General features: G+C 43.4%; 1 protein-coding gene and 1 long non-coding RNA gene across 4 annotated transcripts; one reads left to right on the top strand and one right to left on the bottom strand.

Moving 5' to 3' along the window:
• Positions 1-2,759: 2,759 nt before the first annotated feature.
• HNRNPA3 (heterogeneous nuclear ribonucleoprotein A3) lies at positions 2,760-27,000 on the bottom strand. 3 transcript variants are annotated; one of them, XR_008310833.1, is made up of 14 exons: positions 26,845-27,000; positions 26,326-26,431; positions 16,763-16,885; positions 16,519-16,665; positions 16,171-16,381; positions 14,736-14,825; positions 14,542-14,652; positions 14,355-14,438; positions 10,108-10,245; positions 8,355-8,480; positions 8,199-8,270; positions 4,444-4,506; positions 3,714-3,786; positions 2,760-2,936 (listed from the first exon to the last, which is right to left on the bottom strand). XR_008310833.1 is itself a non-coding variant. In XM_053268067.1 (13 exons), the coding sequence occupies exons 2-12, from the start codon at positions 26,386-26,388 to the stop codon at positions 8,218-8,220; spliced, it is 1,110 nt and encodes a 369-aa protein (XP_053124042.1). In that variant the 5' UTR covers positions 26,389-26,431; positions 26,845-27,000; the 3' UTR covers positions 7,448-8,112; positions 8,199-8,217. The 3 variants fall into 3 exon arrangements, 2 of the variants coding, with proteins under 2 accessions (XP_053124042.1, XP_053124029.1); XM_053268067.1 differs by lacking the exons at positions 2,760-2,936; positions 3,714-3,786; positions 4,444-4,506 and adding an exon at positions 7,448-8,112 and having other exon boundaries at positions 14,542-14,580; positions 14,617-14,652; XM_053268054.1 differs by lacking the exons at positions 2,760-2,936; positions 3,714-3,786; positions 4,444-4,506 and adding an exon at positions 7,448-8,112.
• Positions 27,001-41,390: 14,390 nt separating this feature from the next.
• LOC128333052 (uncharacterized) lies at positions 41,391-111,253 on the top strand. The gene is made up of 5 exons (XR_008310834.1): positions 41,391-41,547; positions 63,821-63,876; positions 105,309-105,399; positions 107,241-107,315; positions 110,730-111,253. It is a non-coding gene; the product is annotated as an uncharacterized LOC128333052 (long non-coding RNA).
• Positions 111,254-114,975: the final 3,722 nt, after the last annotated feature.

The raw sequence follows: 114,975 nt of genomic DNA, 5'->3' as shown, positions 1-114,975 counted from the left end.
ACATTTACACTGACCTGAATTTCTGGAAATTTTTGTTGCAGGACAAGAGGGAACAAAGAAGTTGCTTTATATGAGAAGGAACTAAGGAGAAATAAATGAGAAAAAGTAAAAGCATATTTTGCAGAATTCATTTTTCTCATTGAAGGAAAAAAACCACACACCCCACCAGTTCCCAGAAGTCTTTTGTCTGTCCACGCTTGGGGTATAGGATATCGCTTATGGCAATTCATTTCCAATAAGCCTTCATTAATGCAAGTGAGTTTCTAGCCTTTATAATGGCAAAGATTTGTTTGAAAGTGTTTGGGTAACATCTTCTGAAATAGGTCTGCAGCCTACATAGCTCCTTAACAAACTCTGTAGTGAGCAGATCTGGAAATAAATTCTGCAAAACATGGCACATCTGCTCAGTTTGCATCTGAAGAAACTTGCAGAAGTTCCAGCAAGGACACCTCAGCCCCTCCTCTCAGCAGCAGCCTCCATGAAAGCATCAAAGGGCTGGGGACCCTAGAAGGGGATGTAGGTGGGAGAAGCAAGTGCCTTCTATATAGACTTGGGATTTAGCCTGTATAATTCAGTCCTGTACCTGTTCTTAAAACTAATGGAGCGCCCCCCTTGAATATAACATTGCACAGAACAGCTTCTAATTTGACTAAATACTGGCCTTCAACTAAAGCGAAGTACAATGAGTAACAGTCAAATCTGTACCAAGTGAGTTATTAAGTCTTCAGATTTGTTTACTGCCTGAATTCCTAGATATCAATCTCTGTCACCCCTCCCCCCACTAATTACAGTGGAATTCACTTCCATATAAGTACATAACAATGTAATCAACTCCCCTTTGATTCATTTAATAAAGGGGTTCTGTCAGCTGATGAAGTATTTTGTTCAATGATAGCTCAGCATTTAGAGCACCTAGAATACAGAAATTAAAGCCTTCAGTTTTTGGTGTCCAATAATAATTTGGTAAGTTTGCTTCATTTTACAAAACATCTTATTGGAATTTGACTACATTATCCTCCCACTTTAATATTTTGCTCACAATATCAAGGCATGTATGTCCCTTCGAAAAACTTCATACAGTAGAGATTCTTGTTGCAGGAATACAACATTTATACTACAGGGGGCCCTCATCATCCACGGTCCTGGCAACCACAGTTTTGTGTATTTGCAGTCGGGCCATGTGCTCCTGACCTCGTTATTTATGGATATAAAAATATTCAAAATTTGCCTATCCGAAATGACCTCAGAGATCATTTCTGGCCACCATTTTGCTGAACAGAGCCATTTTGTGGCTCTTAAAAAAAAACCAAAAAAAAAACCCCACCCATGATTTTCCATGGGGTGGTGAAGAGAATTTGGGGTTGGGGGGAGGGGCATTGCTGGTATGTTACATGGTATGTTGCTTTATTGCTCTCATTTTTGCCTTTTGCCCTTCAGGAACCTAACCCCCCCAATTCCCATTCACTCAAGGTCTCATTATCCACAATTGTAACAGATAACAGAGCCCCCACGGATGACCCGGGCCACCTGTATAATACATTTATGGCAGTTAGGCCTTTAATACTGAGTGGCTTAGGTGGCCTGAAGACACAGAATGTTCATGGACATTCCAGCAGCTTAAAGTATGGAGTTATCAGAATCTTTGTGGTCCAATTTGGTGGAAGGACAAGATGTCAGTTTGGCTGGGATTAAAACCCCACATTAGATTTAAGAATAGAGGTAGTTTTGTGAGACAGGATTAGGAAGGAGGACAAGGCTGTTCTCACGAGCAGTTTAGCTTGGGCTAGGCTGCTTGTGTGGAGCACTAGGATCTGTATGGATCCCAGCACTCCTGCTCAGCCTAACCCCACTCTTAAGCCCGGCTTTTAACTGAGGTTAAGGGAGCAAGTGCTCCCTTGACCCGACTGGCAGGCTTGTGTGTGTTCTTGGGCTCCACAGAGCTCAAGGAGACAGAGACGGGTGCCTAGAGAGCCCGTCTGAAGGGTATCCCCCAAGGCATGACACTCGTCACACAGTGCCTTGTGGGATATATGGGAGGCCAGGAAAACAAGTCCCGGCCTCTGATCCACGCTACTCTTGACAATGCAGATTGAGTGGGCACACTACTTGTACACCGCAGGGGCAAAGAGGGATTATCTGGGTGAAGGCAGGTTAAACCCTGCCTTCCCCCCACGCATGGTTGTGTGAATAGTGTCCGTGTCTCAGGAGAAAGAAAGCTAAGGGATAAGGAGCCCAAAGAAAGAGGCAAAGGAAAGAGAGCAGAAATGGCAACAAGAGACAAGAAAGCAGCTTGAGAAAAAGGACAGAGGACTTTGAAGAAACTTCATAGTACTTAAGGTCAGAGGTCTATATGCTAGAAAGGTTGGCAACTGGTCATGGCAAAGTAAAGCAAATAGAACATAATTTAACCAGTGAATCTTGTTTGCTACTTAATATTTTACACGAGGCTTTGTTTCACACAGTATGCATATAGGTAATCTTTGAATATATTTTAGAAGCTGAAACTGATTTACCCCTTAAAATGGAGGCTAAATCAGCAGTTTGTTATGCCAGAATGTTGTATGCCCAGAATAAATTTCACACAGTGTCTGGCTATGTTGTATGTCCAGACATGTAATCTATGCATGGCAAGCCAACATTCCCTAGAGGAATTCCACATGCTTTGAAGTCCAATTTTAAAATATTCTGGAAGCTGGAAATCTTATGCAAGCTGATTGTTCAAAGTGAAAACTGAATAGCCACATACAATTAGAAAGATCTGCAATTCTCAAAACAAATTGACTTTATTTAAGAACTTGAAGATAATAGGTTTGAGGTTACACCATTTAATCAGTTTCATCTGTTTTGTTTTTTATCTGGCATCTGTTATGTTGAAGTATTTATCATCATCTATGTTATGGAGAAAAGGTGGCCATGTTTGTTCGGAATTAGTTATCCTACAAAACAGAAGAGAAACAGTTAACTTTACTTTTCATAGTCCAGTTACTTCTAAACACTAAGCTAATGTGCTAGTTGTTGAGGGAGCACTCATTTAAGCCCTAGCACTCCCCCCAGTACTAAACACTTGGCCAAAATGAGCTGAGCCAAGTGCAGAGGAGTTGGGGTCTTCTTTCCCTTTCCCAGCCACTTGGGACCAGAAGTCCTTTTGATGTTTGGGGAAGGGTGGAGAAACTAGATACACGTGCACTCCCCCACTTCTCACTTCTGTTGGGGATTGCTACAATGAGCATACATGCAGCTTGGCTTTGTTCCCATTTTAAATGAGGAAAGGTGGCACTTAATCAGAAGCAAGGTGCCATTTGCTTCTCAGATGCCAGGGGTGGTGGTGAAGAGCAATCCCAAAATATGCTCTAGTCCAACCGTTCTAAATATTAAGGCACTGATCAGAGACTTGGTATGGTGTGTGTTCCAGGCAAGCCTCTGTAGTGCACTTGTTACCACTAGCTATAGATGAGAACGCCCACAGCACTGCAAGGCCTACCCTCTGCAAGTTCATAGTTGAGTAGAAATGAGAATATGAAGCTAACATGGACAACATCCCCAAGAGGTGCAGAAGATCTGGATCTATGACTAACTTCAACTGGCACATATATGGAATAAAACAAAACTGAGTTTTAAGTACTTCTTGAGATATTTAACATTCAAAGTAGAGGGAACAACATTTAAAGGAAAGGCACTGACAGCAGGAAGCCATTCTTAAGTATTTCCATTACCTGAAAGAGAGCCAATTATTTATAAGGGGCATCATATGCTCAAGTTCCAGATGAATAATTATCCATTTCTTTCCTGAAATTTAGTAAGCAAGATTACTGCTTGCAGAAAACATTTTCTCAACTAAGTTCTTAAATACTGAATCCACCATTTACTTAAAAACAAGTTCCACCCATTTCAATGTAACTTTCTTCCAAGTAAGTTTAGTGCCTATTCACACGAACTATCAGATATAAGAAACTTGTTGGAATTAGCTTAAGGTTGCTGAAAATATTTGCCCACTCTAATTTTTAATTAGGCAAAGTCAACATTTTGTTAACCACAAACCATTTCTTACCCTTGTAAGAAACATGAGTACAGTGGCTAAGAATTAGGGGAAACCTCTGTATGATTCTTGTTTAAGGCATGAACTTGCTAGGCAGCCTCAACCAAGGTTTTCAATCACCCACCTGTAACATGGGAATAATATCGACCATTCAGGGCTGCTGTAAGGGTTACTAATAGAAAATATGTGAGGCACTATATGAAAGTGCTATTTAATTGCTAAACAAAGTTAAACTTCTCCATAAACCATCAGGATGAGTTTTTCTATAGCGTCATTCTTCTAAGCGGAAAGACCAAATTAATTTATCAGCACATGTTTTATAATGACGTAATTTGTTCTTTGTACAGAAGCCTATAATACAGAGACCTGAGTAGGTTAATGTTTTATATGGTACTAGAAAGCCTTACCAAGCCAAGAGTTTTTGAGTGGGTAAGAAATCCACATCTGATCAGAGAGCTTTCTTCCACAATCTGCAAGTCAAAAAGATTTTTCTTATCTTGCTCAGAAAATGGTTCTTCTTTAATTCATAAAAAGTGTTTGAGACAAACCTTACCTATTCTTATTCCCCTTCCTTTCAGGTCTAAATGCTAGACCTATGACTTTGGGTCAACTCAAGTAGCTATGACTCAAGGAGGTTCCAACTGGTGAAGAACTCTTGCTAGACTTTCTTCGATATTTCAGCAGTGACAGGCAGAATTAACTAGCTTTTGAAAAGGTGCTCACTATCAGCATAGTACCTTATGCCTTCACTTTTCTGTAAGTTGAAGCTGGTGCTGTTGCTGCCTTGTCATTCTTTAATAATGCTGACTTGTCCACACACAACAGGCTGCTGAAGTCCTGTCTGAGTCTCCTTTGATCCACACTTTGGCTAAGAAATACATTCTAGAGTCTTTAAAGCTGGTTAATCACTGTCCTCTGCTTGCACTTCTCCACATTCACAACAGAGAACTAGATCTATGTCACTGGCACCGACACAACTGGCAACTTATGGATTTCACACTAAGGATTGCAAAACAGATTAAGACACTATAACATTAAGAACTTTCCTGTGTGGCTGTTGTCATTTTGATGAAATATGCTGTCAATGCCCCGCTCCCCCAATTAAGAACAGACCAACCCAAACTCCAGTGCTGCTCATGCAATCAATAGCCTGTAGGGATGGTTTACATCTACACTATCCTTACAAGAAGTTTGCAGATGCAGCTTAATAACTGTGAAGATGCCATACCACAATACCAAACTGATGCCCCTTCAACAAGTTTTGCCTACTGGAGTATAAACACTGTGTTTCCTGAAAATAGAAAGGATATACTGAGAGGCCAGACACCTAATTCCGACCTTAATACAATACTCATATGACATTATGGCACTTCAGTGGTGTTTCATGCTGCACACCAGTTAAGTGAAATTTAATCATAGTATTCTTTACCCAACAACTTTGATAGTGTGCCTTATTTAACAGAATCCAAATTTCAGACTCATCTCCTACAAACTAACTTGTAGAATGGTTGAAGTTACAACAGATCAAGAGGAACATTCTTATAATGTCCGACAATCCATTCCTATCTTGATTTATGTTTACCTTATACTGTTCATTGGCCTAAAGAAGAAGCAACAGGTGAGAAATTCCAGCATCATACTGGCAAGTGTCTGAGTTTCTTCTACTCACTGTGCCCTACTCTTCTGGATGTGTATTGACAGAAAGCACTGCTCTGGCAATAGTTAAAAGAGAAGTCTGATCAGATCAAGAAGGATACCAAGTTATTAGGGAACACGGCTGTATACAAATCTGGGTAAGTGTAGGAGTAAGGACATCATTCTTGTTAATCTTATCAAGTTTTGACCACATCATTGTGATGCATAAAAATCTTAATTTCATTCTAGGTTGCAAAACTATCAGTGACAAACATATCATGTTCAGCGCTGTCATTTCCTATCGCTAAACCATGAAGCAGTTTGTTTTCACTTCACCTTCAAGACCTATGCTGATGGTATTAGAAGGCACTGTGAAGTGTGCTGATGGCCAGAAAGTTTATACTCATCTCAGGGTACTGAAAAAGTATGTCTATGGTGCAACTTTCCTGCAGATAGATGACATTCTGAAGTATACACAGTAGAATATTAACCATTACAATCAAAGGCTAGGTGTAACCACTACAATAAACCCAAGTTTTTAAGGCAGAACTAGATACAAATGAAGCTATACACAGTTATCAGCTAAGTAACAGACCCAGGCTATTTGCTCCAAAGTTTTAATTCATTGATGTGTGTGCACTTAATCCAGGGGTTCCCAAACGCTTTGAACCGTAATCCTCTGAAATAATATAGAATGCTACATGATCCCGCCCATATTCAAAGCTACTGGCCGACATCCTGACTAATGATGTGTAGACCAAAAACACATTACTGAGGGTCAAGCAATGCATTTCTAGACTAGCAGGGCACTCCCGGAGTGCTGGCAAGCTCTGGAAAGTATTTGCAGTCTTGCACAAGAGTAGAGGAATGCTCATGCTTCGGAGTTAGGAGCACACATACTTTGTTAGTCACGATGTCAGCCATTTGTTGAGAGAAATATAAACCACAGTTACCTTTTAAATGGAGGATGAGCTTGCATGCTCCTACTTCCCTTTTAAATGGAGGATGAGCTTGCATGCTCCTACTTCTTTTTTCAGACCTGGGCTTTATATTTGAGACTGCCAATCTAGTTTTGGGCTCAAAAGTTATTTTCACTAGGTATTTGCTCATTACAAAAGTGACTACTGAACACTGATTCACACAAGCAGGAATCAAGCAAAGGGAGTCAGTATTTTTATGGCTTTCTCATGGAATTCTTTGCATCGTGCTTTCATACTATTCCAAAATTCAGGAAGAGACACTGTCGAGGATGTAAAGCAAAGAGCTGCTCTGACATCTCCAAGGCACGAGATGGCGGACAAGGGGACAGGCGCTGAAAACCACCCAGATCCTTCGCTGCTCAGAGCCAAGGACGGGCACAGCAATGGGACTTCTCCTGAGGGAGCTCTCCCCACTGGCCCGCCCGCCAAAGAAATGTCACTGCTGTGCCTGCTCTTGACTTTGTGAGTGGCTGAGGATCCAAGTAGTGCTGACTTCTGTCTGCCTCCCATCGTCCCTGATCATCTTTCTACAGCTGTGCTCTCCTTCCGGAGTTTTTTGGGACCCTCTAGACCCCCCAGTTTGAGAAGCCCTGACTTAATCTGTTTGCCATTTGGGGAATTAAGCCTAAACATAAAAGGCAGAAGACTGTTCTGCCTGTGCTTAAAGGTTGGATGCATCTTCTTTATAGATCAATGAAATTGAAAGCAAACGGAATAAAGCTTAAAAAGAAATATTTCAATGCTTATTTACTTAGAAGGCTTAAACTAAGTAACAAACTACAAAGATACGCACAAGCCAAAAGTATCTAGAATTTTCATTTGAAAGTAAAACTTATCATTCACAAGCACTAAGTTAAATGACTCAAGTCCTAGTTATACAGCTAAACAAGCTTTAATGCAAACATCTCTCTCCCTATGCATGTGCAACTCATTTCATTCGGTTACATATGCAGAAAAACTAAGGTTCTTAAGTGATTCAGCAGTTCTATAGTTTAAATTAATACAGATTATAATGAACTGATTTTTGCCTAGCAAGAATATACCCTAAAACTACATTTCTTTAAAGAAATTTCAGTAAGAAAAAACTGAACTACACAAGTATTGAAAAAGTAAAAGTTCCTTAATTGTTTTTAATTCCTGGTACCACTACCACAAATTTACAGGGCAATATACCTGATTTTATGAAGAAAAGACAAAGCTACAACAACAAATAAAAAAGTCAGGAATGTACATCTAAACACTACATTGCATCAAATCAATAGCTGCACTCTTTGCAAACTGTGGCTATGACAGTCTTTAAGAAGGGTTTCCTGTTTAAGCTGCAGTAACTTTTCTGACTATGGTTCATCGCTCCTTCTGTGGCAGATTTTACAGTTCCTCTAATGCATTTGGGACGACTGTCTCAAAGTAACCTGCAGCTTTCCTGACAACTCCTCGCTCTCTCCTGCTAAGAACTGTAGCCTGTTGAATACAGGATAAGAAAAGGATTACTCTCAGTGAAATGTTGTATAGTCTTAATGTACAACACTTATTTGCAGCATACCTACCTGTATCTTGCTACAGTTTTTAGAATCTTCTTCCACCATAGCCACCACTTCCTCCTCCTGATCCATAGCCACCTACAAATAGAATATTGACTGTGTTGAAGAGAAAATATCTTTTAGACAAGTTGGCCAAATGCAACTTCTTAAAATTATATTTACCACCATAAGGACTGCCTGAGCTTCTACCACCAAAACTGCCACCTCCTTTCATGGGTCCATAATTTGATGGCTGCTGTCCACCATAATTTCCAAAATCACTGTAGTTTCCACTGCCACCGTAGTTGCCTTAGAAGAAAATTTAATGTCATGTTTATCATTTGGATCAAACATTGTTCTAGAAGTAGACTTCACACACACTACAACAGGTTCCAATTAAGTAAACCAAGCACTCTTCGTTCCCTCTAAGGCGTGTGCATACACACAGGTTTTTAAAATTTAATTTCAGAGCCCACTCAGGTTGAATCAGGAAACACCCCACTCTGAATGTATGTTTTGATGCCTTGATTCTGCCACCAAGAACATGTTTCACAGTGTTTCCTTCTAGATTTACCATATGTACATAATGGGGTTTGCACTTACAGGACAGAACTGGGAGGATTGTGGAGGTTGCTGAGAACAGTCAATGTACATTAAAATATTCTCATTTCTATGCTGATATTAGAGAAAGAAAGGGAGCTTATTTCTTTGATTGTCCTTTAAATTAATTGCAATCCTGGCATCTTTCAAATGTTTTAGAATGAAGAGTGCCCCAATTTAATCTAGTTCAAAGCTCCTGAAGCAAGTATGAACACAAACCTCACATTCATATAGGAATGATCATCAAGGAATCTTCCAGCCCCTGAAATTAAGTCTTCGCCTAGTCCATTGCAAGACATGTACTGCTGCAAGTCCTCCATATCTGCATACTACACACAACAGCTACACAGATATTTGCCCCACCCCCACCAAACATGCTGCAGAGACATAAAAAGAGCTAGCAGACCTTTATTTCATTAGATCCTCTGGTCAATTTTGACAGTGAACAGCTTTCACAGATACAGCTGTGTCAGTCTGTTGCAGCAAAAGCAAAATGTTTGGGGCACCTTAAAGTCTAAGACATTTACTGTAGCATAAACTTTCATTGACTTCTGCTACAATAAATGTCTTTGTCTTTAAAGTGCCACAAGACTTTGGTTTTTTGACAGTGAAGTATGCACCAGGGACATCAGGAAGGAGGACAAGTAAAATTTGGTAGGTTACCGTAGAGGAATGGCAGTTCAGTCCCCAAATAGCAGAGCAAAACCAGTTTGGTGAGAAAGCAGCAAATCAAGCGGTCTTGAGACCATTCTTTAGTATTGAAGAACTACAAGGATTTATTTAGAAGTTACAAAAGGATAGGAAAGCTGAGCTAAAGGGGAGAGAGAATGAACAAACAGCCATCTCTGGAGAGACAAAATGGAGACTAACACTGGAAGAACAAAGAGGAGTCCAGCACTTTTATCCATGACCCTAAACCCTCCCCCCAGTGGTCACTATGAAACATTGCAGCTGAGAGCTAATGCTGACAGGGTCCTAGCTCCAACAGTTACCATTTTGGGATTTAAAATTTGAAGAGAATGTTCAGCAATTGAACTAACTGGCTAGAAAGTTGGAGTATTAGATTTAAAGACTTGATGAATGTTTGTCACAGCACAATAAATCTGGCTTTGAAGTTTTCCTCAGATACTTTTCAAGCCTCTGTGATTATAGGCAGGTTAAAATTGTTTGGTTTATCCTACAGTCCATTGTAGGATGGACTAAGATTACATTGCATAACATAACATCCTTCTTAAAAGGTGCTAGACTCTAGAGAATTAAGGTGACAGGTTGAAGACCTGAACTTTTATCTGTCTTCCTCAGATATAAAATTACATGCTTTATTCATTATACTTACCACCAAAGTTTCCTCCTTCGTTGTAACCATCATAGCCTCCACCTCCACCACCATATCCACCACCTGGGTTTCCGTAGCTTGGGCTACCACCATAACCTCCTCTGCCACCATATCCAGGACTGCCTCCATAACTTCCACCTTGAGACATCAATTGAGGAAAGACCACAAGTTACTATGTTTGCAACAAAAATCAAATTGCATAATCTAACTTCATCAAAGTAAACGTGCAGTGTAACGTAAGATAACCACATAGCATAACCTAAATGGTTATGCATAACCCCTTATGGGGATAGGACCAGTTACTCTTCTCCCTGCTAACTTGGCAAAGAGGCACCTTTTAATGTGGTGATTCTCGTTATTTAGCAGGGGGAGAGTAACTGGTTCTATCCACCCCCAGCACAGTACCTCCAGTGACATGTTACTGGTGTCTATCTTATGTTTCTTTTTAGATTGTGAGCCCTTTGGGGACAGGGGTCCATCTTATTTATTTATTATTTCTATGTGTAAACCACCCTGAGCCATTTTTGGAAGGGTGGTAAAGAAATTGAATAAATAAATATAAATAAATAAAATCATCCCAGTTGAATCAGGCCCAAGGCCTATCTAGTCCAGCTTTCACACAGGATGCCCACCAGATGTCTGAGAAGCCCACAAGCGAGAGGTCAAGGCATTTATTTATTTATTTGATTGATTTATATACCGCCCCTCCAAAAATGGCTCAGGACATGCCCTCTCTCCTGCTGTTGCTCCCCTGCAACTGGTATTCAGAGGCATCTTGCCTCTGAGGGTGTAGGTGGCCTATAGCCATCAAGACTAGTAGCCACTGATAGACCTGTCCTCCATTAATTTGTCTAAGCCCCTTTTAAAGCCATCCAAGCTGGTTTTCATCACCACATCCAGTGGCAGAGAATTCCATAGATTAATTATGTGTGTTGTGAAAGAGTACTTCCTTTTGTTAGTCCTAATTGTCCTAGCAGTTTCATGGGGTGACCCCTGGTTCTAGTGTTGTGAAAGGGAGAAAGGTTTCTTTTTATCCACACCATGCATAATTTGATAGACCTCTATCATGTCTCCCCCCTCAGTTGCCTTTTTATAAACTAAAAAGCCCCAAGTGTTGTAGCCTTTCCCCATAAGGAAGGTGCTCTAGGTCCATGATCATCTTGGTTGCCCTCATCTGCACCTTTTCCAGTTCTACCAATGTCCTTCTTAAGATATGGTGATCAGAACCAAACATAGTAGTCCAAACATGGCCGCACCATAGATTTGTATAAGGGCATTATGATATTAGCAGTTTTGTTTTCATTCCGCTTCCTAATGATCCTGAGCAAGGAATTTGTCTTTTTTTACAGCTGCTGCACACTGAGTGGATACCTTCAATGAGCTATCCACCACGATCCCAAGATCCCTCTCCTGCTCAGTCACCAACATCTCAGATCCCATCAATGTATATGTGAAGTTGGGGTTTTTTTACCCCAAGATGCATCACTTTACACTTTTGTCCACATTTTGTCATTTTGTCACCCACTCATCCATTTTGGGGAGATCCTTTTGGGGCTCCTCACAATCTGTTTTGGATTTTACTACCCGAGGTAGTTTAGCATCATCTGCAAATTTGGTCACCTTGCTGCTTACCCCAACTTCTAGATTGTTTATGAATAAGTTAGAAAGCAGTGGTCCCAGTACAGATCCTGAGGGAACCCCACTTCCCTCTACTTAGAGAACTGTCCATTTAATGCCTACCCTCTGAATCCAACCAGTTACCAATCCACACATGAACCTGTTCCCTTATCCCATGACGGCTACATTTTCTCAAGAGTCTTTGTCGAAAGCTTTTTGAAAGTTCAAGTATACTATGTCAACTGGATCACCTTTAGCCACATGCCTGGCTAACACTCTCAAAGAACTCAAAAAGGTTGGTGACACAAGATTTACCTTTACAGAAGCCATGCTGGTTCAGCAGGGCCTGTTCTTCTATGTTTAACATTCTTATCCTTGAGAATGCTTTCCATTAATATGCCTGGAACAGACGTAAAGCTAACCAGCCTGTAACTTCCTGGACCCTCCCAGATCCCTTTTTGAACATCTGTGTTACATTGGCTACTTTCCAGTCCTCTAGTACAGAGCCTGACTGTAGGGACAAGTTACATAATTTTTGCTAGGAGATCAGCAACTTCACATTTGAGTTCTTTAAGAACTCTTGGGTGGATGTCATCTAGCCCTGGCAATTTGTTAATTTTTCAAGACAGTTTAGAAAAAAACATTGGCCCAGTTCTTCAGCCTCCATCTCCAAGAAGCTCAGTTCAGATGCGGGCATACACTCAGTTTCTTCTGCCATGAAAACAGATGCAAAGAACTCATTCAGAAAAGCTGAATAATCATCCCCTTCACTCCCTTGTCATGTAATGGTCCAACTGTCTCCTTAGAAATTTTGCTGCTTCTGGTGTATTTAAAGAAGTTTTTATTATTCCCCTTGATGCTTTTAGCTAAATGTTCCTCAAACTCTCTTTTTGCATCTCTTATTGTCTCCTTGCATTTCTTTGTGTTTTTTCCTGTAATCTTCATTTGGGGAGGATTTCCATTTGCTGAAGAAAGTCTTCTTCCCTTTTATTGTTTGACTTTGTTAGGCATGCTGGCATTCTCCTGGACTTGGTGGTACTTTCCCTTCTTTTTGGTATATATTCTAACTGGGCTTCTATTATTGTGGTTTTAAATAAACTCCATGCATTCTGGAGAGAATTGAACATCCTGATTATCCCTTTCAGCTCTTTTTCCCCACCAAGTTCTTCATTTTAGAGAAGTTTCCTCTTCTGAAAGTTGGTGTTAAGACTTCCTTGTCAATTCTCTACTTACATATATGCTGAATTTAATCGCATGATGGTCACTGTTCCCTAAAGGTTCCACGACACTGACATCTCACACTGAGGATTAAGTCCAAGATTGTCTTCTTTCTGGTTGGTTGGTTCCATGACCAACTGTTCTAATGCACAGTCATAGCATATCTAGAAATTTGGTTCCTTTGTCACTACCTGAATGTGAATTTATCCAGTCTATGTGAGGGTAATTGAAGTCACCCATTATTATAGCGCTCTCTCTCTCTCTGATACCTCCCTGATTTTGTTCTCCAACTCCATGTCACCTTCAGCATTTTGATCAGGATAGCAATAACACATTCCTACCACTACATTTCCTTTCAGGCCTTGTATTATCACCCACACTGTTTCTGTGGAAAACTCTGGTCCTCCTAGGTTCTCTAGCTTTTTGGATTCTATCCTTTCCTCAATATACAGTGCTACTCCATTCCCACTCCGTCACTCCCTGTCCTTTCTATAGTGTTTATATCCAAGCATTAACTGTCTCACTGGTTTTCACTGCTCCACCAGGTTTCCGTTATGCCCACTATATTTGTTTTTCATTAGCAACCAAGCACTCCAGCTCAACCATCTTGGCTTGGAGGCATATAAACACCTGAATGCAGAGTCGCTTACTTGGTATTGGGTATGACATAGTATTTAATGTAATACCAGTGTTGAGTACAACATAGTAACATAGTATTTAAAGAAGATGCAACAATGCTGAATAGAGACTATTATAAAAGGTATATTGCAGTATAATGGCTACCAATCAAGTCATCCCAATGGAGAAATATCAATAAAGTCAATAAGCTATCCGGACAAAGTTGTTTGGCAACCTGTCATGCAGTCACGATTGCTGACTAAAAATCAATAAAAGCCATTTTATGTGAATAACTAAAGTCTGATTTTCGTTAAACTACACAGAACGTCTGGCTGTGAATCAACTTAATTGCAAAATACTGCATCTGAGATGACCAAAGTTCTATCTGTGGTGATTCACTCACACAATTTTTTATAATGAAATGTGACTGAACAAGTATTCAGACAACCCATGTGCTTCATAGCTTCAAACATGCTGAGTTTTCCACAATATACACCCTGAAGAACATCCATTATTCCAATCCAATAAGGTCATATATGTTTAACAAACTATATTTTGGCTGCAGTTAGCAGTACACTCAGAAATGGCTTTACATACATATAATAAATCAAGTATTTTATCTTACTACATAGCCCTATAAACTGTCAGTTGTCCTTTCAATTTACCAATTTTAAGATACATTTATCAAACAGACCTGAAGTGCTATTCATACTCAAGAGTGTATTTGGTCACTATAATTTTGGTTCCTCTACAAGCAGTGGCACTTCAAGTTATATCAGCATTGTTGTGCTTACCATCTCCAAAACCATTGTATCCATCACCACTCCCAAAACTCCCTCTGCTGCCGCCGCCGCCGCCACCTCCACCACCATAACCTCCTAAATGAGAACATTTAAGTGTTAAGACCCAAGATATGCAGTTATTCAACACAGAATTGCAGGTGAGGGTATGTGGGAGAAGATAAAATGGACAGACATTTACCTCTGCCCCCAAAGCTGCTACTTCGGCCAAAACTTCCTCCTCCTCCACCACCACCACCACCTCCAAAACTTCCACCACGGCCCATGAAATTGCCCGAGTTGCTCCCACGACCTAAGAGAGAATACACAATTGTCTTGTAGTGCTTGAAAGCTACGACCACTACCACCAGTATTGTTACCAGGTAAGAAACTCACTTCTCTGAGCAGTGGCTGTCTGCATTTCTTGCTTGGAGAGAGCTTTTTTCACTTCGCAATTATGTCCATTTATGGTGTGGTATTTCTGAACTAAAAAAATGTTTTGAAACAATTTTTTTTGTAAAACAAAAAGGTACACAAAGTTTAGTAACCACTTATGCAAAGTTATCCTAGAGCCATTTTCAAAGTACCAGTATTTAAATTTATGGGTTGCCAAGACAACTTACATAAAATATGAATATACAAAAATTTAAAGCACCTTACGTATAATAAAAGATCTGGCAACAGCAAAAGCAGTAGAAGCCAGCTCAATAGTGGGAAACCTTAGGGGAAATCTGTAGCTTGTAGCTTTCTACGAGTTGGCAGAAGGATGTTTCTTGGTTGATTTCCCTGGGCTGCAGATTCCATAAAATACCAGAACAGAAATAACCCTACTCTATGTCCTTGATAATCTCATCTCCATGAAGGAAGCTTTGAGCAAGGCAATGTCTCCAGATCCCAGGGAGGAAAAAATATGCAAAAAAATGTTCCCTAAGATATGCAAAGGTCATACTATTTATGGCTCTAAAGATAATCACCAGCACCTTGAACTGGGTCAGGAAGTTATTAGGAAGCCTTGTTTCTACACTAAATTCTTTGTTCAAAAGGACCAGGTTCTGTGTATCCATAATGTTTGCTTCTAGCACCCATTCAAAGTACTGGTTTTGCCTTTAAAGCTCTCAATGGTTTGGAACCATTTTACTTTTAGGACCACCTATAAACTTGCCCAAGCCCCAAGATCAGCACCTGAGGCTCTGATCTCCAGTCTGTCATTATCAGAAGTTCATTTGGCAGGTACCAGGGACAGGGTCTATTCAGTAGCTGTACCCCATTTGTTAAATTCTTTGCCCAGCAAGGTCTTGCAGGCTCCCCGCTCTTGTGACAAATATTATTTGACTCCCCCACCCACCCAATGCTTTTAAGATAAATTTTTACCAGGGATGCTGTGTGTTTTAAACTGCTGTTTTTAATGCAAGTTAGTTCAAGGCTTGAACAATCCCAAGTGCCAGGAAGATATGGTGCTTAGAAATTTAACTATGGCATTTAGACTAGGATATTCGGAGGTTAAGTTATGTAATAAAATCTTTGACTCATGCAGCCCATTTCTGTTCTAAGTAAGATACTTGTAAAAGGGAAGCCCTTTTACCCTCCCCCTCTACAGTGTCCATCACGAAGTCCAGTGATTTTAATCAAATTTGTTGTCTGGCTTCTAAATCCAAAAAATTGACAAAAATTTCTCAAAGCCTGGGTTAGTTAATATTTGTGTTTTTAAAAAATACTTTGCCAGTTGCCTTGCTCTGGTGTTTACTTTGGAAAGGTGGGATAAAAATAACGTAATCAACCAAACAACATTAAGAGATGTTGAAGTCTGCATAAGCTTGAAAGCAATACATACCAACAATTTTGTCAACTGTATCGTGATCATCAAATGTCACAAAAGCAAATCCTCTTTTCTTTCCACTCTGCCTATCTTCCATTACTTCTATGGTTTCAATCTTGCCATAGTTTTCAAAATATTCTCTTAAATTATATTCTTCTGTGTCTTCTTTAATTCCCCCAACAAATATTTTCTTTACTGTTAAATGGGCACCAGGTTTCACAGAGTCCTATAAAATTGCATGTTATATTTAATATGTCAGTCTTGCAATACAGCTAAATGTTTAACACATATTTAGATTTACAAACAACTAAGTGTTTGCAGAATCAAGGCTGAGCAATTCAGTACATTTAAATATTTACATACTTCTCTGGAAACTGCTCTCTTTGGTTCTACCACACGTCCATCAACCTTATGTGGTCGAGCAGCCATTGCACTATCCACCTCTTCCACACAAGAGTAGGTTACAAAACCAAAGCCTCGGGAACGCTTTGTCTGTGGGTCTCGCATCACCTTCAAGAAAATGATAATGGATAATGCTAATTTAGGCAGAGATCTATTTATTTAATTAGTGTGTTGATCACTGCAGAAAAGTGTTATAATTGCTTACCACACAGTCTGTGAGTGTGCCCCATTTTTCAAAGTGTTCTCTTAAACTATCATCTGTTGTTTCAAAACTCAGGCCACCAATAAACAGCTTTCTCAGTTGTTCTGGTTCCTTAGGATCATGACCCTGAAAGAAGCAAAGTCTTAGTATGTTACACTGTTTGTTAGTGCAAAGTCAATAATTTATCTGATTCTCATGTTATTTATTCTTAGAAGCAGCATGTCTTTTGCTATCATACATACATCACCATGACAGAACATCATGTTAACCCCCACACTAATTTAGACAACCCATGTTAGGGGACAGATTTGACTGGCTTTAAAAATGAGACCAAGCCACAACTAGTACACTGAATTTAATGGGACTATGGCTATTAGTCCTAGGCACACTTACTTCCAGGTAAACATTGGCTAACAGAGCAAGGTACTGAAGATGAAGCAAGAGGCTGTATCCTGGCAGTCAGAGGCTTCCCTAAGAAATGTGGGGGGGGGGGAGAGGAGATTTTTTTTGTTGATCTTCCTGGCCACCAGAAGTTATCTGTGCCACAGATAACAGAAGTTATCTGTGCCCGAAATATCCCTGAGGGCTAAGCAACCCTCAGGAACACATTCAGCCACTAGGGTGCTAAGCTGATTTATGCCCCAATCCATTTATTCAGAAGAAATGTGTTTAGAATGAAGATTGCAAATCCAATATTTCATCTTAAGAGAATAGAATAATATGAATGTTGCTGTATTTTTATACAGCATGTATATGTATGCACTGCACTTATGACTCAAAAAGCTCATTACTTCACACACAAGTTGGAGTCTTCTGTACCTAGCATTTCAAAATCCCCCCCACCCCACCCCACCCCACCCATACCCATACCAAAGAGAAAATGCTGGTGCAGTAAATTTATACTCCAAGGTAGTAGACAGAATTCCATGCTATAGGTAATATTCTGGAATATTAGAGACTTCTAATGCAGTAGCTTGGTCACAGAAACTGTATGGGAGGGAACTACTGAAAACTCTGACAGTTTTTAGAAAGCATTTGAAAACCTACCTCTTCACCCAAGCTTTAACCATTCTTTAAAATTTTAAGGTTTTTATTAAGGTTTTTTTTAATTTAAGGTTTTCATTAATTTTTATTAATTTTAAGGTTAACAATTTAACAATTGTTAAATTGTTTTAAGTTTTTGTATATATTTTAACTTGTTTTATGCTATTGTTAACTGCCCCTAGATGAAAGTTTGGGGCGGAGTACAAATGTAAGCAAGCAATCAATCAATCTAGATGTTAAATCTAGATACCAGGCCTCACCCTGGTATCTCAGGTGGAGGCTATGGCCAGGAGCACTTTCTATCAATTTTGGTTGATTCAACAGCTGAGTCCATTCCTTGATGAGAATGATCTCAAAACAGTGGTGCATCAGCTGGTAACCTCCAGGCTCAACTATCGCAATGTGCTCTGTGGGGCTGCCGTTGTATGTAGTTAGGAAACTTCAGTTAGTTCAAAATGCTGCAGCCCAACTGGTCTCTGGGGTAACCTGGAGAAACCATATTATGCCTGTTTTAAAACAGTTGCACTGGCTGCCGATATGTTTCTGGGCAAAATACAAAGTGCTGGTTATTACCTTTAAAGCTCTGAATGGCTTGGGTCCGGGCTACCTTAGAGAGCACCTTCTTCGGTATGATCCTCATCGCTTGTTGAGGTCATCTGGAGAGGTCCGTCTCCAGTTACCACTGGTGTATCTGGTGGCGACTTGGGACCGGGCCTTTTCTGTAGCTGCTCCTGGCCTATGCACTCCCAGCAGATATCCACAGTTTAGGCTCACTGTTGGCCTTTAAGAGAGCCTTAAAAACTTACTTGTTTGGCCTGGCCTTCCAAGGTTTTTAAACTGCTTTTAAAGTATTTGAATTAGTTTTAAATGGTTTTTAAATTGTTTTTAGCACTGTGTCTTAAATGGGGTGTGATTTTATGTCTTTTTAAAATTTATTGTACACCGCCCAGAGCCTTTGGATGGGGCAGTTTATAAATGTAGTAAATAAACAAACAAACAAAAACAAACCAGAAGCCTGATTGCTCATATTGCAAGACTTCCTTAAAAGCACCACTTGGGTCATGACAAACATATGGCAGAATTTCAGCTACTTCACCCTTTTTCTTGTTTTCACAAATAGGATTTCTGTAGTCCCTGCACATTCCATTGATTTGTGGAGAACTGATGGTTGCTCCTGTCTCACAGCAAGAAGTATGGTCTTGAAGCCCAAAACTATAGTGTGATCAAATTCAGCATACACACAAAGAGAGAATTGTCATGAAAGTCTAACACAAACACTTTGAATTTCAGAAGAGGAAACTTCTCTAAAATGAAAAGAAAACTGAAAGGGGAAATCAGGAGAGTCACTTCGCTCCAGAATGCAATAATAGAAACCCAGTTAGAATATATACCAAAAAGGAGGAAAGGTACCACCAAGTCTGGGAGAATGCCAACATGGCTAACAAGGAAAGCCAAGGAAGCTATAAAGGGAAAGAAAAATTCCTTTGGAAATGGGAAGGCTTGCCCAAATGAAGAAAACAGAAAGGAACAGTGGTCCCTCTAATATTTTTCATCTCTGTGTGGAACGAGTTTTGCTCTGGGCAGCAGTATCAAGGCAGTGTGTCAGTATCAAGGCAATGTGTGAGCACCTGCATTCAGAATGGGGCCTTCCTGATTCAACCTGAGTGGGATCTAAAATGAACTGAGCAGACAGCCAAAAACTTGTGAGAGAGCGCACATGCACACACCTTAGAGGGAACGGTGCAAAGGAACACAAACTCTAGCAAAAGAAAAGCAATGTGACAATAAGGGAGGTGAAAAGAAAGTTTGAGGAACATCTAGCTAAAAGCATCAAGAGAAATAACAAAAACTTCTTTAAATACATCAGAAGTAGGAAACTTGTCAGGGAGGTGATTGGTCCGTTAGACGAGGGAGTGAAAGGGAATATAAGGAAGCTATGGAGACCGCAGAGAAACAAGCTCTTTGCCTCTGTCTTCATGGCAGAGGATACTGAGTGTATATCTGTGCCTGAACTGGACTTCTCAGAAACAGAGGCTAAAGAACCGAGTTAGATGGAGGTGACAAGATCTGACATTTTAAACTGTCTGGAAAAGTTAAAAATTAAACAAATAGCCAGGGCCAGATGGCATCCACCCAAGGGTCCTTAAAGAACTCAAACATGAAATTGCTGGTTTCCTTGCAAAAATATATAACTTTATCCCTACAACCAGGCACTATACGGGAGGACTGGAAAGTAGCCAATATAACACTGATTTTCAAAAAAAGGATCTGGCGGGATTTGGGAAACTACAGGCCAGTTAGCTTAACATCTGTTCCAGGGAAATTGATGGAAAGCATTCTGAAGGATAAAATTGTTAAATATACAGAAGAACAGGCCCTGCTGAATCAGCATGGCTTCTGCAAAAATAAATCTTGCCTCACAACCTTTCGGCGTTCTTTCAGAGTGTCAACAGGTGTGTGGATAAAAGTGATCCAGTTGACATAGTATAACTGGACTTTCAAAAAGTTTTTGACAAATTTCCTCATGGGATAAAGGAGCAGGTTCATGTGTGGATTGGTAAACTGGTTGAAGGACAAGAAGCAGAGGGCAGGTATAACTGGACAGTTCTCTAAATGGAAGGAAGTAAGAAGTGGGGTCCCCCAGGGATCTCTACTGGGACCAGTGCTTTTTAACTTATTCATAAATAATCTAGAAGTTGAAGTAAGCAGCAAAGTAGCCAAATTTGCAGATGACACTAAACAATTGAGGGTAGTGAAATCCACAACAGATTGAGAAGAACTCCAAAGGGTTCTCTCCAAACTGGGGAAGTGGGCAACAGAATGGCAAATGAGGTTCAATGTGAGCAAGTGTAAAGTGATACAAAATGGGACAAAAAACCACAACTTCACATATACACTGATGGAATCTGAGTTGATAGCAACTGACCTGAGAGGAATCTTGGGATTGTGGTGGACAGCTTGTTGAAAGTATCAACTCAATGTGTGGCAGGTGTGAAAGAGGACAATTCCATGCTTGGAATCATTAGGATGGGGATTGAAAATAAAACTGCAAATAAAACTGCTAATGGTAAACCTCCCAGGGACTTTTTTGTATGGGGTGGTATATAAATGTACTGATCGAATGAATAAATAAATGAATGAAGATGTCCTTATACAAAAATATGGCACAGCCACATTAGGAGTACTGTGTACAGTTCTGGTCACCATATCTTGAGGACATTGTAGAACTGGAAAGGTGCAGAACGGGCAGTCAAGCACCTCCTTATGAGGCAAGGCTATCACACCTGGGGCTTGTTAGTTTAGAAAAAAGACGACTGAGGGGAGACATGATAGGGGTCTATGAAATCATGCATGGTGTGGAGCAAGTTGATAGAAATTTTTCTCGCTCTTGTATAACACTAGAACCAGGGGTCATCCCATGAAACTGAAGGCCCGGAAATTTAGGACCAACAAAAGGAAGTACTTTTTCACACGATTAAACTATGGAATTCTCATCCACAAGATGTGATGACAGCCAACAGCCTGCATGGCTTTAAGAGGGGTTTAGATAAATTCATGGTCCAACAATGGCTACTAGTCTGAGGGCTATAGGCCACCTCCATCCTAAGAGGCAGGATGCCTTTGAATACCATTTGTAGGGGGGCAAAAGCAAGATTTTTGCTTGATTTTTTGCTTGTGGGCTTCCCAGAGGCATCTGGTTAGCCACTGTGTGAAACAGGATGTTGGACTAGATGGGCCTAATCCAGCAGAGCTGATCTTATTGCTTTACAATTGTATCATGTTCTAGAAGACACCGTAGAATTCAAGGCACTATTCAGATAAATCCAATTAGGTACACCGACGGCACAACTTTACTTTTACTTTACAACATAGTATTTACAACACTCACAAAGTGGAGAAAAAGTGTATGTTTAGCATACAGACATCTGTCACTTATGTTGGCTTACAGCTAAATGTTTTATTGTATTCATTTTATGGCTGTATTAGAAGATGAAGCTGTTGCTTAGATAGATAGATAGATAGATAGACAGATAGATAGATAGATAGATATAAGTTTATTCGGTCATTGACCAGCAAAAAATAGGTGTTGTTGTCTTGAGTGAGATTAGTCCACCATGTGTCTAGGTTTGCCTGGAGATCTGGAGATGGGGCAGCTATTCCAGTGGTGGTGGGGAATACAAAAAGTAACATTAGCAGGTCAGCAGCCAATGACAGAGGAAGGGAAATCAGAAATTTAATCGCTGTTTTGCCTTCCAGCCTATGCCAGTTCTTTGACCTTGGGGAGAAGTGCCAACCACCCACAGAGCCTCACTTTGCTCCTCTGTAATGCCAGTTTGTTCCACAATAAATCAGAAATCATCTATGATTTGATTATGGATGAAGGGGTTGATCCAGTATGTATCACAGAGACATAGTTGGGGGAGGCTGGTGGCCCAGTCTGGTCCCAGCTTCTCCCTCCAGAGTACTCTCTTGAGGAGTAGGTAGGGAGGTGGAGTGGCTGTGGTCTAGAAGAGTAGCATCTCCCTTACCAGGATCTGTGTCGAAGTGGCTGACCATATTGAATGTGTGTAAAGTTTGGGGACCAGGAGTAGACTGGGAATTTTGTTGGTGTACCGATCACTCCATTGCCTGTGAAGTCCCTAAACTGAACTGAAAGGACTTGGTCTTGGTGTTTAGAGTCTCCCAGGCTTATGGTGGAGGGTTCACTTAGGGACCGATTTGTCTGGGGCAGCTCAGGAGTTCATAGTGGCCATGACAACTATGGGCCTATCTCAAGTGGTCTCGGGACCAATGCATGTTGCTGGATACACACTTGATCTGGACTTTTACTCAGATCAGAGTGGTGTTCTGTGGGTGGAGAGTTCTGTGATTTCCCCATTGTCATGGACCGACCACCATCTGGTTAAGGTTGGACTCACAATCATGTCGCAGCTCCGCATGGGTGAGGGGCCTATTAGGATGGTCTGCCCTAGAAGGTTATTGGATCAAATAGGATTCCAAGAAGCCTTGGAAGGATTTAGTCTCAGCTCTGCAAGTTATTCTGTTGATGCCCTGGTGGAGAACTGGGACAGCAAACTTACCAGGGCAGTAGACAAGATCGCTTCTAGGTGTCCTCTCCGACCAGCTTTAAAAACTGGCCCCTTGGTACATGGAAGAACTACGGGAGCTGAAGCAGCAAGCTAGACAACTGGAGAGCAGGTGGAGATAGACTCAACTCAAATCTGGCAGATTACAACATAGAGTGCATTTGAAAACCTATGCACAGTCAATCCGTGCGGCAAAGAAGCAATTCTTTTCCGCCTGTATTGCATTCAAAAGCTCATGCTTAGTGGAGTTATTTAGGGATCCGAGAGGACTGGTACATGCCCTTGAATCAGAATTTGGAACTATCAATTACCCTTTGTGATGTTTTTAATGAGTTCGTGGATAAAATCTCATATATTCAGGCCGACTTAGACTCCACAGTTATTTCAGAGTCTAATGTGAAGGTGTCCAGCAACTCCTCTTATGTGGTTTGGCTGGATCAGTTTCAGTTTGTGACTCCCAATGATGTGGAAAAGTTGCTTGGAACTGTGTGACTTACCACCTGTTCTCTTGACACTTGTCTGACATGGCTTATACTATCTGCCAGGGGGGCTGTTGGAGGGCAGTATGCCTTTAATTGAGAGGGTGGTGGCCTCTCAGCTCCAGGCAATCTATAAGGAAACTGATTATCATGCTAGATCCATTTCAAACTGTTTTGGGGGTGGGCTATGTGGTGGAAACTGGTCGGTCTGATGATCTCCAACAGGAAATTAACGGAGGGAAGGTGACTGTTGGTCCTTTTTGATCTCTCAGTGGCTTTCAATACTATTGATCATGGTATCCTTCTGGACCATCTGAGAGCGTTAGGAGTGGGAGGCACTGCTTCGCAGTGGTTCTGCTCCTGCCTCTCGGCAGATTTTTACTCTTCAAAATGTGAACTTTTATATAGCGCCCCCCAAGGTGCTATACTGTCACCAATGCTCTTTAACATCTACATAAAACCACTGGGAGAGATAGTCAAATCTATTTCTCCATGTCAACATCATTAGAAGGCATAACCTCCCTGAATGCCTGCCTGGAGGCAGTGATGGGCTTGATAAGGGCTAAATTGAGACTGAATTCAAATAAGAAGAAGATATTTATTGTGTGAGGTCAGAACTGCTTAGGGATGTGCATGAACCGGTCCAGAGGCCATGATAGAGGCCTCCAAACTGGTCCGAACGTGGGCCGGTCTGGCGCCGGCGGGGTGTGTATGTGGTTCTTTAAGGGCGGGGGATTGCACTTACCCCTCCCGCCGCTTTCCCCCACCGGCGCTCCGTTTTTTGAAACCGATTTTGGAGCAGCAGCACTCTTCCCTGCTGATACATCAGGGAATAATACTGGTATATATACATCAGCTGCATCTGTTTCTTAAGATAAATGACCTCAGAACAGTAGTATATACACTGGTAACCTCCAGACTTGAACACTGCAAGGCACTCTATGTGGGGCTGCTTTTGTATGCAGTCCAAAAACTGTAGTAGGTACAGAATGTGGCAGCCAGGTTGGTCTCTGGATAATATCTGAGAGAGCATGTTCTTCCAATATTAAAAGAACTACGCTGGCTAACAATAAGTTTCCATGCAAAATACAAGGTGTTGGTTATAACCTATAAAGCCATAAACAGCTTAGGCACAGGGTATTTAAGAGAACATCTTCTTCACTATGAGCTCCACTGCCCACTGAGACCATCTGGAAAGGTTCATCTGCAGTTGCCACCAGCTCATCTGGTGGCTACAGGACAGGCCTTCTCTGTTGCCTCCCAAGACTGGAATGTCCTCCTTACTGAAGCCTCCCCATCTCCAACAACTTTTAAAAATTCTCTAAAGACACATTTATTCGCCCAAGCTATTTAACTAGACTTGTGGTTTTAAATTGTATTAAGGTTTAAATTTGTTTTTATGTTGCTATAAACTGCCCAGAGACAGAAGCTGGGGTGATGTACAAATATAATAAAATAAATAAAATGTGTAAGTTACAAATTTAGGCATCTGGTATGGTTCCACAAAAGATTATATTTCTTTTGTTGCTGAGTATCTCTAAAATATTTCACATTACCAGTGGTTCAGAAGCTCAACCAAGTACAATTTGGGCTAAATAGCTCAGGTTCTGAAGGATGGTTTAGCTCCATACATATCTGCTTGGCATTTGAGGTCAGTTGGGGAGACCTTGCTTGGTCCCTTTGCCAGCTGCAGTATGGCTGGACAGGCTTGGGGTTTTTCTGAGAGCTGTTGAACTCCCTCTCCTACAAGGTTTATGTGCACCCCCATCATTACTATTTTTTAGGAGGGCAGCTAAACCCATCAATTTCTGCTGGGCCTATAATCTTTTGTGATGTTTGATTCATTTGGGTGTGTTATGATCATACTACTCTGAAGCTGTTTACTGGGGTGTGCTGAAATGAGATCCAGTTGTCCGAATTGCGGGCACTTCCCTTTAAATCCGAGGGCTGACACAGCCCCTTTAAAGTGGAGAAGCAGGAGGTTAGGTCCGTACCTGCTGCTCTTCCTCCACTTGCCACCATCCCAGCACACCCCCACCTACTCCCGTGTGCTGGCAGGGCATCTCCCAACTGTCCCTGCACGTGCAGGGGCCATGTGCGTGCTGGAGCCATGCAGGGGTACGTGGGAGACATCCTACCAGTATGTGGGCATGGGGGGGGGCACGCTGGAATGGCAGCAAGCGGAGGAGGAGCAGCTACAGACCTGCACCTCCTCGGTTTCAAAGGGGCCGTGTAAGCCCTCGAATTTAAAGGAAGGTACCCGCGACTTGGACAGCTGAATCGTGTTTCAGCACATCTCTACTGTTTACTTAATGCAATTTTTAAAAATTGTCTTTTATATTAATTGTGTACACTGTCTTGGGTGCTTGTTTATAAACAGAGTTCTGACATTTTAGGCAAATATTGATCAGCCTATTCATAGCAGCATTTTAGCTAGTTCTCACTGATGCCATACCTAAACCTGTATCACTTCAGACTGCAGAAGGGTGCTCATATAATTGAGTGCTCCTCTATACATAAAATATTTTCACTGCTAGTTTAAGTGGAAGAGATTTTTTCATATGAGTCGCACTCTGAAGTAGTGTATCCCAGGTGCACTTTTATCACCTCAGTGAGAACATGATCCTCAACTGAATGTTTTCAACTGCTTACTTGGCCTAACTTTAAGCATGATCTCTAGTCAAACACTTGTTTGTAGAGTTTGATAGAGTCTATACAAATCAGTACTCATTTTCAAGTCGTATCCTTCACAGGAATAATGTTCTGTGCATGATGGAGCAAGTTGGAAGCTCACAAAACAAGTGTGCGGAATGAAAGGCAGAATGCAGTCATAAGAACCAAGCAGAACAGAATAGCACAACGTGGCCTTTGAGCACACCAGGGGTGACCAGTGGGCTCACAGGCAAGAATTATCTCTCTGCCCAGGTAAGAAAACTACAAAAATAAAGCTTTGCACCTGTGAAGATCTTCTTCCCCTCCTCTTGTAATCTTCTGGCTCTCTCTGCTCTGTACACGCCATTTTGGGAGGGCTTTCTCTGACTGACTCAGTTGCTCCTTTTAACCTAGGCAACAAGTAGCACAGGTAAGTTTACCAGCCCCCGAAAGGGCTTTTTCTTATAGCACATCAAGGGGTTTTTGTTTTTTTTAGTGGTGCAAACATATGGGAGTCACTTAAGCTTAAGGGATGCCATAGTATGAGGAGGATATGAAGCTAACGAGGGATCAGGTTTTGTTCTTAAGCCTGGCCGTCTCTTGCCCTTAGCCAGGCGGACCTGGAGTTAAGGCCAGGCGAGAGAGGGCCTTGCACGGGGGCGAGTGCCCGCCCGCACAGTCGCCCTTCCGGGCCGCCGGCCACGACTGGCTGCAGCTTCCTCTTCCCCGCGGCCCCCCCCTCCCGGGATTTCGCGGCTCTCTTGCTCTTTCCCTGTTGCTGCCGTGAGGCAATGAGTGGGGGGGGGATTAAAAGGGGACTCACCCGGACTTTTCCCGGCTGGCTCCCCCCTCCTCCCACCCAGCAGCTGCAGCACAGTTCTTGCGTCGCCTTCCCGCGCTGACCGTGACGAGACGGAGGTGGGGGCGAGAGAAAGAGGAAAGGAATCTACCGAGAACCCGGATGTCTCGCGAGACTGAACCAGCCACGTGAGCAGTGATGTTTCCAGCCAGCCGGGTGGGGGAGGCTGGCTGGGCGCGGGAAAAAGGAGGCCTTTATAGATGGGGAGGGAGGTGGATGCTGCGTGTGATGCTCGGGCTTGGCTACAAAAAGTAGCTTGTCAAAGACGGGGCGAGGGGCAGGGGCAGCAGCACAAAGAGAACACCGTGGAGAGCGCTCTTTATGGGTTTATCAAAGAGAACATGCCGGGGACTCTGCATCCAGGACCTTCTTGCTTTTGCGTGGGAGGGGAGGGTTACAAAACAGTTCATCCAAGGAAAGAAACGGTGGCCTAATTTTTGGGACTGCAGAAGCAGCTTATCAAAAGGCAGAAGTTGGGGCTTCTGTGGAAACCTGGAATTCCTGGAATCAGAAACCAGAAGTTGGAAATCTGTGTTTTTGGAATCTCTTTGCTCATTTTGGGCTACAAAAAGCAGTTCTCCCAAGGGAACACATTTTAATTGTGCTTTCCTTCGAAGAGAGGGTCTAGCAATGTTTTGCTGTTTCATTTTTGGCGGCTCACAGAACCGGTCCGCCAGAACCTCCTCTTCTGATAAAAAATTATTAGTCAGAAAAACCAATCTGTTCTCCAAATAGTTCTTTCTTTTAAAATAAGAATAGCATGAGTTTCTTTATGAAGCTTCTTTGCTGAAGGTTGATTTCCCCCCTTTGAATGCATAGTAACATCACCTATGTCAATTAATATTTCCATTGGTGGGCTTTTATGGGCAAGCTTATCTGTGTTCATACTCAGCATCATCTATCTATATATTTAATTCTCCTAAAAGTACCTATCGCTAATCCCATGCATGGCAGCTCTCACGAGAGCAGCTGCCTGGGGGATAGCGATCGGGACGGGAGACAATGGTGGCCTGTCCTGGCCCAGCCACCGGTCAGCTGGAGGTGGCAGTCGGACGGCTGGCCCCTGAGAAGAGGTGGCCAGCCAGCCTGGCCCAGCCACCGGGAGGAGGGGGTGGGAGGAGGTGACAGGCTGTCTTTCTGGCCCACCCACAAGCCAGCAAGCGTGCAGGAGGGAGGTGGTGCCAAGAAGTGGGCAGGGGGGAGCAGCCCGCTGGCCAGAAAGCCAGACATGCTGGCATGGGGGGGGGGGGGGCAGCCGGAGGCGCAGATGCTCTGTGCATTCCCAGCTTGTTACTTCCATTATGTGACTCATGACACACATCCTCACTATGCCTAACTACTTCTATTCCCAAGTTTTGGCAGGTAGGGATGTACACAAACTGAGGTCCATGCACTGGTTTGGCACCCAACCGGCTTGGACCTCATCAACCCCATGCGGACCATGTGCGTGCCAGCACCACACGTGGATTCTTGGGGGTAGCATGTGAAGAAATGTACATGCAAAGTGCTGGAGAACGAGAGAGGGCAAGAGTTGCCACAGCAACCACGCATGGAATGTTGAGAGGCTGGTTTGACTAAGAGTCAGTTAGTGACAGTTGGAGTTAGGAGTTGGTGAGGAGTAGGAATAGGGAACAGAAAACGCTAGCTCTTACTTCGAGATATATTTAGAAAGAAGGTCAAGATACACTGTGTTGAACCTAGCAGCTGACTTATTTGGCAACATTGTAGTGAAGTTTTATGTCCCCTGCTTTGCAGAGATCCTTATTTCCCTCTTTTATAAATAATAAACTTGATCTTATTTGTTTTTACACTTTTACGTTTTGTTTCTTTTTTTATGCACTGAACATATATGCCAATAGCTCGTGAGGCTATGTGACCAAGAGGTTATTTATTGAGAGCAGGATAATAGACAATCATATGATGGCAGCGAAAGAAAGTAATTGCTTATTAAATTCTATGGTGACACAACATAAAAATCATTAAACAAATCACTTCCCTGGACTTGGGAGGGGCATCACGGTGGGTTCCTGACACAGCAGGAAGTTGCATGTGGTGGTGGTCTCTTTTTTAAAGATCCCGCTTGCTGCTCCCTTCCCTGCTGCACTGGACTGGTTCAAATAGTTTCGGTGCTGAAACTGCATGAATCATGCGGATCCCTAATGGTAGGCATCTTTGAAGTTGCATACTACCCTTGTATTATCACTTGATTTGAAAATCTCTGGTCTCTGTTTTCTAATAATAAAATATTCCACTTTTTGGAATATTAAAAGCTGTGACCAACTGATGGCACAGATTTTGTAAGATGCAATAAATGATGCTTTGTTTTGCTAATTCTTGTGATTATCATTGTAACATCACAAAATATATTCATAAGCAAATAACATTTATTTAAAGGGAACAGCAACATGCAGACGATCTTGTCTTCAGAGATCAACTACAACTTCAAATGAACTCTAGCCTAAGGATGTGCACGGAACTGGTTCCATGCACTCCTGGCAGGGCGGGGAGGGCAGTCTCTTCAGAGGCAAGGAAGGCGCTGCCTACCTGCCCCCCCCTCTTCCCCTGCCAGCGCTCTCTCCAAAAGCGGGCACGTGGGACAGCAGTGTCCTTCTCTGCGCTCCGTTCTGTGTTGCCATGCAAATGGCCAATGTCCACACGTCGGACATTTTCGTTGCAATGCAGAAAGGGGTGCAGAGAGAGACACTGCTGTCCAGTGTGCCTGCTTTCGGAGAGAGCGCTGGCAGGAGAAGAGCAGCAAGGCAGGGGCTAGCAGGTAGGCAGCGCCTTCCCAGTTTCTTAGGGGAAACCACCCTGTGTTTGAACCGACTCGGATGCCAGTCCACGGAACTGGTTCAGTGCTCCAGAAAAAGAGTGCTGGACCAGTTCCATGTACAACCCTACTCTAGCCTGCACTAAGATTCTGTATCAGTATTGTATGTAAAGAAACAATAACACATACTTCATTACGTCTTCATTTTTTAAAACAAAAATTTATTATATATTTTGAAGAATTTATTTATTTATTGGTGCCAAATAAAGCCATAGGAAGCTGCCATATACTGAGTCAGACCATTGGTCTATCTAGCTCAGTATTGTCTTAACAGACTGGAAGCAGCTTCGCCAAGGTTGCAGGCAGGAATCTCTCTCAGCCCTATCTTGGAGAAGCCGGGGAGGGAACCTGAAACCTTCTGCTTCTCCCAGAGCAGATCCATCCCAAGGGAAATATCTTAAAGTGCTCACACTTCTAGTCTCCCTTTTGTATGCAACCAGGGCAGACCCTGCTTAGCTAAGGGGACAAGTCATGCTTGCTACCACAAGACTAGCTCTCCTCTCCATACTTCTCAATGACCTACAGATACAAAATTTTGTATACACATACACTGAAATTAGCTAGATACACTATTTTTTACACTGGAATATGCACTGTGAAAATTTAAATTTTATTTGTAGTTTTTAAAAGAAATTCTGAATATCTGACAAATTTGAATCAGTAAATTTGAATATAAGAAAGATTTGCTTCTCTTAGGCATGATGTCATTTTGGAATTATTGATCTGATTATTAAGTGTTCAAAATGTGTTGAGAAGGAAATATGATGATTAACTCTGAATTTCTGCTAATCAGGATGATATTCAGCTGCCAGGATGTGGCTTCAAGGGCTATATTTATTGCACCTTCCTTCTTACTCTTGGGGGCGATGCCAAGAGGTGCACCCTAGGAATCAGACTGGCTGGAACAGTGTGAGTAGCAGCTGTTCTAGCCAACACAAAAGAGGACATTACAGGCACTGGAGGAGGGGCTGTAGGAGGCTCCCTGCCTCAAGGGGATTTGCTGCAGCTGCTTGTAACAGTCTTCTACTAGCTTGTTAGCCTACTGTCCTTAAGGAAAGTAAGCTTATGAGATCATCTGGCATTGTGTGTGTGTGTGTCCTTGTGTCCCATGCCATCAACATTGCAATGTCTGGACCAATATAAACCAAATCAGGTACATTTGTAGGGATACCTCAATGGTGTAGTTTGTGATGATGTCATCTACCCTGATCCAAGATGGTGGGCACGTGAATGTTTGAGGCGCAAGTAGCCTAACTTGTGGACTGTCTAGCTGATTTGAATAAAATTTGGTACAGTTGTAGGGGCACATAGGGACACCTCGACGGCATAGTTTTTGATGATATCATCCACCCCAATTCAAGTTGGCAGATGTGTGAACATTTGAAGTGCAAGTGGGCTAACTTGTGAACTGCCTAACCAATTTGAACCAAATGTGCTACAGCTGTAGAGATAAATAGAGATGCCTCAATGGCATAGTTTGTAATGATGTCATCCACCCCAATTCAAGATGGTGGATGCATAAACATTTGAGGCACAAGTGGCCTAATTTGTGAACCGCCTGACCGATTTGAACAAAATTTGCTACAGGCATAGGGACACATAGGGACAACATATGAGCATAGTTTGTAATGATGTCATTCACCCTGATTCAAGATGGTGGGTGCATGAACGTTTGAGGCACAAGTGGGCTAACCTGTGAGCTGTCTAATCAATTTGAGCCAGATTTGCTACAGGTGTACAGACACATAGGGAGGCTCAACGGTGTAGTTTGTGATAATGTAATCTACCCCAAATCAAGATGGTGGACATGTGAACATTTAAGGCTAAGGTGGGCTAACTTATGAGGATGGTAATTAGTGAAGGGAATTCACTAATTAAATGTGTGAACATTTAAGGCTGAAGGGGGCTAACTTGTGAGGATGGTATAGTGAAGGGAAGGTAGACAGATTAGTTCTTACCAGAACAACGTGTTTTTGTTTGTTTAATGGGAGGAGGGATGCAATCCCTGCTTTTTCTCCCTTACTTTCTGCTCTTTGCCACTGCTTTCAGCTTTTCTGCCTCTTGCCCCTGCTTTTCTGCTTTCTCTCCCCCCCCCCAGCATTTTTATATTTCCTGCTTTCTTCCCTTTCTGCTTTTCTTTTGCTGTTGCCTCTTGACCCTGTTTTTGCTCCCCACCATTTTTATGCTTTCTGCTTCTCCCTCTTCTACTTTTCTTCCTCTTGCCCCTGCTTTTTTGCTTTCTGCTTCACATTTTTATGCTTTCTGATTTCTTTCCTTTCTTATTTTCTACCATTTGCCCTTGCCCCTTCCCCTGCTTTTCTGCTCCTCCATTTTCAGATTTCTGCCTTTTGCCCCAGTTTGTCTCCTTTCTGCACTTCCCAGCTTATCTGTCTTCTATCCCTGCTTTTCTGCTCCCTCCCTTTCTTCTGTGCCTGGGTGGCTGGGTTGGATAAATACCCAAGCCCACTGGCATAGAGAAAAGTAGGGAGGAGGCTGTTACGTGGACAAAGAGTCCCCTCATTTTTCTTTTCTTACTTCAACCTGTATCTGCAATAGTAGTTCCCCCCCTATATAATTCCATAGATTTTTGCCAACATTCCTTTACACACATTTCTTGATTTTAAGAGGCTAAAATTGGCTGTGCTGGCATTAGAGCTTACTTGTATTTGTCCCATACACTTTCTATGGACTTGCTTATTCTGTTAGGAATTTTAATGTATGTTCTGCCTGTTTGGTCCAATATTATCCAATCAATGGGATTCCACTCCAGTTTGCTCAAATTATAGATATTCTGATCCTTTGTGGGTTCTCCCCCATATAAACCAAGAATACGTTTTTTTTTGGCAGTGCCTTTTCCTTCTTTAACTGGATTGTTAAAGAAGGAAAATTCTTATTCAGAAATAAGAATGCCATCTTACAACGATCTTCCCCATCCAAGACAATTTTAACTTGCTCCATCTCTGTATATGTTCATTTCGTTAAGAGATCAAAGGGTCTTTGATCAAGTCATAAATATTCTCTAAATACATAATACCTAAATATCTTATGCTCTGTTTTCCCACTTTGCATATTTTATCCTTTTTATATCCTGTTTCAAAAGTCATTTAATGTCAGTTCCCATTATCTCAATTTTCTCTTTGTGGCCAAGATATCTGGATATGCTTTCAAAATAATTTAAGAGTTATTTAAATCTGATCAATGATTCTTTGGGATTTCTTAAGAAAAAAACCTGCATCATCTGCATACAGAGCTAGTTTATGCTCTCTTTTTGCTGTATCTGCTCCACTAATACCCTTTTTTGTGGGGTCTGACTGCTGTAGCTGGGATTTTCAGAAATTAAATATTAAAGATAATAGCCCTGTCTGGCCCTTCTGCATATACTAATAAACTCTGATAACTTCCAATTTACCTGAGTTCTAGCTATTGGTCTGTTAAAATAATAATAATAATAATAATAATTTTAAAAAGTCATTCTATCTTCTCAAAAAATTCTCTCATACCACACATTTGAAAAAGCAGTTTTTATGGAACCCCATTTGATCCTGTCAAAAGCCTTTTCTGCATTAACATTGTTATTACTACTATCTACTTACTGTTTTTCAGCAAAAACAAGTTCAAAAACATGATTCACATGCTTACATGGGAAAAGTATAATAAGGAGAAGATGGATCCCTGTCCCTAGCTCGCTTACAGTCTAAAAAGAATGTTTGCATTTGCAACAATACAAAGTCCCTGCTCCCTCCCTTTCTTAGAAAGATCGAAAATATTCATAAGTAATCTAATATTAGTTTTATTGTCTCCCTTTAAGAAACCCTTTTCAGTCTTTATGAATATAATCTCCCAGCATATTTTGTAATCCAATGGTCAAGATATTTGCTAGAATTATCATCTATGTTTAGTAGAGAAATAGGTCTCATAAGAGCTGAGTTTAGAACTGATTCTTATTTGGTTTTAAAAGCAAAACAATTGTGGCTTGCTTTCCACCCATGGTTTGGCTATATCCTGGTCATTAAGACATTCATTAAACAGCTTCTCCAATACATGAACATAGGAACCTGCCTTATACCAAGTCAGACCATTGGTCCATCTAGCTCTGTATTGTCTACACAGACTGGAAGTGGCTTCTCCAAGATTGCAGGCAGGAGTCTCTCTCAGGTCTATCTTGGAGATGACAGGGAGGAAACTGGAAGCCTTCAGCATACAAGCAAGCAGGTGCTCTTCCCAGAGCAGCACCATCCCCTGAGGGGAATATCTTACAGTATTATTATTATTATTACAACATTTATATCCTGCTCTTCCTCCAAGGAGCCCAGAGCGGTGTACTACATACCTGAGTTTCTCTTTCACAACAACCCTGTGAAGTAGGTTAGGCTGAGAGAGAAGTGACTGGCCCAGAGTCACCCAGCAAGTCTCATGGCTGAATGCAGATTTGAACTTGGGTCTCCCCAGTCCTAGTCCAGCACTCTAACCACTACACCACGCTGGCTCCCTACACCACGCTGGCTCACACATGTCTCCCATTCAAATGCAAACCAGGGCAGACCTGCTTAGTAAATTCATGCTTGCTACCCCAAAACCAGCTCTCCTCCCAATTAAGGAGCAGTTCAGCTCACAGTTAAACATTTAACAATTTAAGTTAATTCTTAAACATTTTATTAGATTTTGGGGAGGGTTACCCATTTATTTTGAGTCTCTTTCTATTGCTTTATCTCCTCTATGTTCATTGGAGTGTAATATTTGTTGGTGGCAATACCATATTTCTTAGGTGCATAAACGCTGTAGAAAGTTCTCCGCCATTACCTATATTATCTATATTAAAACAGCAACACAACAATAAATAAGCATGTAAATATATGTACATTTATTGTTGATTAAGAAACATTAATATGTGGAAGACATTTTGGCTTCCACCTTCAGTTGCTCTGATGTTAATTATACTTATCATGTTAATGATACTTATATGACAATAACTTCACACACAATATAACAATAACTTCACACACACACACACACAGTATGTGTGTATATCAACAAATAGTGCTTTGGAACCTTATGTAACTTATATGCCAGTTCTATGCATGATTACTTGGAAGTATGTCACACAGAAGTCTATTGGACTGACTAAATCAATAAGTTTGCATAGGATTGCAACCCTCTAGTTTAAATTCGATTGTGAACCACCCTGAGCCATTTTGAATGTGTGGTATATAAATGAAGTAAATACATAAATCTATTGCGATAGGAACTTGTGAGTAATATGTAGCTTAGTCAATTTACTTTGTGCATGATATGGGTCAAGAAGGTGGGTGGTATGCACAGGTATGCCTAAAGCAAATAAACATTGGGAAACAATACAATACAATACAACACAACGAAAGCTCAAGGTGTAAAATGGTTCTGAGGTGAGTGGAGGGTTCTTGGTGAAGGCATTTCTAGAGTGTTCCTATTGTTCTAAAAAAGAGTGACCATTCACAGGAACTCTGTCATTTGCTACAGAGTGAGCCCTTTCTTACAATCCACGAGAAGGGCTCGAAGGGGCAAGAGGAGGAAGTTTCAAAAAGCTGACCTCCCCCACAGACTATCCTCTCCTTGTTGCTGGGCGGGCGGATTGCCTGCCCAGACGATTGCCAGCTTCTGCCGGCAGCAGGGAGATTTGGGGCCCAGGAAGCCTCCTGAATTCCCATAATGCACTGCACGGCTGCACAGTGCATTATGGGTAGTCATTTGATGCTGGCTGGGAGGCTGCTGGTGTGTGGTGTTGTGTCGAGCCACTCAGCACCAACACATTATCAGTTAGCCCGGTCTAATGTGCCCTTGCTGCTGGGCTGCAGCTGGGAGCCGCACGGTCTCAGGCACAGGCAAAAGCGGGATGGGCTTCGGTTTTGCCTGCATCTGAGAATAGCCTCAGTAAGTAATTATATGGTGGGGTTTTTTTTCATTCTGACCATACACTATAGTTCTCTAGAGATAGTAAAAACCCTAACCCTTCATGCTTTGATAACAAATACAGGAGTGGCATATTGGAAGTCTTCCAGTCTCACAGTGTTAAATAGTTCACTTGCAAAATCCAAGTGCAAAAGCATTTGAGGCTTGTGAAAGCTCAACAAGAGCTTGACTTAGCTCCCTTGACTTAACTCCCTTGTTCTGGAGTCCTCAACTGTAGCTGTGGTAGGAGCACTGCTTAAATTACAAACCAGGGGGGAGGGGTGCCACCCTCCCTGACCTTTGGCAACAGCCCTTCTAGCTACTGCTTTTGGATGGCTATGTGGAGCGGGGAGTGGGGGAGGGTTTAGCCTAAAATTGGAAGGAGTCTGTGAGCGAGGTTTAAGGATTTCATTAAGGACTCCTTCACTTTCCCTCCATAATTCAAAGTCTGAAAAGGAGGGAGAGTTATCAAAGCTTATCCGATTTGGGGCTGGGGGAGTGGAGATTAGCACATAACTACGAAGGACTAAGCTCCAGCAGGACTTGCTGCCCCATTACACCTTCCTCTTATAGGGGCTGCATCAGCACTAGAGCCGATTCTGCAGAATCACAGAAGATACCACCCCCTAGAACAGGAACAGAGGAAGCTGCCATATACTGAGTCTGACCATAGGTCCATCTTGCTCAGTATTGTCTACGCAAACTGGCAGCGGCTTCTCCAAGGTTGCAGGCAGGAATCTCTCTCAGCCCTATCTTGAAGAAGCCAGGGAGGGAACCTGGAACCTAGATGCTCTTCCCAAAGTGGCTCCATCCCTAAAGGGGAATGACTTACAGTGCTCACACATCAAGCCTCCTTTTCATATGCAACCAGGGTGGACCCTGCTTTGCTAAGGGGACAAGTCATGCTTGCTACCACAAGATTAGCTCTCCTCTCCTGTCACTGTGAATCTTCTGTCACAAACCAAATGGATGGCTTAGAAACCTGGACTACAGCTTACACACATATATTTGAAGGCTCCCCCAAGCCTACAAAAGCCTACCAGTACATTTCAGTCATTTTTCAACAGCCCTCCTCCCAGGTGTCCTTGCCATTTGAAATGATGTAGGTGACAACTTGCAAGAAGGCCTTTTCAGTTGTGGCACCCTGCCTATGGTATGTTCTCCCAGAGAGGACCATCTGGTGTCTACTCTCATGTCTTTTCAGCACAAGAAGAAAACATTTCATTTCTCCAGGTTTTTAACTTGTGGAATTGCATTTTTTAAATCCTGCTGCTTATTTATTGTTTTGTTATTGCTTGTTTTTTAGTTTATTCTGTAAATTGACCTGAAAAAGCTTTTCCATTAAAGGGTGAGATATACATTGGTAAAAACCAACCAACCAAATAAACAAACAAACAAATATTTCAATCTGCTATAGCAACAACAAGAAAAAAATATTTCTAAGCAACCTGCTGCTTGAATACTTGTGCTAAGCTGCAGGGTAATTTAAGGACACCCCCCTCCAAGTAAATGTGTGTGTTTGTGTGTATCTGTGTCTGTGCACACGCGCGCACACAGACACACACACACACACACACTTGCATTCATGTGCGTAGAAAAAATAATGTAACCAGAGTACTGGAAGGAGAAAGGTGATGTGATGGGTTAGGAAAATGAAGGGATGAGAGGCAGAAAGGAAGCAGAGGATTACTAAATAGAGAGCATCTTGCTTCCCTTTCTTTAAATAGGTTTTTTGTCCTCCTTTTCAGATGGAAGGAAGGAGTGGCTGTGAGAGAGAAGACAATTTAAAAAATGCACTGGTGCAATAATTAGTACAACTGTCCTAAACACTTACTTAGTGGCAGATCAAATGTTAGGACTGAGTCTTAAAAGTGTGTGTGTGTGTGTGTGTGTGTGTGTGTTTCCATGGGAGTGGAAATGGAGGAGGTTGAAATGTGTCCACACTCTGTCTTAAGGAAAACTAATTAATTTTTTTGGATCACTGTCTATGATAATGACATCTAGTTCCATAATCAATTAGTCCCATTGATCCCTATTGTTTTATGAATACTTCTGCAAAGTGAACATAGGTTTCTTGTGATTATCAATGTGAGTGAAGGCTTCAATAAGACATAATTGTATGATTTTAAATACATATACTGAAATTTAAAACATTGACTCTGAAGATCAAAAACATGGAGATGTTAATACATTCTTCCTGACTCTCTTCACAGCTCCTGCAATGAGCAGGCTAGGAAAAACAAATTGTATTCCTTCCATGACTGCAATGCAGATCTGACTGTGGGAGTGGTTCTCAGCAGAAGCCGTGGGGGTCAGTGTTCAGCCAACAACAGCCAGCTTTCCAGGGTTGAATTTAAATCTGTGGTTATGGTTTGAGATGCCATTTTCTGGTTCTTAAGCACAGAATAATCTCTCACCTTTTCTACTAGACCCGGCAATTTCTAAAGCACACTGGCAGGTACTGCTTGAACAATAAGCATCCATTAATTGTAAAGACTGTTAATTCTCAGACAGCATTTTACAAAAACAAGCTATACCCAGATCTATTATCCCGTAAAATTGAAGTGCTATGATTTAAACTAGTCAGCCCAATGGGACTATTTTAAAGTAATTGGTTTACGGATCATTTTGTTTGTCACAATATATGCTTGGTATATCCAGATTGCTCCCCCGGGGTTAGGTGAATGCTGTCTGAAAAGATAAAATATTTCTTTGTTTGTATTTGCTTCCCAGTGGGTGGGGTCAAGGTAGGTTTTGATAAATCCTTATCACAGTTATCCTCAGAGTGACCCTGTGAGGGAAGTTAGGAGGGGAGAGATACCAGCCCTATTTATACATTATGTTCAACATACTTACAATATGTTTACACTCTATGCATGAACATAACTCAGAAATATATCAGAAGTAAAAAACCTGCAAGGGAGGTAGTTGGCCCCTTAGATGATGAGGGTGTGAAAGGGATTATTAAGAAGGATAAGGAGATTGCAGAGAACCAGAATGAGTTATTTGCATCTGTAATTGAGCTGTTCAGGTTTAGCAGCTGAAGAACTGAACCAATTTGATGTGACAAGGGAAGATGTTCCCAAAAGGCCTAGAAAAACTAAAAGTTAACAAATCACTAGGGCCAGATGGCATCCACCCCAGAGTTCTGAAGGAACTCAAATGTGAAATTGGTGATCTCCTAACAAAAATATGTAACTTTTCCCTATGATCAGACTCTGTACCCGAGGACTGGAAAGTAGCCAACATGACTCCGGTTTTCAAAAGGGGATCGGGGGGGGGGTCCAGAAAATTACAGGCTAGCTTAAATTTGGTGCCGCATAAATTTATGGAAAGCATACTTAAGACAAAATTGTTAAACATATTGAAGAAAAGGCCTTGCTGAACAAGAACCAGCATGGCTTCTGCAAGGGAAAGTCTTGCCTCACTAACCTTTAGCAGTTGTTTGAGAGTGTCAACAAGCATGTGGATAAAGGGGATCCTATTGACACAGTATACTTGGACTTCCAAAAAGCTTTTGACAAAGTTCCCCACCAAAGGCTCTTGAGTAAACTTAGCAGTCATGGGATACAGGGACAGGCTCATGTGTGGATCGGTAACTGATTGAAGGACAGGAAACAGAGATTAGGAATAAATGGACAGTTTTCACAATGGAGAGAATTAAGAACTGGGGTCCCCCAGGGATCGGTACTGGAACCAGTGCTTTTTAACTTGTTCGTAAGTGATCTAGAAGTAGGGGTAACCAGCGAAGTGGCAAAATCTGCAGAGGACACTAAACTATTTAGAGTAGTGAAATCCACAACATATTGTGAGGAGCTGCAAAAAGATCTCTCCAAACTGGAGGAGTGGGCAACAAAATGGCAAATGTGGTTCAATGTAAGCAAGTGTAAAGTGATGCACATTGAGGCAAAAAAACCCAACTTCTCATATACGCTGATAGGATTTGAGCTACCAGTGACTGACCAGGAGAGAGATCTTGGGGTCATGGTGGACAGCTCATTGAAAGTGTCGACTCAGTGCGCGACAGCTGTAAAAAAAAGGTTAATTCCATGCCAGGAGTCATTAGGAATAGGATTGAAAATAAAAATGCTAATATTGTAATGCCCTTATACAAATCTATGGTGCAGCCACATCTAGAGTACTGTGTACAGCTTTGGTCCTCTTATCTTAAGAAGGACATTGTAGAACTGGAAAAAGTGCAGAAGAGGGCAACCAAGATGATCAGGGGCCTGGAACACCTTCCTTATGAGGCTAAGCGACAGCATCTGGGGCTCTTTACCTTGGAAAAGAGGCAACTAAGGGGAGACATGATTGGGGTGTATAAAATTATGCATGGAGTGGAGAGGGTGGACAGAGAGAAATATTTCTCTCTCACACACAACACTAGGACCAGGGGTCACCCCATGAAACTGAAGGTCAGGAAATTTAGAACTGACAAGAGAAAGTACTTTTTCACACAGCGCATAATTAATTAATCTATGGCCTCTCAATACCAGTTGCAGGGGAGCAACAGCAGGAGAGGGGGCATGCACACACCTCTTGTCTATGGGCTCCCCAGAGGCATTTGTTGGGCCACTGTGTGAAACAGGATGCTGGACTAGATAGGCCTTGGGCCTGATCCAGCAGGGCTGTTCTTATGTTCTTATGATCTTTATGCATGTACAGTTATTCACACATTATGTTTAACACATATACAGTAGTATACTTCTTTTTGTACCCTGCATTTGAGCGAGCCTGTGGCTAGGTTCACTTTTTAAAAAGAACACATGTACACTCATTTGCACACAAAAGTATACATGTGGACAGATACCTTTATGCATGTAAAATATAATGTCTAAACAGAGCTAATTACTTGCCCACTTATTTAAACTATGAACTACCAGGCATGAAATGTATGTGGGGGTGGGGACTGTTTGTTTTTTAAACTGTGTATAATGCCTAGTATATTTCTCCATAAATGAAGCATGCATCCATTAATGTGTGCAGAACAAACCTCTGGTGGAAGCAGAGCCACAAGGACACAGCTCAAAGGTTGGCAACCCAAGTTCCAAGTATGATTCTAATAATCCTACTTTGAAGTGGGCAATCCTACAACTATCTAAGATGGTGTCTGCTATACTGAAGCTGACATTGGTGTAACTAGTAGTTGGGATCCTATGCTCTCCCAGTAACAATGCCAAAATTGCAATAATAGCCATAGGAAAACAACAGCAACCACAATCACCGGTCAATTTAGCAATAATGTTGGTCATCCTCTGTTACCACCCACCAACTGTTTTAATGTATGCCAACACTTTTGCAGGCATCATGTACTGTTGAGGTCAGGGCTGGTAACATAGGCTCCTAAGATCTGCCCCCTCCTGCTCCCATCCTGAACACTGCCTATTTTTGCCCCTTGAACTGGCAGTGTATCACTGCTGTAGCAGTCTTGATGCCACTTGTGTATCTCCAGCTCAGTATTAGTGCTATGCTAATGTAAATCCAACACTCTGATCAAATTGTTTTGTTTCCTTGCTGTAGCACACTTTAGGAGTGATCCTATCCACACCTAACGGGTACAGTGGCGGCACTGGGGGCGGGGGGAAATGAACGGGAGGCACAGAAAGGGTAAAGTGCATTTATGGGTGGGTGAGCTGTGTCCCACAGATTCAGTTTTGGAAACAGAAATGGGGGGAGAGGTGTGGGAGGGAAAACTACTCTTCTGAGGGAGGTGCTTGCCTTCCCCCACCTTCCTCTGGAGCTGCCTGTGTGGAAATGTGTTGTAATATGACCAGCCAGAAGGTGGCACTTCCTTCTTCCTGCCTGTACTTCTTGTTGAATTTGTCATTTCCTGTTACACACTGAAGTAGTCTTAGCCTATCATGGTTGCTTTCCTCTGAGCCCTCATGACACCGCCCTCAAGTGGGTATAAGGTATGGGTTGAATTGTTCTGTAAGGCAGGCTGTGTATGTTTGCTGTGTTGCCATAAGCATAAGAAGCTCTGATTGGGAATACAATAACCTCAACTAAAAGACTGTGTTCTACACAGCATTCAGTATCATAGGAATACACTTCTTGAACTTCTGATAGCTGGTCAAAGAGACACCTTTTAAAGTTGTGGCCTTCCTATATTTAGCAGGGGGTGAGCAACAGTCTATATTCAAAGCATGTCTCTAGTTGTTGGCTCCCTTGTGTTTCTATTTAGATTGTGAGCCCATATGGGGGCAGGGAACCAACTTTTCCCCCCTTTTTGTGCTGTAAACTGCTTTGAGAACTTTTGTCGTTCGTTGTTGCAAAGTGCTATCCACATTTTATATAAAATCACAGAACGGGTCCACACTGTATGTTCAGTGAGTAGCACAACACATTTGGTTTAACCCTGATTGTGATGTGCTTCTGTTTGTAATATGAAATCTCCTGTAAATACTGGCATATATCTACAAAATTTAGGATGTACTAGCCAACCCCGCACAGATCATCTGTGCGCTATTTGGGTGCCCCCTTCCCATGCCGGCATGCCCAGCTTTCTGGCTGGCCCGGCAGCCAGGGGAGCCATGGCCCCACTGCCGCCTGGTTTGCCCCCCACTTGCTTCCGGCGTCCTCGTCTGCTTGCCCCCCCCCCCACTCTTCAGGAGCTTGCCGCCTCACCACCATGGCCAGGCCCAAAACTGCCGCCACCTCACCACTGGAGCCGAGCGCGCCACCTTCCTGTCGCCGCCTCCCTGCCTGTTCCCTCCTGCTGCCACTGCTGCCTGACACCTTGGAGTGGCTGGGCCCACCGCCGCCTCCTCCTCCTCACCCCTGTTGCCATTTCCCCCAGCAGCAGCCAACAGCCTGCTGCGAACCTCTGCCTCTGCCACCCAGCCAATCCGGAGAGCCGCTGCCACCTAGCCAATCTGCTTGGTTGCCGGGATGCATCCCCACAAGCACGTCTACAAGGATAAATATAATAGATATTTGTAACTGAATCCTACCTTTTAGGTCTGAACACTGGATCAACTGACCCAACCAATTTGAGAGGACATAGAAAGCTCTAAAATCCATTGATCACAATCATGTCAAAAATATTCTATGTGTGGAAAATATGGGGTCATAGGTATTATACTTCCAAGTTGGAAAGACAGACTCAAAAGATACAGTAGTGTTATTCTGAACCGAGGCCTCTTGAACCATATGACGCATATGTAGACAAAGGTCTACATATTTTATGCCTGCATTTTGGACCTATCCTTTTGTTCTAACAAGTAGTTCTGGTAAGAACTAATCTGCCTACTTTAATTTCACTATCCCTACAACTGGACTAAATTTGATTCAAACCGGTTAGGCATTTCACAAGTCAATGCACTTGCATCTCAAACGTTCATGTGTCCGCCATCTTGAATTGGGGTGGATGACATCATCACAAACTATGACTTTGAGGTGTCCCTAGAACTGTATCAAATTTGGTTCCCACTTGCATCTCAAACGTTCATGTGTCCGCCATCTTGAATTGGGGTGGATGATATATAATCACAGACTACGCTGTTGAGGTATTCCTATGTGTCCCTATAGCTGTAGCAAATTTAGTTCGAATCTGTTAGGTGGTTCGTAAGTTATCCCTCTTGTGCCTCAAATGTTCATGTGTCCACCATCTTGAACTGGGTGGGATAACATCATCACAAACTATGCCGTTAAGGTGTTCCTTTGTGTCATTCACTACTGTACCAAATTTGGTTCAAATTGTTTAGACAGTCCACAAGTTAGCCCACTTGCGCCTCAAATGATCATGCATCTGCCATCTTGAATCGGGGTGAAGAATATTATAATATATGCCATTGAGGTGTCCTTATGTGTCCCTACAGCTGTAGCACATTTGGTTTGAATCGGTTAGATGGTGCACAAGTTAGCCCATTTGTGCCTCAAATGTTTATGCATCCGTCATCTTGAATCAGATGATATCATCACAAACTATGCCATTGAGGTTTCCCTATGTATCCCTACAACTGTAACCGATTTGATTCATAATAGTCCAGGCACTGTGAAGTTGATGGGGTGGACACACACACACACACACACACACACACACACACACACAATGCCAGGTAGGGATGTGCGAACTGGCTTGCAGTTGAGCTGGCTTGCACTCAAACTGGCCTGGTTTGCGGGCTCACTCTTGAGCCAGACTGGGCCCTGTTCGGCTTGAGGTCAAGCCCCAAACCCCAGGCTGGTTCTGGGATGGTTCAGTTAAAAAAAAATTAAAATGTTGGACTTAACGCCATTGCTGGGCCTTGGTGATGCTGCCGCGGCTGTGGAGAAGTCTCCGGCAGTCCCGCCTCCCCTTGCTGGTACCCCTGGTCTCGAATGGGCCATTTCAGGCCTCTCTGCACTGGTAGTGGACATTTTGGAGGCCACCACGCATGTGCACTGGCCATCTGCATGGCCAGGTCATGACCCAGCCACACAAATGGCCAGTGCGCATGGGTGGTGGCCTAAAAAATGGCTAAAAACAGTGGTGGCCTAAAAAAGGCTCAAAACAGGCTAAAATGGCTCATTTGAGACTGGAGCGGGGGAAAGCCAGCAGCAGGAGGGGAACAGCCAGAGATCCCTCCACGGCTGTGGCAGCACTCCTGAGGCCCCACAATGGTGGTAAGTCCACCATTTAAAAAAGATTGGCCCCCACCCCAAGCCAGGCCCGGACCAGTTCAGACTCAAGCTGGACCAGGCCCATCTCTAGAGTGCACAGAACCAGTCCAGATTCAGTTTGGTTCAAGTCCAATTTGACTCTAACCAAACCGGGTTTTCTGGTTTTGTGCACACCCCTAATGCCAGGTGATCTTAGTAGGCTAAAAACCTCTGTTCATATATATTCATGTATTCAGTACAGCATAACACTGGAACTATATCATTTTGTTGATATAGATGTAGAAAGTTTTGATGTAAACCAGTGAGGCAGTCAGGAGGGAGCTCAGAGACAAGACTGATAAATCTACTCAGCATGATTCCTTCTGTTGACCTCCTACATGATGCTGTGCTAATCTCAATGCTGAGCTCCAAAGAGATAATTGTTCTTTCTTGGTGAAATAGGTAGGGATCTTAACAATCACTGCTTGCTGATGGTGGGATTGGAAGACAATTAAGTGTTTTCACAGCTGACCTGCCAAATGGTCTGTTCCCATCAGCATTTAATGGAAAGTATGATAGAGATTGCTTATGGTCCATCTACCATTGTCTGTGGACTGAACCTGACTTGAGAATAAGGTGCTGGACACTTTTAGCATAAAGATGCACATCATTGTAAGAGTAAATTAATGGGACCACTTTCAGCCACTGAATCCATTAAATACAGAAGCTGTTAACAGTCTGATGTGCATATTAAAGAGAAATTCATTTGTTTGCCATTGATGTGCTCATGTTTCTCCTCACTAATGTACATCCGAGTGCATAATATCGTAGGTCACATTGCAACAGGCACAGTTGGAAACTGCTGAGTACGACAAATATTTATGGCAATATATAACCTGATGACATTTCCTGCCTTCAGGGCACACATGATTTGAGTTCTCTTGCTTTTATAGACCATATGATTAATCATATTCTTACAATAATAAGAAGGATAGTAATATAAGCAGTTTACACAAACAAAAATCTAAGTTAAGGTCAACTGTATAATATACAAAATGGAATAATATCTGAGTGATTAATTTTCAGACAAGTGATTTCATGAAACTTAAATAGCCTTCAGACTGGAAATACCTAACAGAGGTAACATTCACCTTTTGGGGGCGGGGGAAGCAAATATCAATTTTAACACAGCTTAGAAGAAATGGAGAGCATGTGTTTTGATAGGGAAAGGTTGTGGAACTGTAACTGTGGCAACAGTTTTCTATGCTTTATTTAAAATATACAGTTAATATCCAGAATGGCCTAAGCATTTTATAATACAAGAATAATTCAGACGTTAGTTTTTAAATAGCCTGACACAACTCATGCCTGCACTGCCACCCCTACTTCTCAGTTATCATATTTTAATCAAAATTGAACTCCAGTCTTAACTATTTTATAACTTCTCATAGATTTTCGTTTTATGCTCATAGTCTATAACTTCCTGATCTCAAATAGAAAAATAATATTATGACTCGAGAACATGGGAAATCCCAGGATAATGTGTTCTATTGAAGGTTGCTTCCACACTAGGACTCTATAGTGCTGCTGTGGTATTGCTTTTCTGCAGTCAGCTGGAAGCAGAATTAAAATGGTGGTTCTACAGAACAGTTAATATAGTGCTATTATCCCCATAAAAATCTGGCAATGGCTGCCACTGTGGGCAAGGTCCTATTATATGTTTCAGAAATATCCCATTCAGCAGAGGCAATGTTTCTCTCTGCAACTGACCTTTTAATTAGTAACTTGTTCCTCATTCCTTCCTTACTTCCTTTATTTATTTATTGTTAAATTTTTATACCACCTTTCATTAAAACAATCTCAAGGCTGTTTACAAAACATTTATAACAGTATGGAATTTCTCAGATAACTCCATGGTCAGCTCAGCGATCTCTCTGTTATTATACACGTATAAGACTATACAACAGTTACACAATAAAAATATTAATTTGAATATAAAAATACAAATCTAATTAAAAGTTTAAAGAACATACACAATAGGACCATAAAATACAGAGCAGCAACAGCACTCATATACAAGCTTGGGTAAAAAGCCAAGACTTCAATTTTGTATTTACATTTATAAAACCAGATTTAATTTAATGGTAGAATAATCAGATTTCGACATAACTACAAACATGTATTTTTCCATACGCAATGATTTATAGGGTGGGGTTGGAATTGTGCAAACCATGGGTGAAGACAAGTGTAGAAAGCTAACAGACAGGCTCACACGTGAGTGCAATCAATGGTCACAACAAATATCGCTTGTTTGCTCAACAGAACAGATGCCTTCTCTGGGGATCTTTGTATTTCATGCAAGACATCTCAGGCTATATTCAGTATTATTTAAATATAAATTTCACCTGGGGGAAAAATCAGTTAAATCCCAGACTGAAGGAAAGATGGGTATAACTCTGTTAATAATGAAGATTGCTTTCCTACAACATGGTGAATTAGTTGCTTCTTGTTCAGTCACTGTGACTGGCATTCCTGAATTGCTCTTTATCATTCAGTTCCTGTTCTGTGCAATAGATAAAGGTAAAGTATGCCATCAAGTCAATGAGGGAGACATTAATTCCTGGAATCCTCTTTGAAGTCAGGGCAACTCAGGTTCACAGCTTGGAGGAACTCTTTGATCTAGCAATGCTTTTAGTTGCTCAGGTGGTAGCAGTGATAGGAGTATCTTTGGCTGGTATGCCAACTGTCTCTCTTTTTTTTAGAAAGCAGAGTTAGCAACAGTAATTTATGCTTTAATAAGAATAACCTCCAGATTGGATTATGGCAATATTCCATAAGACTGCCTTTAAAAAGTGCCCAGAAATTTCACTTGGAACCAAATGACAAGCTAGATTATTATCTGGAGTGAGATAGTCAGATCATAGTACTAGAGTGATATTTGAGCTGCATGAATTGCTTACAGGGGCACCATTAGGCATGGACATGGGGGCCCAGGTCTGTGTGCCAACTCTCCTAGAGGGCTCCATGATTTTCCCTAAGGGAAAAGAGGGTCCCGATTATATTTATGGATTGGCTTGGCCTATAGTTCTGAAATTTGGCAGATATATAGGGCAGGACTCTGTGTATTTTTATTTTGAAGCATATCAGTCAGTCAACTGATTTTTAATGATTTTTTGATTTAAAAAAAACCACTGGAATTTTTAAAAATTGAAGTGGCCAGCATGCATGCACACACAGACGTACACCGGCCACTTCCAGTATTATGCTGACTGGGGTGGCAAGAAGGTACTCAGCCGCCCCGCGTCATTGGCTTTGGTAGCATTGCTGGCGGGGGAAGTCAGCGCATTCTCCCCACACCTTAAAGCAAGCCCCCTACCTCCCAGGAATGCACGGAACTGGTTCTGTGCACATCCCTAGGACAGATTAGCAGGACTTTGTGTATTGATTTTGAAGCAGATTTGACAATCCATTTATTTTTTGAATTATTTTTTTTAAATTAAAAAACAACTACAAAAAGTCAAAGTCCTATAAGCGGCTTGTTTCATGGCGGAAAATTACAAATACCTCTGGAACGGAAGCCCTCCTTGGATCTTCGTTCCTACCCCATGTGAAGGACTCTGCCCTTTGCCATCATTAAAAAGTGCAACAGCCCTCCTCCCTTTTCCCCAACCCTTTACAGTTCTAGAATGGCTGGGCTTAGGGTTCTGAAATTGAACACAAATGTAGTCTGAGATGGCAGGACTCTGTGTATGTTTATTTCAAGGCAACTGGTCAATCTAGTGATTTTTAATTAATTTTCCCTATTCCATTAAAGCTACCAGAAATAGTTATTTCTGCCCATAGAGTACTTCACAGCTAGTGAAAGTGGAACTATTATATCTGAATACAGAAACAAGGTTTAAAAACAAACACACAAATGCACTATGCTAAAGTTGGTATGTGATCCAAAAGGTCTGCCTGAGAACTGTAAAGCAAGGGGCATGTGTTGTGGTTTTTATCTTCCCACACACACACTTACGAATGCACTATATGTCAAAGTTGGTTTTGTGTTTGAACTGTGGAGCAAGAGTTTGTGTCTTAGTTCGTTTGTGAACGGTCAAGAGGCTATGTGAATCCATCGGGACTTACGTAGTTTTTCTTTCTTTCTTTCTTTCTTTCTTTCTTTCTTTCTTTCTTTCTTTCTTTCTTTCTTTCTTTCTTTCTTTCTTTCTTTCTTTCTCTCTCTCTCTCTCTCTCTCTCTCTCTCTCTCCCTCCCTCCCTCCCTTTTTTTGGCAAACTCTCTCTGGCCCAGATCTGTAGGTTTGTGGTGAATGATCAGGAAGATGTATGGATCCTTTGGGAGTTGTGCAGTCCTTATTGCCTCAGATGCACTCTGGCCCAGACCTGTGGGTTTGTGGTGAAATGTATATATATGGAGAAGATGCTTATTTTGCCCAGGGGGGAGGGGTAGCTCATTAGGTACAGGGTCCAAAATTACCTAGCTGCACCTCTGGTTGCTTATTCATTTCTAGGTCTAATGGAAGATGCTGGTTCTTATCTTTTAAAGCTCTAAATTGCTTAGGACATGGGTACCTTAAGAACTGCCTTCCTGTATGTTCCTTTTCATGTGCTTCATTCAGTTCACACATAACATGGAACTTGAGGCTTGTCCAGTGCAAGATATAGAGGGAACCTGAAGTTGGTGCTACAGACAATCACATAACTTGGTTGGTTGTAAGAAGCTGAGTTCGACCAGGGATATTTACCCCAGTTGGGCCTCCCAGCAAAGTCCTGGATGCTATCTCAACCACCCTTACTGTCAAGACTTCCCTATGTCAGCTGCCTCACGGATGTTGGTCCTGATGGTAAAGAGGGCAGGCTCACCTGGAACAAACCAGAAGTTCACACACCTCAATGGGAGCAGCACTTGGTTTGGCAAGTACCAACTTCAAATCTTGGTTACATGACTTGGTTTGAGGCCCTGAGTGAACCTCAGGTTCCTGCTTTGGTGTGGGTTTAATCACTGACAAGTCAGTTACTGACTTCACAAGTAGGTTCTGCATTATGTGTGAGCCTGCTCAACGTCTGAGGCTCTCCTCTGAATTCCCTCACCAGCTGAAATATGGAACAGAGCCTTCTCAGTGGTGGCATCAGTTTTGTTATTTAGAGAGGTGCTAGGTGCCTACACCGAGTGTTCTTAATGCCAGATAAGAACATGGCCTCTTAGAAATCTCTTTGGCATAGAGTGAACACTGTTACAAGTTTATTTTTGTTCTCTTCCTGCTGCATTTGAGGCTGTGCTGATGCACTCCTTATCTGTTGTAGGGATGTGTAGGTAGGACAGGGATCAGTTCCTTTAAAAAGGAGGAATGCAGGTGCTTGCCTGCTTCTCTGCCACCCCACTGGGCTCATCTAGGACTGGGGTACAAAAGACACGTGCATGGTGGCTACATGAGTGCTGAAGCCGTGCACGGGATGCTGGGAACAAGGAAGCAGCTGTGCATGGCCTCTTGCACGCCAGCGCCTGCGCCTATCCTGGATGAGCGGTGGGGTGGCCGATGAGCAGGTAAGCACCCACATTCCTGCTCTTTAAAGGAACTGATTTTTGCCCCACCGGACCGGCTCAGGTGCGTCCACTCAAATTGGTTTGGTGCTTCCTTCCTGAGGCTCCAAACAGGTTCGGGCACATCCCTAATCTGTTGTTTGATGGTTGATTTAGTTAGTTGCTTTATTATGCTGTCATTCTGCTTTTCTGTTTGGGTCTGGTCTTGTTGTGGTCTTGATTTTATTGTTATCAGCCGCTCTAGTTTCTTTTGATGAGCAGGGTATTAAATTTGACTGAATAAATTCAACAGACTTATTTTTTAATTCTCTCAAATGCCTCTTTCAAACTACATTTGATTTTTCCAATGCTCTTGGAAAGCATTGCCTGTTTCTAGCTAGAAAGTGCTGTATCAGAAGGAATGTTGAAACAGGTGACTGATGCAATAATTCTGGTTTGACCTAAGGAAAGTGGAAGGGGGGAAGCAAGTCCTGCCCAAGAGGTCAATGGCTCTGATGGCTGCTACACAAATGAAAGTGGAGTGGAATTGCTTGATTTCCCCAAAAGTAAAGCCATAATGTTTCAATCATGTTGATTTAGTCCCATTGACTCTGGAATGGGCTTTATGGTTCTTTGTTTGCCATTGGCACACAAATTATTATTGACTGACATCCTGATACTTTGTGCGTGTTCCAAACTCCAGCAAGTCCTCATGCACCCAAAGCATGGGAGTCTTATGCAAGAGCACAGCTACGTTAGGGCACTCTGGAAATTCTAGAGCAGGAACACAATTTTGAACCTCAGGGATGTCCTTCTAGTCTATCAGAGCACTTCTATCCCTGACCCTCAGGGACATGTTTCTGGTCTAACAGAATGCTTCCAGAGCATGGGGGAGAGCACTCAAGTATCCACATTTTTGCAAAAGATTGCCCAAACTTTGGAAGTGTGGACTAGTGTGGGAGCTAGTGCTGTGCATGCGCATTGGTGTTTGGAGCATGCATGCAGGCCGCATTAGTTGGGATGCCCGCCATTGTTTAGAACAGGGATTCTCAATGTTGGGTCCCCAGATGTTATTGGACTTCAACTTCCATAATCCCCAACCAAAGGCCACTGGGACTGGGGATTATGGGAATTGAAGTCCAATAACATCTGGGGTCCCAATGCTGAGAATCCCTGGTTTAGAACATCTATGTATGTTCCCCACCCCCAACAAGAAGCATTCTCAAAGGTTTATATAGCGAAAGAAATAATGTTCCCTGTCTCCAAAGGGCTCACAATATAAAATTAAAAAGGCACAAGGGAGACACCAGCAAACAGCCTCTGGAAAAGAAGCTATGTTGGAATGAACAGAAAGAGCTGTTCTACCCCTGCAAAATATAAGAGAGCCACCATTTTAAAAGGTGCCTCTTTGCCCAGTTCAATCTGAAGAAATGAAGACTGAATTTACTGGTGCTATTCCATCAACAGGAGCCATGAAGCACTATCCTAGGTGAGGAATAAAGAAGTACAGTATTATTTCCCAACTGGGGAATGTTTTAATGTTCCATTTTTTAATACTATTGTCTAGAATATAAGGAGAGCTGACCTACAAGTTGAATGTACTTGGCATGCCACATTTTGACTCAGAATGTTGTTTGAGCAGTTATTGCTTAAGAGGAGACATTGGCACTAAAAGGTCACAAGAAGAAACCCATTATCAAACTGTTAACTAGTTAATGAATGAATTCTTATCTGTTGTTCTCAGAAGTTCAACTTTAGAAACACTCACGGCACTTTCTTGATGGAAACAACTTTAATTGTTCCAAGCAGAAACTGGAGGAGTTACATAGCGTACAGATTCTGCTCTGCAAACAGATCTCACAGATATAGTAATTCTGTTCTCTAGCTAGAAGTCATTACCCAGGCAGCTTTTCAACACAAGTGTGCAGAGACGGTTTTTTGCCTTGATCCATTTCACTTTCAGCTCAGCCTCGATGCTAGCCATCAGTGGACAGTTTCAAATGTGCATTTATTTAGATGGATTAGCATCTAAATAAGTACAATCTGGGCACCTGGGAGAAGTGACCATCTTTCTTCTATGATCCAGGTCTTGCAGATCCATGCAATTTGAGACCCTCACTATGCACGGAGAACTGTAAGCGTCAATGATCTTAAATCTGGGCTTCATTAGATGGCACCCAGTTAAAAGAAACAAGGTTCTAGTCCTGTTCATTATAATTAGAACAGTGTGTTTTTTCTCTCTCCAAAAGACAAATACACTGGGTGTTCTGGAATGCACTTGGAAGTGAGATGATGCTTTTGTGAGCCAGATGCGGAGGCCTGCATACTGAAATTGAAATTTCAACTATGAAATGAATATTATAAAGTCTGTATAGTTTTCTGAGTTGTTTACTGGAAATAAAGAACTGCTTGTAATGATAATTTTATATCTTATGATTTATTTTTTTAAAGATAGGTAGGGCTTAGTACAAGCCCTTTGAAATATTAATTCTCTTCTTGGTGGCTCTGAAGACTGGAACACTGAAGTGTCAAGAGAAAGGCCATCACTGTTTCCATTTAGTCCAGGAAATGAAGTCTTCTGCCACATTCCTCCCTCCTCTTCTGCCTATGCTGCCTGTACTCCGGAGTCTGTTACCGCCTGCAACTCTAACTGCCTGTGCCTGAACTGCTGTACTTACAGGAAGGCTGCACCTGCCTGATCAAACCCATTTAAGGTTCAGAACCGTTTAAGACTGCAACATTTAGTCAATTGGTTGGATTGATTAAGACATCATTTTGATCAGCTGAAAAGAGATGATTAATTGGTCAGCAGATTTTTAAAAAAATTATTTTTAATACAAATATTTATAAACCCTGCTAATGGTAAAGATTGTGCCATCGAGTTGGTGTCGACTCCTAGCGATCACATTCCATGTGATTTTCTTGGTAGAATGCAGGAGTGGTTTACCAGTGCCTCCTCCTACGCAGTATGAGATGATGCCCTTCAGCACCTCCCTATATCGCTGCTGCCCAATATAGGTGACTACAAATGTATTTATTAGGCACAGTCTGGGAAGCACACCAGTGGGGATTTAAACTAAGAGGCATTCTGTTCTATGGAAGAGAAAAAGGGGGATGTAGGGGTGGAGCCACCATTGTGCAAACGTGTTCAAAGAACGCGGGCCACCAATGAAAAGGACCACCAAAGCCCACAGGGGGTTGTGGCTTGGGCTCCAGAAGAGCCCCAAGTGAACTCCCCATGCACATGCCCAGGCTCCAGAGAGCCCCGAGCTAGCTCTCCTCTAAAAACCTTTATTTCCCTTTCTCTCCCTCCAGCGAGCGAGAGAAAGAGCGATCTTAGGTTTGTGGTGGACAGTCAAAATCCATGCTAGGAATAATTAGGAAGGGGATTGAAAATAAAAATGCTCATATTATAATGCAAATATACAAATCTATGGTGTGGCCACTTTTGGAGTACTGCATGCAGTTCTGGTCAGCATATCTTTAGAAGGACGTTGTAGAACTGGAGAAGGTGTAGAAGAGAGCAACCAAGATGATCAGAGGCCTAGAGCACCTTTCTTATGAGGCAAGGCTATATCATCTGAGGGGTTTTAGTTTGGAAAACAGGCAATATGATATGGGGAGATGTGATAGAGGTGTATAAAATTATGCATGGAGTAGAGAGAGTTGGCAGAGAGAAATATTTCTCCCTCTCTCACAACACTAGAACCAGGGGTCATCCCATGAACCTGAAGGCTTGGAAATTTAGGACCAAGAAAAGGAAATACCTTCTCACACAGCACATAGTTAATCTATGGAATTATCTGCCACAGGATGTGGTGATGGCCACCATCTTGGATGACTTTAAAGGGGGCTTAGACAAATTCATAGAGGACAGGTCTATCAATGGCTATTAGTCTGGTGGCTATAGGCCACCTCCAGCCTTGGTCAAGATGCCTCTAAATACCAATTGCAGGCAAGCAACAGCAAGAGAATGCCCTCACCCCTTGCCTGTGAGCTTTTTGGAGGCATCTGGTGGACCACTGTGTAAAACAGGATGCTGGATTAGATAGGCCTTGGGGCTGATCCAGCACGGCTATTCTCATGTTCAAATGGCCAACAGATGTTGCTGCAATGTTGCACAATGTTCAAGGACATCTTATGGACACTGAGTAGAAAAGTGGTAAGCACTTCTGTCTTAAAATGGAGTATTTCTCCACCTGGAAACACTGCTAAAGTGATCCTCATCCACCATTTTTCTTAGATATTTGGGAAGAAGCAGGCAAGTTACACTGCTTAGAATAATCTTGTTTTGTCTGAACATTATTTTTTCCTTTGGAATGAGATGTGCCTAAATGAAGATAATTCAAATTCTTTCTTTTTGTTTGCTAAACTGGTTTTTTAAAAGGCTGGTTTAAGAAGCAAAGCTATTTCTTAGAGGTTTGTAATTGATGACAAGACCAGATTTTGGGGGACTGTTTCTCCACCAAAAGGGAAATTTTCAAACCTAGCTTATTTTGCTGCACATTGTGAGTAGATTTATTGAGACTGGTTTCACACCCTTTGATGATGAACTTCAATCACAGGAAGGTTATCAGAAATTCATCCACTAGAATCAAAGATAACTATCATGTTATGTGATGGTGCATCATGCTTATACTGCAAAATCACCATATTACTTTGATAATGGTGTGTTTTAAAAACAGCTGTTGATTTCAGTTATCCAAATTCAGATTTGGAATCCTCATAAGAAGCCAGTCTTTAAGCAGGGCAGTGTTTTAGTTGGCTTCATTGCTCATTCCATTAGTATCAGCATTAAAATGTGCTCCAAGCACAAGGAAGGAAAGAAAACTTAAAGAGGAAGGCCAACACACTGAAACTGGTTAATTAAAAAATCTCTGCAGCTGTGAACAGTCAGCATGTGTGACATAATATACATGCACAGCTATATTAATTAATACAATGGGTTTTGCATAAACAAAAGCTGTGAAAGTTGTGGTTTTTGTAAGCTGAAGAAAGGCAGATTGTGCTGGCTCTACTTTGTGTGAGTACCCCTCCCCCCCACATTTTCTTTATAAATACTGAGATGCTTCTTATAAAGAATGCAGCCTGGGGCATATAGCTCATAAAACTTACAGTGCAATTAAATGAGCAGTTTCTGTTGGATATGAAATGGGTATGCTGCCTGGAATCTGAATTAAACTAAGCAAAACCAGACTGCCCTGCACACGACTATGGGTCTTCAAAATAACCCCTGGGCCACAGTACTCAATGCAGCAGAAAGCTGAAGGCCAATCAGTAAAGGAAACTAAGTACGCTTTTCATTGAAAAGCAGATTTTTCACATTTTGATTAATGCAGACTCAGTACTATGAAGACCACTACAGTAGGTTAGCAGAATAAAAAGTGGCAGCAGATTATTTCTTTATTATGGTATGAAGTTGCCTTATACTGAGTGAGTCCATTGGACCATACAGCCCCACCACCCCACCCCAGTGTCTACTAAAGCTGGGTGAAGCTTCAGAGGCCAAATCAGTTCTGAACTGAATTGCCCTGAACTGGAAATTCAATTCAATTCAATTCAATTCCCCTGCAAACTGAGCAAAGAGGCCACTTTCAAAGTGGTGATTCTCTTATATTTAGCAGGGGGAGAGCAGCTAGCCCTCTCCAACCCCAACATGGCATCCCTTCAGTAGCTGTTATTGGTGTCTACCTTATGTTTCTTTTTAGATTGTGAGCCTTTTGGGACAGGGTAAATAAATCATCTTATTTATTATTTATTTCTCTTTCTATGTAAACCGCTTTGCAAACTTTTGTTGAAAAGCAGTATAAAAATACTGGTAGTGGTAGTGAACTGCTCCAGTTTGGTTTGAATCAGGGCCAACTTGAAGCTAGATTAGACTGAATCAATTTGGAACTAGTTGGGCTTCCAAAGCTTCCTCCCATCTCATCCTCTACCCGGAACCCCAGAAGAGACTACGGCTCCCAAGAACCCCTACACCTTTCCCAGAGCTGTAAGTGCTTTGTTTTGTTTTAAAACCGTCTTCCTGGACTCCACTTAAAATAGAAATCGCAGCCTCTGCTTTCTCACTGCAGAGCGTGTCTTGCCTCTCTTGCAGCCTGATAAGTACAGACGAGGGGAGCAGGGGTGTGGGGAGCTTTTCTGTGGCCGGAGGACAAAGTACTTCTGGCGGCTCTCCCACCCTTTCCTATTTTTAATTGGGCACGCAAGGCGTGTGTGTGCCCCAAGCCACGCCCCCTGTGTCTGTTGTCAAACGCAGAGGGTGTGGTCAGTACCAGGGACGTTGGTTGGTGGAACCAGTTGCCTTGAATCGCTGACTGGGGAAACTCTGCAGGGGCTGACTGGCCCCATCCCCAGGACTGACCATGCCTTCTGTGTCTGATGTCAGATGCAGAGGCCCGGCTACTGCCTTGGGAGAGGGTTTGTTCAGACCCTCTCCCATCCTCCCCAGTCAGTGTTTCATTCCCTGCCCCAGCCCAGCCAGTGGGCTGAAACACGGGCTGGGGAGGAGAGGGGCGCACCTCACACTCTTCATTCGCCAGCTGGCTGCAGGAGGGGGCAAGGGGGTGGCCTGGCCAAGGGTGAGGAGGTGCCTTGGCCCCTGGCAGCCGAGGGACAGTCGTCCCCACGCCCTGGAAGGAAGAGGAAGCATCAACGCCTTGGATCCAAATGGAAGTGGCTTGGCCCCTCAAAGTGCTGATTTGAATTGCACCCAACTCCAAGCACTGAGTCAGGCTCTGAATTGAATCTCTTCCACTTCGTACATGCCTACTCTCTACTCCAGCTGGGAGGTACTGTTCTCCAGAGTTTCAGGGATCTGATGGCCTTTTCCAGCCCTCCTATCTGATAACCTTTTGCCTGGACATACCAGGGACTGAACCTGGGGACTTCTGGCTGCAAAGCAAGAGCTCTGCCACTGAGCTATAGGTCCTCTCTCCACTAATGCCATTTAAAGGATCAATTATAGCAAGGAATACTCCAACATGAGTTCTACATAGAGATGTAAAATTTCTGGAAATTATGAAGTCATGAAAAAACCCATTGCCCCCTCAGGTTGGTTTTTAAAAAAATGGAAATTTTGGGGAAAATTGAAATATATGCAAAACTTCTTTGCTAGTACCCTTTAAAATCACATTGTTTCTTTAGGAACATTTATTATGTATAACCTGCTTTGCTCATAACATTGGTTTCTTACATTTAGAAGTACTGGATCACTATTGCCAGTTTCTGCTTCTTCTGATCCTTTTCTCATCCTGATGATTTATGAAAACTGAATTGCCTATACTGAGACAAGCCTCTCTACCTTTTCACATGTTCCTTTATTTCTTGATCTGGTATATTTCAATATACACCAGTTTCGTTCACATGCTATAGAAGATGGAGGAATATGAAGCAACAAAAAGCTTGGGGGTGGGGGGTAAAGGCCAGAACATCTTTCCTTATATGTATATATCTGAATACATTTTCTTAAATATTTTATTCATAATTCCAAGAGAAAATATTCCATAATTCAATTTTTCCATTAAAAAAGAAAAGAAAACAGAAGTCCTTTGGGGGGAAACTGGTTTCTCCCGAAATTTCCCGGTTTCCCCCCTGAACCTTCACATCTGTAGTCTGACTTCATGTTCAAATTATAACTGGCCCAAATCAGGATATATGTGAACCATGAGCACACCTCTCTCCCTCCCCCCACCCTGCCCTGCAGCATGCCAGGGATGCTTTCCCCGAACCACATGTGGGAGGGTGTCCGTCCATGCATTTGGGGAGAGGTGTCCTAGTGTGTCAAGAGGTGAGATGGACATGCATGCTCAAGGCACACACATGCGCTTACCATGTGTGGTCAGGCCAGTGGATGAAGAATAGTATGAATGGGCACATGTGCTATAAGAAAAATCGGCATATACTCTTGGTTCTCAAAAGACATCTGCTATTTCCCATCCTGCAGTTGACTTTTTAGAATGGTGGATAGGTTCAAGATTGCACTGTTATTGTTTAAGGCCTTAAAGCAGGGCTGCTCAGCTTTGGCCCTCCTGCAGATGTTGGCCTGCAACTCCCATAATCCCTGGCTTTTGGCCACTGTGGTTGGGAATTATGGGAGTTGTAGTGCAAAAACAACTGGAGGGGGGGGGGCTGAATTTGAGCAGCCCTGCTCTAAAGAGTTAAATTTGAGAACTGCTTCTGGAATTTCACTAGTTTGCATATAAAAATGTTGCTTTAAAGAAGCATTGCTAATACATCATATCTATATAATTCTCCTAAATGTACCCGTCGCTAATCCCATGCGTGGCAGCTCTTGTGAAACCAACTGCCTTGGGGATAGTGCCGGGAACAGGAGACAATGGTGGCGGTGGTGGGCTGGCCTGGCCCAGCCGCCGGTCAGCTGGAGGAGGCAGCGGTGGGCTGGGCAGCCCCTGGCCCGGCCACTGGGAGGAGGAGGTGGGAGGAGATGGTGGTGGGCCAGCCTGGCCCTGGCCCGGCCGCCAGTCGGCCAGAGGCGGGCTGGCCCAGCCCAGCCTGGCCACTGGGAGGAGGAGGTGGCGGGCTGGCTTTCTGGCCAAACCACAAGCCAGAAAGCGTTGGGTGGGGTGGGGTGAGAAGCAGGTGGCGGGGGTAGGTGGGTGGCCAGTTGTCTGGCTGGCCAGCCAGAAAGCCGGGCGTGCTGGCATGGTGGTGGTGGGGAGAATAGCGGCAGTGCACCCGGCCCAGCTAGTTTTTATTAAATTACTCACCCCACTTTTTATGTATGTTATTCGTAACCTTGATGTGGGTAGCATACCTCTCTTGTTTCTCCTTGCTCTCTCAGCGGCCTTTGATACCATCAACCATGCTGTCCTTCTGGAGCGCTTACGTGGGCTGGGCCTTGGGGGCTCTGTTCTTCAGTGGTTCCAGTTCTAGCTCATGGGGCAATTCTAGCCAGTGTTGATTGGAGGTGAGTGTTCTTTGCCCTGGCCCCTTTCTTGTGGGGTTCCACAGGGCTCGGTCCTTGCTCCCATTCTTTTTAACATCTACATGAAGCAGTGAGATGGCCAAGTTTGCAGATGACATCCAATTATTCAGGGTTGTGGGCTCTGGAATGGATTGCGAAGAGCTCCAAAAGGGCTGCTCCAAACTGAGTGAACAGGCAACAAAATGGCAAATACTGTTCAATCTAAGTAAATTTGAAGTGATGGACGTTAGGGCAAGAATTCCAATTGCATATATTATTATTATTATTACATTTATATCCCTCTCTTCCTTCAAGGAGCCCAGAGCGGTGTACTATATACTTGAGTTTCTCTTTCACAACAACCCTGTGAAGTAGGTTAGGCTGAGAGAGGAGTGACTGGCCCAGAGTCACCCAGCTAGTTTCATGGCTGAATGGGGATTTGAACTCGGGTCTCCCTGGTCCTAGTCCAGCACTCTAACCACTACACCACACTGGCTCCTATATACTCTGATGGGGTCTGAACTGGTGGTAACTAAGCAGGAGAGAGATCTTAGGTTCACTGTGGATAGCTGAGTGAAAACATTGGCCTCATGTGCAGCAGCTTGAAAAAGGTGAATGCGACTGTAGGGATCTTTAAGAAAGAGATCAAAAATAAAACTGCTATTAAACAAATCTATGATGTGGCCATACTTGGAATACTTTGGACAATTCTAGTTGCCACATCTCAGAAAGGATATTGAAGAGTTGGAAAGATGCAGAAAAAGGCAACCAAAATGATCAGGGGTCTGGGGCACCTTTCCTGTGTAGAAAGACTAGTACAAATTGTGTCTTTTTACTTTAGAAAAAGACATCTGAGGCAGAATTGATGTTTATAACATTATGCATTATGTAGAGAAAGTGAATAATTTCCCCACCATCATCCTCATTGTCCCATACCACTAGAATCTGAGGCCATCCCTTGAAACTGATTGGCAGGAGATCCAGAACGGACAGAAGGAGCATTCCTTCACCCAACACATCATTAATTTATGGAATTCATGGCCACAAAATGTGGTGGTGGCCTGGATGGTTTTAAAAGAGGAATGGACACATTCATGGAAGATGCACCCACCCATTGCTATTAGCTATGATGACTATGTGGAACCACCAGATTCAGGAGCAATATGCTGCTAAATGCCAGTTATTGCGAGGAACAACTGGAGCGGGTTATTTGCACACATGTTCTGCTTCTGGGCTTCCTGGGTGTTATTCGCACATGGCTTCATGCTTCGGGGTAAATGTTGAGTGAAGCCACTTGGAAGTACACTTGCGACATTGAGGGAAGCAGCCCTTACTCTCTGCTCTCGGGGTTGTTTTTGATGCAAATCCACATGTTTTCCTTTGTGTTTTCCTTCTAGCCAATGGCGGGGGGTGGGGAGGGAGAGAGTATTGAAGAGCTACATTTGCATTTGTAAAGAGAGTAGGCTATCATGTTAATGATTCTACGTCAGTGCCTCTCCCTGTTTGCTCTGGTGTTTTCAGAAAAAGTAGCTTAAAACTAGCATTTTAAAAACCTGGAAATACCTCAAGAGGAACTAGAATTCGCAAGACGAAGATTGACTTGTGTGTGGAGTGGGTCCAAGGATCTCAAAGGGACTTCGGGATAAGTTTGGCTGGTGTGTGAATGCACACACTGTCCTCTGAAGTAGATTCAGGGTAGAAGCCCTGTGTGTAAAGCCTCCTGTTGATATATGGTTGGCCACTGTGTCAAACAAGATGCTACACTAGATGGGTCTTTCTTTTGATCTGTTGGGGCCCTTCTTGTGTACATTATAAGCCATTAATATAAGATGGTGAGCCTCAGGTTATATCTTTGTGATGCAGATATGTTTCTGCAAATTACTGTCTTGTCTAAACTTGCCAAGTGAGAAAGGCTAATATACTTTGCTGTCTTTGGCCTCTGAGAAAGATATCCTAGAGGGTGGCTTAGAGTAGCTCTTGGATCTCTCTTGCAGGTTGTGTGTGTGTGTGTGTGTGTGTGTAATCTCCTTTCCTTATGTTTTGACACAGGATGGGAATAATGTGTGCGCTGAATGTGTGCGCTGTTCTTTGCAGCAATGCTGAGGGGGGAAAGGGAAGCCACTGCAGTGTGTGTGCAGGGATGATGTGGAACCCCAGCATGAATCTGACTGCAAAACCCAGCCAATCACAACACACCCAAACTGAACCATAACACAACTCAGCCAATTGCAACCTTATCTAGTTCAATGGTTCCCAAACTGGCTGGGGATGGTGGGAGCTATAGTTCAGCAACATCTGGAGGCTCCCATTTTGGGAACCACTGAGTTGCAATAATTGCAACTCAGCCAATCACAAACTTGCTACTGAGGTAGAACTTACAGACGATAGGATGGCGGAAGACACAGAGATGAGACAGCATGTGTTTGATACCACAGGCCTTTTACATGAACCCCCAGGAGTAAAACGTTGTGTCTTAACAGCATTTAAAAAAACAACCCAGGAATGGTTTATGGTAAAAAGCCTCATGCATGCACTGCTACTGTAGTTTTGTAGGTTTCCGTATATTTTCATAATTATTTCAGGCAGTAGCTAGTTGCAGTATCACCTTCTCATGGTCACTGGAATCTGAGTTAACCCAAAGACACGAGAGAAAGACAGTCTATATTATTAAAAAAATGTTCAGTGTTTACACTGCACAAGTATAGATTTCTGCCCTGTATCCTTATAGAGAATTTAGTTATTAATGCATAGCTCCTGGCTTACCACAAGTGTTCTTCAGGGTCTATTGCTGTTCCCACAATATAATATACAACCTTGCCTTTAACTTTTTGCATTTTTCACAAGGTACAGAACAATTTTGCTTTAAATATACCACAATTTAGCACTAGTATCTCATAGTGGTATGGTATTTGCCATGGTGTTGTATGAACATTCTCTAAAGGACAACCTACAATAGGATTCAGAGAAGTCAGTCAAACCATGTGCACATGCAGCTCTTTTCTTGAAGAGTCCACAATAATTGCACAATTGTTAGGAAAAAAGAGAGAGCCATATTTATCTAGTCTGGTTGACTTCTCTGAGTCCTATGTAGGTTGTACTTTAGAGACTGTTCTTGAACAATGGGAAAAGAGCTGGTCTTGTGGTAGCAAGCATGACTTGTCCCCTTAAGCTAAGCAGGATCTGCTCTGGTTGCATACGAAAGGGAGACTAGAAGTGTGAGCACGGTAAGATATTCCCCTCAGGGTGTGGAGCCGCTCTGGGAAGAGCATCTAGGTTCCAAATTCCCTCCCTGGCATCTCCAAGATAGGGCTGAGTGAGAATCCCGCCTGCAACCTTGGAGAAGCCGCTGCCAGTCTGTCTACAATACTGAGCTAGATGGACCTATGGTCTGACTCAATATATGGCAGTATATGGCAGCTTCCTATGTTCCTAATGCACAGCTGTACAGTCAGATGGACTGTAGCTGACTGTATTCGGGCAAAACATGCAGCTGATGGAAAATAACAGAAGCATAGCCTCTTGGGGCAGCAGTCATCTAGGCACTAGACAATTAAGGGAGCAGGGAGCAATTAGCAAATAACGATTTGTTAAAAAAAGAGACTGTGTGTGCATGCCTGTGTATGAAGACATACTGGTTTTACTGTCTTCCCTGGTGCTATGGATGCTCCACTCTCTCCACCCGTAATTTGGTCCTTCTTATTTTAGAACAGTCTAGATCTGCAGAATAAGCATGAGTGTGGAGTCTATTAAATGCTTGACCTCTTTCCTTTGCAATCATCACGAAGTATATAATATTTTGGTGTTTTTTTTTAACCCTATGTGTTTCCTTGACCATCCGCTGCTACCTCCTCACCCCCCTCCCCCACCATGCCGTGCTTGGCTTCCTAATTAAAATCCTAATGCGGTACCTATATAGATGGCATTTTTAAAGCTATGGTGCCAGCTAGTGGTGGAGAGATGATATACAGTGTCTCAGTCACCAGCTTGACATTTATGTAAGGATACAGTACATTTTTATTTGCGTCATGATAATGTGACATTAAGTTTTATTTGTCAGTTATCACTACATTGTAACCGAGGGTAGGGGGGATAGAAGAATAAAATCTGGCAGCTGCCATCCTTGTTTTTTTGCAAGAGCATTTAATTGGGGATTATTTATCTGAAATCTTCATGCCATTATTGATGAGAGATTGCCTCGTACATCAGCCCATTTACTGGCGAGGTCTCCGCAGCTCTGGCTTTAGGTCTGTGGACATTGCTTGCTGTATATTCCAAACATGTAACTCCTGTAGCACTTCACTAGATATATTGCATTTCTTGAAAAATGCAGTAAGTTGTAACACGGTGCTTTTAAAAAAGTCATTGAAAAGATTTCCTCTGTGGGAGTGTATCTATCTCATCCTTCGAACTGATTCACTCATGAACATAAGGGGAGCCATAAAGCAGCTAATAAAATGGAAATGCCTGCAGCGGCTATTTTTATAAAAAAAAATAGTACACGGAATGAAAATAAGGATCACACACATCAAAAGCATGTAAGGAAAAACATGCATTTTCTATCTACCTGAGGTCTATTTACAATGCGTGTTGTGTGTGTGGGAAGCATGCAGAAAGCTTGAAATTACACTGCAGGTGTGTGTTTTTTCTTTTTGCAAAGAACAAAGAGTCATCGGCAGGTCATCTTTTCTAGTTTAATTAAGCAATAACGGATCTTAGAGGAGCTGTGGTCTGGAGAGCCCTCGAATACTAATAAATAAAGCTAGGGACTAGGGCATTTCTTCCGCTAAATAGTGGGAGCTGTTTATAACTCTATTACTTACTGGCTGGAATCAATTGTTATTACTGATACTCTACAAATAATTTATAACCCAAAGCATGGGGAAAGCTGTAAAGCAGAACTTTTTGTTAAATGTCACATGTACCTATGAAGGTGAATAAGGACACCCCAGATGAACACACATGCAATAACATTTTTGTGCAGACAGATTAAGTGTTCGTGACAGCTACCAGTGGAGAGCAGAATGTCACAGTCCTCTTGCTAGTCCAATGAGGAGAAGAGGGCAGTCGTGTGAAAGTAACACATCGGTATTTTTTAATGCCACTGAATAAGAGGATAAACGATGGATTATTTGTTTGTTTGTTTGTTTGTTTGTTTAGGATTGCTGCAAACCATAAGTCCACTTATTTTTAAAGACACAGTGAGAGAGAGAAAGGTAGGGAAGAATATTCTTCAAGGTGAAGGGAATCCTATCTTTTATGCCTCATGAAATATTTCATATTGTTTATTAAAAAAATTATAGCATATGATAAATAATTATATCTATTGTACAGCCTTCACTGTTAATTTATACTAGACTGCTAGGAGCATAGTGGTTGGTACAAAAGAGATAACGAATGAGCCAGGATAGTCTCTTTTTATAGTTATATTGTCAACAGCACTTTCATGTGCAAAGTCTGCACTCCAGATCCATCAACATTATTATTTGTATTATTGCTCTTTATGGAATGTTATTTGTGGTATAAGTACTTTCCACATCTTATTGCTTTTATATTCACAACAACCCTGTGCTGTTAGTCAGTATTGTTCCCATTTCACAGAAGGAGGCTGATGGGTAGTGATTTGCTCAGGAACACCAGTTCACAGCTGAGCAGGATTTCCCAGACAAGAATGTTGTTCACTGAACCACAGCAGCTCTATAATATAACCCATTTCAATCAGTAAAGGAAGGTTAGATCTGCTATCTTATACAGTCAGAAGACATAGGGTGCTGTTAAAAGGTGGTTTATGACACCATGAACCCAGAATGTTAGGGGGGATTTTACAGGGTGTCTATATGATTTTAGCCCTATTCAGACATTATGTTGAAGTATGAGTGTTCAACATAATGTCTGAATAGTGCTAAAATCTTATAGACACCCTGTACATTCCCCCCTAACAATCCAGGTTCATGATGTGATAAACCACCTTTTAGAAGCCTTTTTCTGTACATGTAGACCTTTTTGGTATGTGTACAGGTACACATCTGTACACAGGTACAATTAGTCACACATTATGCTGAACACAGGTACAGCAGTACACTTCCTATCTGTACCATGCATTTGAGGGGCCTGTACTCAGGTTCACTTTGAATAAGAACGCAGGTAGAGTCATTCACACAAAAACATGTATGAGTGTAGAGACATCTGTACACTCTGTGAAGACAATACTGAGCTAGATAGACCAATGGTCTGACTCAGTATATGGCAGTTTCCTATGTTCCTATGTTCCTAATGTCTGAATAGGGCTTTTGTCTGCATGAGATGTGGAATTTGCACTGTTTCCATAAAACACATTTCTTTTCATTGCTCAGATATTCTGACATTAAAAGCTTAACAAAACAACTTGTGTGATGAGGAGAGATGTAGGACCGGGTCTCATGATCCATGAGACACGGTGGGGGCAGTGAGCGGGAAGGGAGCCCTGGGCGGCTGGATCGGTCGCCCACACGATTGCCGGCTCCGAGACGGAGCTGGCAGAGGTTGGGGAGCTTGGGTCCTGATTGGCCCCTGCAAGCCCCAGTATGCCCTGTGCAAGCGCGCAGGACATACTGGGGAGTCCCCCGGAGCTGGGAGGCAGCTTTTCGCCTTCCCTCGGGGGGGTCTACTCGTGAGTAGGTGCAGCATGAAGCCGCACCGCGGCTACACTACTGAAAACCAGGTTTGTGGAGCATTCGCTCCACAAACCTGGTTTTTGACCAGGGGTGCTTGAGCAGGTTACCCGCTCTAGAACCACCAGGCTCGCAGTCGAGCCCAGTGGTTCTTACGATTAACAAAAATTGGGCTAGGCTCTCCTAGCCCGATTTTTGTTAATCGTGAGAATAGCCCCGTAGACACACCATTGCATAACCTGTCTAGATTTGAGAAAGGGTTGTTTTTCTGCAAAGGCGGTGATATATCTGAGGGCTGTCTTGCAGGGTATGCTCCTCCATTTCCACACCTGAGCACACCTTTACCCTTCCCAGTTCTTTTTTTTTTTAACATGCCATTTTTAGCACTATTATGATTGTCTTCCCCAGCTTTTTATTTTTATTTTTAAACATGCAAACAAAGTGGTAAATCTACAACACCTTGATCCACCTCTTGTTTTTCTGCCCCCCCATTGTGTTTTCTTCCACAATTAATCTTTTTAAAACAATGTTTGTTTGTTTGTTTGTTTGTTTGTTTAACACATTTGTATGCCGCCCAAAATGCAAGTAAGTCTCTGGGTGGTTTACAACAAAACAATAAAAACCGATTAAAAGATTAAAATGTTTCAACAATTAAAATTTAAGCAATATTGGCAATATTTGAGCTATATCGCTTATTCTTCCTACCCCAATTAATTGAAAGAGCATCCATTAAACATAAACTCATTTCAAAAGGAAGAAATTGTGCTGTTGAGATCACCACCTATGCATGTTTATTCAGAAGCAAGTTCCACATTGTTCAATGGGGCGTGTTCCCAGGAAATGCACTATGTGCACAGGATTGCAGCCAAGTCATTAAAGGGGACAGTGCTGGTCAGAGGAAACTATTCCAGGAAGTGGTTTGTTAACAAACAGCAATAATGTCCAGAAAAGCAGGAGACGCTTAAAACCACATCAAATATTTGTTTCTTTTTTAAAAAAACAGAGGCACCTCTAATCAATGCAATTGTGTTTAAGTAACACCCCTGTTCAATTTAAGTTCCACAGGAACCAAAGCAGGCTTGCAGCTTCCCAAAGCAGGGGGGAAAGCTGCAAAAGTTCAATGAACCAGAAGTTCACAACAGAATTTACTTTTTTTTAAAGCACTATATTTGGGCCAACATCTCTCTTTCTGTGCATGCCAATGATAAGCATGGTGGGGACAGAGGGGGAGACAAAGGGAGGTACAGACAACTAACCGGCAATGTCCTGTCCCTGGTGCAAATGGACAATAGTGACATGAGTAAAAAGAGAGAGAGGGAGAGAGAAACCCACGAGAACTGTTCTATTGGAAACTCTGTTTCTCATGCAGTTCCAGTGAGGAAACCCAGAAAGGTAAATGGTGAAAAAAGCTCTCTGTCTGGAAGTACCCATCTTCTCTAATCCCTCAGCCATTCGATGGATGGCACCCATCATGAAAATACATGGAATTTTAAGTGGGGAAGACTTTCTGGCCACAGCAGCTAATGAATGGTGTGCAGGAAAACCAACACATCCCATGGCTAAATAGCCTCTTTATTTGGACGGTTGTTGCTACAGCTCCATTAAAGATGCAACTCAGTATGACGGTTTGCCACATCTGTTAGGAAACAGTTGCAGATGGCTTGACTCATTAGCTGACAGAACTCCTAGTGAACATCACTGAAGAGTACTGGGACCTCACTTGACTAAATGTGAAACCTGCCTCCTGTTTAGTATCATTACATTTTCTCCAGAGCAAGATCTTTAACTGGTTCTATGGCAACCAAGGCGTTCTTCTTACAGCTAGCAGACATGGCAAAGTTAAAACAACATGAGTTACCTATATAAGTTACCTGTATAAGTCCCCCCAAATACAGTTCACAGCATATTTTAATTCATTATTTTAAAAAGTGACTATAATTTCTACTCAAAGAAAAAGGTTAATTATTAAAATGTTGTTTGGGGTTTTAAATAAAGGGCAATATTTCAAGATTTAGATGTACACTTCAGCAGTGGCAGGTTCCTTTTCACCTTCACACCCTACTTCATGACACATTTGTGATGAACAGGCAGAACAAAATTGATTGTTCAGGATTTGTCAGTTAACTTCTTTGGGGAGCCCAGTAGAGGGAGCCCTCATGATGTTTTATAACTGCAGGGTTGGGTCAAATGTTCAGTGCTTTTGATTTGCATACACTTTTGGAGTGTAAGTTTGGTGCAGTTTAGATTCTGTTTCTTTCCCTTATTTATATCTAGATGAAGTCCCTTAACAACCACCTAAAGCCAAAACATGCCTTGAAATGTAGGCCCTGAATGTATCATAAAAAATTACACAGGCAATCCTTTAATTAGTTTCACTGTGCCCATAGAAATAAATAGGCATTTATCTGAAAAAGCTGATCCAAACAAACACAGTATTTTCTTAAAGATTGCATCTCAGTTATATAATAGGCACAATGACTTTAAAGAGGGTGGCAGAGGAACAGAATAATCCATTGCATATTTACTAAGATGCATGTCCCACTGGATTGTACCCTAATATTGTCTACTGTTTATGCAAAGGGAGAATGCCAATGCCCCCTTACCTTTTGCAGTCTCTTGCTCCCCCACAAACTGGCCCCTGAAAATCCCCAGCTCTCAGAAACTGAATTTCAGGGGACTCACCCCTTTTTCTCAAATTGAGCTTCTTCTGTGAATGGAAGACACTGTGCTCAACAGAGCTTATTCCCAAATAATTGTTCCTCAGGGAGGGAGATAATAAAGGAATGACAGAGGGACAGGTAGACAAGTAATGCAGGGAGGCTGTTGGAGCTGGCCTGGTTGATATCATTAATATCTCATTGGGGGAGGGCAGGATGTCATCTTGTTTGAAGGAGGCAGTGGTTCAACTCCTTCTTAAGAAGCCCATTCTGGATCCCCTGGAGGCTTTACAGACAGGGCTGTTACCCCGAATCTCCTTCGGAAGAGAGAGTGTGGGTTCACACACCAGCCAAACTTAACCTGAAGTCCATTTGAGATCTTTGGAAGCACTCTACACACAAATCAGGCTTTGTCTCCCAAATTCTAGCTTATCTCGATGTATTTCTGGGTTTTTAAAATGCTGGTTTTAAGCGACCTTTTCTGAAAATGCCAGAGCAAATAGGGAGAGGCACTGACATAGAATAATGAGCATAATAAGAGGGATACTCTCTTTAGAAATGCAGATATAGCTCTTTAGAAACCCCCCCCCACCATTGGCTAGAAGGAAAACATGGAGGCATGTGATGTAAACTTGCACCAAAAGAAAACCCGAGAGCAGAGGGTAGGGGCTGCTTCCCTCAATGCCACGAATGTGATTCGAAGTGGCTTCGCTCAACATGAAGCCATGTGCAAATAACTCCCAAGTGATGGATAATTATAGGCCAATCTCCAACCTCCCATGGTTGGGTAAAATATGTATGTATTTATTTACTTATTTATTAGAAACATTTAATATACCACCCACTCCGAAGACTCCAGGAGGTGCACAAAAACATGCAAAACAAGACAACATTAAAAATTACATTCTAAGTTAAAAACTAAAGTAACTAACCAAAAACCCCCAACCAAATAGGTAAACTACAGGGTAAAAGCCTGGTGAAAAAGAAGTCTTCAATAGAGATTTAATAATAATAATAATAATAATAATAATAATAAAATTATTACATTTATATCCCACTCTTCCTCCAAGGAGCCCAGAGCAGTGTACTACATACTTAAGTTTCTCCTCACAACAACCCTGTGAAGTAGGCTAGGCAGAGAGAGAAGTGACTGGCCCAGAGTCACCCAGCTAGTATTATGGCTGAATGGGGATTTGAACTCGGGTCTCCCCGGCTAAACTAATTTGGAGGGGAAGAGAATTCCAAAGAAGTGGGGCAATACGACCCCTTCAGCACATGTGATCAGGAATGGGATGTACTGAGAGCATGCCCACCAGGAAGTCTGTGGAGGATGTCTCAATGCCCTCCTAGTGCGTTCCTTAATTATTTGTGGGTGTTGTTCATCTGAATGGCCCTTATCTGTATGCTCCAAGTACTTCTTTAAACAAGTATTTGGAGCAGATATATAGGGGCATTTAGATGAGCAGCCCACATACAATTAAGGGTATCAGAACTGGAACGGCATCAGAACATCCACAGAGGACGCTCTGACAGGTGCTCTCTTGATGTCTTCTTACCCTTCATGCCCGTGTGTGCTGGGGGGCCATATCATTTGAACTGGACTCCTGTCAAACTGGCATCAAGCACATAATGCAGGAATCTCATCCATCTCTAGAATGGGCCACCAACTGAGGCAGACAGGTGTGGAAGTGTCCTTCTCTTGTACTAGCTGGAGGAAGTATGGTGAAACTTAAAAAGAGGAAAGCTGGCACAGAAATTTATAATTAAATAAATAAAGCATGATTTGTGACTGGCAGTAATGTATGCTCATTAACTGAAACAAGAAAAGATTCTCAAGTGAAAATCGAAGTGTTTGGTTTGGGCCTAAAATATTAAATAAATGCCTGTCAGACTTCCTTATTAACAGGACTACAGTACAGTCTTTAAAATTACCTGTCTCAGTGGATCAGCACTGAATTTATTTATTTAACCCCACTAAGGCTTATAGGACATCTGGCTGGTGATAGGGCCATAGCTCAGTGGAAGAGCATCTCTTTGCATGCAGAAGGTCCCAGATTCAATCCTTGGCTTCTCCAGGTAGGGCTGGAAGCAGGGGCGTAGCTATAATTGAGCGAAAGGGTTCAAAGAACACGGGCCCCCAGCTCCTGAGGGTCCTCCAGCTCCATCCATCCCTATTTTCTTCATTATCTCCATCTCTCTGGGGGGCTGCCAGAGAGAGGGATGAACATGGGCCCCGTCTCCCCTAGCTACGCCTCTGTAGTATCCAAATCCAAATCCATTAATGTCTCTCAAGGTTAGAATCAGCACTAAATGTAAACTTTATCCCAATATGAAACAAAAAATAACAGCTGAAATTCCTGTGAGGACAGAGATTCTTTACCAGGAGTATAGGAACATGGAAGCTGCCGTATACCAAGTCAAGCCATTGGTTCATCTAGCTCAATATTGTCTACACTGACTGACAGCAGCTCTCCAAGGTTTCAGGCTGGAGTCTCTTAAAGGATAGTCTCCGTTCACATGAACCTGCCTGGGCACTTCAGTCTTGAGAGGAGGACCAGTTCCATGTTTACTTTTGAGGTATAGTGGCACCTCTGTCCTAGGAGATTCAGCTGACTCAATCTCTTTGTGCCTTTAGGCTTCAGTTGAAAACAAACTTATTTAGACGTTCCTTTCAGTAGGACTCTTGTTCTATTTCTTATTGTTGCTGCTTCTCCGCCACTACTGGTTTTGTTTTTATATGTATTACTTTTATTGGTTTTATTTTATGATTGTTGCTAATTGCCTTGAGAGTACTATTTTTAGGATGAAAAGGGCAGGACAGAAACATTTTACTAAATAAAAAAACATAATTTGCCACACCAAAAAATCTGGCTAACTAAAAGTGGGTACGCACACACACACAGTTGTTTTAAAAGTTACCAAGATTTCGAGATGGAGCTTGTCCCTGAAATGTCTTTTTTGTTCCTCTAAATTTTTATTTCAATTTTGCTCTTTTATTTGTGGAAAAATATTCACCATTTTCCCCATCAATCCTGTTATTTACTTGTAGAGTTCTATAACTTGACCTGCATGCTAAGTCGGAAGACATTCTGGCTTACATTAGTATGGTGTCCAAGAGGTTGTTCTCTAGGAAGGTTTACATAACGTAATTATTTCAGTATTCATCTGAACTTTGGATTTAATAATCTTTTGTTTGTGTCATGGCTTTAAACTTCATTTAAATGTGTATCAGTAGGTTGTTTTCAGCATTATTACACTCTGTGCTTGGTTAAGCCAGGCTGCTTGATTATCATTAAAGTGTTATTTATTTCTCTTTTATTAAACCCCTTTTTACATTCATGTTACAGGTTAATTTATACTTTTATTTCATGCACTACTTGGCTTTACAGATTAATATGCCCCATGGCATTCAATAAAGCCAAGCTGTGGCGGAAATAAGAGTGGTATTAATTTCTAACATTGCTATAAATTTGCCTTAATAAAACTAGCTCAATAACACTGCAGAAGTAATACAATGGGTGCTTCCAAATTGTTAACAAAGTCACAACTGAAATAACAACACATTTTTCCTTCCTGAATTTCACATTGTTCTGGTGCTTTTTTTGGGGGGGGGTTACCCATATTTGTTGTAAGATAGTGCTTCCGCCTCATTTATTTATTTATTTGTATGTTTATTTGTTTGTTTTAATTTATATACTGCTCCTCCAAAATAGCTCAGGGTGGGATATTTTATTTTATTTTTGGATATTTCTAAAAAGATAAATATTTTTAGATATTTCTCCACAACCTTGTAGCTACCGAAGAGCCAGAGAAGAGACAGTCACGGCCTGTCAGAATAGCTGATTGAAGAGCTTGGCATGCAAAGATCTCGCTCTTAAAAAGTCTCTCTGTTGCTCACCTTTGCTGCTTTGCTGTATACGGATGCTTAGGGTGTTACGTGGATTGCTTTGAGAGGTGCACCTGAAAAGTAGGGCAGAAAATAAATATGTAACAGACTGCTGACCAGTCAAGTTCTGGACCGGAAAGCTGCACATCCTATCTAAAGATGGCATGCCCATCTCAAGCAATACCTGCAGATATTCACCAGCATTAAAAAGAATAAAGTTGAATCTAAAAAATTTCTGGCATGATAGGCAGAATGGGGCGGGGGGTGGAAAAGGAGAATGGATTCTTTTTTCCTGTTAGGAGCAGCGTAACTAGCATTGATTTACATTTGCCATTGCTTCCAATTGATTTACATAGGCCAGTGTGGGAGGAGGGGAATGACTGACAGAAAAAGAAATGCCTTGCACTCCATACAAGTCTCCATTACTATGTATGTGTGTGTGTGTGTGTGTGTGTATGTGTGTATATATATATATATATTCTTACGGAAGCCATTAAGTACAAAGACTTATGGTTTTAGCCGGTTTGTTTAATGAATTTTTAATATAACTGTACTTCCTCTGACAGCCATTGAAAGAAGAGTGATGGGGAAAACATATGCAACTGTTTCTTTAAATCCTGTCTTCAATTTCTTATGTAAGCAAAAGCTTGCTGCCTTCATTCAATTTTAAATATGCAGCAGTGCTGGTTAAAAGGACCTGAGGGCCTGTGCTACAACATATTGGACCTAGCTTTCTCTAACTGACACATCAGATTCCCTTTGAACCTTGAACTCAGGAGTTAGACGCAGAGGGTGCCACGCTCTCCACATTTGGAAATATCAAACTATCACAATCTGGAGCTGAACGGAAGACTGAATGATATCTCCACATTACGGACAATTTAAAAATTGCATGTGAAACAACTAACTGTCCAGTTCACAACCCAATTAAGTTGAAGTACTTGGATTCAAATCATTATCGCATTGACCAGCAGAGCTATTGAAGTCCCATTGACTTCAATGGAGCTAAATCAGCTAGTATTCTGCTTATGTGAGTTGGTGTCCAGCAGCTTACTAAAGGTGGAAACTAAATTATTGTTCTGAATTTTACCAGGAAGAATCAATAATATATGTATAGCAATCTCACTTGAGGGTACTGGGATTCAAAAGGTTACCGATCTTGGTATGATCATACCATTTTGCCATTTTTATTGTGGCTTCCAGTCTTTGTATGATCAGAATCAGGGTTTGCATTAACGAAACTATCATCGTATATGAAAAGCAATGCATTATTATGAACAAATTAAATAAAATTGGTTTCATAATGATTCTTGGGAAACCCAACTTCCTTCCATTGTGAGAACTGTCTCTTTACTCTGCCCTCGACTGTCTAAACAATTATCCCATGACTCTGCTAAGTTTACTCAGGAGCCTTTAAGGAGGGACTTTGCTAATAGGTTTTTGGAAACATATAATGCTTTATGGAAGTATATAATGTCTCTCGGATTTCCCCTATCTACATACTTGTTACCACTAGGGGTGTGTTAATTGATTCGGGTAAAAAATGATTTGTACCCAAATCTACCTGTTTTGGATGATTTGTGGACAAAACAAATTGCCCCTGTGCTAGCTGGCCAGATTCGGGTCCAAAACAAATTACCCAGATTTTGGACCTGAGAAATTTGTAGATTCAGACTTCCATTTTGTGGTTATATCTCTTGCTGTCTCCATTTTGTGTCAGGAAATTGTTTTTAAAAATCCCTCCCAGGCTTCAGATTGGTTTCAGATTGGTTCAGATTCAACTATTGGCTGGCGATTCCCCCCTGGTTCCAAATGGGCTCATTTCCATTCAAATCTTGTGTTGCCAGGGGTGACTGACCCTGCATTGGCTAGAGGAAGAGTCTAAGATGGGACAAGGGTGTGGGGAGTTCGAAGGAGCAATTTTCAAATATACTTAAGGAGGCAGCCAGCCACCATTCTGCCTTTCTGCCTTGTGGGAGAAGAGAGCGAGAGGGAGCCAGAGGAGCTTTGCTTTGCTTTGCCTTGCCTGCCTGCTGCTTGGAGTGAGTTCTCTGCTCCCCGCCACTGCTTTCCTGATTGAGGAAGAGAGAAGAGATTTTTTTCCCCACCTGCTGCTGCGAGAATCACTGTCTGCGCCTGCTGTCTGTGTGAATCGATTAGAATACAAAACAATTTATACCCGAATCTACCTGTTTCGGGAGATTTGTGGACAAAACAAATCACCCCTATGCTAGCAGGCCAGATTCGGACCCAAAACAAATCAGGGGTGGTTTGATTCGGGTACAAATAGAATCAAAAAAATTGATTCATGCACATCTCTAGTTACCACAATCAAAGAATTCCACAATACTGATAAAGCTTTGGCAGAAGCCATGCTTCTTATTCAGCAAGACTTATTCTTCAATAATAATAATAATAATAATAATAATAATAATAAATAATAAGTGGTAATTGGCGCCCTGGGTGCAGTTCCAAAAGACCTTGAAGAGCACCTCAACACCATAGGGGCCACAGAAATCACCACCAGCCAATTACAAAAAGCAGCTTTACTGGGAACAGCCTATATTCTGCGACAATATCTATAACAACAGCAACAACATTGACAATAAAATTCAGCCATCCTAGGTCCTTGGGAAGGACTCGATGTCTGTATAAAACAAACCAGTCAGTAACACCTGTCTGACTGTGTAAATAAATAAATAATAATATCTATTATTAAATAACTAGTATTTTTAAGCCCGTTATGATAACGGGCGCTAGCTTTCTATCCTGTCTTTTCTGTCTCTCTCTCTCTCTTTCTGTCTCTTTTTTCCCCCCTTGTCCCCTCTCTCTTTTTGTTTTTTGTTGTTGTTGTTGTCTCTGTTTTTGTTCTTCCTTATTTTGCTTATACTTTTTTTTTGGGGGGGGGGTGGATGAATAACGGCCAAAATGGCCCATGAGAAGATGGCCGCCCCCGCCTATCGCCCTCCCGCGCACCCAGCTGCCGGAGCCCACCTTACCCGCTCCAGCCCGAAGGAGAAGAGAGGAACTCAGGAACAGAGCTACTCTCTGTGTTAAGCTGCTGCCCATACGGTCGCAATGGACGCAATAGGCGTCCTTTGCGTCCATAGCGGCAGTTTGAGCAGTGACTTAGCACAGAGAGGAGCTCTGCTCGTGAGCTCCTCTCTTTTCCCTCGGGCTGGAGCGGGTAAGGTGGTCTTCGGCAGCTGGGTGGGCGGGAGGGCGATAGGCGGGGGCGGCGACCTTCTCATGGGCCATTTTGGCCCTTAATCTTTTTTGGGGGGGAGCGGGGAAGGTGATTTTGGGCAGCTGGGAGGGCAGGTGAGCAGGCGGGGGCGACGGCTGTGAGCGGGCGGGGGCCTCGTTGGCGGCTTCGCCGCCACTTCGCCCAGCTTCCCTGTCCCCCGTCTCGGTCTTCCCCCGCCGCCATTGCCCTCGCCTTTTTCAGGGCGGCCGCTTCTGGTTGCCTCGGCCTCCTCTCGCCGTGCCGCAGCTCATGGCCGAGGCGGCGGCTCTGCCGCCGCCTCGGCCACTTTCCCCCGCCGCCACACTAACATCGCTAATGGCCGCCCGTGGCTGTGGGACACTGGTGTCTGCAGTCCTGTGTCCCTTGGGCTCTTCTGGGCCTGCGCTTCGCGCAGGCCCAGAACAGCCCAGGGAGGCAGGGACGCAGATCCCCAATGTTCCAAAGCCATGGCCACTCACTTAGCCTTTTATTATATAGGATTCTAACCTCTAATGCTTTTCACCAATTTACATGTTTTTCTTGGCTCTCCTCTGAATCCCTTTAAGAAACTGGTGTTATGTTGACTTGACTTCCAGTAATAAGGCTGATGTTAGTGACAGTTTACATATTGTTGTAAGAGGTTTACAATCACACAAGAAACAATCACAGTTTCTAAAGTGTTCTTGCCATCCAGACCTGATAACTTGTTCATATTTAATTTGCTGTCTAGCCTTAGAACATCATTTGTCAGCAGGATTTGATTACCTCCCTGAAAAAAGTGGTTTACACCTTCTAAATCAGTGGCCATCTCCATATCTTGTGATAGTAAGTTGTTGTTGTTGTTTGTTATTTTATTTAACACATTTGTATACTGCTCAAAATGCAAATCTCTTGGTGGTTTACAAGAAAATAATAAAAACAACAGATAAAAAGATTAAAACATTTCAACAATTAAAATTTAATGCATTAAAACTATTAAAAACACAATTAAAACAATATCTAATTAAAAGCCTCATTGGACAAATGCATCTTGACTGCCTTTTTTAAAGTTGTAAGAGAGGGGGAGGCTCATATTTCAGCAGGAAGTGTGTTCCAAAGCCTCGGGGCAGCAATGGAGAAGGCCCGTCCCTGAGTAGCCACCAAAAGAACCAGTGGCAACTACAGATGAACCCAGGGGCGTAGCTATAATTGAGCGAAAGGGTTCAAAGAACACGGGCCCCCAGCTCCTGAGGTCCCTCCAGTTCCATCCCTCCCTGTTTTCTTCATTATCTCCCTCACTCTGGGGGGCCGCCAGGGAGAGGGATGAACATGGGCCCCCTCTCCCCTAGCTACACCCCTGGACGAACCTCTCCAGATGATCTCAATGGGTGGTGTGGTTCATAGCAAAGAAGACGTTCTCTTAAATACCCAGGGCCCAAGCTGTTTAGGGCTTTATAGGTTATAACCAAAACCTTGTATTTTGCCCGGAAACATATTGGCAACCAGTGTAGATCTTTTAAGATAGGAGAGATATGGTCTCTCCGAGATGGCCCAGAGACCAACCTGGCTGCTGCATTCTGGACCAACTGCAGTTTCTAGACTATGTGCAAAGGCAGCCCCATGTAGAGCGCATTGCAGTAATCAAGTCTGGAGGTGACCAGAAGATGGACTACTGTTCTGAGGTCATTTATCTCAAGAAACGGACGCAGCTGGAATATCAACCGAAGCTAATAAATGGCACCTCTGGCCACTGCCTCAACCTGGGACACCAAGGAGAGGTTTGTGTCCAGAAGCACCTCCAGACTGCATACCTGTTCCTTCTGAGGAAGTGTGACCTCATCTAGAACTGGCAGATTGAAATAATCTCCTGAGTTCCGACCCTGCACAATAAGTACCTCTGTCTTATCTGGATTCAGCCTCAGCTTGTTACCTCTCATCCAGCCCATTACTGTCTCCAGGCAGGCATTTAGGGAGGTTATGCCTTTTCCTGATGATGGTGACATGAAGAAATACTGATAACACCCTGCACCAAATCTCCTGATGATCTCTCCCAGCGGTTTCATGTCAACGTCAGAGACAATACGGAGTCCTGAGGGGCACCATACCGAAGTTCAGTTTTTGAATAACAACAGTCCCCGAGGGACACCATCTGGCATCTGCCCGAGATGTAAGAGTGGAACCACTGCAAAGCAGTGCCTCCCACCCGCAACACCCTCAGACACTCCAGAAGGATGCTATGGTCGATAGTATCGAAAGCCGCCGAGAGGTCCAAAAGGACCAACAGAGTCACACTTCCTCTGTCAATTGCCAATTGGAGATCATCCATCAGGCCGACCAAGGCAGTCTCATCCCCATAGACCGCCTGAAAGCTGATCTGAAACGGGTCTAGATAATCAGTTTCATCCAAGACTGCCTGGAGTTGGGAGGCCACCATCCTCTCAATTACCCTGCCCAGCCATGGAAAGTTGGAGGCAGGCCTATAGTTGCTCAGCTGTGAGGAACCCAGGGCAGGCTTCTTCAGAAGTGGTCTAATAATTGCCTCCGTAAGGCAAGGAGGCATCCTGCCCTCCCTCAGAGAAGCGTTTATGATCTCTACTAGGCCTTCTACAAGGCCTAGTAGAGATCATAAATGCTCCTCTGAAGGAGAATATCAGATAGTATGAGCCACGTTGGGCAAGGGTCAAGAGAACAAGTGGTAGGCTGCACTGCTCCAAATAGCTTGTCCACATCCTCACGAATCACAAACTGAAACTGATCCAGCCTGACCACTTAAGAGGAGTCGCTGCTGGACACCTCTGATTCAGACACTGCAGTAGTTGTGGGGTCTAAATCCAAGTCGGCCCAAATATGAGAGATTTTATCCACACAAAAATCATTAAACACAGCATAGCACGTACTAGATGGTTCCAAATTCTGATTCAAGGTAGGAGGGGCACTCACTAGCCCTCTCACAACCCTGGACAACTCTGCCGGATGTGAACTTGCAGCCGCAATATGGGCCGAAAAGAATCGCTTCTTTGCCGCCCATATTGCCAGAGCAGGGATGTTCTGTATGTTGTAATCTGTCGGACTCAAGCCGAGTCTTTCTCCACTTGCCCTGGTGAGTTTGCTGCATAATCCTGCATAATACTAATAATAATCTGGCTGCATAATACTAATGTCAGGCTTGATACTGGGAATGGGGCTGTAGCTCAGTGGAAAGGCATCTGCTTTATATGCAGAAAGTCCCAGGTTCAGTACCTGGTATCTCTAAGTAAGGCTAGGCAATACCCATCTGAAACCCTGGAGAGCTGCTGCCAGTCATTGTAGACAATACTGAGCTAGATGGACCAGTGGTCTGACCTGGCATACAGCAGCTTCTTATGTAACCTATGTGCTGCTTTGGTTGAGAAAAGGAAAAACTAGCCTACTAATTAATGAACTATATGCCAGTATTTTACAATATTTATCTATGACTCGTTTATCCCACCTTTCCTCTAAGATGCTCAGGGTTTACATGGTTCTTTTCCCATTTTATCCTCACAACAATCCTGCGAGGTAGGGTAATCTAAGGGATAGTGGTTAGCCTAGGGTTACTACAGGTGAAACTCAGAAAATTAGAATATCATGCAAAAGTCCATTAATTTCAGTAATGCAAATTAAAAGGTGAAACTGATATATGAGACAGACGCATTACATGCAAAGCGAGATAAGTCAAGCCTTAATTTGTTATAATTGTGATGATCATGGCGTACAGCTCGTGAAAACCCCAAATCCACAATCCCAGAAAATTAGAATATTACATGGAACCAAGAAGACAAGGATTGTAGAATAGAACAATATCAGACCTCTGAAAAGTATAAGCATGCATATGTATTCAGTACTTGGTTTGGGCCCCTTTTGCAGCAATTACTGCCTCAATGCGGCGTGGCATGGATGCTATCAGCCTGTGGCACTGATGAGGTGTTATGGAAGACCAGGATGCTTCATTAGCGGCAATGCAGCTCTTCTGCATTGTTTGGTCTCATGTCTCTCATCCTTCTCTTGGCAATGCCCCACAGATTCTCTATGGGGTCAGGTCAGGCAAGTTTGCTGGCCAGTCAAGCACAGTACACTGTATACTTTTCAGAGGGCCCTGCTCTTTTAACCCCCATTAGAATTAACTGGAAGGGGGCCCTGCACTGGCTAATTTGCCCCGCACCCCGCCAGGACTCTCTAAGGATAGCCCTGAGCAGCCCCCTGTTTTTGTAGTTGGGGGCCCCAGGTTCTTTGAACCCATCTGCTCAATTATAGCTGCACCCCTGGACCCAGGCAACAACAGGAACAGGTTGATCAAGCTGCTGCTGATGCCGTACAGCCTAGACACAGCTTCACTATGTCAGTGAGACCTAAGTCTGAGTTTTCTAGATCCAATGCACTGTTTTTCATGGTCAGGCTTGGGAGTGAGATCATCATCCCTCCCATCATCCCTCAGTGTGGCTCCCTGACTCATTGTTTATGGGGCCTGTGTGAAGTTTTGGCCAAAGGTGAATACTCTTCCCAGTCCCCCTGGCACCATGCAGAGGTGACTGTTGGCACCATGCAGTGCTGCTCTTTTCCCAGCACTGGTGGGACTCGTTGAAGGGAAAGTGAGCCTTCTGGAGCCCCTGTGCCACCTTGGAGGCATGCACAGAGTGTTGGGAACAGTGCCAGATTTAGGCAGAAGTTAAGGAAGCTGCAGCTTAGGGCCTCGCATGATGGTCCTCTCAATAAAAAAGGGGGGGGAGGGGCTAAATTTCAAGTTTTACACAACTGGTTGGAAAACAAAACAGCAAGGAAAAAAAAGACTCAGACACTATTGTGCTGATGACCAAAAATTTTACTTATATGGCTATACAGTTATTTGCCATATTTAATTTGTGAGGAAAAAACTGTAAATTATATCAAAATTTTATTAGACCTAAACCTGGTTTATACCAACACCCACTATCACGGTTAGAGGCAATGTTTGCCTCTTTGGACTAACATTGCCGTTAAATGTCAGCAGCATGGCTGTCTGTATGTGTGTGTGTGTGTGAGAGAGAGAGAGGGAGAGAGAGAGAGAGAGAGAGACTGACCAGGGTGAGACTTCTGATCCATTTTGTAATGTTATGGGGCCTTTTAAGCTTGATGTAGCTTAGGGCAGCTCTGCTCAACTTTGCCCCCCCACCCCCACAGCTGTTTTTGGACTGATTGATTGATTAAGTGTCTTCAAGTCAGCGTTGACTCTTAGTGACCACACAGATAGATTCTCTCCAGGATGATCTGTCTTCAACTTGGGCTTTAAGGTCTCGCAGTGGTGCATTCATTGCTGTCGTAACTGAGTCCATCTAGCTTGCTGCTGGTCAACCTCTTCTTATCATTCCTTCAGCTTTCCCCAGCATTATGGACTTCTCAAGGGATCTGGGTCTTTGCATAATGTGTCCAAAGTATGATTGAGCCTGGTCATTTGGTTCCTTGAGTGAAAATTCTAGATTGATTTGTTCTATGATCCAGTTGTTTGTTTTCTTGGCTATCCATGGTATCCTCAAAAGTCTTCTCCAGCATCAAAGTTCAAAAGTGTCAATACAAAAAACAGTGCTTTTTGAACTACAACTCCCATAATCCCTAGCCACAGTGGCCAATAGCCAGGGATTATGGGAGTTGTAGGCCAACATCTGCAGGAGGGCCAAAGTTGAGCAGGCCTGGCTTAGGGCCTCAGCATGACTTACTCCGGCCTTGGCTGGGTTGTGCAGCCCTTCCCAGCACTTTCCTCACAGAGCTCTTAAGAGAGGACTCTGTCTCTCCTCAAGGGCCTTCCCAGCACTGAGAAAAACACAGTATTGTGTGGGAGTCAGCACAGGGGGAAATGGCTCTCCCACTGAAGGTGGTTGTTGTTTGCCAGAGTAGCCCACACTTGAAAAATAGTGAAGATCATAGATCTAATGTGTATTGTCATTAAAATAAAAACAAAAACAACCCCACCCCTTCTTACTTACAACTTTCCAGCCAATATCCCACACTATTTTAAAGTGAGTGATCATTCCATGATTCGTTGGAGCATTTGCACAGTGCATTGGCCTGCAGTGCCAGGGTAAGCTGTAACATCTGTTCAGTGCTGGCCTGATGTCATGTTTTGGGTTGGTGGCTTTGCGAATATTTGCTGCTGTGGCTAGTGCTGCTGGTTGGTGCAGCACCTCTTGGAGCTAGGCCACAGAGTCTATTTTTCCCCAGCCATGCATTTCAGTAACTTTTTGTTTCGAGAGGAGTAGATCATTCTAGTGATGACATTTTCTGGGAACCGAAGCCCAAAATGTAAAAAGAACACAGCCGAATTCTTGCCTGCAACTGCTCAAACCACATGCACTGCAATAAACAGCCAAACACATTCATAAATTGCAATAATAAAATGCCTTCTTTTATGGATGTGATAACATTAAAAAGGAAAGACTGAAAACTGTTTAAGAGCCTTCATGGTTCGTAACCAGAAACATTGCACTGATATTATTTCCATGTCCTCCATCGTTTATGTGGCTTCCTTCAGCGTGAATAGTGAAAGATGTTCTGCAGTGTCAGTTAATTTATGGGGCACGTGGAAGGATCGCCTAGTGCCTTCCGTCCCCTTATTCTGCTGATTTTTTGGCTTACACCCCGACATTCCTGATTATGATCAGGTATGTTAATTTCAATTGACACTATAGGAAATGCTATAGGAAATGCTATAGGAAAGACCGTGGCCAAGCGCCTAGGCGATGTATATGTTCTAGCCACAAGGTGGCGCCATTAGCTATTGCTTCACCTTTCCTTATTGAGACTTCAGGCTTCTTTGCCCCCGCCCGCCTCCACCGAGGGAAAAGCGGGCGCAGAGCTTTCCTTGGAAGCTGCAGAAACAACTCGATAGAATCAATGCGTTTGGTGGGCAATGCGCTCGTCCTTAAGACCTGTTAAAAACCTGCAATAAATTCGGCATCGCAGGCAATCCGATCGCAGAGAAGAAGAGGAGCTCATTCGAAGAATGTTGCCCTCGTGCTTCATCTCCACGCCTTGCCGTATGGCGGAGCCTGTCTCGCCGTTCATTTGCTGGCGTAGAGCTTGAATGCCCCATATTGGCCTGCGGGGGGCGGGGGAAGAGGAAATCCACCCTTGTCTCTTGCGTGGAATTCTGAATTTCAGATGCCTTTCTTTGTTAGCGTTTTCGCCTCTGCCTTCTATTGGAAAGGCAAGCCTAGGGGAGCGTTCTGGTTTCTCGGTGGCGAATAAAGAGATTAATGAAATTAATGATTAATAACCAACCCTAGCTAGGAACCGGAGAAGCGCTTCCCGCCGGCAGGGAAAGCAAGGCTTTCCTATTGTCACCGTGGATGAGAACGCCGGGAAGGAACACCAACCCTTCGATCAATTCACGGATCACGTAGATATTCAAAGAGGGGAGTTTTACCCAGATTGGAACGTTGTGAAACTCTGCTGCTAGCCTGGCCGGAAACTGTTATGTAGCCATGTGGGCTAAGGGCGATTCCCTAACAATAAATGGCTTCTGATCTCATGGAATAGGTCGTCGTCGTTGTTTAAAAACGTATGCCATCACAAACCATGTGTTAAGTGGGTAGAAAGCGCTATCTCCTCAAAGCTGTACTTTTTATTTTAACGGAATAATGGGTGAGTCAAAAGGCAGGGTCAGTTAAACATCTCGGAAGGATTCATCCCACCCCCCCTTCCCAATAATATAGGTGTGTATTTATTTTGGATATCTTTATTCAGCGTATGCTCTGAGGGTAGTGGTGAGCAGTTAAAACGAAAACACAATAAAAATACAGCACTGGAACAAGACAAAACACATAAGTAGGAATATCACAGTTCAGTCAAGCATAATACAACTGTAATAGTTGTTGGGGTTTTTTTTTAAATCACCAGAAACAGTATAGAAAAAAACAGCTCTGACAATGGCAAGTTGTTTTTCACAATTTCATGCGGGGGTTATCTCTTGCTTATTTCCATGAGTCCATTTCTTAGTCCGTTGGAGTCCATTTTCATGACAAGGGCTTCAGGGGCATAGCAAGGTTGGAGTGGGCCCAGAGACAAGATTTTAAAATGCTCCCCCCCTGCCACCGAAGCTCAGCTTATGAAGTAAAGAAATCTTAAATGAGGCTGAATAGTGATAAACTTTTTTTTTTAAGGTTTTGTGGACGATGCAAGTCATTTAATGGTACTAGAGAAAGACATGCTGTTCTGGTAGCTCCAGCTCTTAACACTCACATCAGTTTCGGAGGATGAATACAACTGAAGGAAGCCTGGGCGGGTGCGTGGCTGGGGGAGTCAGTCATGTGACTTGCCTCTGGGGGGCTCCCCAAGGCAGTGGGCCCCCAGACAACTGTCTCTCCTTGCCCTATTATAGTTACGCCCCTGAAGGGCTTCGACAGTCAGGTCAATTGATTTAACAACTTTTGATAGACTAAAAAAGTGCTCAGATGAATTAAGCGGCAGGTGTGCGTGAGCGCATAATGTTTAGTAGTCGTACCTATAAACACTGCAGATGGCGAGTGCTGTCTTAAAGAGGCATTCTCTCTGTCCGAGAGGGGGGAAAAGAATGCTTATTTTATGATAGTGCTTGCCACCTACAGTGGCATGGGGCTGTAGCTCAGTGGTGGAGCATCTGCATTGCAGGCAGAAGTCCCAGGTTCAATTCCCAGCATCTCCACCAGGCCGGCAGGGCAGGGAGCAACTCCTGTCTGCAGCTTTGAGTGCTGCTACCAGTCAAAGTAGTCAAGACTGAGCTAGATGGACCAAGGGTCTGACTCAGTATATGGCCTGCAGCGGCTCATGCATGCATCCTTTAAAAACAAAACGGAATATGTTTGTTCTTCAGGGTGATATGCAAGTTTATGCAAATTTAGTTGATTAATGATCAATTCGTCAAGTGAAAACCTGTATGATTAATTGACTACGATTTCTTCATTTGGGTGACAGTTTGACATGTCAGCTTTGCATTTCTAGGTGTACGTTTTAAGTTGTTTTAAGTGCACACCTAAAACTGTGACGTGTGAACATGGCCGATATATTTGCCAACACTTCTAGTGGTATGTTTGTCACAGGGCTGGGATTTTATTGTTAGGGATATTTATGTACTGTTCTTCAACAAGAAGTTCACAAAGTAGTTTACATGACAAAAGGAATGAGAAAACCTCCTGCTAACTTGGCAAAGAGGCACCTTTTAACGTGCTGATTCTCTTTATTTAGCAGGGGGAGAGCAACTGGCCCTATCCACCCCCAGCACAGAACCTCTAGTGACTGTTGCTGGTGTCTGTCTTATGTTTCTTTTTAGATTGAGAGCCCTTTGGGGACAGGGTTCCATCTTATTTATTTATTATTTCTCTGTGTAAACCTCCCTTAGCCATTTTTGGAAGGGCAGTATAGAAATAAAATAAATACGACTGAGACATGGTTGTGGCTTCCTGTTTCTTGGGGAAATAGTTATTATTTCTAGGATGTTCACTCTGCCTTTCCCTGTCAAAGCAAGCACAAGACAGCATACAAGAAATGATGAAACATATTAAGCAATAAAATATTGAAAAAGTGCAATAAACAATCAAGCAGCCGTCTAAAACAAATAAGTATGTCATTGTTCTAAATATATTTTCCAGAAGAATTTATTTAAAAAGCAACGTGTTAAAAAGCAGTCAAACAAGAATCCTGACTGATTTCCCTGACATGGCCCCTCCACCAAATGTATCTCAGCAGGGCCTCTGAAGCTGATCTAAGGGAACAGGCAGCCTTTAAGGTCACCTGTCTCCAGGCCGCTTAGGGCTTTAAAGGCTTTGAATGGAACTTGGGAGCAAATGGGCAGCCAGTGCTGCTACTACCTAGGGAGGCTCTCTATATGAGCAGTGTGGAGAGACTGCAGGGCTTGTGCAGGGAGAGCGGGCTTGACCCACCCCTGGGCGGCCGAATCAGCCGCTCACACAATTACCGGCTCCATCACGGAGCTGGTAGGGAAGGCAAGAATCGGGCCATCCAGCCCCCGGGAGTCCCAGCATGTCCTGCGTGAGTGTGAAGGGCATTCTGGGGGGACCCCCGATGCCTGGAGGCTTGCTGTAGCAGCTCATGATTGGGGGGGGGAGACATGTTAGCAGAGCACTCGCTTCGCTAACCTCATTTTAGAGGAGGGCTACTTTGGCTAGGGCTAAGGAAGTCCAGCCTTGTTTTTCCCCATTGTGAGAACCACCGGGCGAGCCTGTGGTTCAATGGCGGCTAGCCCACCAAAGCAGCCCTCCTCTAAAACAAGATTAGCGGAGCAAGTGCTCCGCTAACCCCATTTTTAAAATTGTGAGATGCTGTGGTGCGTCTCTGCGCTGTGGTGACTCGTGAGTAGACCCCTGACTCGGAGGCTGCAGCAAGCCCCCCGGCATCAGGGGTCTCTCCAGAACAACCCACGCACTTTCACGGGGCATGTCAGGATTTCTGGGCCCCAGATGGCCCCCGACCTCCGTCGTCCCTACCGGCTCGGTGATGGAGCTGGTAATTGTGTAGGCGGCCAATTCGGCCACCTTGGGTGTGTGTGTGTGGGGGGGGAGAATGCTCGTGTGCGGGGAGAGTGGGTCAAGCCCGCTCTCCCCTCATAAGCCCTGCAGGCTTTCCACACTACTCATGTGGAGAGCCTCACTATCTTTTGGGATTAGGCGAAACCCTCTAGTCTGCTTTCCAGGCTAGTTTTCTCCTCATGTCCAAGGAAACCCCATGGCAGGAAAGACTGGGACGGAGAGAGAAGTGAGTATCAGGCCAGCTGAAATCTGCAGGGGAGATGACCCTGTACTCCCCTGCATGAATGGTCTCACCCAGCCCAGTTCCTGGGTGCTAAGGGAGGAAGCTTAGAGGTTGGCCTGGCTCCTGGGAGGCTGGCTGCACTGGCTTCTGCTGCCTGTTCTGGCTAGAGGAGTGAGTGAAAGAGGCTTCTTTAATCAACAGAGGCCTTCAAAAGCAATTAATTCAAGCTACCATAATATACCATGACTGTGTTGTCTGACACTTGGCTATAAAGTTCCAGGCTGGGGGATGGGGGAGCGGGAAATGTTTTGGAGGGAGTTTCGGCTACCCCTTGCAGCCATCCTTGCTGGAAGCGGAATAAACCTGTCCTGTATCTCAGTCTTGTTCCTGGCCTCCCAACCATTCTTCATGGGATTTTGAACCGGCACTTGCCAAGGGCCCTGCCCTCCATTTGGCCTTTGATGCTGAGGAATCCCTGGAAGACCTTCACTGGCTGCCAAAGCCATTTGCTACAGTTCAGCGCGGGTATCAAGCCCTGCTTTGATTGCACAGTGCAGGCGCGCCTTGCTAATTGCAAAGGTATAGCCTTTTAATTAAAAATCAATGAGCCTGATTTTATTGTGCCTCTCTTAGATTGATGCAGGAGAGCCACACACTTTCTTTGGATTTAATTAAAGTTTTTGGGGAGATAAATAACTGGCACTTATATTACCTAGTTGTTGGTGTGTGTGTGTGTGTGTGTGTGTTTCCACACCAGAAAAGCAAGAGCAGGACGATTAGCAAACTCAGGGCTACCATACAAGGAAGGCTCTGCAGTCTTTAGGCAATTTGTGGCCATCATGAAGCTGCTTGAGTTTCCTTTCTGGCTTCCTCTTGAAGCCACAAGAATGTTTTCAGGACAGACCCACAAGGATTCTTCTGAGTATCCTGTCCTCTAACATTATGGTTTAGGGGGAAATGGTAGGACACGGCACAGCATCAGCCATACATGTAGAGCTAGATGACAGGAAATGGTCTCTTTTGTTTATCTGGAGTATAATTTCGACCCAAGGCTCAATCCTGGACAATGTGCAATAACAATAGAGAGTGTTCCTTCCTCTTTCTTGTCAGGTCAGAAGGCTACAATAGATCTTGAACTGGAGGCCTGGGGGATCATAGGCAAGGATTTATCCTTGCTCCACCAGTCCACTCTGGTCAGTAACCTCCAGTTTTTACAGCATAGAGCACCCTCCAGTGTGAGAGTCATTTTCCACCAAGCGAACTAACTCGCACATACAGCTGTGCTTTCCCCAGGGCTAAATGGGGAAAGTGGGAGGGACTACACTTCCCAGCATCCCATGTGCACCTTCCAAGATGGTGCCGGGGTGGCGTGGGGGTCAAGAGGGCTCTCTTTCCCTTAATAGTTTTAACTTTTAAAATTGTAATTGTTGAAATTAAAGTGAGTGACTAAGAGGTAATTTCTTTCTGGCCACAGCCTGCCTTTACACGATCCACTTCTCCACTGAGGAGGAAATCCAGTCTTACTCCCCCACTCACCGCACTGCCACACACATCTAGGATTAGGGGGAAGTTCTTCCAGGGCAAAGAGTATGGTTTCCAACCAAGCAGGTGTGGATCTGCTTATTTCTCTTATTAGAAATGCATCACTGTGTTTATCACAGCCGAGAGGGAGAAAAGAGAAAATGTGACAATGCTGTAGATATAAAACAATACGTATTTAAAAGATGATTCACCGTTCACCTCTGGGTGCCACTGTTTTACTGCTCCTTCTTCAGTGACCATCTGTTTGAAAGTTCAGTTTGCATTGGGTTCCCCCAGCAGCAACTACTGAAGAGATCTTTCGTACATCTCTGACAATATGAGATAATAATTTCTTAGTGTGTACATGGGAAACAAACATGAAGAGCTTTTGAGCAAAAGCTGATCCAATACACAATGGGCTGATAATGGGACAGAGATTCTTATGGGAAGAGAGTGGTCTTGCAGGATCAAGCATGAATTGTCACCTTTGCTAAGCAAGGTCTGCCCTGGTTTGCATTTGGATGGGTGACTACATGTGAGCACTGTAGGCTGTGAGCTATTCCCTTTGGAGAATGGGGCCATAGCTCAGTGGCAGAGCATCTGCTTTGCATGCAGAAGGCCCCAGGTTCAGTCCCTGGCATCTCCGGGTAGGGCTGGGAGAGACTCCAGCCTGAAATCTTGGAGAGCTGCAGCCAGTCAGTGTAGACAGTATTGAGCTAGATGGACCAATGGGTCTGACTCAGTATAAGGCAGCTTCCTAGGTTCTAGGTTCATCTGCCCAATCTATTGATCTATCTATCTATCATATTATATTTATATACCACCTGATATCTCTCTCACTCTCTAGGCAGAGTACATAATCCAAATTACAATACAAAAACAAAAACAAACAAAACACTTTCACAGAATAAAAACAATTAAAAACATTTCACAGAGTGAAATCATCAAAATAATTCCAAAGAACAAACAGTTTAACATGGATTTTAATTAAAAGCCTGAGAAAACAGGTATGTCTTAAGGATCTTTTTAAAAGCAATCAGAGATGGAGAAGCTTTGACAGGGAATGCATTCCAAAGTCCTGGGGCAGCTACAGAGAAGGCCAGCCCCAAGTTGCCTCCAGACAAGCCAGTGGCAACTGTAACCAGACCTCCTCAGATGATCTTAATAGGCGGCAGGGTTCATAACAAAGAAGGCGATCTCTTAAATACCCTATACCTTACATACCCTAGAAAGCTATTCAGGGCTTTATAGGTAATGACCAGCACTTTGTATTTCCCTCAGAAACATATCACCAGCCAGTCCAATTCTTTATGAGGATTTAGCGGACAAAGCCCCAATCCAACACAGAGCAAACCTCATTGAAGCCTGTTGATTCCAACAGCTTAATAAACTTAACCCTGTGTTGGACTGTGACCAAAGTGTCTTCTGGCAATTCACAGTTGAAGTGCATAGATGATACCCACCCCTGAATTGATGTGGGCGCCTATTGAGTCGATCCTTCAAATGATACCCATAATACAGTTGCTTTAATTAATGTTAAAATGCCAATCTTGATTTGTTTTATTGCTCATAAACTAGTTAATCAAAAGATCTATTGACTAATATCAACTGTCTTTAGCTAATATCCTGAGAAAAATTGATTGGCTTATGTGTGTTCACCACATCAGTTATTCTAATAACTCCCCACCCCCAGGGGAACAATTCCTTTGTTGGTAAAAAAAAATCAAGTACTATCTATTTTTCCACAGTGAAGGTGCTGTGGACTTCATAGATGAAAATGAAACTGCAGTACTAGTATGTACATTTATGTGAGAGTTAGTCCCACTGAAGTCAGCGAAGTTTATGCTAGAGCAAAGATATATAGGGTTAGGCAACACAAAGCACAGCTCAGCTCAGCTCAACTTGGGTGTGTGTGTGTGTGTGTGTGTGTGTTGGGGTGGTGTTGGGACTGGGTCTGGCCATGCTTGAGTGTTTTAGTAGAGATTCAGAAGGAAAATGAAGCCACTGCAGGTTGTACATTCATTTTAGGAGCTGATTTTTTAAAAACAGCCTATTTAAGCCTCCTGTGTGACAACAGACAGTCTGTTCACAGGAATGATATTTCCTATAGTTTTAATTTGCCATTTTATATAGGCATATGCTATAGAACGATCTTCATTTAATATACAGAGTAATGGGGTCTATATACTGCTCTTTTGTGAGATGCAACTAACAATCCAATATGCCTCTTATCTTAGACTCTTATGACCCCCACTGTACATGATACACATATGTTCTCTTCTGGCTCCCGTCCTTCCCTGCAAATGAGACATCTGGTAAAAACGTGCTTCCACTTAGCACCAGATCTCAGCTTTCTTTTATCTGGCCTGCACGGGGGAAATCCACAATGCATCAAATATCTCAAGGAACAAGAACTTTAATTTTGTCTTGAGAATGTGCACTTCAGGTTCTGGAAGGAAAGCCTGGCAAATAAATCTCCTTCAGATAAAGGCTGGTAAAGCAGTAAAATATGCAAGTAAAAAGTCTGTGGAAATTGGCAGTGAGCTAGTCATTTAAGCTCCATTCCACCCATCTTTGCGTGTGTAACTACAAAGCAGAGCTTGGGCATGGGGAGGCCTCTTCTCGGGAACCAAAAGGGCAGAGATTCCTACCATCCGTTTCCTTAACTTTCACCTTGAGGATATTAATGGTAAAAATGACAGTGAGCAGAAACAGAACCAGTAGGCTAGAGCCAAATCTCCCACCCTTTTCAAAATTAGCCATTAGCAAAGATGTCAAAATATCCAACTCACAGAAGCCCTGTTCACACATTATGTTAAATGCATGCACAGTCTATGTACAGTACAGTGCATGCATGTGCAGTTATTCACATCTTACGTCCAACGCATGTACATTAGTATATTTTCTATTTGTATCCTGCATTTGAGGGGGCTGTACTCAAATTCACTTTAAAAATGCATGCATATACATTCATTCCCAGAAAAACATCTATATGTATACAGACACCTGCACTTACAATGAATAGGGCTTTAATGTTCAAGGAACCTGTCATTATAGCAATAGCAATAGCACTTACATTTATATACCGCTCTATAGCCGGAGCTCTCTAAGCGGTTTACAATGATTTAGCATATTGCCCCCAACATTCTGGGTACTCATTTTACCGACCTCGGAAGAGGTCGGTAAAATTATGAAAACAGTAAGGAGCTATTCCCACGATCAGCCAAAATCGGGCTAGGGGAACAAGAGAGCCCGGTGGCTCCCAGGCAGTTAACCTGCCTAAATACCCCTCCCTTAAAACAGGGTTTGTGGAGCAAGCATGCCTCAAACCCGGTTTTTTTAACCGTGATAGCCGCGGTGTGGCTCCACGCCGCAGCTACTCATGAGGAGACCCCTGGAGGGGAGGCGAAAAGCTGCCTTCCGGCTCCAGGGGTCTCACTGATCAGCCCCTGCTCCCCCCAGCCCTTGCCGGCTCCGTCACGGAGCCGGCAAACGTGTGGGCGGCCTCCCTAATCTCTCAGCTCACCAAACCAGTTCTCACCGATCGTGAGACCTGGCTCTAAGTGTTGTTTAGATGGAGTAGCTCTTGCCAAATCCATTTTTACTGATTGGTGTGGAACAGCCAAAATAGAACGGGTTACATAACTGGCTCTGCCTATGATGGTGGTTACTGGGAATTGGTATGTACAGCCTTTTCCTGCACTCATAGAAAATAGACTGTATGCACAAATATGATGGTGAAGCAAATGGAAGGAGAGGAGGGAGAACGTTTAAGACACATCATATGAAATCTAAATTGTTGTTTTTCACATCTTATATTGACTTTGTTTCTGATGTGCTGCTTTAACCAGTAGTTATATCTTTCGATTTTTACAAAACACAACATGGCTCATGGATACGTTCACACAGAAATTGCACAAACCACACTTTAGAAGCCCAAAATTGAAACTTCTGCTAAATTCTGCAAGGATGGAATTTGGGTTGAATGATGCCATTCTTTTATTTGTGAATCCTGATCCACAAATTCTGGTGGATGTCTCAAAATCCATTTTTAATTAACCCCCCACCCCCTGCTTAAAAAATAATAATCTTTGATGAGGTCAGAACAACCCACTGAAAGGAAAAATTTACTTGGCCTGGAGAATATTAGCTCTCTCTATGTGAAGATCCATTCAAAATAAATATTCATTAAGGCTCTACACACAATCCGTGTGTAGAGCCAAAAGGGGGTTTGCGGAGAGAGCGGGCTTGACCCACTCTCCCCACAGATGAGCAGGGAGCCCTCCCTGGGCGGCTGGATTGGCCACCCAGATGATTACTGGCTCCATCATGGAGCTGGTTGGGGAGGCAGAGTTTGGGAATCTCCCAGCCCCCACAAGTCTCATAAGGCACTGTGCGAGAGCACAGTGCCTTTTGCGGAAGCTCCTGACGCTGGGAGGCTTATTGTAGCCTCTTGGTCGGGAAGCTACTCATGAGTCGTTGCGGCAAGGAGCTGTGCTGTGGTGACACACAACCATTTAACCTACTTTTTGGGGGCTCTCGCCCCCAAAACCCGGGTTAAGCAGTAGGCTCCAAAAGCGGGCCTGCTGCTGAGCCATTGCCGGGAAATGCGTGGTTCCCGTTGCTGCTTGTGAGAATAGCTTCATTATGTGCAAATTAGGCCAAAAAAGTGCCTCAGAATAACTTCAACTTGAGAAGCCATTCATGCTCTGGGTGAGGTATTTTCATAACATGCCCAATGAGATAAACCTCTGGGGTAAACCACTGGAGTAGTAAGAATCTCAGTGAAAGCCTGCAAAATCTCCCATGAGATGGAGACAATTTTCCCCCTGGGGGACAAAAAGGCATGAGATCTGTGATTAGATCTCCCAGTCATTGTCTTGGGGTGGTGGGCATTGATGTAGGGCAGCAGCACTAGCGGAGAGGAATCAGTTCTTTCTCCCATGCCATTTTCCTGATCTAAATCATGCCCTCAAGCGGCAGTTAGCCCTGCTATGGAAAAAAAAATGCAGGCATGATACAGGCACTTCTGTCCCTACCATCCCCCGCCCCCGCTCGCATGGAGCAAATAGTAGAATTCCTTTTGTGGGGGAGGTGTATATGTGTGTGATTTACATCAGGAAAATGGCACAGGCAAAAGTTTAAACACATTCACACACTCACTACTAAATTGAAGTCTCCTGTAACAACTATAAAGGAAACTAGCTGACCCCACACAGAGCATCTGTGCGCTCTTTGGGGCCAACGGTTACTTCTCCCCCCCACACACTTCTGCCCCAGTCTCTGCTTCCTAACCACAGCTGGCCTGTGCCGGGTCCAGCCACCTCTCCTCCCCACCACCACTTCTAGCCCCCCTTTCTTTCCCTCCTCCTGGGCCTTGTCTTCGCGGCTGGGCTGGGCCCACCTCTGGCCTCCAAGGCCGGCCCGCCGCCACAATGGCGACCAATCCTCCTGGGTGCGCCTCAGCCAATTAGGTGCCTCTGCCGCCCAGCCAATCAGCTGGGCGCTGGGACGCACATTCCAAGGCACACCCAGGAGAATTAATAATATAGATGGAAAAGGCCAGGAGATTGGATCATGGTTTTCTTGCCTCATGTATGGTTTAGTGCTGGCCAACTAGGAAAGGCAGATGCATAGTCAAAGAGAAGAAAATGTGTCGCTTCCACAGGTCTGGCTTCTTAATCTGGGAAAAATATCTGGATAGGCCTGATCCATCCAATATCATATTAAGTTTTCCCCCTCCATCCTATGATGTCTCTATTCCCACCCCCTGAAATATTCCTGAAAATGCTTCCTAGGAAACTCTTCTGTGGATAGTGGGCTGTTACCACAGCTGGAAATCATAGAACTATTAAGGTCTATCTGTTGTTTCCTTCTGGCCTTTGAATCTGCTGGTGGTGGTATCTTTTTGGTGGGGTGGGGAGAATGAAGCTTCAGAAGGTAAAGCTTTGGTCTCCCTCATATCCAGCATGGTGGTCACAAACAGCACAATGTGGGAGTTGTCCCTTAGTAGGACCTCTTCTTTGAGCTGCTGGTCATGGTCATAATGAATCCCCTTATAGGGTGGGGATTGTAACATTACTAAGCATAATTAGTTTAGATGAAATAGCCCCATTCAGAATTTGTATTGTACATGTTTACAGAAGTGCACACACATGTACATGTTTTTGTGTGAATGACTGTACAAGAGTTCACTTAAAAGTGAACCAGGGTACAGACCCCCTCAAAAGCAGGAGACGGATAGAAAGTATATTGCTGTATATGTATTCAACATACCATCTGAATAACTGCATGTGCATAGAGATCTGTGTGTGCATACATCGCACACTGTAGAACATATTATGTTCAGTGCATGTAAATCTGTATACAGTATATGCATGTACAAATATTCATAAGTTATGATCAATGCATGTACAGCAGTACACTACCTATCTGCCCCCTAAGATAGGTATGTCTGTAATTTAGATTATACATGCATTGAACATAATATGTGAATAGGACTAAAGCAATGCTGTAGGAAACAATCCTTCCACAGGACTGAAAGGATTGTTCCATCCACAGAGAATATCGAGAGAAAAGTCAAGTATTTGTTACTGCATGTTGATATACATGTATGTATATATGTGTATATACAGGTAAAATGAAAAGATGTTTGTGCAAAGTTGTAGTGGATTAAAGAAAGCCTTTGTCTCAGAGCAAACTCACGTGAGGGGAAGAAAAATGCTGAATTATTCCTGCTGAGCTTTCTAGCAAGGCTTACCTCCTAAAACTCTTCTGTAATTTTTGTTAGGTTCATAAGGCTGCCCCCACCACCCACTTATCAACAGAGTTTAACCCCCTACCCCCGGGCTTGGGGTGGAATCCCAAGGAAACCTCCTTACTTTTGCTATTGGAAAAGTACAAAAATCTTCCACGTGCAAGCCTACATGCGGTGAGAAAACTGATAGCTGTTGACTGCCTGAGGCATGTTTGCACCAGATTAAAAACCCCTTTCAGCCCCGCCTTTTCTCCTGAGTTAAAAACCCCACTCGGAGAGGCTTGTAAAAGAAATGAACAAAAAGAAAAACAGTTCAGTTCAAAAGCTACAGACTACTTCCATCTGAGGCTTTCTCAGCTTTTAGTTACAGGTAAAAATACTCAGTAGGTTACAAGAATACTTCAAAAAGCACCCCGAATGATGTTGGAGTGGCACACTTTAAAAATCGTGGTTATCCAACTGCAAAGAACAGGTATGTAGGAAAATGCAAAAGCACACTTAAAAACTTACAGTACCGGTAAACAATCATAGAACAGTATCAGGGATATACAAAACACACACACACAAAGAAACCAAAAGTCTAACACAAACTCTGACTAAACAAACGTTTCCTTAGACTAAACTCCCGAAGCCAAAGCCCTGGCTTCATTTTCTTGAACTCACCAAACTCTGATTGAGGATTCAAGCTTCCTGCCCTCCTGGGTTCCCAGGACCTGCAGAGGCATTTTTCTGCAGCCAGTCTTCACGGCCACATGTCTTCCTCTGCACCCCCAGCCAGCTGCTTCTAACAAAGAACTCCTTCTTCCTCCCAACGGCTCTCTCGGTCCCACCAGCACGCCTGGTGTGCTGATTGGCTGAGCCCTGGAGTTCACCAGCCTGTCAGTCAGGACAGGGTTCACTTCCAGTTAACTCTTTAGGGGAGGGGTGGCCGATCACTACAAAAGTAAATAAAGGGTTCACTTGGATACTGTTGGATTTATAATGTTATATTCAGCTGGAGTTAGAATATTTTTCACAAATCAGATTTTGAACAATGCGGCAAGCATAATAGAGGAGGTTGTCAAGTAGGAAAAGTTAACAGCATGTAATGGAATGGATATACTATATTAGCATTGACATCTCTTAGTGGCTCTCTCAAATACACATTATTATCTGGAGAAAATGAATCCTATATACTTGTATTGAACATGTTGCACATCTATATTTCAAGGACACAGTTTTTAGGTCTTCTTTTATTCATTGGGGTGGGGGTGGGGAGACTGTTAACGTCATATTCATTTAGTTTCATTTGCAGTGCAAGATTTATTCTTATTTTGTTGTTTAAAGGAAAACCCTTTTTTCTAACACAAACCTGCTGCAACACTTCATATTTAGATCTCAGCTGGTTTCAGTATTGGTTGCTGATGAGTGAGGTTTGTCAGAACAGCCAACATTTGCTGACAAAGACAAGATATTCATTGATGAGAACAATGAACTGTTCCCCAAATACATTGAGAAAATGAAGGAGGGGAGAGAGCACTGAGGCATAGAAGATATTTTGTACAGAGAGGCGACTCAACATTCTTGTTGATTGGCAGGAAGCCTGTTAATTAAATGGGTGTGTTTCCTTCCCAATCTTTAGTTGGCTAGATTGTAGCCAGACTGCTGCTACTCTGGACCAAGTAGGAGGCTAGGGAGTGTGTGTGTGTGTGTGTGTGTGTGTGTGCGCGCGTACATGCACATGAGACCCAGCTTCTATTACTGTTTCTGTGAACTGCATGGGATGCTTTCTTCTCCCTCTGCTCTCACTGCTCTTATTATACACGCTGGTAGAACACACCTCATTCCACCCATCAGACCTAGCCCATCCACTAGATAGTTGTCTAGGGCACTGGTTCGGGGCGGGGGGAGAAACCGCAGCTCCCTGAGCAGGTTAAGTGGGCAGGGCCTGCCTCCTAGCTGGTCTCTGGTTTGCTTTCCTCCTCTTTCCTCTTCAGCACACTCTGTCCTTGCCCCCTCCCTGCCTTCCTCTACTCTGTTACTGCTGCAGCTGCTCATGTGGGAACTTCCATCCTGGTTTCTCAAGTGCCCAGACCCAAACCTGGAAAGAAGTGGTGCATGTGGTGGTCGGTGTAACTGCAGTCGGGCCGGATTGGCCACTTAAGGAAGCTCCTTACAGTGCTCTTAAAACCTGCCCCTCAGGGAGACAAAGAGGTTGGTTAGCCCTAAGGATCCCAGGGCCTGCACTGCGGAGGGGAAGGAGGTGGCAGTAATAGTGGAAGGGGATTGGGGCATTTTCCAAGCTCCTCAACTTTCCCCCCACTCTCACAGTATCCCCAAACCAGTGCGGGTAGTCATTTGCTGGTTATCTGGAGGGGCTGGTCATTTGACCTAGCAGATGAGCAACCTGAGTGGTTCAAGTTAAAATTGGTGCTCTACACTTGTTGTCTGGGGCAGGGGGGGCACCAAAGTCAAACTTTGCCCAGGGTGCCAAAAACCCCAGGGTCCAACCTGCTGCCTATGGATGACTTTCCCCAAAACTGCCTCTTCTCTAGATTAGTGCAAGTGGGGTGTGTGTGAGGTCAATGCCCTTCCAGGTCACTGCCCTCTTCAAGCTATGCATAGTGGAAGGAGAACTCAACCTTGTTCAACTTGGCCATCCTCATGGAAGAACATGCTGATGAGAAGAGGCACAGCTCAACTTGCCCTTGAAAGTGGGGATCCAAGGACCATGAAGGCTATGCTTCAATAGCTGCTCCAGTTCCTTGGTACTTTGGTTCCACCGTCACTTAGTCCAGACCTTCCACTATGTGTGTTGTCAACATTAGATGTAAGACCACATCATTCACCACATCAGGAGTTCAGCCTGACCAGTGGAAGCATGGATCTAGTGTTTATATATATGGTAGCAAATGTGATCTAAATAATTTTGGACTGAAAGAGCTAGCAGAAAGCAAGGACCACGCCATGCTGAGCTTTGTAATGCTAGTCTTTGCCATGTGTGTCTCCAGGTTGAAGAAGAGGGATAGTGGAGTTGCCAAGAAGGAGAACCTCAGTACAGTGGGAGGGGAGGGACCAGAAATCAGTGGTAGAGCACATGCTTTGCATGGAGAAGGTCCCACTTTCAATCTCTGGCATCTCCCAGTTTCAATCCCACCCTTGGTATAATCCTTGGTCCCTTGGTCCCACCCTTGGTCCCACCCCTGGTGGCACAGTGGTAAAACTGCCGCCCTGTAACCAGAAGGTTACAAGTTCGATCCTGACCAGGGGCTCAAGGTTGACTCAGCCTTCCATCCTTCCGAGGTCGGTAAAATGAGTACCCAGAATGTTGGGGGCAATATGCTAAATCATTGTAAACCGCTTAGAGAGCTCCGGCTATAGAGCGGTATATAAATGTAAGTGCTATTGCTATTGTAAGTGCTATAAGGCAGTGTTCTGTTTAATCTATGAACAATTGTATGAAAATACTAAGCAGTGACTGGGAAGGCTCTTGGTACTGTATCATTTTGCATTTTTGTTGCTTGCAGCACATTCTGCTCAGAAACGTGCTGCCCCAGTGTTCTTCACTGTAAGGCTCAGGAGTCAGTGGCAGCTCCCATCAACCCTAAGTGTGGCTCCCTGACTAATTGTTTATTGGGCCTGTGCAAGAATTTGGCTGAAGCCGAATACTTTGCCCAGTCCCCCTGGCACCATGTGGAGATAACCATTCCCAGTGTATAGTGCTGCACTTTGCCCCATGCTGGTGGGGCTTCTTTAAGGGAAATGGAGCCCTCTTGAGCCCCTGAGCCATCTTGGCAGGCATAGATGGAGATCTGGGAAGTGTAACCCTTTGCAATGCATTCCCCACAGAGCTCCCGCACTGAGAAAAGCACAGTACTCCACACAGGTCAGCACAGTGGGAAATGGCTCACACATTGAAGATTTGTTGCCAAAGTGGCCTCTACTTGAAAAAGTTTGAAAACCCTACTCAGTTGGTAGGGTCTACACCAGGCCTGCTTAACTTAGCCTCCCTTCCGCCAGCTGTTTTTGGACTACTACTCCCATAATCCCCAGCCCACAATGGCCAATAGCCAGGGATTATGAGAGTTGTAGGTCAACATCTGCAGGAGGGCCAAAGTTGAGCAGCCCTGGTTTACACCCTCGCCACAGTCCTATTGCAATGTGTCCAAAAAATTGTTATTCCTTGTCTCCATGAAGGCACCCAACATCTCAAGAGCATGGGGAAATGATGGGAATTTCATAGTGTGTGTCCAGGATTGGGAAGACTTCTATTGACTGGGAACAGAGTTCTTTCCTGCTGCATACAGCTCACACATGTACCAGACCACCCACAGCTTTTGTGAATCTGTTTCCTTTTTTATATTACAGCTTGGCATGTCTACAAGCAGACTCAGATCAATGAAATGCAGGAATCTTTATTTCGAACAATCATTAGTGAAAAGCTATAGAAGAACTTCAGGAGCAATTTTGCTTTGGTTGCTTTATTTTGCAAATGCAAATTGTCAAGAGTTGAGAAGAAAATTGGCTGTTTCCTTGAAATTAACACTCAATTATCCAGCAATAAGATTTTTTGATAGTAAATCAGAGCCTTGATGGCCAAGGATTAAAACTCTAAATCATCCTGATGAAATGTCTAGGTTTTAATTTTTAATTGTAGATGTTACTAAAGGGAAGGAACCACTTGACTGCAGACGATTTCAACTGGAAAGCTGTCTTTTTAAATAACTCCAGTGACCCCTGAGAGCCAAGACTGTTGTCAAAACATAATAACTTTGGGGGCGGGGAAGTCAAACAATGCATATTTATAAACAGGAAAATCATTTTCAGCTGAAGGCTGCCCCCGCGGGATCACTACACGTTCACTGCAGAAGAATTCCTGCTTAAATCCAATATGACCTCAGAGCTCTGTGATGGTCCTAGCATTGTACCTTTATCTGTTAAGATGCTAATTGCTTCCCTTTGACCGTAAGACCCAGTTCGGATGACATTAAAGCAAGCTTAAGTGATTATTAAGCATAGCATTATTGGACAACTGACATCATCCAGGAGTAAGGTTAATATTTACCTGCGGTCTTCTTGTTGCCAGTGCTGTTGTTAATCCTGGCATGACCTGTAAGCCTTCCTATAAATGCCTCACCCCACACCTTCATTCTTCCAAACAGCAAAGGAAGAACAGCCACCCGAGGGTGCTGACAAATCTTCCTTCCTTTTTTAATACTGACAGATTTTGCACATGAGACATCCAAGGTTAGAGGGTGATGGTTGTATTAAAAATAATTGCTAGATGGCTGCAGTACTTTGGGGACAAGAAGCCAGTAGACGATGCACATGGAATGCACTCCTTAGCCTCCGTTTTAACCCTCTCGCTGCCTGTTACCTTTTAAATTTCTTTATTACCTTTCTAAACTCCCATCATTTCAGCCCTGAAAGTGAGTCCCTGCAGTAGCCCAGAGCTGTTAAAATAGTAATAAAAACAGCAGTCCAACATAACACCGCCTTAAAAAAACAAAAACAACCCAACCCAACGGTAGGACACAGCATTAAGCATGCAGCGACCGAGAATGGCAATCAATAGTAACTTCTCCTACCAAAATAGCGCTATCTTTCTCAGTTCACAGAACCCCTTTTGGAAACAAAAAAGACCCAGGTCCACAATGTATAACATTAAATGTATAATGCATACCAATATATAACATTTTTAAAAAATCAGTTTTAGACAAATGCAGCATTTATTATTAGAGTGGAGGAGGATGTTATACTCTCTCCTATTCAAAAAGCAGTTGTCTGTCCCACAGACAAGAGCTCCCAAAGTCTGGAAAGCAGCATGGCACAGCACCACGGACAGCTCATCCCTCAGCTTATCCATGTTGCTCCAACAGCAGTCTGAGGCAGACTAAGCTCTTAAATAGCTCTGAGTTCAGGCTATCCTTCCTGGGCTCTTCCTCCCTACCTGGAGAGTGGAAGCCTTGGGCAGCCTTCTGGCTTGGAGTCGGGCACTCCTCTTCCTCCTCCTCTCTATCTGACCCTAACTAGCCTGTGGCCGGTATGTGGATACTGGTGAGTGCAATGGTGTGGAAGAGGCTGACTCTTCAGGAGGCTCAGGTTCCAAGAGTACCATTTCAAGGGGCTGTTTTGAGAGGCTCCAGTTCTAGGGTCCTTTCAGGCTCCAGCCGAGTGTCAAGGCCCAGGTCCTGCCTTCTCAGGGTCAAAGCCAAAGTCACTGCTCAGGTCATGACACCTACCTTTGATGCCGGATGACCTTCATTATCTGTTCGTCGTAATCATCTATACGACTCCCCAGTAGAAAGCAACACCAAAGAGCTTGCCATAGTCCTTTAGGAGCCAGACATCGATCCTCTTACAAGTACATTTGTGAAATGGCCTTCTCTTCAGGCTCTCATCTAGCTGGCTAGCACAATGGACTGGTGGCTGGTGACATGTCGCACCTGCCGGGGCAATGCCATGCGGAAACAGTCTGGCAGTTTACATGCCGCGTGTGAGAGAGACAGACTGGATTTGGGCAGCTCAGGAGCAGGAACCTTGGTGGAGAATATATTTGTGAGATACCATGAGAAAAATGTGAGCAACTCATGTGAGACATGTGAGAAACTGATAACACTGACAAGCTAGTGCTATCTTTGGGGGCATTTGCCTGCTTAGCCTGTACATTGGTAAAGGAATTCTATCATTATGTTTTTATCCTGGCCTTCCTCTAACACAAGGGTTTCCAACCTTGGGTCTCCGGATATTGTGGGATGACAACTCCTATTATCTCTAACCACCAAAGGATGATGGGAGTTGGAATCCAACAACATCTGGGGACCCAAACATGGGAACCCCTGCACTGAGGAATGCAGGATGCGGCCCCCCACTTTATCTTCACAACAGCCCTGAGCAGTAGGTGCGGCTGAAAGACAGGCTTTCCTTTCCACAGGTTCAGTGTGCAGAGCCGAAAGGGGTTCTGTGCTCTCCCTGCAGATGATCACTCACCCCTCCTCTGGTGGATTGCCCGCCCAGACGAGCTGCAGCTTGGCTCCAGTGCTCCCGCACCCAGCCACGGCTTGCCCGTCAGCTCCAGGGGTTGGGCAAAGGGAAGTGCTGCTGCATGGTGCCCTGCCCCCCCGAGCCTCATTAATGCACTGTGCGAGTGCACGGTGCATTCCTGGGGTCCCCCCCTCCCCAAGTGTGCCCACCATGGCTGCAAGCAGCCACGGCAGATGCACAATCATTTAACCCAGTGTTTGGGTGCGCTCACACCCCAAACCTGGGTTAAGCGGCAGGCCTCATAAGCGGGCTTGCCACCGAGCCATATGGCTCCTGTTGCTGCACATGAGTGGCAGAAACCGGGCTAGGCTGCCTTAGCCCAATTCAAATATTTTATTACGATCAAAGACCAGCACACTCCCTTAGCCCGGTTTCTGCTGTTCGTGAGAATAGTGTCAGTGACTAGCCCAAAGTCACCCAGTAAGCTTCGTGGCCAAACAGGGGGTTGATCCTGCTCTAAATTCAACACTCTAATCACTAGATCCGCTGGACTTGCCATTACATTACAAGAAAGTGGATTTGACACCCAGGATTCTTCTTGCCTAAGGGAACTAGCTGCCCTTGTAATAATAACTGGTCCAGGAAAGCCCTTCCACTTCAGCAAATGTGGAACACAAAAAGATCCATTTCACTCAATGAAACAGAGGCCACTTGAGAAAGTCAAGTCTTAAGTAAAGTAAAGGTAAAGTGTGCCATTGAGTCGGTGTCAACTCCTGGCATCCACAGAGCCCTGTGGTTGTCTTTGGTAGAATACAAAAAGGGTTTACCATTACCTCCTCCCGTGCAGTATGAGATGATGCCTTTCAGCATCTTCCTATATTGCTGCTGCCTGATATAGGTACCAGCAGGGATTCGAACCAGCAACCTCTTGTCTTGCTATTCAAGTCATTTCCCCGCTGCACCATTAGGTGGCTCAAGTCCCTCCTTAATAAATAAGTTACATTTCACAGTTGCTCCATTTGTGCAACCGGGCTACATTGTTCAGTGTTTGTGGGTTATTTTGATAAGGTTTGTTGATATATGCTGTTTGAAATCTTGTGCCAGCCATCAAGTGCAGGAGGAGAGGTGTAATTTGATTGTGCTACACAATAAAAAGATTGGCCTGTGTAACGTGGCCCTTGGCTTGGTTTGCCAGACCCATGTAAATATTTTTTTCTGAAAGGGAAGAAAACACACATATGAGGAACACACAGTGAGGGGAAACTCTCTGTCTTGGTTCCCAAAGCTAGGCACACTCGGGGATGACCAACAGACTTTATGTTAACTCTGTCATCAGTGCTGATGTGCTTAGCTTGTTGTTTCAAAACTAGCAGTGATGGGAGGGGGTACAGATCAGGCCCATGGGGGCAGAGTCTTTTTTAACCGCTTGCTCCCACCATGATCCTGATCTGAACCCATCCCCTCAGCACAGTTCCTATTCTTGAAGGATTTCAACCTCTCAGTGCAAAAGATGGGCTTAATGTAAAGTGTAGCTTTGCCCCAAGAAATAGAAACCAGAATGGCACCATGCAAAGGGAAGCAGGCTTGATTCTTAATGAGGCGCTTCACACGATCGGTGTGAAGTGCTGGAGGGGGTTCTGCAGGGAGAGCAGGCTTAGCTCACTCTCTCCACAGACAGCCACTCGTAGCTGGGTGGCGAGATTGGCCGCCCCCCACGACTGCTGGCTCTGTCATGGAGCCGACACGGGCGGTGGGGATCGGGGGCCGTGTCGCCTCCGCAAGTTCCAGGATGCCCCGCACGAGTGTGCTGGGCATCCTGGAGAGACTTCCGAACCTGGGGGTCTCCTCGTGAGTTGCCATGGCACGCGCCGCGGAGCCACGCTGTGGCAGCACACAACCAGCTTGCTCTGCTAACCTAGGCTAAGGGGATGGCTACTTTGGTGGGCTAGCCTCCAGAAAACCACCGGGCTCACCTGCTGGTTCTCATGATGGGGAAAAACCGGGCTGGGCTTCTTTCGCCTGGTTTCCCTCCATTGTGAGAATAGCCTCAATGACTCTGATCAAAATTGGGCAAGCAACCTGATCCACCCTAGTGGCCTCCAAGGGAGAACCCATGCCCTCAAGCTGTTTCTAGCCAGCTCCCATCATCCCCAGACATAACAGTCAAAGGTCATTGTGGCTAGGGATGATGGGAGTTGTAGTCCAACAACATCTGAGGACCCAAGTTTGAGAACCCCTGATTTAGCCTACTTATAGCTCACTCTGTTTCTACACACACACACACACACACACACACACACACACACACACACACACACACACACCCCTGCCTCTCTGCCCCCTCCCTTTAGCTAGGGGAGTCATTTTATCCAAGCTCTGCTGGCTATCTCATTAAAACACAGAGCGCTTCTAAACTATCCATCTCGGCTAACCATTATCTCCCATCAGCTGACCCTTCTAGGCTATTAACCAGCAATCTGCCTAACAAAGCTATGGGCCATACTGTAACCGTAGTATGGATTTATTGGATGCTATGTCATCCTTTGAAAACTTCAGAACTAAACTGCAGTTCTGAAACGTCTTATTCTGAAATACTCACCTTATGGTCCCAATCTGCCATTTGCGGACTGCATTCTTGAAGGCAGCAAGGAATGGCACCATTGCTCCTGGGAGAGCTTTATAAAGTCAGCTTCAGATGGCAAGAAGAAAGTCTAAAAGGCAATCAGGAGTGGAAATACATATATTCATGTATTACATGGGGATGGGGAGAACACACACATTTAGAAGGAAGTGGGGGAAGAGAGAAGTTTTTCCAGGATGCTGGAGCAGATGTTGGTTTGGTCTAGCATCAGAATCCTCGGGGGGGGGGGGGAAGGGGAGCAGCCTCCTCTGGAGTTGAGGCTGCACCTGCCTGCTGCTGTGTTTGTCATGATGGATAGATAAAGGAAAAACTGACTCAGCAATGATACTTAGGCTTTTTCTCCCTCCCCGCCCGCCATTTCCTTTCCTTTAGTTAGAATTAGTGGATAGATTAGATACTCAGATTAAAAGCCCCTGTCTAGATATAAACAATAACCCTGATTAAATGGGATCATTTTGCCAGGGGAGATTTGGCTGGGTGGGTTGCCCATTTTTCATTCAAATGCTCTAGCTTCGAGAAGTAGCTTCTAGCTCCGAATAGATTGAATCACCATTAACCCACTGCAGCAGGATAGGGAAAGAGCACAAAGATGCAGACTGGTGTTTGTCTGATAATGCAGACAATTAAATGGCACCGTTTATTTAGGTTTCCCATTGACGGCTAAATAATCCCACACGACAAGCTGCCAGCTCAAACAGCAACTGCAGGCAGTAGACACTCATTCTCTTTGCGCTGCATTATTGGGGATCTTTTTGCTCTGGTTTCAGTTTTGTGCCGTGTGTATTCAGTATTCATGCGGCAAACCCACTCCCACAGAGGGCAATTGGGTGATGACTATGTTGGTAATAGTTCGTGGTACAGGCTGTGAAAATCACTTTGGTGCAGACATAAAGCAAGCCTTAAGCTGCTGCCACCTGTGGATGTGCTCATTCACTTCAGTGGAAGAAGCTGCTCCACATGTTTCTCATTGATATGAACATGGCAGGCCTTGCGGATAGTAGAGTGTGTGCATTAGAATCCCTGAGCCTGCCACAAGTTGTTGGATCAGGGCCCTGATGATCAATAACAACTGGCCATCCACCAAATACTATGACATGGACTTAAAAGCCGCTCTGGGCTCCTTGGAGGAAGAGTGGGATATAAATGTAAAAATGAAATAAAAAAGGAAGGAAGGAAGCAGCAGAATGGTAGTTTATATTTGAGGATATTTGTATTGGCTCCTGAGCTTCAGACTTATGGCACATACTGAGCTCAAAAAAAGTTAAGTCCATGGACATCCCTCTTGAAATCCAATGGCACTAAAGTGCAGTTACATTCATAAGTCCAATCGATTACAGTGGGATTCAAGCCTATTGAACTTGCTCTGTGGTATTTCAAGGTTTAGGATTAAATATGTGCTTAAGGGCATTCAGTACCTCTACATCCACAGAGGAAAAGACATTAGGAATTCTAAGGGAAAGCACCCTAAATCACAAACAAATGGAGCATATAGATTATTTATCACAAGGTGAAAATATTGGGGTGCAGATCCCCCCAAAGCATTTAAGTCACCCCCCCAATTTTACTGAGCACTCCTTGCCAAACCTAAAAGTACACATCTCCCCCTAATGTGTCTTTTCTCTTCCCCCACAAAGGTTTAACTGAGCAGTTGCTCCTCAAGCTCTCCCTCTGTTTGCACTCCTGGAAAAGATAAGACATCCATGGGCCCCTGGATCAACCCAACTGGTAGGTTTGCTCCATGTTTGTAAAATCAGCCAATTATAACCATGTATGTAAAATCAACCAAATCAACCAGGTGGTTGACAGAGGCCACCTGCATTTGCTTCTGACATTTCACATTTCAGTCTAACACACATTTGTTTAGTCCTATTTATTGGAACAGAGCCCACTGCATGTCCATCAGACTGCAGATATTCACCCATACAGAGATCTATGCATGAGATGCTACTGGTGGGAGAGTACCACATGCACACTTGGTGTTCCAGTCCCTTCAAGAATTTGCGCTATGGCAGGGATGGCCAACTAGAGGCTCTCTAGCTGTTCAACAACTTCCAGTAGCCGGACAGCAATACATTGCAGATGGGGTTGATGGGAGTTGTCCAAACCACAGTTGGAGAGCCTCAGATTGGTGGCTCCTGCTCTATGGGTCATCTTGTAAAGTGATTTCATATTATAACTCCACGTAGAATCCATGGTAGAACAATTTAGAGCAGGTTTTGTGATTTGCAGAAGTATCCAAACATTTACATGAGAGGAGTGCTAATAGGAATTTCCAGTTCTGATGCTGGAGTCAGGAATTGGACCCTGTTCTTTTCCACTTTAGAAAAACCACCCCAGCATAAGAGTGGCGTTAAAACCTGTAACAACAGTGGGTGGGGGGAATGCAAATATAATTTAAGAGTGCCAATTTGCTATGCAATAAAGAACAGAGTATGAAGCACTTTAGGAACCAGATAAGGAATCTAATGCTTGATGATCTCATATAATTTAACTCCCTATTAGCATGAATTAGTCTTCATTTCAGTACTTTATAACTATTAAAGTTTTTAAAGAAACAGAAATAAAATGGGTGCATTGTTTTTTCTTCTTCCCTCCAACATTGTTAGTCTATGACTGTAAAACTTCCCAGGTTTGTAATGGCCAGAAAAAAGGGATCATAGATTTTTAAGGCAAAGGACCCTAATGGTTATGTTCTGTGACCTGCCATATAGCAAGGTTCGTTCGCTTCATCTGGGCCACAAATTTGTGGTTATGGTAAAATATATCTTCCGAGAAAGATGGGGCTTGGGAGATGAAAATGTGCTTATCTGCATTGCCTTTCAGATGCCAGTTCTGAACAATGGGCCAGTCCCACCCAATAGGTGAAGGAGATGCATGCCTTGGTTTTGTTCTAAGATCAGCACAAGGGGTTTATTTAAAGGGGGCTTGTACCCAGGTTCTTTTTTACAATGAACACATGCACAGTCATTCACGCAGAAACATGTACATGTGTACAGAAATCTACACTAAACATAGGTACAACATAGTATGGCTAGTCACACAACTGGGTGGGTGGATGGGAAGGCTTTGCCAACTTACCTTCCCCCCAGATGACCAGCAGACTGCTTCTGGGGGCGCATCTTGTGCTTCCAGATGAGCAGCATGGATCTCCGGAGGCTGAGACAACATGTCCCGAATTCTGGATATCCCACAATGCAGCACACAATGAATGTGGTGCATTGTGGGGAGGGATACCTCATGAGATGGTTGCTCTAGGCGCCTGTCTCTGTGTGCACACAGGCTGCAAGCCCAAGCATACACTTGATCCCAGTGCTGGGGTTAAGGGCGTGCTCGTGCCCTTAACCTTAGCTCAAGGCTGGGCTTAAAAGTAGGGTGAGGCGGGCAGACCTAGACTGATCGTGAGAACAGCCTTATCATCTGAATAGGGCTAAGGACTACTGATATTCCAGGGCTTTGGAAAAACCAATCTACTATTTCACAAATACTTTGCATCAGGCATAGGACAGAAAAGACTGGTGGATTTTGTATCGTGTTGGCTTCTTGTCCTTCCCCTTTCCTTTCTCCAGGGCCAGCCAGCTTTATCGTTAGGCAAAGAGAGAGGCGGACCAGCTCAGGTGGGGGATTTTTGACTGCCATTAAAGGTCAGAAAATTACCTGTGATTTTAAATTTTGCTTTTATTTTTACCACCATGGTTTGCGCTGTTTAGATGTTCTTCCTCAAAAACCAAGTTGTTTTGAGGTTTCCTCTGTCCCAGGGGACCAAACTACACATTATGTTGGTGCTCCATGTTTAGTGTTTCTGATGTAATTTTTTAAAAAGTTGGTGGGGACGGGGGGAGTCTGATGTGGATTAGGGCCATGCTGCAGGGAGAGGAGAGGTCCAGACCTTCTTCCTCATGCCATAGACGTTAACCAAATCACCCCCTGGAGCTACTATTAGCCACAAAGGGGGACCTTTACAGCCTGAAAGCTGCCTGTTAACATCCATTTTTCATCATGACCAGGACAAATCTTTAGGGCATATCTGCACTACAAACATATATTGGTTTTATACCGGTGTGACTGCCATGCCTCTCTCCCAAAGCACCCTGGGAAGGGAACTGTAGTTTGGTGAAAATGCTGAGAATTCTGTTAGAGATTCCTAGCACATTCGCCCCGCACAGAACTAGAATTCCCAGGAAGGGCCAAATGACACAGGGAAGGCCAGATTTGGCCTTAGGGCCTCCAGCTGCTAACCCTTTAACTGAAGTTATATTTTTACATGAGAGTTGACTAGTAGCATGCATTATTAACACAGCTTCTCATTGCAACACAGTGGCATTTCCACCATGTGGAGAGCTAATTGAAATCAACTATCACAATACATATGTACACTAAAGAAGAGACATGCCAACATTTCATTTTGGGACTCAAAAGGCAGGATAGATTTTTTTTTAAAAAGTCAAATAAATAAATAAATAAATATACATACATATTTTCCCTCATCTAGACACCCTTTGTCTACTGCTGTGCCAGGCTGTGATGTGATTTGCTGCCTGAGAGTCCACGCCAAGAGTACATCAATGCTGGCCTCTAAAAACCAACTAGTAATTAATAGCCCATGGAGTTAAGTGACTGGTTAGAGTCACTAAATCCTACGCATACTTAACCACCCATACACCACCTACTTACAGTTTTCCCAGTTGGATTTAAACAGTCCCAATTTCCCCCCAGAAGCTCTGGATTTAGTTAATTTGTGGCAGATAACGTCCTGCCTCAGTGTTTGATGTGGGTCTATTTCTTTATTTGCAAACAGTGGCAACAGCAAGAGTTAAGAATGAGATTTAGAAATAGCAAAAGCTGAATTGGTGGTGCATTCTAATTTATTAGCCTCCCTCCAGTTCCACACACAACCACATTAGGATGGATTTTCCATCTGATTTTGACTTACATGGGAGCCATAAACTGCATTTTAAAGGGCAGTTTTTCTTGCCCTCTTTCACAGAATCAGTGGCATCAAGTAATATATGTTATATGGGTCTTTAATCTCTCCTGTGCAGTGCAACCCTATGCATGTTTACTCAGAAGTAAGTCCTACTGAGCTCAACGAGATTTTTCCCAAGTAAGTATTTATGGGATTACAGTATTAGTCTCATTTTGTTGTTGGTTCGGTTACCCCTGCTAACTGAACAAAAGAAGCACCTTTTAAACGTGGTGATTGTCTTTATTTAGCAAGGGGAGAGCGACTGGCCTTATCCATCCCCTAGCACAGCATCCGTCTAGTGGCTGTTGCTGATGACTAGCTTATGTTTCTTGTTTAGATTGTGAGCCCTTTGGGGACAGGGAGCCATTTTATTTATTTATATCAATGTAAACCGCTTTGGGAACTTTTGTGGAAAAGCGGAATATAAATATTTGCAATAATAATAAATATAAAGTTCCCAAAGGGATATAAATAAATAAAATGGCTCCCTGTCCCCAAAGGGCTCACAATCTAAACAAGAAACATAAGCTAGTCACCAGCAACAGCCACTGGATGGATGCTGTGCTGGGGATGGATAAGGCCAGTCGCTCTCCCCTTGCTAAATAAAGACAATCACCACGTTTAAAAGGTGCTTCTTTTGTTCAATTAGCAGGGGTAACCGAACCAACAACAAAATGAGACTAATAGTGTAATCCCATAAATTCATGGGATTTCATATTGTTGTATTTGTAGTTGGTGTTTTGCGTAACGCATGTTAAGCAACAGAATATGACTGTATGAGATGTAACACTTGTCCAATGGAATGTATAGGGAAGGGATTATCAAGGTGCTTGGACCCACATTTGTCCCAAGCAACAACAACAAGGAATTGTTGCTCTGAGCCATCATCTTGTAAGGTTTGAAAGACTGCAATTTTTAAAGCATTTTAAAATCAACTAGTAAGTTGAGCACATCTTTTGTTCTTCCTGTCAATGGGAGATAAACCTTTTAACTCTTTTTTTTTAATTAGTTCCTTCCCCCCCATATCATTTGTCTGGAGATCCTTAAGAAATAGTCCCTGGGTGCATTTCTAGCACATTTATAAGAACAGGTTCCAAGTGAGTCCTAGAGGCTAATCCTGTGAACCAGCCTTTAACACACAGTGAAAGGTGGTGGGATGTTAATAGGCTAGCACAGAGTGTAGCGCATTTTGCAGAAAGAGGGATGACTGGTGACTGATGAACTGGATCTCTCAGTGATGTTGCTGAGGACTATGGAGACCTAGTAAGAGTGCAGAAGCATAGGAACTTTGTAGTGGCTATTTTTGGGAAGATGAGAAGGCCAGTCAATTGCCCTCAGAATGGCAATTGCTAGATGACGAGGTTGTTCACATGACCAAAGTGGAGTGGGGAGGGCTGGAGGGAAGGCAGAATCCTACCTGCGATCAGAGCCTCCTCTGGGCTCTGTTGCTTGCATGCCACATGACTGGTATGGCAGCAGATGCCTGAAATGGGATCAGAAGGAGGTAGTCTTCTTGTATCTCACTATGCACCAAGCAGGCAGCAGAGAGGCATCCCTCAGCAATGCAGCAGTGAGCCTCACCCTGGCCCCACTTTCCTCTTGACTCTCTTGAAAACATGGCTGCCAGCTCCCATCACCCACATGATTAGAAGCGTCTCCCATCACCTACATAATCAAAAGCTAAGGTAGGACAGTGAGTGTTTCTGTCTTACCTCAGTTAATTGTGGGTCCAAAAGCTAGGCTACTCTCTTAGGCAGGATCTGGGTAGGAGAGGTTCATGTGGCTCCAGATCAGCCTCTGTACCAGGCTTAACCCTCATCTACCCACTAAAGGCTGGTCGTGAGAACAACCTCAATGTATTTCTAAATGACAGTTAAGCATTAACATGGGGTTGAAGGGAAAGCCTTCCCTATTCCCACAGCCCTGGTCAAATTGTTTTTGCCTTGGAGGATACTCTCTCCTGTACCTGGGCATCTTTCCTTGCCCGTTTGATGAAAAAGGAAAACAAATGGCTTATGCTATCAAAGTTTGCCTGGCTTGTGTTTTGGGGGATAGCAGCCTTTACAGAATGTCTTTTGTGGTTTGTTTGCAGAAAGAGAGATAAGAGTTGGGGAGCTGCAATGTGATGAAACAAGACTATAAATCATTGGTTCTGGGGACAGGCCAAGCTTATCAGTGCTAGTGGTGATGTAAAGGAAGGACCCAGATGCCTCTTCATTGCTGGACAGAGAACAAACAGGGACTTTTTCAGAATAAAGGGTAACTTTGTTCAAAAAGTTGGAAGCACTAAAAAGCACAGATTTTGAACCAGAAAACGAGAGTATTATTAATTCAATTTCTATAACACTTTCTCATCACAGTGCTCCAAACAGCGTACATCCAATAAAACAGATAAATTATAATAAATTTAATGTGTTAAATTTAAAGCATAAAGCACACAATAGTAACAGACTAAAAGAGAACCGCAGTATTGGTTGATCAGCAGTGATAAAATCCCACCTCCTGACCTCCTACTGATCACTGAAGTATGTTCTGACTGACACAGGCATAATTATAGTAGATGTTACAATTCAACTGTACTCATTTTCACTGGTCAAGGACTGAAATAAAGATTTGACCTGACGATTCAACTGCTATTTGTTTCTACTTAGTAATTACCATTTCCCCCAACCCCAAAATGGATAGAATTAATGAAAGTGAAAGTATAGGAAAACTATTTTATAAATGATGCGTTAAATCATGATTTTCTTTGTTTTCAACATAGGCAGAGGAGGTGCTCCATGCCTACATCTGCATAGGATCAAAGAGCTAGACTATGATGTACTGGCTTATTGGGCTGTGCAAATGATATCATGTATTAGAGTGCATTACAGTCATCCCTCACTAATCGCAAGGGTTCCGTTCCAGCAAAACCTCACTGTTTGGTGAATTCGCAGTTGGCGAGCAATTGAAATCAATGGAAAGAATACTTTTTTTGGGGGGGGGCCCAAAAATCACCCAGAATCCCTTAAGATCACCAAGAGGAGTGAGCAATTCGAACCTCTTGAAAATTTTGAAACCCCCAACATCACTCAAAGGCACTTTTGAACCCTCCCCCAAACCACTCAAAGTCACTTTAAATCACGAGAAGTTGGCAGCGTCAGCAAGTGGAATGAGCGGATTGAACCTCTGGAACCCCCCCCCCAAAATAATTGTGGGAAATTGCCCAACTCACTAAAAAATCGCACCAAACTGTGGGTACTCGGGTCGTGGTTGGCGAGACCAGTCACAATTTCCCAGATGCGGACACTCAAAACTGCAATTGGGAAAACCGCAGTTGGCAAGGGATGACTGTACTGTAATGCACTCTATGTGCTGCTGCCTTTGTACATAGTCCGGAAACTGCAATTGGTGCAGAGTGATGCTGCCAGATTGTTCTCCGGGTTGTCCTGAAGAGACCATATTACTCCAGTTTTAAAAGAACTACACTGGCTACCAACAGGTTTCCGGGCAAAACACAAAGTGCTGGTTATTACCTATAAAGCCTTTAACAGCTTGGGCCTAGGGTATTTAAGAGAAAGTCTTCATTATGAAGCCCGCCACCTATTAAGATCTTCAGAGGAGGTTCATCTGAGGTGTCAGCGGCTTGTCTGGTGATGACTCAGAGTCAAATCTTCTTTAGTGTCTTTTAGATATTTTAATTTGAACTTTTATATGTTTAAAGTTGTTTAAAAATATTTTGTGTTAATGTTGTAAACCACCTAGAGACTGCGGAAGTGGGTGGGACACAAATATGCTAAATAAATGAATGAATGAACAGATGAATGAATGAATGAATCAATAAATGTATGTATCGGTTTAGTCTACATATGGGAAATATATATGGGCCTCTTACAAGCAGGTAATGGCTGGTGTATTGTGGTGCATGTCTGCCCAGCTGGGAGCTGATAGGGAAGGGAAGGAGGAGAGAAATTACTATGGAATTTCTCCTCTACATTGGAGGATGAATTGTACTTAGTGTTTCACACCTTTGTAACCAGAAGTCACTAACTGGAGCAAAAGAGAGGGAAAATCATAGGATGAAAAAAGATGCCCGTACCATACATATTGCAGGAGAGCATATGCGTTAGATGAAACTGTGGATTCTCTGGACACAATGGCCGCATTCACAGGTAATGCAGAATCATGGGTCCAATGGACCTGCAATTCCGCCACTGCCCCAGCTCTCCCGTGCGATCTCTCTGCAGTCAGCGAGACCTTCTTGATTGAAAATCAGCCTGCACAGCCAATCATGGTCAGAGCTGAAAGAGGAGCTTCTTGAAGGGAATGCAGCCTGCGGTTCCACATTAGGATGTACTGAAGGCTGCGTCCAACCTCAGGTTGCAGCGATGAAACTCACTACAACCTGAGGGTTCAGAATGAAGTCACAAATCTGAACAGAGGCGCATGAACCCCCGGACCTTGGGGACCTGGTCTGGTCCTCCAAGGTCCAGGGGGAGCCTCCAAATGGCCGGGGGGCTCGGCAGCCACCCCGCGCCAGCCTCGCCAAACCTCCGTTTTTTTTGTTTTAGTTTTATGTTTTTTCTTCCTTACTGCAGCCAAGGGGTGCCTGGGGAGCGGGGAGCGGAACAGTTCTCTAAACTGTGCAGGCGCAACTCGCACTTTGTTAAAGACACTGGCCCGAACAGATGCAGCCAGTGTCCCTCTGGTCTCTCTGCTGCTGGAGGAGAAGGGAGAAAGACTGCTCTGCTCCGCCCCGCCCCCCCGCAGGCCCCCCTCAGCCATGGTAAGGAAGAAAAAGTTTTTTTTAAACCCTGGAGGATTGGCGGGGCAGGCCCCCCAAAGGAGGTTTTGAGGGCCCTCGCACATGGGGAGAGCCCCTCACGGCTGGGGGATACAGGTGGCCCAGGCTCCCAAATCATCTTGCTGTGCCCCTGAATCTGAAACCTCAGGTTTGTCACCATGCCAAATCCCAGTTGCACGCATTCGCACGTAATGGTTCTGGAACCTCTGGCCCATTCAATTGTGGTTCCACTTTATGTGTTAATGCGACCATTGGAAAAACCACTGCTATAGCTGAGGTCAGTTGCCCTGAAAATGGCAACTGGCCAAATACTGTAGTTAATCCTGCATGTAAGCAGACTTGCATACATGGACATGAAGCTGAACAGAGAACATTGATAACTTTGGTTCATAGTAAGATGTTATCTTTCTGTTGTTTCTGCTTACATGTCTTCCATGCTATTGTAGAACTATAGGTTCAATTAGGGAACATGGCTACATTTCCTTTAATAATTATTAACTAATACAATCCAATTTGATATGTTTTGAATTAGATGAGTATTGTAGAAGAATTTAGAACTGAGGATACTCTTCACATTTAAAAAATAATTCATATATTTCTGTTATGAATTTGTTCATTAACTTAAACACTTTGGCTGGTGCCTTCATGGAAAAGTGGTACAATTTTTAAATAAATACATATCTTGATTGACTCTAAAGTTAATGGTGAATTTGCAAAAAGGGGCGTAGCTAGGGGAGAAGAGGCCCGTGTTCATCCCTCTCTCTGGCGGCCCCGCCAGAGTGAGGGAGATAATGAAGATAATAGGGAGGAGTCGAACTGGAGGGCCCGCAGGAGCTGGGAGCCCCGGGTTCTTTGAACCCTTTCGCTCAATTATAACTACGCCCCTGTTTGCAAACCATTATTAATGATTGATGACTCTGCAGTTTATGATTTTGCAATACAATTTGCCAACGAACATCCATTCTTAAATGAACTCAGAGCTTTCAGTGTTAACATCACCATGTCACTTGTGGCCCCTTTGCAGATGTAATTCAAGAAGTATAGGTTTGTACAAGAATGCTAAAATGGTGTGAGACCCTGAGGGCAAAGTAGACATGCAAGGAATGAGCAGTTGCCATTGATGCATATGTCATAAGAACAGAAGAACAGCCCTGCTGGATCAGGCTCAAGGCCCATCCAGTCCAGCATCCTGTTTCCCACAGTGGCCCACCAGATGGGAAGCCCATGGGCAAGAGGTGAGGGCTGTTGCTCCCCTGCAAGTCATATTTAGAGGCATCTTGTCTCTGAGGCTGGAGGTGGCCTATAGCCACCAGACTAGTAGCCACTGATCAACCTGTCCTACATGAATTTATCCATTGTCTATTCTCCCTGTCAATGTCTAGTAAAAGGAGCATGAGACATGATTTCTCACATTCAGTGTTTCCCCACTCCTTGCAAGTGACAGCCAATGAACTGGAGCAGGGGCAGAAAATACTGACTATAATTATGTCACATCACATGCTTCTTTTACTAAATATTACTGGGAAGAGGCAGGCTGGCGGCATACATGAGACTC

The sequence above is a fragment of the Hemicordylus capensis genome, chromosome 1, assembly GCF_027244095.1.
Source record: "Hemicordylus capensis ecotype Gifberg chromosome 1, rHemCap1.1.pri, whole genome shotgun sequence".
NCBI lineage: Eukaryota > Metazoa > Chordata > Lepidosauria > Squamata > Cordylidae > Hemicordylus > Hemicordylus capensis.
Note: the sequence above shows the minus strand (reverse complement) of the source record. Positions and strands in the feature narration are given on the sequence as shown.

Bases quoted from the DNA above. Each gene is read 5' to 3' on its own strand.
- HNRNPA3 (XM_053268054.1), bottom strand. From the start codon at position 26,388: ATGGCGTGTACAGAGCAGAGAGAGCCAGAAGATTACAAGAGGAGGGGA. The intron at 16,886-26,325 runs GTGCAAAGCTTT...TGCTTCTTTCAG, and splicing joins GGGGAAGAAGATCTTCACAG to GGTCATGATCCTAAGGAACC. The intron at 8,271-8,354 runs GTAAATATAATT...TTCTATTTGTAG, and splicing joins CTCAGGCAGTCCTTATGGTG to GTGGCTATGGATCAGGAGGA.